At 38.8% G+C, this 116,847-nt stretch overlaps 2 protein-coding genes and 2 pseudogenes across 10 annotated transcripts; 3 read left to right on the forward strand and 1 right to left on the reverse strand.

The window, feature by feature from the left end:
- The first annotated feature begins 4,752 nt into the window (after positions 1-4,752).
- Positions 4,753-31,780, forward strand: LOC103224471 (guanylate-binding protein 6). 9 transcript variants are annotated; one of them, XM_073008615.1, is made up of 13 exons: positions 4,753-5,028; positions 6,289-6,398; positions 14,610-14,805; positions 15,442-15,654; positions 16,449-16,576; positions 22,700-22,809; positions 23,014-23,210; positions 23,757-24,002; positions 25,047-25,327; positions 26,047-26,259; positions 27,176-27,278; positions 27,603-27,796; positions 28,782-31,780. In XM_073008615.1, exons 4-13 carry the CDS (start codon positions 15,465-15,467, stop codon positions 29,001-29,003), a joined length of 1,884 nt encoding a protein of 627 aa, XP_072864716.1. In that variant the 5' UTR covers positions 4,753-5,028; positions 6,289-6,398; positions 14,610-14,805; positions 15,442-15,464; the 3' UTR covers positions 29,004-31,780. The 9 variants fall into 9 exon arrangements, with proteins under 9 accessions (XP_072864716.1, XP_072864713.1, XP_072864718.1 ...); XM_073008612.1 differs by having other exon boundaries at positions 15,452-15,654; XM_073008617.1 differs by having other exon boundaries at positions 14,744-14,805.
- Positions 31,781-37,659: 5,879 nt separating this feature from the next.
- Positions 37,660-39,852, forward strand: LOC140709500 (calpain small subunit 1 pseudogene; annotated as a pseudogene).
- Positions 39,853-71,940: 32,088 nt separating this feature from the next.
- LOC103224473 (guanylate-binding protein 7) lies at positions 71,941-113,742 on the forward strand. The gene is made up of 10 exons (XM_007978039.3): positions 71,941-72,130; positions 81,152-81,279; positions 94,054-94,163; positions 94,367-94,563; positions 96,613-96,858; positions 97,619-97,899; positions 99,427-99,639; positions 105,561-105,663; positions 112,331-112,524; positions 113,376-113,742. Exons 1-10 carry the CDS (start codon positions 71,941-71,943, stop codon positions 113,592-113,594), a joined length of 1,881 nt encoding a protein of 626 aa, XP_007976230.1. The 3' UTR covers positions 113,595-113,742.
- LOC103224472 (isocitrate dehydrogenase [NAD] subunit alpha, mitochondrial pseudogene) lies at positions 76,647-77,870 on the reverse strand (annotated as a pseudogene).
- Positions 113,743-116,847: the final 3,105 nt, after the last annotated feature.

The following is a 116,847-nucleotide window of genomic DNA, read 5'->3' on the forward strand; positions in this document are numbered from 1 at the left end:
CTTTCTCTATTGCTTATCTAGGAGGAGCTATGGGGAGTGCTATGTTTTGGGAGATAGAAAATTAGTTGAGCAGACATATCAATGCATTGCCCAGGAACCAAGGTAGAAATTCCCTTCTCTGATACTCAGGTAGATGTTAGTAAGCACATTCTTTTTTGGTATCTCTGCTCCAGTGAGGATTTTTACTACAAATCACCTAAGAAGCAGACACTCAGACTGGGAGTCTGAAACTGGTCCACCAACTTGTAAGACAATGATACTTGAGGAGGTGGTAATCCCATTCATGTTGCATTACATTTACCTAATACAGAGGTCAGCAAACTGTGGTCAATAGGCCAAATTTATCCCAATGGCTACTTTAGTAAATAAAGTTTTATTCAGAACACAACCACATCCACTTGTTAGATATTGTCTGTGGATGCTCTAGTTGTGACAGAAACCTATGGTATGCAAATCCTAAAATATTACTATTTGATGCTTTTTTTTTTTTAAAGATAAAGTCTCGCTATATTGCCCATGCTGGAGTGCAGTGGCTATTCACAGGTGCAATTATAGCACACTATAGCTTCCATCTCCAGGTCTTAAAGGATCCTCCTGCCTCAGCCTTTGGAGTCACTGCAACTACAGATGTGACTCAATAGGCCTAGTTATTTTGCCTTTTATGAAAAAGTTTGCATAGATAAGGACTATGGTAGGGTAAGTGGAGAATGGAAAGAAGGAGAACTCCCTCTGTCCTCACAAAGCCCAGCTTCCTCAGGTATTTCCCTACCTCACCTATCATTTTCCTATTACACACTTTATTTATTTCTTTCCTCCACAAACAGGTCTATGCAATCACTTTATTTTCTGACTAAGTAGATTCCTTTGAAACTGGGCCAATTTGCTAATTTCTGTAGAAGGGGGATATCTATGTTAAAATACTGTCTGTGTGCTAGGGATGTGCAAGAGTTTGAGCAAAATGCTAATGAGCATCTTTAGATAATGCAATTAATTAAGGATTAGTCATTTTTATCTTTAATTATCCTTATTTTCTAATTATTTTATTACAAAATGTACATAATGTTAGAATGGAGACTGGGCCTGCAAAATCCCTGAGCAAACAAAATCACCCAGGCCTTAAAACTATCCTTAACGTTGCTTCTACTAGAAACATAAGTAAAAAATAACAGGTCATTTCTGGTTAATGCTTATGTTAGAAACAAAGCTTAAACTCAGCCCATTGAAGACATTAAAACATGCTTTACTGGCCTACTGAAAGTTTAAAGCAAAGACACTTAAAAAAACAGCTGGTTTTGATCTTCATACTGTTTTTTAAAAGCAGAAGATGAAATTCCTGTGTGAAAGATATTCTCTCTATACTAGAAGGAAAGGCAACATCTTTAGCCCCATGGATGAGAAGTTGAAACAAACAGAATTCTGTACAGACATTGTAAATAGCTTTTATCTTTTAAGCTTCCCCAAATATTAATAATTTAGCTATTTCTAACTGCTCTTTGTCCAATCCACTATATAAGTAACTAACTATAGGGGCTTCTTTGAGTCTTCATTTCTTTATGAGGGCTCTCATGTCATATAAAACTCATATTATGCTTTTCTCCTGTTACTCTATCTTATATTAATTTAATTCCCGCACTGAGCTGGGATCTAAGAGGATAGACATGGGGGTTTTCTGCTTTTACTCAATCATAAACAGCAACCTAAAATATGACTGTTTGACTAGGGAATTTCCAACAAGGTAAATTTTTTAAAAATGCAATTTTGTAACTGCCATTTTCTTTATTTTGCTTCTATAACTGCTCTGTAAATACTTGCCTTTGACACTTTGTCATTGTAAACACTAAACCTCTTTGGGTTTGGTGGGTCCCAATTCACGAGTTTTTCTTCCTCAAGTAAAATCTTCAAAAATGTAGTGCACCCCAAATTTATATTTACACATATATGTGTATATACATACATGTATGTGTATGTGTGTGTGTACATAAGAATACATACATACAGGCATTCCTCATTTTATTACAGTACACTTTACTGCACTTTACAGATACTTTATCTTTATACTGTATCTTATATGAACTGTATCCCTATAAGAGAGCAAACTTGAAAAATGTGTGCATTCTGACTGTTCTTCCTACTGGCTTTCCCTCTCCTTGGGCCTCCATGTTCCCTGAGATACAACAATATTGAAATTAGGACAATTAATAATCCTACAATTACCCCTGTGTTCAAGTGAAAGGAAAGGTCACAAACCTCTTGCTTTAAACTAAAAGCTAGAAATGATTACACTTACTGAGGAAGGCATGCTGAAAGCTGATATAGGCCTCATGTGCCAGTTAGCCAAGTTACGAATGCAAAAGAAAAATTCTTGAAGGAAATTAAAAGCGCAGCTTCGATGATCACAGGAATGATGAGAAAGTGAAATAGCCTAACTACTAATACAGAGAGTGTTTTAGTGGTCTTGATAGATCAAACCAGCCACAACATTCTCCTAAGCCAAACTCTAAGCCAGAGCAAGATCATTGCTTTCTTCAATTCTATGAAGGCTGAGAGAGATGACAAAGATGCAGAGGAAAAGCTGGAAACTAGCAGAGGTTGGTTCATGAGGTTTAAGGAACGAAGCTGTCTCCAATAACATAAAAGTACAAGGTAAAGCAGCAAGTGCTGATGCACAAGCTGCAGCAAGTTATCCAGAAGATCTAGCTAAGATAATTAACTAAGGTGGTTACCCTAAGCAACAGATTTCCAGTGTAGATGAAACAGCCTTTTATTGGAAGAAGATGCCATCTTCCATAACTAAAAGAAGAGAAGTCAATGCCTGACTTCAAAGCTTCAAAGGTCAAACTGACTCTCTTATTAGTGGCTAATGCAGTTTGTAACTTTAAGTTGAATTCAATGTTCACTTACTATTTTGAAAAATCTAGGGCTCTTAAAAATACATAAATGTACTCTGCTTGTGCTCTATAAATGAAACAACAAATCCCAGATGACAGCACATTTGTGTATAACACGGTGTAATGAATATTGTAAGCCTACTGTTAAGAGCTACTATTCAGAAAGAAACTTTCAAAATATTAACAATACACCTGATAATTCCAGAGCTCTGATAGACATACAAGGCGATCAACATTGTTTTCGTATCTGCTAACACAACATCCATTCTGTAGCCCATGGATCAAGGAATAATTTCAAGTTACAATTCCTATTATTTAAGAAATACATTTTGTCAGGCTATGGCTACACCAGATAATGATTCCTCTGACAGATCTGGGCAAATTTATTTGAAAATCTTCTGAAAAAACAATTACCATTCTAGATGTCATTAAGAATATTCATGATTCATGGGAGGATGTCAAAATATCAACATTAATGGGAACTGGGAAAAGGTTGATTCCAGTCCCCATAGGTGACTTTAAGAGGTTCAAGACATCAATAGAGGAAGTAACTGGAGATACGGTGGAAATAGCAAGAGAACTAGAATTGGAAATGGAGCTTGAAGATGTGATTGAATTGCTATAATCTCATGAGACAACTTGAATGGACGAGGAGTTGCTTCATAGGGATGAGCAAAGAAATGGTTTCTTGAGATGGAATCTACTTATGGCAAAGATGCTGTGAACATTGTTGAAATGACAACAGAGGATTTAGAATATTACATCAACTTAATTGATAAAGCAGTGACGGGATTTGAGAGGACTGACTCCAGTTTTGAAACAACTGGGTAAAATGAGATCAAATAGCATCTCATGGTACAGATGAATCTTTTGCGAAAGGAAGAGTCAATCAATACATTAAACTTCACTGTCATCTTACGTTAAGAAATTGCCAACAGCCACCCTTTCCTTCAGCGACTATCACCCTGATCAGTCAGCAGCCATTGAATTGAGGCAAAACTCTCCACCAGCACAAAGATCACCACTTGCTGAAGGCTCAGATGATCATTAGCACTTTTCAGCAATAAAATATTTTAAAATTAAGGATCGTAATTTTATTTTCAGACATAATGCTATTGCACACTTACTAAACTTAGACTACAGAATAGTGTAAGCATAAGTTCTGGAAAACCAAAACTTTGGTGTGACTCACTTTATTGCAACATTTACTTTATTGCTATGGTCTTGAACCAAATCTACAATATCTTTGAAGTATACCTGTGTCTGTGAGTTTGCAAGTGAGTGAACATATTTAAAACATTGAAAGCTACTTGTTAACAAAAGAACCCAAGAATTCCCACTAAGAGAAAAATGCTTACAATATTCTTGGTTTCTGAAGGTTTGTTTATTGTTTCTAATACGGGTTTTCTATTTTTCTTGTGTGCCAAGGAAACTAAAGCTAACTGGGAGAGGTATCAAGAAGAAAGCCCAGGAAGACTTCCAGGGTGGGGAAGACAGAATAAAGCTGGCAGGACTGTGCTTGCTAAGGTGTGACTGTGCAGCATCTGTGGCTTTTTCTGACCTCTACTCACCCCTGCACCCAACACCCATCCTCAAACTCAGATCAGGGCCGGGCGCGGTGGCTCACGCCTGTAATCTCAGCACTTTGGGAGGCCAAGGTGCGTGGATCACGAGGTCAAGAACTCAAGACCATCCTGGCTAACACAGTGAAACCCTGTCTTTACTAAAAACAAAAAATTAGCCAGGCGTGGTGGCGGGTGCCTGTAGTCCCAGCTACTTGGGGGGAGGCTGAGGCAGGAGAATGGCATGAACCTGGGAGGAGGAGCTTGCATTGAGCCAAGATTGCACCACTGCACTCCAACCTGGGCGATAGAGTGAGACTCTGTCTCACAACAACAACAACAACAAAATTGAGATGTGCCTCTGCTAATTCGTAACAACTGCATGAATTGCTTTTACTTTCAATTTCAGCTTTATTGCACCATCCCATTCGTGGAAATGACTAGCTTCCTCAGCTCTCTCTCTTTTTCTCCTTTATAAAGGAGGGACACAAAAGAAAAGTGGAAAGAGGAACGAGAGCAAGGGGGTACTGAAAGGCAACTGAAGACTCAAAACTTGGACCTGTGGTGCTGAAGAGCAGGTATGTTTGCTTTCTTTTACACGCAACTTGGTCCAACTCAAGACTCGGTTTCTGATTCAGAGTGGCAGCTGAGGAAAGGGCAGGAAGGGCAGGGGGCCTGCTGCCTGGCCTGCAGGAATCTGTGACTGGCTTTAGTTCTGGGGAAGCTCAGCTTCTCCCCTTGAACCAGTGACAGCCAAGAGGTCACAGCCAGGCACACCATGTCCCCCTGGATGTGCTCCTCCCTGATCATCTACTCAGGACAGCAGTGAGTGGCCTGGAATGAGCCCTGGTGGGCGCCTGCCTGGCTGTCTCTCTCAGGTCCTGCGGCAGGCCCAGAAATGCAGGGAACAAGGAGCTTCCAGGCAATTATAACCTGAAGGGAGAGTTTCTTTTCTATTTTTCTAGTGGTCACACTTAGGAAAGGTTCAGAGTAAGAGCTCTATTTAAGTCTCTATGTAGAAGTAAAAGCTAGTCCCTACATCGCTTGTCTTTATGACTTAAAAATAATTACATAGTCTCTCTCTCTCTCTCTCTCTCTCTCTCTGTGTGTGTGTGTGTGTGTGTGTGTGTGTGGTGTTAGTTTCCCACAGGATCATCAGAGTTACCTGTAGCTCTTGATAAACAGATAGATACTTAGGCCTGGGAATCTGGGTTTTAATCCCCTCAGGTGATTCTTATGTAAATCAGAGTTTGAAAACCAGTCCTGAATAGGATTGAACAGCTGTATTTCATTTAGTAGAAGTTAAAAGTTCTCTGTTTCCTCACAGCTAAGAAACCAGAGACCTGGTTTATATAAAGTTGTTTGCAGGAGCAGCCACATCTTCCTAGAGCTTCCTTTATTGCTTACTTTAAATAAGGGACTGTACAGTTGCAGTCACTGTAATGTGATGAAGACGTTACAGTGCATTTCATCGTAGAAATCAGGGCCTCCTGTTTGATCTCCATTCTCCTTACTCCCCTCAGTGAAGAATCAGACAAGAGCAGGTTGTACAGCAACAGCGTGCTTGAACTTTACTATTTTGCTCTAATGAAAAATTTACCTGTAGTTTTGGTTTCTTAGTAATTTACAGTTTGCATATTTTGTTGAACTGTATAAGCTAATGGACCAATTGTTATTGTAATTATGTAGCTTAACCTCCATTTAATTCAACTTTTACTAAAATCCTATTTTGTGCTGTATGTCATGTTAAGATATAAGCTTGTAATGTCTCATTTTATTACTAAAACACCCTCCGGGTTAGATGTATGATTTAACTCATAGACCCCTATAATTAACAGGCTCATCTAGGTGATGCTCCTTGGACAAGGCCGTATAAGTAGTGAATGATAGAGCTGGTATTTTTGATGGCATTAGAAGCATCTTGAATATTTCACATATAAATACAAAAGTGAGTATTTGAAGTATTTGAAGACAATATTATATTTACATATTCTGATTATAAAGAAATACAAATATCATAGAAAATCATTTTAATATAATGGCAATAAAAATGTGCCAGGAGATCTACAGAATAATTGTACTTTCAATACTAAATTTATGGAATTAAACTTCACCTCTCAAAAGCTTGCAATGAAATCCCGTATGCCTTTCGCCTCAATTCACTCAACAGTGACACTGACATTATCTCTCAAAAGGAAATCTCTCTAACTTATCTATGTATAGAGAGATAAACCTCTCTCTCTTTATATATCTCTAATTTATCTCTCTGTATAATATGCAATGTTATACGTATTGTTATTCTAATTCTTTTTTTTTTTTCCTCATCTGTGGGAGTAACTCACTGAGAACTTGACCCTTCTAGGCTAAGTGCTTCAGCCTGTATTTTAATTCTTTAGATCTAGACATGTTTCTGCTTCCCTTTTGAAAAAGGTAGCCTCCATTCTCTAAAAGATTCTCATCCCACATTGCTTTCTTCCCCTTCTCCCTCCAATTTCTATCCCTCTTCTAAACCTGTAGATAAAAGATGAGCACATACAGTCACATTGACAAAGTAGAGAGCATGTTTCAGTGTATGATAATCATTAAAAAGTTACTGCAGGTTACTGATCAAAGAACATATAGGATAACCACTGTCTTTGATTGTCAGTTTGTCAAGGATTTTGTCTTTTACTTTTTTTGTTTTGTGGTGAAACAGGCATAATAAAATTAATAAATTTTACAATTTTAAGAGTATACTTCAGTGACACTAATATGTTCGCATTGTTGTGCAACCGTCTCCAGAATCTATTCATTATTGTAAACTGAGTCTCTCTACCTTTAAACAATGATTCGCCCTTCCTTCCTCCCTCAGCCCATGGTAATTATGCTTCTACTTTTTGTCTCAATGTATTTGACTATTCTAGTACCTCATCCAAGTGGAATCATTTAACATGTGTTCTTTTGTGTCTGGCTTATTTCACTTGGCACAATGTCTTCAAGACTGATCCATGTTGTCGCATGTGTCATAATTTCAGTCATTTTTATGGATGAATAATATTCCACTGTAGGTATGTACTGCATTTTGTTGATATCATCTGTTAATGGACATAAAGGTTGTTTTCATCTTTTAGCTATTATAATGCTGCCATGACCATTGGTGTGCAATTATCTGTTTGAGTCCCTGCGTTCAATTTTTTTGGTGTATATACACAGAAATGAAATATATCTTTTTAATTATTATTTTTTTATTATACTTTAAGATCTAAGGTACATGTACAGAATGTGCAGGTTTGATACATAGGTATACATGTGCCATGTTGCTTTGCTGCACCCATCAATTCATCATTTATATTAGGTATTTCTTGTAATGCTATCCCTCCCCCAGACCTCCACCCCCCGACAGGTCCCATTGTGTGATGTTCCCTGCCCTGTGTTCAAGTGTTCTTATTGTTCAGTTCTCCAGTATGAGTGAGAACATGCAGTGTTTGGTTTTCTGTCCTTGTGATAGTTTGCTGAGAATGATGGTTTCCAGCTTCATCCATGTCCCTACAAAGGACATGAACTCATTCTTTTTTATGGCTATATAATATTCCATGGTATGTATGTGCCACATTTTCTTAATCCAGTCTATCATTGATGGACATCTGGGTTGGTTCCAAGTCTTTGCTATTGTGAATAGTGCCACAACAAACATATGTATGCATGTGTCTTTACAGCAGCATGATTTATAATCCTTTGGATATATACCCAGTAATGAGATTGCTGGGTCAAATGGTAATTCTAGTTGTAGATCCTTGAGGAATTGCCACACTGTCTTCCACAATGGTTGAACTAATTTACACTCCCACCAACAGTGTAAAAGCAGTCCTGTTTCTCCACATCCTCTCCAGCATCTGTTGTTTCCTGACTTTTTGATGATGGCCATTCTAACTGGGTGTGAGATGGTATCTCATTGTGGTTTTGATTTGCATTTCTCTGATGAGCAGTGATGATGAGCATTTTTTTCACATGTCTGTTGGCTGCATGGATGTCTTCTTTTGTGAATTGTCTGTTCTATCCTTTGCCCACTTTTCGATGGGGTTGTTTGTTTTTTTTTCCTCATAAATTTGTTTGAGTTCTTTGTAGATTTTGGATGTTAGCTCTTTGTCAGATGGGTAGATTGCAGAAATTTTCTCCCATTCTGTAGGTTGCCTGTTCACCCTGATGGTAGTTTCTTTCACTGTGCAGGAGCTCTTTAGTTTAATTATATCCCACTTGTCAATTTTGGCTTTTGTTGCCATTCCTTTTGGTGTTTTAGTCATGAAGTCCTTGCCCATGCCTATGTCCTGAATGGTATTGCCTAGGTTTTCTTCTAGGGTTTTTGTGGTTTTAGGGCTAAATGTAAGTCTTTAATCCATCTTGAATTAATTTTTGTATAAGGTGTAAGGAAGGGATCCAGTATCAGCTTTCTACATATGGCTAGCCAGTTTTCCCAGCAACATTTATTAAATAGGGTTCTTGATTTTGTCAGGTTTGTCAAAGATCAGGTGGTTCTAGATGTGTGGTGTTATTTCTGAGACCTCTGTTCTGCTCCATTGGTCTATATCTCTGTTTTGGTACCAGTACCATGCTGTTTTGGTTAATGTAGTCTTGTAGTATAATTTGAAGTCAGGTAGCATGATGCCTCCAGCTTTGTTCTTTTGGCTTAGGATTGTCTTGGCAACGTGGGCTCTTTTTTTGGTTTCATATGCACTTTAAAGTAGTTTTTCCAGTTCTGTGAAGAAAGTCATTGGTAGCTCGATGGGGATGGCATTGAATCTATAAATTACTTTGGGCAGAATGGCCATTTTCATGATATTAATTCTTCCTATCCATGAGAATGGAATATTCTGCCATTTGTTTGTGTCCTCTTTTATTTCACTGAGCAGTGGTTTGTAGTTCTCCTTGAAGAGTTCCTTCACATCTGTTGTAAGTTGTATTCCTATTTTATTATCTTTGTAGCAATTGTGAATGGGAGTTCACTCATGATTTGACTCTCTGTTTGTTAATAGTGTATAGGAATGCTTGTGATTTTTGCACATTGATTTTGTATCCTGAGACTTTGCTGAAGTTGCTTATGAGCTTAAGGAGATTTTGGACTGAGACGATGGGGTTTTTTAAATATACAATCATGTCATATACAAACAGGGACAATTTAACTTCCTCTTTTCCTAATTGAATACCCTTTATTTCTTTCTCTTGCCTGATTGACCTGGCCAGAACTTCCAACACTATGTTGAATAGGAGTGGTGAGAGAGTGCATCCTTGTCTTGTGCCAGTTTTCAAAGGGAATGCTTCTGGTTTTTGCCCATTCAGTATGATATTGGCTGTGGGTTTGTCATAAATAGATCTTATTATTTTGAGGTACGTTCCATCAATACCTAGTTTATTGAGAGTTTTTAGCATGAAGGGCTGTTGAAGTTTGTCGAAGGCCTTTTCTGCCTCTATTGAGATAATCATGTGGTTTTTGTCATTGGTTCTGTTTATGTGATGGATTATGTTTATTGATTTGTGTATGTTGAACCAACCTTGTATCCCGGGGATGAAGCCAACTTGATCATGGTGGATAAGCTTTTTGATGTGCTGCTGGATTCGGTTTGCCAGTATTTTATTGAGGATTTTCACATCGATATTCATCAGCGATGTTGGTCTAAAATTCTCTCTTTTTGTTGTGTCTCTGTCAGGTTGATGTTGGCCTCATAAAATGAGTTAGGGAGGATTCCCTCTCTTTTTCTATTGATTGGAATAGTTTCAAAAGGAATGGTGTCAGCTCCTTTTTGTACCTCTGGTAGAATTCGGCTGTGAACCTGTCTTGTCCTGGACTTTTTTCGGTTGGTAGGCTATTAATTATTGCCTTAATTTCAGAGCCTGTAATCCGTCTATTCAGAAATTCAACTTCTTCCTGGTTTAGTCTTGGGAGGGTGTATGTGTCCAGGAATTTATCCATTTCTTCGAGATATTCTAGTATTTGCATAGAGGTGTTTATAGTATTCTCTGATAGTAGTTTGTATTTCTGTAGGATTGGTGGTGATATCCCCTTTATCATTTTTTATTGTATCTATTTGATTCTTCTCTCTTTTTTCTTTATTAGTCTTGCTAGCAGTCTACCAATTTTGTCGATCTTTTCAAAAAGCTAGCTCCTAGATTCATTGATTTTTGAAGGGTTTTTTGTGTCTCTGTCTCCTTCAGTTCTGCTCTGATCTTAGTTATTTCTTGCCTTCTGCTAGCTTTTGAATTTGTTTGCTCTTGCTTCTCTAGTTCTTTTACTTGTGATGTTAGTGTGTCAATTTTAGATCTTTCCTGCCTTGTCCTGTGGGCATTTAGTGCTATAAATTTCCCTCTATACACTGCTTTAAATGTGTCCCAGAGATTCTGGTACGTTGCATCTTTTTTCTCATCAGTTTCAAAGAACATCTTTATTTCTGTCTTGATTTCTTTATTTACCCAGTAGTCATTCAGGAGCAACTTGTTCAGTTTCCATGTAATTGTGTGGTTTTGAGTGAGTTTCTTAATCATCAGTTCTAATTTGATTACACTGTGGTCTGAGAGACCATTTGTTGTGATTTCTGTTCTTTTACATTTGCTGAGGAGGGCTTTACTTCCAATTATGTGGTCAATTTTAGAATAAGTGTGATGTGGTGCTGAGAAGAATGTATATTCTGTTGATTTATGGTGGAGAGTTCTGTAGATGTCTATTAGGTCTGCTTGTTTCAGAGCTGAGTTCAGGTCCTGGGTATCCTTGTTTACCTCCTGTTTCATTGATCTGTCTAATATTGACAGTGGAGTATTAAAGTCTCCCATTATTGTGTGGGAGTCTAAGTCTCTTTGTACATTTCTAAGGACTTGCTGTATGAATCTGTGTGCTCCTATATTGGGTGCATATATGTTTAGGATAGTTAGCTCTTCTTGTTGAATTGATCCCTTAACCATTATGTAATGGCCTTCTTTGTCTTTTTTTGATCTTTGTTGGTTTAAAGTCTGTTTTATCAGAGACTAGGATTGCAACCCCTGCATTTACTTGGTAAATTTTTGTCCATCCCTTTATTTTGAGCCTATGTGTGTCTCTGCATGTGAGATGGGTCTCCTGAATACAGCACACTGATGGGTCTTGACTCTTTATCCAATTTACTAGCCTGTGTCTTTCAATTGGGGCATTTAGCCCATTTACATTTAAGTTCAATATTGTTATGTGTGAATTTGATCCCATCATTATGATGTTAACTAGTTATTTTGCCCATTAATTGGTGTAGTTTCTTCCTAGCATCAATGGTCTTTATAATTTGGCCTGTTTTTGCAGTGACTGGTACTGGTTATTTCTTTCCAAGTTTAGTGCTTCTTTCAGGAGCTCTTGTAAAACAGGCCTGGTGGTGACAAAATCTCTCAGCATTTGCTTGTTTGTAAAGGATTTTATTTCTCCTTCACTTAGGAAGCTTAGTTTGGCTGGATATGAAATTCTGGGTTGAAAATTCTTTTCTTTAAGAATGTTGAATATTGGCCCCCACTCTCTTCTGGCTTGTTGGATTTCTGCCAAGAGTTCTGTTGTTAGTCTGATGGGCTTCCCTTTGCGGGTAACCTAACCTTTCTCTCTGGCTGTCCTTAACACTTTTTTCTTCCTTTCAACTTTGGTGAATCTGACAATTATGTGTCTTGGGGTTGTTCTTGTTGAGAAGTATCTTTGTGGTGTTCTCTGTATTTCCTCAATTTGAGTATTGGCCTGCCTTCCTATGTTGGGGAAGTTTTCCTGGATAATATCCTGAAGAGTGTTTTCCAACTTGGTTCCATTCTCCCCATCACTTTCAGGTACACCAATCAAATGTAGATTTGGTCTTTTTACATTTTTCCATATTTCTTGGAGGCTTTGTTCATTTCTTTTTACTCTTTTTTCTCTAACCTTCTTTTCTCACTTTATTTCACTAATTTGATCTTCCATCACTGATACCCTTTCTTCCACTTGATCAAATCGGCAACTGAAGCTTATGCATGTATCACGAAGTTCTTGTGCCATGGTTTTCAGCTCCATGAGGTCATTTGAGATCTTCTCTACACTGTTTATTCTGGTTAGCCTTTCATCTAATCTTTTTTCAAGATTTTTAGCTTCCTTGCGATGGGTTTCAACATCCTCCTTTAGCTCAGAGAAGTTTCTTATTATTGACTTTCTGAAGCCTACTTCTGCCAACTCGTCAAAGTCATTCTCCATCCAGGTTTGTTCCCTTGCTGATGAGGAGCTGTGATCCTTTGGAGGAGAAGAGTCACTCTGAATTTTAGAATTTTCAGCTTTTCTGCTCTGGTTTCTCCCCATCTTTGTGGTTTTGTCTACCTTTGGTCTTTGATGTTGGTGACCTACAGGTGGGGTTTTGGTGTAGATGACCTTTTTGTTGATGTTAATGATATTCCTTTCTGTTTGTTAGTTTTCCTTCTACCAGTCTGGTCCCTCAGCTGCAGGTCTGTTGGAGTTTGCTGGAGGTCCACTCCAGACCCCGTTTTCCTGGGTATCACCAGGGGAGGCTGCAGAACAGCAAATATTGCAGAATGGCAAATGTTGCTGCCTGATCATTCCTCTGGAAGCTTTGTCTCAGAGGGCAGCTGCCTATATGAGGTGTCTCTCAGCCCCTACTGGGAGATGTCTCCCAGTTAGGTTACATGGGGTTCAGGGACCCACTTGAGGAGGCAGTCTGTACATTCTCAGAGCTCAAACGCTGTGCTGGGAGAACCACTGCTCTCCTCAGAGCTGTCAGACAGGGACACTTACATCTGCATAGGTTGCCTGCTGCCTTTTGTTCAGCTATGCCCTACCCACAGAGGTGGAGTTTAGAGGCAATGGGCCTTGTTGAGTTGCAGTGGGCTCCTCCCAGTTCCAGCTTCTCTGGCCACTTTGTTTACCTACTGAAGCCTCAGCAATGGCGGACGCCCCTCCCCCAGTCAGGCTGCGGTCTCGCAGATGGTTCTCAGACTGCTGCACTAGCAGTGAGCAAGGCTCCGTGTGTGTGGTAGTCACTGAGCCAGGCACGGGAGAGAGTCACCTTGTCTGCCGGTTGCTAAGACCTTGGGAAAAGCACAGTATTTGCATGGTAGTGTCCCATTTTTCCAGGAAGTCTGTCATGGCTTCCCTTGGTTAGGAAAGGGAAATCCCCCAACACCTTGTGCTTCCCCGGTAAGGCAACACCCTGTCCTGCTTTGGCTCGCCCTCCGTGGGCTGCACCCACTGTCCAAGCAGTCCCAATAAGATGAACCAGGTACCTCAGTTGGAAATGCAGAAGTCACCCCTCTTCTGCATTGATCATGCTGGAGGATGCAGACTGGAGCTGTTCCTATTTGGCCATCTTGGAATTACCCCAATCAGAAATGAAATATTTTGATGTTAATTCTATGTTTCATCTTTTTTTAGGAACCACCATACTTTTTCTTTTTCTTTTTTTTTTTTAGAGACGAAGTCTCGCTCTGTCGCTCAGGCTGGAGGAGTGCAGTGGCGTGATCTCGGCTCACCACAAGCTCCGCCTCCTGGGTTCATGCCATTCTCCTGCCTCAGCCTTCCGAGTAGCTGGGACTACAGGTGCCTGCCAGCACACCCGGCTAATTTTTTGTATTTTTAGTAGAGATGGGGTGTCACGGTGTTAGCCAGGATGGTCTCAATCTCCTGACCTTGTGATCCACCTGCCTCAGCCTCCTAAAGTGCTGGGATTACAGGCATGAGCCACCGTGCCGGGCCACCACCATACTTTTATTCTTAGTGGCAATACCATTCATATTTCTACTAGCAATGGACAAAGATTCCAATTTCTCCACATCCTAGCTAACACTTGTTTTCTGCTTAATTTTTGTTTGAAAATATTAGTCATCTTAATGGGTGGTTGTGGAGTGGTACCTCACTGTGGTTTTGATTTGCATTTCCCCAGTGATAACTAATGTTGCACATGTCTTCATATGTGTATTAAGGTCATTTATAGGTCCTCCTGGGAGAAATGTTCATTTCAGGGCATTTTCAATTGGGATTTTGTCGCTGTTGAGTTGTAAGAGTTCTTCATGTAGTCTATCAAATATATGGTTTGGAAATATTTTCTCCCATTCCATGGGTTGCCTTTTTACTACATTGACAGTGCTCTTTGATGCACAAAAGTTTTTAATTTTGATTAAGTGTGGTGTATCTATTTTTTTTTTTTTTCAGTTTTCTGTGGTTTTGGTATCATGCACAAGAAATCATTGATACTGGAAATCTGAGTAAGGCAGAACATATACTAGAAAGGACAGCCCCCAGTCAGAATAGCAGGTTATAAATAAAGTCTGTTCTACTCCCTTCAGTTCAGGGAAGGGAAGTGAAAACTGGACTGCCACCTCCTCCAGACCACAACCATGCCCTTGAGGTGAGTGGATAGGGAAAGGGCAAATGAAACACCTTGGAATTTCCTACTATTTTGAATGTGCCTTTTTTTTTTTCTCTGGACATTTTCTTGGGTGCTGGAGACCTTTGACTGTTTTCTAGAGATTCTATAAGATAATTTTAGTCATTTTTTCAGTTGTTTTTTGATGTCTCCAAGAGAGAAGAAGGACTTGGAACTTCTTAGTCTGCCACTTTGCGCAATTGTCTGGGTTTGTAATCCTGGCTCTATGACTTATGCACTCAGCCTTTGTGAGACTCATTTATCTCATTTACATATATAGGGATATAATAATCTCTAACTTGCAGGTTCTTGTAAGTGTCAATGAGGTCAGATATTTAAGGCAGACATCACAGGGCTTGGACTATTGTAGACCCCCTATTATGATAACAATTACTTGAGTTTTATTATTACTATTGAAGAAAAATTATGGAGATGATAATATACTATGTTTCATTGCTAACACCATTACGGATTTGGGAGAATGATGGAGGAAGCCTTTTGTAGTTCACTAATGCTAGGTTACATGTTATCTCAAAGAAATGCAAAAGTCTTATCAGTCCTAAATTTATGGGTGTTTGCATTACTAGGCAGAGAATGTAACCTTATTTCTACTGGGAGACTCTTCTAGGTTGGCGGTTGCCATGGAATCTGGACCCAAAATGTTGGCCCCCATTTGCCTGGTGGAAAACAACAATGACAAGCTGTTGGTGAACCAGCAAGCTATACAGATTCTTGACAAGATTTCGCAGCCAGTGGTGGTGGTAGCCATTGTTGGACTGTACCGTACAGGCAAATCCTACTTGATGAACCGTCTGGCAGGAGAGAATCATGGTGAGTGGTATCCTGGGACACAGGCCAATTGCTTGATTCCAGTATCTTAATGCTCTAATCTATGCATGTGAAGCGCGAACCCAATTCCTTTCAATAAACCAACCTTCTCATTCTGATTCTCACCACCAAATCACTACCTTTCTGTAACCTTTCCCCCTATTTTTTCCTTTATTCCAATTAAGGAAAATCTCCCCTACTAGTACTCAGAATCCTCCCATGTCTTGTGTATTCAAGTCCTGGGCTCCCATAATTGTGTCTCCTTTCTCTTATAACATATTTTACTTTCTTCACGTAATATTCCCATCAACATACAAAGATGTTTGAAGGTGTATCATCTTAAAAACTCTTCCTGAATTTCACATGTCATCGTGGGCACCAAATCCTGTCTTGATTTTGTGTTTGTTTTTGTCTTTAATCACTTTCAATGCAAAAAACATTGTCTCAATCTGGTTTTTTGAATTATTTTTCTTCTCATGTCTTTCTTCAACCTACTCCTGTCTGACTTTGAACCCCACCACTTTTCAGGATATTCCTGTTATCAGTGACCTCCATTTTGTCTGATTCATGGATTCCTCTTCGTCTCCATTTTGAGCACTTTCTTGGCATCATTCTCACATTTAATGTCTCTTGCTTTTTGAAATTGATGAATCACAGAGAGAGACATTCTTGAGGAAATATAGAAAGCACCATCTTGTATGCTGGGCAGTTACAATCGAACCAGTCTGAATCCATGGCCCCAGGGCTGCTTGGCTGTTCTCCTGTCCCCATGCTTAGCTTCCTCCTCTTCCCTGCAGGCTTCCCTCTGGGCTCCACGGTGCAGTCTGAAACCAAGGGCATCTGGATGTGGTGTTTGCCCCACCCCTCCAAGCCAAACCACACCCTGGTCCTTCTGGACACCGAGGGACTGGGCGATGTGGAAAAGGTAAGGCAGGGAGTCATAGGTAGGTTTTTTTTATTCCAGACATGATCCTTGTAATTTAATTGTTGTGATATATTTGTGAAAACTAGAAATCCAACTACAGTGAATAAGGCAAACTTTGACCTGGTTAAGTCACACTTCTAGACAAGATTAGATATCATGGTATATTAGGTAAAACATTCTTTTATTTCTTGGCACAGTGGTGAATGATTTGATTCAATTTCATAAAATCTTGTTAAGCAGTTGAGTTCCAGGCCTTTGGACTGAGTAGCTTAGACATTGGTCAACAAAGTAAAGGTCCTGCCCACAAAGAGCCCTCAGGGTGTAGAATGATTGGGAAAGAAGTAGGTTGCCGAGAGAGAGGAGATTGGAATGCAATGCAGTCCCTGCCCTCCGTCAATTCCACAGGAAGCTCTGTGGCTGGAATGGCCCTTTTGAGTTACCATGTTTTGGGACAAGGGTGCTAGGCCTTCATCCCTGGTGCTGGTCAATCACTGGAAGTCTGTCCTGGAAAACTTTCTCTTTAAGAGAGCTGACACCTGTGATCCAGGCAGCACCTCACAGCTTTCACCATGTACAGTTGTGTATAACAGTGCCTTGATAAGAAAGGGAAGAGGTATTGACTCCAATCTCAGGAGATGAGGAAAGGCCTCTCACCCACCTTCTGAGCTACCACGTGAAGAGTACATTTGAGGGTTGGAATTAAGAGAGTTCAGTTTATATTTCTCAGGATGAAGCTCATCAACTACCCACAGAGCATTCTGGAAGGCTTTGAGACACTTCTGATTGTGCTCGTCATATAAAAGTATTTGTTCTTCCTACAATAAACATTATAAGATGAATTTTTGGTGTTTAGCTTCTTATGAATGGGTGAAATAAATAATTTCTCTCTTTTTTGTCTTAGTTTGAGACTTATTTGGGAATAGTTTCTAAATTTCTATACATATACACTTTATTTTTGCCCAAACAGGCATTGGAAATTCTGTTTGTTTTTCGGCTTTAGTGTTGTATAATTGACAAATAAAAATTGTATATAATTAAGCTGTACAACTTGATGTTTTGATATGTATATACACTGTGAAATGATCACCATAATCAAGCCAATAATATAGCCATTACCTCACATAGTTATCATTTTCTTTTTTCTATGCCCTTTTTTTATTTTTTGGTGTGGTAAGAACAATTAAGATCTGTCCTCTTAGCAGAAGTTAAGGTCACAATCAATATAGTATTGTTAGTTACAATCACACTGCTGTACAGTAGATCTCCAGAGTTTATTTATCTTGCATAACTGAAATTTTATACTCTGACCAACATTTCTTCATTTCTCCCATCCCCAGCCCGTGGCAACCACTATTCCACTCTGCGGCTATGAGTTTGACAGTTTGACTATTTTAGATTCCACAAATAAGTGAAATCATGCATTATTTGTCTTTCTAAGTCTGACTTATTTCACTTAGCCTAATGACCTCAGTGTTCATCTATGTTGTTGCAAATGACAAAATTCCCTTTTCTGAGATTGAATATATATTATATATATAATATTCAATATTCAATACATATATATATGCATGCTATGGATGGGTTGGCTGTGTCCCCACCCAAATCTCATCTTGAATTGTAGTTCCCATAATCCCCACATGTCATGGGAGGGATCCGGTGGGAGGTAATTGAATGATGTGGGTGGTTTCCCCCCGCTATTCTCATGATAGTGAGTAAGTTCTCATGAGAGCTGATGGCTTTATAAGGGGATTCCCCCTTTACTTGGCTATCATTCTTCTCTCTCCTGCTACCATGTGAAGAAGGATGTATTTGCTTCCCCTTCCACCATGATTGTAAGTTTCCTGAGGCTTCCCTAGCCATGCTGAACTGAGTCAAACTTCTCTCCTTTGTAAATTGTCCAGTCTCGGGTATGTCTTTATTGGGCAGCATGAGAATGGACTAATACAATGCATATACATGTACTCTGTGTTTTCTTTTCTGTTTGTTCATTGATGGACATTCAGGTAGTTTCCATATCTTGGCTATTGTGAATAATGCTGCAATTATTACGGATATATTTAAATATTCATACTACCTTATGTAAATATAAATATGAAAGTACAGATATATCTTTAAAATATTGATTTAATTTCATTTGGATTTATACATAAAAGTAAGATTACTGGATCATATTGTAGTTGATTTTTAATTTTTTGAGGAACCTCCATATTTCTTCCATAATAGCTGCATGAATTTACACTCCAAAAAACAACAAATGTTCCCTTATTTTATATTCTTGCCGATAATTGTTATTTTTAATTCCTTTGGAAATAGCCATCTTAAATGTGTCAGGTGATATCTTATTTTTGTTTTAATTTGCATTTCCTTGATAATTAGTAATTTTATACACCTTTACATATACATATTGGCCATTGGTATGTCGTCTTTTGAGAAATGTGTATTCAGGTTCTTTACTCATTTTTTAATGTTTATTTTAACTTCAGGGGTACATGTGCAAGACGTGCAGGTTTGTTACATAGATAAACATGTCATGGGGGTCAGTTGTACAGGTTATTTTATCACCCAGGTATTCTTTACTCATTTTTTAATGTTTATTTTAACTTCAGGGGTACACGTGCAAGACGTGCAGTTTTGTTACATAGATAAACATGCCATGGGGGTCGGTTGTACAGGTTATTTTATCACCCGGGTATTAAGCCTACTGTCTATTAGTCATTTTCTCTTCTTCTCTCCCTCTTCCCCTCCCACGCCCTCCCATAATCCCCAGTGTGTGTTGTTCCCCTCTAGGTGTCTGCATGTTCTCATCATTTAGTTCCCACTTATGAGTGAGAACATGCAGTGTTTGGTTTTCTGTTTCTGCATTAGTTTGCTAAGGATAATGCCCTCCAGGCACATCCATGTCCTTGAAAAGGACATGATTTTGTTCTTCTTTATGGCTGCATAGTATTTTATTGTGTTTACTTACCACATTTTATGTATCCAGGCTATCACTGATGGGCATTTGGGTTGATTCCATGTCTTTGCTATTATGAATAGTGCTGTAATGAAAGGAAGACATGCATGTGACCAACAATCATATGAAAAAAAAGCTCAGCATCACTGATCATTACAGAAATCCAAATGGAAACCACAGTAAGATACCATCTCACACCAGTCAGAATAGGATATTAATAGAAAGTCAAAAAATAACAGATACTGGTGAGGCTGTGGGCTTTTACACCATTAGTGGAAGTGTAAATTAGTTCAACCATTGTGGAAGACAGTATGGCAATTCCTCAGAGAGCTAAAGACAGAACTACCATTGAACCCAGCAATCCCATTACTGGGTATATACCCAAAGGAACATAAATCATTCTATTATAAAGACACATGCACGCAAGTTGTTGCAGCACCTTTGCTCATTTTTAATGAGGTATGAGGTTTTATTTGCTATTGAGTTATATAAGTTCCTTATATATTTTGGATATTAACCCCTTATCAAATATATGGTTTGCAAATATTTTTCTCCCTTTCCATTGGTTGCATTTTCACTCTGCTGCTTGTTTCCTTTGTTACCTGAAGCATTTTAATTTGATGCAATCCCACTTGTCTAATTTTGCTTTTGTCACCTGTGCTTTTGTCACCTCATATCTAAAAACATCATTGCCCAAAGCAATGTCAAGTTTTTTCCCTGTATATTCTTCTGGTATTTTTATGGCTTCATATCTTTTTTTCCCTCTTTTGTCTAACTAAAATTTTGTGTCCTTTAGCTAACATTTTCCAACCTTCCTTTTCCCCTCTCCACTAGCTCCTTGTAACCATCATTCTACTTTCTGCTGCTGTGAGTTCAACTCTTAGATTTCACATATAAGTAAAATCATGCAGTGTTTGTCTTTCTGTGCCTGGTTTATTTAACTTAGCTTAACATCCTCTAGATTCCTCCAGGTTGTTGCCAATGACAGGATTTCCTTCTTTTTGGAGGCTTAATAGTATTTCATTGTGTATAGATTTCACATTTTTAACAATTCATTCATCTGTTGATGGAAACAGGTTGACTCCATGCCTTGGCTATTGTGAATAGTAAGCAATAAATATAAAAGAACAGATCTCTCTTTGACATAGTCACTTATTTTCCTTGGATGTATACACAGTAGTGGGATTTCTGGATCCAGTTTCTAGCTTTCCATTTAAGTCTTTAAACCATTTTCAGTAGTTTTTGTGTATGGTGTAAATGGGATCAAATATAGATCTCCTGCATACATGTGGATATCTGTTTTTCCAGCACCATTTATTGAGGAGACCATTGTTTCTTCAATGTATATTCTCAGCACATTAGTCAAAAATGAGTTCACTGTGGATGTATACATTTATTTCTGCATTGTCTATTCTGTTCCATTGACCTATATGTCTGTTTTTATGCCAGTATCATACTATTTTTGCTACTGTGGCTTTGCAATATATATTGAAATGAAGAAATATAATGCCCCAGGCTATGTTCTTCTGCTTCAAGATTACTTTGATTATTCAGGGCATTTTGTGATTCTGTTTTAATTTTAGGATTGTTTTTTATATTTATTTAAGAACATTATTGGGGCCGGGTTGAGACAGTGGAGATGGCTTGAGGCTAGGAGTTAGAAACAACCGTGGGCAACATAGTGAAAGCCCATCTCTACAAAAAAATAATAATAATAAACAAAATGCCTTTGGGATTTTTATAGGTACTCTAAAGTCATCTATCAAACAGTAATATACTCCTGTCTAAATAGTTTATTGTTTGTCACGAGTCCCACTTCTAAGAAGAATCCTCATTGATTACTTTTTTTAAAATTAGGGATTGTTGGACATAATGTAATGAATAGGCTATTCTTCCTACCTCTAAAATTTCATATAGAATCTTCTTGAATTATGTAGAAATCTCTAGATCTCAATTTTTATATTTGCTTTAGGAACTAGTTACATATGCTTTTTAGGGTAGAAATAATTCCTGGACTATCTATAATTTAGACATGCTCTAATTTATAAAAACAAATTTAGCCTGACCTTTAGTGTCCTTAATCAACCAGGTACTGGAGCTCCCTATTCAGTCTTATCTTCTGCACTTACTCTCTGCTCAGTCAGACCAATAAACTCTATTCTTATTGCAAAGATTCCTGAAATCTACAATCTCTAATTTTGTTTCTGTGGGTCTTTCTACTTGCAGAATCACCTTCATTTCTTCAAATCCACATTCTATCAATTCTTTAACATTCAGCTCATGACTTCCAGGAAGCCTTCATACTACATACACTTTCTTCAATTTTCATAGCTCTTATCTTCTAGGATAGACTTGTAATTTTTAATTTAACATTATAGCTATGGGTTCCACCTCTTATGTACATTACTAAGATGTTATCTGTTTAAAAATATTGTCATTTTTATTGGATTCATCATTATGAATGTTTGTCACAACTTTGAAATAGTCATCTTGAGAGTAAATTTATTAAATTTTCTTTTCTAAACATAAGAACAGTGAGAAACATTCTTCAGTTTCCTATTAGTGTTTGCTGAATTAAATTGAATATAATTACAATCCCCAGTTATGCATACTATGGTATGGTTTTGTTACATGATGCATGGCCAATAAATATGTTTAGACTGAAGAAGCATTAACACTCATCATGAATATCCAACTGAGAACCAGATATTTTACTAGTTTTTCCATATATGCATCTTATTTCATCCAATTGAGGAAAAGAAAAACCCTATGAAGATTCGAATCCTTTTATATGTAAAGAAATTGTGATTAGATACAAAAAAAAAAAAAAAATTAGCCAGGCATGGTGGCGGGCGCCTGTAGTCCCAGCTTCTAGGGAGGCTGAGGCAGGAGAATGGCCTGACCGGGGAGGCAGAGCTTGCAGTGAGCCGAGATCACGCCACTGCACTCCAGTCTGGGAGACACAGCAGGACTCCGTCTCAAAAAAAAAAAAAAGAAATTGTGATTAGAAGACATAATGTACTATAAAACTGTTGTTTACATTCATGTCTATCTTCTTTGTACAGCAAGTACATTAGCTGAAATCATAAATGAAAGACTGACAAAATAAATGTCTCTGTGAATTTCCAAAGACTATACTCCTAAGTCCTTTGCTCTAATGTGCTTTTTAGGGTGACCCTAAGAATGACTCCTGGATCTTCGCCCTGGCTGTGCTCCTGTGCAGCACCTTTGTCTACAACAGCATGAGCACCATCAACCACCAGGCCCTGGAGCAGCTGCAGTATCCTTCCAGGAACAGAACAGAATCACCAAGTTTCATTGACGTTATAGGAATGGAGATCAAGTCATTTCCTCCTTCCCTTTAATTTAATTACCTTTGGTGCAGCCTAGGGAACCCAAGACAAAAGAGAGTGTTTATAATATTTTTTTAAAAGAAATGTGTGAATTGTGGGCAGACAGTTGCTTTTCCTTACCTAAGTCCTAGTTATGTGACAGAGCTCACAGAACTCATTAAGGCAAAGTCTTACCCAAGGCCTGATGGAGTAGAAGATTCCACAGAGTTCGTGAGTTTCTTTCCAGACTTTATTTGGACTGTACGGGATTTCACTCTGGAGCTGAAGTTGAATGGTGACCCTATCACAGAAGATGAGTACCTGGAAAATGCCTTGAAGCTGATTCAAGGTATCAGCAGGTGGCCTGGGTTGTGGGTGGTCCAGTGGGTGTGTGATCTGCTAAACACTGCCCGTCATCTCTTGGGTTTCATTTGTATTAGAGACTAGATTGAGGTCTGTAGAAATGGGGACTGAGGGGTATGTCAAAGAGCTCTAGGAATGGAGCCTAGTTCACTTAAGAAAAGTAGAGTCTACAGTGCAGATAAATTATTCAAGACAGATTTGTTCTTTGTACAATTAGTACTCTAGCATTCAGATTACAATGGGTGCTAAGACTTTCTAAAAACAAGATGCTTGTGATCCCTGTTTTCCCCTCTGCTTTTCTGTGTTTAGAAAATGACTGACCAGATAATTGTTAGACATGAAATTACAAAGAAAAGCCTATCTAATAAAAATATATGTCTGTGTTAGACCACTTTGCATGAATGTTTATGTTAAAGGAGGTCTGTAAGCCTAGAAGATGGCAAAAAGACAATATAAACCCTGTCAAAAATACCTTTAGCTCTCTTATACCAAGACTATTTTCACTATATTCTCCGTTTTTCTTATCCTTCAGGCAAGAATCCCAAAGTTCAAGCATCCAATTTGCCCAGGGAGTGCATCAGGCATTTCTTTCCAAAACGGAAGTGTTTTGTCTTTGACCGGCCAACACATGACAAAAACCTTCTAGCCAATATCGAGAAGGTGTCAGAAAAGCAACTGGATCCCAAATTCCAGGAACAAACAAACATTTTCCGTTCTTACATCTTCACGCATGCAAGAACCAAGACCCTCAGGGAGGGAATCACAGTCACTGGGAATCGTGAGTCTCCTTTTTACATTTCTGTGGTGCCTCATGTGTGTTGAATATATTGTATAATGTGTTTCTCAGAATTTTTATTAGATTCCATATAGAACTATGTGTATACAGGTATCCACGCTCAATGAAGAAATGTGTATAATTATCACACTTACTGCAATTTACAAATTCCTCTCCAATATTGCAAACTCTGTCACTGATATCTGTGACTTCCTCATATCTGAAAAAAAAATCCTCTGCTGATAAAATAACTAACTGAATATTAAAACAGACATATAATATTTTCTTAGGGTAAGTCTTATATGTTCAATATTCTTTGCAAAGAGAATACAAAAGATATGTTGAAGTTTAAAAACCTCTAGAAGGCTGGGGGTGGTGGCTCACACCTATAATCCCAGTACTTTGGGAGGCAGAGGCACGCAGATCACTTGAGCTCAGGAGTTTGAGACCAGCCTGGACAACATGGTGAAACCCCATCTCCACAAAAAATACAAAAATCAGCTGGGCATGGTGGTACATGCCTGTAGTCCCAGCTACTTAGGAGGCTGAGGCAGGAGAATCACTTGAGCCTGGGAGGCGAAGGTTGCAGTGAGCCAACATCACACCACTGCACTCCAGCCTGGGCTTCAAAAAAAAAAAAAGTCTAGAAATAAATAAATATTAGCCCATAATTCCCTGAAAATACATTGGTAGCTTCCGAATTAGGAATAAATGCAATATGATTTGCCCTGCATCATTTTATCTGTGTAAACTACCTTTCTTATAATCTTTAAATGAGAATTTGTACTTCCTGTATACCCTCTAGTATGTTAGATAAAAGTAGATATTTAAATTTTTTAGCACTGTGGACTGGGGATCCATAAAAATGAAGAGTCATTATGAAAATAAAAGTGATAATAGCAGAAAGAGATAGGGATGTGGGTGTATCTGTTTGCATGTGTGCACATGCGTGTGTGTGCATGCATGTGTGTGTTCTCAGAAATGTAGCCTAGGATCCCATTGAGTTTTAATTTCATATTTAGCTCCTAAATCTCCTGGTCCATTTAGGTCTAGGAACTCTGGCAGTGACTTACGTAGATGCCATCAACAGTGGAGCGGTGCCTTGTCTGGAGAATGCAGTGATAACTCTGGCCCAGCGTGAGAACTCAGCTGCCATGCAGAGGGCAGCCGACTACTACAGCCAGCAGATGGCCCAGCGCGTGGAGCTCCCCACAGACACGCTCCAGGACCTGCTGGACGTGCATGCGGCCTGTGAGAGGGAAGCCATTGCAGTCTTCATGGAGCACTCCTTCAAGGATGAAAATCAGGAATTCCAGAAGAAGCTCGTGGTAATTTGCCTTAGTCATTACTGTTCATCATCCTTCCCCTTGAAGAATGAAGCCTATACTTGCCTTTATTGACACCAATGCTCATCTGTCACTGAGGAATAACTTATCATGGATTCTCATGAGGGATAGAGTTTCAAAAGACTACATATCCCTCTTTTATCTCCCCAAACCTTAAGCACTTAACCAGAAAACCTTCTGATAACTGAGGTAAAAATCAATACACATCCCTTAAGATCCTCCTTAAGTGAACACTTCTAAGGATTCCTGGCCTGCTTTGAACACGCACAAGTCATCCCTGAGCGGTGCAATTTTTCTGTGCATAGTCTACCTTTCTCACGAAACAAAGATTCTCTTACCAGATCTTCATTCCAGGCCATTGTTTAACTTACATTACTCCTTCTTGTATCCTTGTACCACTGAGGACAGGAGCACAGGATGCTACTGCTGCGACAAACCATAGAGATTATGGAATGTAGTCTCATCATGTCACAGATGAAGAACCTGAAGCTCAGGAAGGTTAATGAACTTTTCCATAGCCGTGAAGAGAATTTTTAGCATTGTGAATATATGAAATGTTGTGTTTCTGATTCCACATCTACTCCACTAGAATGTTTTTATCATGAGGACCGCAGTCAGATTGACTCTTCTACCAGATTCTTTAGAATTTCATCTCCTCCATATGTTTCTTCTGGTGACATCTCTCTACATTTCCCTTGCAGGAAATCACAATGAATAAGAAGGGGGATTTCTTGCTGCAGAATGAAGAGTCCTCTGTTCAATACTGCCAGGCTAAACTCAATGAGCTCTCAAAGGGCCTAATGGAAAGTATCTCAGCAGGAAGTTTCTCTGTTCCTGGAGGGCACAAGCTCTACATGGAAACAAAGAAAAAGATTGAACAGGACTATTGGCAAGTTCCCAGGAAAGGAGTAAAGGTGAGGAATAAGGGGAACATGGGGAAGTTTATAGGATAGAGTGAATGGAGTCTTCAGCACCAGCCATGGGTAATAAGAGGGCAGAGGGATAGCATAACGTCTTAGCTTTCAATGTCCACTATTTATTATTTATTTCTTAGAATAAAAATTTTTATCCCCGAACAAAGAATATAGTATTCAGAAATCCAGGAGAGACAGAACGAAAATTAGCCATGTGCCAAGAGCTGGTGATTTGTGTGGTTAAAGTAGAATCTTTGCATTCAAAGTTGATAAAAATGAGAGAGTATGAAATAAATAGAAAATTGCATACAGAGTCATGATATTTATGGACCTGTGGAAAATGGGCTACCTACCTGGTGTTTATTACCACCACCTAGGTGATGGTAATACAACTAACTCACAATGAGCTATTATTACCTACAGTGTATTGTTAAACTCGTCCCTAGACATTTTAATTTCATCTTCCTAATGACTTTAAGAAGCACCCTTATTTTGGAAATTTTACAGATCTGAATTTATACCCAAGGATGAGTATATAACTTGCCTAAAGTTGTAGCCAGCAAGTGGCAGGAGAAAGCAAGTGCATAGATTAGAGGCAGCATTGCATACTGGAAGACAACCATATATAAGCATCAGAGATTGGGAGTTTGTACACCTGTGCATATAGTTCTGCCTGGCCAGAACCCAAAGCAGGTACAGGGAGATATTATAGCCGTGGGAGAGGCATGGGAGGCAGACAGGAAGCAGGAGTTGAGGAGGGGCTCTGGTCACACTAAAGAGCCTGCATACTTTGTAGGGGCCACTTTAGAATTTTAGGCATCAAGCAAAAGTTACAAGACCATAATTATTTTTGCAACACTAATACCCAGAACATCAATTTTCAAAGAAATCTAAGTGCTTTTTCTTGCTTCCATAGGCAAAAGAGGTCTTCCAGAGGTTCCTGGAGTCACAGGTGGTGATAGAGAAATCCATCTTGCAGTCGGATAAAGCCCTCACTGATAGAGAGAAGGCAGTAGCAGGTATGGGGCAGGGCTCAGCTGACAGCAGGAGGGCTATGTTTATACAATGCCCTCTAACAGATCCAAAATGAGGAATTTCCTCTTCTGTGGAGCACACACTCTGCTAAATCTGAAAATAACAAGGGGAGCTATGATTGTACCTCAGCCAGACAGGCAGAGCCTTTCCCATCACATTCTCAAATGTGCTCTCAATGGCGTGGACCTGGGTAAATTCTGTGATTTCTCACCCTGCTTTTCAGATTTGGTTTAGTCTCTCAGCTCAGAAAAGTGGAGATGAATCTTCACCTATTATTTTCTTCTCTTTCTAATACCTTCATGGAGCAGTGGATCGGGCCAAGAAGGAGGCAGCTGAGAAGGAACAGGAGCTTTTAAAACAGAAATTACGGGAGCAGCAGCAACAGATGGAGGCTCAAGAGAAGAGTCTCAAGGAAAACATAGCCCAGCTGAAGGAGAAGCTGCAGATGGAGAGAGAACAGCTACTGAGAGAGCAGAATATGATGCTGGAGCACAAGCTGAAGGTAAGTCTGCCCTTGGCCTCAGCAGGCCAGATGGTCCTTGCCCAGGTACCTCAGGAAGGGCTGGTGAAGGTTACAGCAGTATCTTGGAAGGAAGCATATCACCATTTGCTGCTTGGGAGTCACTAAAAGCCCTGAATTTCTCTCTCTCTCTCTCTCTCTCTCTCTCTCTCTGTGTGTGTGTGTGTGTGTGTATGTTTTTTATTGTTTCAGTAAGACTTGGAATTATTCTCTATATTCTCTATACTTAGATTCTGGAGAGGTAAGGTTGACTATGATCCCTACAAGTCCTTGGGGAATATAAATACGGTTGGAGCTGCTGTTTGGGGAGATTTTAAAAGTAATCTCAAGAGGTTAAACATACATTCCACACAGTGTATTTGATGTGAACGGCAACTGGTTTCCTTCACCAAGCACATATTACCACGAGCTCTACTACCACCCAAACACCCTGAGGTAGATCCATGCTGACATACAACTCTCAGAAACTTCCGGACTTAAAAGGACAGGAAAGGGAAACTTGCTGCAGTTGTCACCCTGTGTGGGTAGTCTGCCCAAATTAGCACACAGTGTAGGGAGAATTCTTGCGTTGTCCATCTGAAAGTTCTCTCATAAGGGATTTCTGCATCAGCTTATAAGTTCCTTTCATTCCTACAATATGGGTGACCGTGCTGCCCAATTGGGACTGAGAATTTATGCAATCAGACCAGTGGCTACCTCCCAACTGGCGTCTTTTGGGCCGGAACATGTAGAATTTGTCCTAATACCTGGGTTAGCACCATAGCAAAACCATAATGTGGGTGAATATTAGTAAAGTTGTAAACTATGCTTCCTCACAATGTCTAGGTCCAAAGTCTCCTCTAATCATTGATAAAATGTTTTTAGGAGTAAAATAAAGGAAGTTTCACACAGGTCTTAAATACAAAATATAAGTCTTAAGAGAATAGAGATTTTTAAAAATTCACTTTCCTTCCTACATTTTCTTTAGGTCCAGAAAGATTTACTTGATGAAGGATTTAAGAAGAAATGTGAGGAGATGAATGCAGAGATAAATCAACTAAAACATATGATTGATACTACAAAAAATGATGATACTTCCTGGATTGCGCATACCTTGGACAAACTTGTCAATGAGCTACCTTCAATATTGTCTGGTCCTGCTAAATTAATTGGTCAGGTTGTCAAAGGTGTGAGTTCGCTCTTTAAATAGCATGAGTTCCTCTATTAAGGATATTATAGATCATACATATATGCTTTGCACTATTTTTGATCCTGATCTGTATGTTTTTCATTTTCATTCAGCAAAGTTTTTTTTTTTTTTTTTTTTTTTTCAGAGAGTCTTACTCTATCGCCCAGGCTGGAGTGCAGTGGTGCAATCTCGGCTCACTGCATCCTCTCCCTCCTGGGTTCAAGAGATTCTCCTGCTTCAGCCTCCCTAGTAGCTGGGATTATAGGTGCACACCACCACACCGAGTTAATTTTTGTATTTTTAATAGAGACGGGATTTCACCGTGTTGGCCAGGCTGGTCTCGAACTCTTGACCTCAAATGATCCACCCGCCTCGGCCTCCCAAAGTGCTGGGATTACAGGCATGAGCCACCACGACCGGCCCTCATTTAGCAAAGTTTTAAACATAAAAGGTGCTTGTTAGAGGATATCAGTGCGTGGCCCACATGAGATAGAAGGGATCCATACACACTTTGAAAAACTATGTTCACTTTTAGGAAATATAATTTTGAAAAATCATTTACATACCAGAGGTCCACTGGGCCATTGCTTTTAATGGCAAAATATTGGAATGTACTTGAATGTCCTTCACATAAGATTGGTAAGATAAATTTTAGTATGTGCATGTACTGGAATACTATATAGCCAGTATACAAATTGACAGTGAAGCTCTCTTTATACTAGTAAAGAATGGTCTTGAAGAGATATTGTAAAATGAAAAAAAAAAAAAAAAAACCAAGTTGTAAAGCAATGTAGATTATCTTATCACCAAGGAAAAAAATGCAATTATTATATACAAGCATGCAAATATATCTCTGGAAAGATTAATGAAAATCTATTATTATTAGCTCCTTCTGGGAAGAACCAGGTGAATGTAGAGGTTGAAGGACCACATACTCTTCACTTTAAACTCTTGAATTTTGTAAGGAAATCTTATTTTACCTATTCAGAAATAAATAAGAAAATGTAAGAGACAATGCTAATAATGATAACAATAAAAAAATGGTGAAATTGGCTATCAGATGATGAAATTGCTTGTTGCTTCTAGGAATTCTATCAGCCAGCCCAATGAGGGGTCTAAGACTAAGATCTGAGTACTAGAATGCAAAAAAAATTGAATCCTATTCTTGTTTTCCTTTTGGCCTGGTTTTCCAATTGCTTCTATTTGTTTTGAGACTAAAGCATACACTTTTCTGTGGCCTTTGAAATCTCAGCTACAGTAGCCTCTACTTCCTTTCTCTGAATTCAAGTTTTAAGGTGTTAGAAGCATAAATTACCAAACATTAAGATTAAGCACTGATAACAGGGATCCTGCCAACCTTGTCAGTAGTGGTCTCTTTGCAGTAGCCTCAGATAGAAAGGACAATGTGCCTTTCCAGAACCGAACCCCCTGATGGGGGATGATAGACCCAGACACATAGAGGCCTGGTGTTGACCCTTCATTGTTAGAATCTAAGAAGATTCACTTACAGTAATGAGTGGCAGACAGCTAGGCCTGAATGAATGACATAATTCTGTAGATGGCCAATACAGTGGACCAGCCATAGGGTTAAATGGAAAGGAGAGAAAACAATCAAGTGAAATAAATGCTATCTACCAGGAGGTTGAGAGGTAGCCCCGATAAAGTGTCACATCCATAGCCTTGATCTGAGCTAATTTCAGACCCTGAACTCAGCTGGAGTGGAGGGCAGTACCCCAGGAAAAGGACACTGCAACTCCAGGACCCAAATAAATGATAATGGTTTTCCAAGTTCTCCCCCTAGGAAACCTCTGGAGCCATTTACTGGATACCCATATACTAGGGAAATACAAACACTCAAATATTTCAAGGACCCTTGGAATCTGGATCCAAGTTGCCCATGGTACCCAGATCATGGGAAGTCATCATAAAATACCTGTTAAAATAGGAAGTTAGGGCCTCCAGGTTATAAATATAGTCTTGGCCCACATGAACTTATTGCAATATAGTATTTGTTTCAAATTAAAAGGTAAGGTTTGCTTGAAGACAGATACTTATTTTTCTGTCCATCCCCTTGGGAGTATGTTCAGACATAGGATGTGCTAAAGAAGCTTCTTTTATAAAAACAATAGGATGATGCATGAATGATTATTTTCAATTGGCAAAATCTCATGAACTTCCCAGAGATCAGTGGTAATAAGTTGTTTGAATTCTCGACACTAGGTTAAGGTCTCTGAGGTGATTTAAAGGCTATGAGGCCAGGTGCAGTGGCTCACGCCTATAATCTCAGCAACTTGGGAGGCTGAGGCAAGTAGATCCCTTGAGGTCAGGAGTTTGAGACCAGCCTGACCAACATGATGAAACCCTGTCTGTACTAAAAATACAAAAATTAACCAAGTGTGGTGGCACATGCCTGTAATCCCAGCTACACAGTAGGCAGAGGCAGGAGAATCATTTGAACCTGGGAGACAGAGGTTGCTGTGAGCCTAGATTGTGCCATTGCACTGTAGCCTGGGCAACAGAACCTGGGTGACAGAGTGAGGCTCTGTCTCAAAAAATAATATACAATACAATACAATACAATACAATACAATACAATACAATACAATAAAAGCTATGAGAAGAAAAGAAATTTTCCTGGTACAGTGTACTCTCGAACTCATGTCTTACAGTCTCTGTGAAACTAGGCCAAAGATGGAATTTTTTTTTCTGTGCTTTATGCAGTGACTCAGACAAATCTATGAGCTCACACAAATCTGTAACTTCATGTATCACAGTCTCTATAAAACTGTATCAAAGAATTTTTCTCTGTGCTTTATAGAGTGATTCACCCAGATCTGTAAAGAAATGAAGACAATTTTAGAGCTTTCAATATCTGATATTTCACATCAGGTCAAATCTGATACTTTCAAAACTGGATAGATCTATTTCGGATAGCTTTGATGGTGTAATAAGAATCTCATTCAATGTTATCTAAGGACTATAGTTCAAGAAGACTAAGACACTATTCAGTCGGGGCACATTAAGAACACCTTATAAGCACCACTCATCCTTCCTTTTCTGAGCATACTTTTGACATGTTTCAATGATTCAGAGACATTCTAGTGAATCCCATTTTGACAGCAAAGTGGGATCAAGAGACCCCAAGGCCATCCTCAGGATCAATGACTCTTTAGAAGACATGGAACTCAGATATACATCCCATCAGTACCTAATTTACTGAGAGTTTTTAGCATGAAGGGCTGTTGAATTTTGTCAAAGGCCTTTTCTGCATCTATTGAGATAATCAGGTGGTTTTAGTCTTCAGTTCTGTTTATGCTGGATTACATTTATTGATTTGCATATGTTGAACCAGTCTTTTATCCCAGGTATGAAGCCCACTTGATTGTGGTGGATAAGTTTTTTGATGTGCTGCTGGATTCGGTTTGCCAGTATCTTATTGAGGATATTCACATCAATGTTCATCAGGGATATTGGTCTAAAATTCTCTTTTTTTATTGTATCTCTGCCAGGCTTTGGTATCAGGATGATGCTGGCTTCATAAAATGAGTTAGGGAGGATTCTCTCTTTTTCTGTTGATTGGAATCCACAGCCAATATGATACTGAATGGGCAAAAACTAGAAGAATTCCCTTTGAAATCTAGCACAAGACAGGGATGCCCTCTCTCACAACTCCTATTCAACATAGTGTTGGAAGTTCTGGTCAGGGCAATCAGGGAGGAGAAAGAAATAAACGGTATTCAATTAAGAAAAGAGGAAGTCAGATTGTCTCTGTTTGCAGATAACATGATTGTATATTTAGAAAATTCCACATCTCAGCCCAAAATCTCCTTAAGCTGATAAACAACTTCAGCAAACTCTCAGGATATAAAATCAATGTGCAGAAATCACAAGCATTCTTCTGCACCAATAAGAGACAAACAGAGAGCTAAATCATGAGTGAACTCCCATTCACAATTGCTTCAAAGACAATAAAATACCTAGGAATCCAACTTACAAGGGATGTCAAGGACCTTTTCAAGGAGAACTACAAGCCACTGCTCAATGAAATAACAGAGGACACAAACAAATGGAAGAACATTCCATGCTCATGGATAGGAAGAATCAATATCGTGAAAATGGCTATACTACCCAAGATAATTTATAGATTCAATGCCATCCTCATCAAGCTACCAATGACTTTCTTCACAGAATTGGAAAAAACTGCTCTAAAGTTCATATGGAACCAAAAAAGAGCCCACATTGCCAAGACAATCCTAAGCAAAAAGAACAAAGCTGGAGGCATCACGCTACCTGACTTCAAACTATACTACAAAGCTACAGTAACCAAAACAGCATGGTACTGGTACCAAAAGAGATATATAGACCAATGGAACAGAACAGAGCCCTCAGAAATAATACCACATATCAACAACCATCTGATCTTTGAAAAACCTGACAAAAACCAAAAATGGGGAAAGGATTCCTTATTTAAAAAATGGTGTTGGGAAAATTGGCTAGCCATACGTAGAAAGCTGAAACTGGATCCCTTCCTTACACCTTGTACAAAAATTAATTCAAGATGGATTAAAGACTTAAATGTCAGACCTAAAACCATAAAAACCCTAGAAGAAAACCTAGGCAATACCATTCAGGACATAGGCATGGGCAAGGGCTTCATGTCTAAAACACCAAAAGCAATGGCAACAAAAGACAAAATTAACAAATGGGATCTAATTAAACTAAAGAGCTTCTGCGCAGCAAAAGAAACTACCATCAGAGTGAACAGGCAACCTACAGAATGGAAGAAAATTTTTGCAATCTATTTATCTGACAAATGGCTAATATCCAGAATCTACAAAGAACTCAAACAAACTTACAGGAAAAAAACAAACAACCCCATCAAAAAGTAGATGAAAGATATGAACAGATACTTCTCAAAAAAAGACATTTATGCAGCCAACAGACACATTAAAAAATGCTCATCATCACTAGCTATCAGAGAAATGCAAATCAAAACCACAATGAGATACCATCTCACACCAGTTAGAATGGCGATTATTAAAAAGTCAGGAAACAACAGGTGCTGGAGAGGATGTGGAGAAATAGGAACACTTTTACACTGTTGGTGGGACTGTAAACTGGTTCAACCATTGTGGAAGGCAGTGTGGTGATTCGTCAAGAATCTAGAACTAGAAATACCATTTGCCAGAAATCCCATTACTGGGTATATACCCAAAGGATTATAAATCATGCTGCTGTAAAGACACATGCACATGTATGTTTATTGCAGCACTATTCACAATAGCAAAGACTTGGAACCAACCCAAATGTCCATCATTGATAGACTGGATTAAGAAAATGTGGCACATATATATCATGGAATACTATGCAGCCATATAAAAGGATGGGTTCATGTCCTTTGTAGGGACATAAATGAAGCTGGAAACCGTCATTCTCAGCAAACTATCGCAAGAACAGAAAAACAAACACTGCATGTTCTCACTCATAGGTGGGAATTGAACAATGATTACACCTGGGCACAGGAAGGGGAACACCACACACCAGGGCCTGTCTGTGGTCGGGGAAGGGGGAGGGATAGCATTAGTAGATATACCTAATGTAAATGATGAGTTAATGGGTGCAGCACACCAACATGGAACACATATACATATGTAGCAAACCTGCATGTTGTACACATGTACCCTAGAACTTAAAGTATAATTTAAAAATATTAAAAAATAAAGACATGGAACTCAGAAAAATGTTATGCTCACAGTTACAGCTCATTGCATTGAACAGCTACAAATTGAAACCAACAAAAACAAAAGGGACATGGACCAGAGTCTGACACCAAGCATAGGCTTGCATTTGTGTTCTCCCTTGAGAGTTGCACAGATATTATCTAATTCTCCCACAAATAATGTGTGACACATGTCAACCAGGGATGGTCACACAAACTTTAATGTTTTTATTAGAGGGCAGTCATGTAGGAATGGAGTGCTCATGTGGCTGATCTTATTTGCTCAGACTCCTGCCTCTTCAGATGTCAAACTGGTGTGGTATATCCTAAGACCGCCACCATAAATCACATTTTTAGCATAAAGTACTTGGTATGGCCCAAGCCCTCAACATGTCCAAACATTTATTATAAGGCTGGTTGTTCTAAGGGCCTACCCTTTATGTCCCAGGAACCAGTTGAGGGCCAGACCTTTCTTACAGAATTAACCTTTTATTAGATAGTGTTAAAGAATGAAGAAGGTGATAACATGAGAAATACAAAATAAAGATTTGTATTGCCTTACTGGAAGAATATGTCTATTTTTTTCTTGACTTTTGAAAGTATAAATATTCTTTCTCTGAAAGATGTAACTAGGCTCTAGCAAAATATGCTGTAAGTATATGTTTTTGAAAGTAGTTTATTTTTTTCGTTGTTATTCTGTGCTTAGCAACTTCCAATCTGATTACAGTTGACCCTTGAACAACGTGGGTTTGAACTTTGAGTTCACTTACCATGGATTTTTTTCAACTAAACACAGTATGAAAATATACTGTTTGAGGAATGTGAAACCCACATATATGGAGGGCCATCTTTTGGTATACATGAATTCTGCAGGGCCACTGCTGGACTTGGGTATGCAAGGATTTTGCATGGATTATCCACAGTGGTCCTAGAACCAATTCTCTATGTATACTGAGGGATGACTGTAGTTATTTTTCTTGATATAGAATAGAAAAAGTATTTAATAAGGAATATATGTATATAAGACTTAAGAAGTTATAACACTGATTATAACCTGGATATGGTACAAATTTCATGGTACTAATTGGCCTAAAATCACTTGATCCAACATTGGGCCCAAATTTCCTCAATGTGTTCAAACTCAAGCAGCTGGAGTTTCTCAAGGAATCATAACCCATGAAAATAAATTATCAATCACCTTTCAACAACCAGAAATCACCACTGAAACAGGCTTTGATCAATCTTAAAAATTGACATCAAATTTTTAGGTTGATTCCCACCTCCTATTGAATTTTCTACCACCAAGGTCATGCTCTGTCACCTAGAATCAGTTTTAAGACATCCTTCAGATAGTCATCTCTGGTAGTGGGGCATTGAACTATCTTCAGTTACAGCGCAAAATCCCATACAATTTAAACTAAGCTAAAAAGAAATTCCAAACTCAGTGGAGTTTTCTCCTCCACTCTAAGTGAGGATCGTGCCCTGGTTAGCTTTGTTAGTTCAACCACATAGATAGACCTTATCTAAGGAAAGATAAGCACCCTATCTCACAATTTCCAAATATCACTTAGAAACAAGTTTTTTGAACTTCTCTTTGGCCTTGTATCCTCTTATCTCCAATCTTGATTTTGAGTTATAGGAAAGAGGAACAGTCTTAGTTGCCACTCCTGTAAAATCAATAAATCATGGTGGTTCAGGTCCTAGAAGGATGCCACAGCTTCTCCTGAGCCTGGTGATTGATGGTGCTCATGGTGTTGTGACAAAGGGCCCATTTGAAAGCACTATCAGTGCAAAAATCCACAAGTCATTCTTGCAATCAATCTAGAAAGTACATGGCAGCAAGAGATTTAGGCATCTACTCTTCATTCATTCATTTGTTCACTTGCTATTTCAGCTAGGCTATATACAGCTAGATAATGGGACAAAAAACACGTATTTTTGAAGACAGTCTTAAGTTCAAACTTCAGATGTGGATAAGCATTTCTTTAGCAAATTTTTATCAGTTATGGGCTGTATTGAGGATAAAAATGTTATGAATTAAACCCAACAAGTGTTTATTGTTTATACACTAAATGCCAGGCACTGCATTTTATTTATGTATGATTCAATATGCCAGTCTCTGCCCTCATAAAGATGACTTTCTGGTGAGGGAAATAAACAAGTAAAACTATAAATGCAACCAGGGTGATAACGTTTGCCAGAAATGTTATGAAAAGCTACAATGTAAAAGAAAATGTGGTAATTCCAATAAATGGGAACAAGTACTCTGTGAGTTCAGAACAAGAAGAGACTATAACCATAAAAAATAGCCCTAGGCTTAAAATAGCTAGTCTTAAAAAAAGTTATACAAGGTGTAATTGTAGAGATAAAGGGACCATTCAAGAGGAAAGACCAGCATAAGCCAAGTCAGATATGTTAGAAAGTGTAGGTCTTACTAAAGGTACTGTAGAATTATTCCATTTGACTGAAGCACTGAATAGGTGTGTTGAAATGAAGGATGAGACTGGAAATGAGATTAGAGCTTGACAAAAAGGGACTTGAAGATCAGGAAAATAGAATTAGACATCTTCAAACCATACCAGAATTCTAGGTTTGGCTTATGGTTTTACTGCCATCAAGAGTTTATAATTTGGTATAATGTGGGGTTTTTTGATCAGATTCTTAACAGATTCTATCTGGAAGATTGGAAATAATTTATATTTTGAGGAAAAATAATATCCCCAGATCCCTTTGTATTATTCCTTATCAATTTAAATTAAAAAACAAACAAAAATAGGACTTATTTCAACAAAATCAATTTATTTTAACATTGGGAAATCATATGGGTGTTTTCTGAGATTATTATTGAAAATTCAAACTGGGAAATCCATGTTTTAAAAGTATAGGAAGCCAAAGATCTATTTATGAACTACTTTCAATTTATATTTAGAATAATGTACAATAAAGAGAAATGATCCATTGCAAATAATACTATAAAATTATCCCATGTATAATTTTTTCAATGAGTCAATTTTATAATATCAGACAAACAAAAGCTGAAGGATTTCATCAATAACAGACCTGTCTTACAAGAAATGCTAAAGGGACTCCTTCAATCTGAAAGAAAAGGACATTAATGAGCAATAAAAAAAAAAAATCAACTGAAGGTACAAAACTCACTGGTGGTAGCAAGTACACAGGGAAAAAAAAAAGAATATTACGTCACCATAATTGTGGTGTGTAAACTCCTAATATTGCAAGTAGGAAGACTAAAAGATAAACCTATCTAAAATAATAACTATAACAACTTTTCAAGCATTACACAGTATAATAATAAATAGAAACAACAACAATTTGAAAAGCATGGAGATGAAATTAAAGTGTAGAATTTTTATTCGTTTTCTCTTTGCTTGTTTGTTATTTGTTTGTTTATGCAGTCAGGGTTGTCATCAGTTTGAAATAATAGCTTATAAAATATTATTTGCAAACCTCGTTGTAACCTCAAATCAAAAAACATACAACAGATACACAAAGAATAAAAAGCAAGAAATTAAAACATACCACCAGAAAAAAATCACCTTTGCTAAAAGGAAGACAGGAAAGAAAAGACCACAAAACTACTGGAAAACACATAAAATAGCAAGATTAAGTCCTTACTTATCAATGATTATATTGAATGTGAATGGACGAAACTCTCCAATCAAAAGCCATAGAGTGATCCTCCACTGATCAGGCCTCCAAGCACGTTCCCCAGGCCCCTATCCAGGTCTTCATCTCTCCAATTCCTGCCACTGCCACCTCCACCCTTCAAGAATGAGTTAACTAGGAACATGTCTCCTCACACCCAGAGGTCTGGCAATCAGTTCTTCAGCAGAGGCAGAAGAGGTGGCAGAGTGGCCATGTGCTTCCTAGGTGGAGTCATTAGGTCCATCATGGAGATGGCTACACAGCACAGCCTAGAGCCCCTGCCTCCACACACACATTGCTCCAACACTGAGGCCAACAAGAGTGCGGAGGCCCATCATTTCTGGAGAGTCTTTGCCCAGTTGGCTGGAGATGGCATCAAGGTCAGTGGTGCAGAACTGATGAATGTTCTCAACAAGGTTGTTATCAGTAGGACTGAACTGAAGACTCATGGTTTTGGCATTGATACATGTCAAAGCATGGTGGCCATGATGGATAGTGACATCACAGGCAAGCTGGACTTTGAGGAATTCAAGTACCTGTGGAACAACATCAAAAGGTGACAGACAATATACAAGCAGTTTGATGTTGACTGATCTGGAACCATTTGCAGCAGTGAACTTGCAGGGGCCTTTGAGGCAGCAGGGTTCCACCTGAATGAACAACTACAACATAATATTCTGACACTACTTGGATGAAGGAGGGAACATGGATTTTGACAACTTTATCAGCTGCTTGATTAGGTCAGATGCTTTGTTCCATGCCTTGAAATCTCTTTACAAAGATGACACTAGACCCCTCCAAGTGAATATCTAAGAGTGGCTGCAGCTGACAATGTATTTCTAAATGGGAAACCCAGGCCTGCCCCTTCACTGCCTTGCTATAGGAGTCACCTTGGAGCCTCAGCCTCTCCCAGTGCTGATCCCGTTTGCAGTCACATCTTCATGGGTCCTGCTGACCTATGGGCGTTTTGTTCTTCAAGCCCTTGGCACCCAGCTTCTCAGTCAACATCCAGGGTCAAATGTGCCCCAACATGCCATGCCCTGATTGGCCCCAACTCTAAAACATGCTAACACACTCTTCCAACAGTCACCCCACCCCACCATACCCATCTCACTCTCACACCATAACCTCACTCTTGTACCTGTGCCAACCTCCACACTTGCATTGCTCGCATGCCCCAAGGGCCCTCTCTCAGTTCTGGGAGGACGACTCCACTCCCTACACACCCTGGTCCACCCATTCACAGTTACCACCCAAGCAGCCAAACATCAGGCTATTCCAGTCCCACATGTTCCAGTGGTTTCGTCTGTATTCTGCTCCTAGCCTGCCAGGCCCAGGAGGAAGAAAAAATGTATGAAAAAAAGAAAGGGGGAGAGAGAGAGAGAGAGAGAGGAAGGAAGAAAGGGAGGGAAGGAGGGAGGGAGGGAGGAAGGGAGGGAGGGAGGAAAGAAAACAGAGTGGTTGAATGGATTTTAAAAACCAAACCCCAATGATCGGTTGCCTACAAGAAACACACTTCACCTATAAAAATACACATCAAATTAAATAAATGGATAGAAAAGATACTCTATGCCAATGGAAACCAACAAAAAACAAAACTATACTTATATCAGACAAAACTAATTTCAACACAAAAACTGTAAGAAGAGACAGAGAGGGTAATTATATAATGATAATGGAGTCAATTCAGCAAAAGAATAGCACAACTGTAAATCTATATGCACCAACATTGGCAGCTGTTAATGTATTGGGGTCTATCTCTCTCTTTAGCTCTAAAGAGATAATAGCTGGAGACTTCAACACCCCACTTTCAGCATTGGACAGATCTTCTAGACAGAAAATTAACAATAACAAAAATCAGATTTAATCTGCACTAGACAAAAAATGCACTATAAACCAAACAGATACTTAAAAACTTTTCATCCAATAGCTGTACAATGCACATTCTTCTCTTTAGCGTGTGTATCATTCTCAAGAATAGACAATATGTTAGGCCACAAAGTAGCCTAAAAAATTGAAATTATAAATAGAAATGAATAATAAGGTGATCATTGAAAACCATACCTGTATCAAAAAAAGTAGAAAATGTCAAGTAAACAACATAATAATGTATCTTAAAAAACTAGAAAAGCAAAAGCAAACCAAATCCAAAATTAGTAGACATAAAGAAATAAGAAAGATCAGAGCGGAAATAAATGATGTGAAAATTTAAAAAATACAAAAAACTAATAAAACAAAGTTGATTTCTTGAAAGACAAAATTGACAAACCATTAGTCTAAGAAAAACAGAGAGACGATGCAAATAAATGAAATCAGACATGAAAAAAGAGATATCACAACGGACACCACAGAAATTCAAAAGATCATTAGAGACTGCTATGAGGAGCTATATGCCAATAACTTGGAAAGCCTAGAACAAATGGATAAATTCCTAGACAAATACAACTTACCAAGATGAAGAAATCCAAAATCCAAATAAGTCAATAATAAGTAATGAGATTGAAGCCATAATAAAAAATCTCCCAGCAAATAAAGCCTGGCATTCAATAGCTTCACTGCTTAATTTTACCAAACATTAAAAGAAAAACTAATACCAATCCTACTCAAACTATTCCAAAAAAGAAAAAAAAAAATGGAAGAAATGGGAATACTTCAAATTCATTCTACAAGGCTGGTATTATGACACATCATGATACCAGATGAAAGACATCAAAAATAGAAATAGAAACATACATCAAAAATAGAAAACTACAGGCCAATATCTCTGATGTATATACATTTTTAATTTTTATTTTTAATTTTTGTCGGTACTGAGTAGTTGTATATATTTGTGGGGAACATGAGATACTTTAATACAGGCATGCAATGTGTAATAATCACATCATGGTAAATGCAGTATCCATCCCTCAAGCATTTGTCCTCTGTCTTGCAAACAATCCAATTACATTCTTTTAGTTATTTTAAAATGTACAATTAAATTATTATTGACTATAGTCTCCATCTTGTGCTATAAAAAACTAGGCCTTATTCATCTTTTCTAACTACTTTTTCTACCCATTAATCATCTGGGCGATGTGGAAAAGGTAAGGCAAAGTGTCATAGACAGATTCTTTCCATTCTGGATTTTCTCCTAATCTCTTCATGATCCTTGTAATTTAACTGCTGTGATCTATTTGTGAAACTTAGAAATCCAACAAGTGAGGCAAACTTTGGCCTGTTTGAATCACACTTTTCGGTAAGATTAGATATCATGGTATATTAGGTAAAACACGCTTTTATTTCTTGGCACTGTGGTGAATGATTTGATTCGATTTGATAAGAACTTGTCAAGCAGCTCAGTTCCAGACCTCTGGGACCAGATATATGCATTCGGATTTAATGTTGTGTGACTAGGAAAGAAGCAGGTTGCCAAGACAGAGGAGTTTGGACTCCAGCGCAATCCCTGCCCTCTGTCAATTCCACGCGGAGCTCTGTAGCTGGAATGACTTTTTTCGGTTTTTCCTGTTTTGGAACAAGGGTGCTAGGCCTTCATTCCTGGTGCTGATCAATCATTGGAGGTCTGCCCTGGAAGACTTTCCCATTAAGAGAGCTGACACCTGTGATCCAGGCAGCACATCACAGCTTTCACAATGTACTGTTGCTTATAAGAGTGCCTTGTTAGGAAAGAGAAGTATTGACCCAATCCCAGAGCATGAGGAAAAGCATCTCATCCACTTTCCGAGCTACCACGTGAAGGGTACATTTGAAGGTTGGAATTAAGAGAGTGAGGTTTATATTTTATATGGTAAAGCTAATCAACTACCCACAGAGCATTCTGGAAGGTTTTGAGACACTTTCGACTGTGCTGGTTCTATGAAAGTATGTGTTCTTCCTACAGTAAACATTTTAAGATGAGCTTTTTAGCTTCCTAAGAATGTATGAAATGAACAATTTCTCTCTCTCTTGTGTTAGTTCGAGACTTATTTGGGAATCGTTTCTGAATTTCTCTACTCTTCATTTATGTCCAAACAGGAGTTAGAAATTCTGTGTTTATTTTTCAGCTTTAGTGAGGTAAAACTGACAAATAAAACTGTATATAATTAAGGTGTGCAGCTTGATGTTTTGATATATGTATACATTGTGAAATGATCGCCACAATTAAGCCAATAATATAGCCATCACCTCACATAGTTACTATTTTTTTTTCTATTCTCTTTTTTTTTTTTTTTTTTTTGAGGTGGGGTGAGAACACTTAAGATCTATCCTCTTAGCAAAATTCAAGGTCACAATTAATAAAATATTGTTAATTATAGTCACACTGCTGTACAGTACATCTCCAGAGTTTGCCTTGCATAACTGAAATTTCTTTCTCTTTCTTTCCCTTCCTTCCTTCCCTCCCTTCCTTCCTTCCTTCCTTCCTTCCTTCCTTCCTTCCTTCCTTCCTTCCTTCCTTCCTTCCTTCCTTTCTCTTTCTTTCCTTCGAGACGAAGTCTCACTCTGTCACCCAGGCTGGAGTACAGTGGCGCAATCTTGGCTCACTGCAATCTCCACCTCCCGGGTTCACTCCATTCTCCTGCCTCAGTCTCCCGAGTAGCTGGGACTACAGGCACGCGCCACCATGCCCGGCTTTTTTTTTTTTTTTTTTTTTTTTTTTTTTTTGTATCTTTATTAGAGACAGGGTTTCACCGTCTTAGCCAGGATGGTCTCAGTCTCCTGACCTGGTGATCTGCCTGCCTTGGCCTCTGAAAGTGCTGGGATTACAGACGTGAGTCACCACGCCCGGCATGAAATTTTGTACTCTTTAACCAACATCTCTCCGTTTCTTCCACCTCCAGCCCCTGGCAACCACACTATTCTACTCTCTGTTGCTATGAGTTTGACTATTTGTTTGGCTATTTTAGATTCCACAAATAAATGAGATCATGCAGTATTTGTTTTTCTGTGTCTGGCTTATTTCACTTAGGACAATAACCTCAGTGTTCATCCATGTTGTTGCAAATGGCAGGATTTCCTTCTTTTTTTAAGATTGAATGTATGTGTGTGTGTATATATATATTCAAACACACACATTCTATATATAGAGAGAATCTATATATATACACACACATATATATAAATATGTGAATATATATAGATATATAAAATGCACGTGTAGGTATACATATGTATATATGTGCATACAAACACACTTTATGTATCTATCTATATATACACTCTTTTTGCGTTTATCCATTGATGGGGATTTAGGTAGTTTCCATTATCTTGGTTATTGTTAATAATGCTGCAATTAATATGGATATGTTTAAATATCTGTACTTTCATATTTAAATAGAAGTATGAAATTTTGCAATTATTTAAATATAAATGTGAAAATACAGATATCTCTTTGAAAATACTGATTTCATTTCATTTGGATTTATAAATAGAAGATTTCTGAATCACATGGTAGTTCTATTTTTAAATTTTTAGGAAACCTCCATACTGATTTCATAGTGGCTGCACCAATTTACATTGCAAAAATTACATTCCGAAAAACAACATACAAAAGTTATCTTTTAAAAATATTCTTGTTGGCCAGGCACAGTGGCTAACCCCTGTAATCCCAGCAATTTGGGAGGCCAAGGTGGGTGGATCACCTGAGGTTAGGAGTTCAAGACCAGTCTGGCCAACATGACAAAACCCAATCTCTACTAAAAATACAAAAATTAGCTGGGCATGATGGTGCGTGCTTGTAATTCCAGCTATTTGGGAAACTGAGGGAGGAGAATCTCTAGAACCTGGGAGGCGGAGGGTGCAGTGAGTTGAAATCACACCACTGCACTCCAGCCTGGGTAACAGAGCAAGACTCCATCTAAAAAAAAAAAATTTTGTCAACAATTGTTGTCTTTGGGGGGCGGAGCAAGATGGCCGAATAGGAAAAGCTCCAGTCTCCAGCTCCCAGCACCAGCGACAAAGAAGATGGGTGATTTCTGCATTTTCAACTGAGGTACTGGGTTCATCTTACTAGGGAGTGCCGGATAATCAGTGCTGGTCAGCTGCTGCAGCCCGACCAGTGAAAGCTGAAGCAGGGCGAGGCATTGCCTCACCTGGGAAGCTCAGGGGGGAAGGGAATCCCTTTTCCTAGCCAGGGGAACTGAGACACACAACACCTGGAAAATCGGGTTACTCCCACCCCAATACTGTGCTTTACCAAGGGTCTTAGCAAATGGCACACCAGGAGATTATATCCCACACCTGGCCAGGAGGGTCCCATGCCCACAGAGGCTCCCTCATTGCTAGCACAGCAGTCTGTGATCTAATGACAAGGCAGCAGCAAGGCTCGGGGAGGGGCACCCACCATTGCTGAGGCTTAAGTAGGTAAACAAAGCCGCTGGGAAGCTCGAACTGGGTGGAGCCCACAGCAGTTCAAGGAGGCCTGCCTGTCTCTGTAGACTCCACCTCTGGGGACACGGCACAGCTAAACAACAACAACAAAAAAGCAGCAGAAACCTCTGCAGACACAAACGACCCTGTCTGACAGCTTTGAAAAGAGCAGTGAATCTCCCAACACAGAGGTCAAGATCTGAGAACGGACAGACTGTCTGCTCAAGTGGGTCCCTTATCCCTGGGTAGCCTAATTGGGAGACATCCCCCACTAGGGGCAGACTGACACCCCACACCTCACATGGCAGGGTACACCCCTGAGATGAAGCTTCCGAAGCAAGAATCAGACAGGTACACTCGCTGTTCAGCAATATTCTATCTTCTGCAGCCTCTGCTGCTGATACCCAGGCAAACAGGGTATGGAGTGGACCTCAAGCAATCTCCAACAGACCTACTGAGGGTCCTGACTGTTAGAAGGAAAACTAACAAACAGGAAGGACACCCACACCAAAACCCCATCAGTACATCACCATCAACAAAGACCAAAGGCAGATAAAACCACAAAGATGGGGAAAAAGCAGGGCAGAAAAGCAGGAAATTCAAAAAATAAGAGTGCATCTCCCCCTCCAAAGGAACGCAGCTCATCACCAGCAATGGATCAAAGCTGGATGGAGAATGACTTTGACGAGTTGAGAGAAGAAGGCTTCAGTCCTTCAAACTTCTCAGAGCTAAAGAAGGAATTATGTACCCAGTGAAAAGAAACTAAAAATCTTGAAAAAAGAATGGAAGAATGGATAACTAGAATAATATATGCAGAGAAGGCCATAAATGAACTGACAGAGATAAAAACCATGACACGAGAAATACGTGACAAATGCACAAGCTTCAGTAACTGACTCGATCAACTGGAAGAAAGAGTATCAGCGATTGAGGATCAAATGAATGAAATGAAGTGAGAAGAGAAGTCTAAAGAAAAAAGAGGAAAAAAATGAACAAAGCCTTCAAGAAGTATGGGATTATGTGAAAAGACCAAATCTATGTCTAATTGTGGTGCCTGAAAGTGAGGGGGAAAATGGAACCAAGGTGGAAAACACTCTGCAGGATATCATCCAGGAGAACTTCCCCAACCTAGTAAGGCAGGCCAACGTTCAAATTCAGGAAATACAGAGAACGCCACAAAGATACTCCTCGAGAAGAGCAACTCCAAGACACATAATTTTCAGATTCGCCAAAGTTGAAATGAAGGAAAAACTGTTAAGGGTAACCAGAGAGAAAAGTTGGGTTACCCACAAAGGGAAGCCCATCAGACTAACAGCAGATCTCTCAGCAGAAACTCTACGAGCCAGAAGAGAATGGGGGCCAATATTCAACATTCTTAAAGAAAAGAATTTTCAACCAGAATTTCATATCCAGTCAAACTAAGTTTCATAAGTGAAGGAGAAATAAAATCATTTACAGATAAGCAAATGCTTAGAGATTTTGTTACCACCAGGCCTGCCTTACAAGAGACCCTGAAGGAAGCACTAAACATGGAAAGGAACAACCGGTACTATCCATTGCAAAAACATGCCAAAATGTAAAGACCATTGATGTTAGGAAGAAACTGAATCAACTAACGAGCAAAATAACTAGTTAATATCATAATGACAGGGTCAAGTTCACACATAACAATATTAACCTTAAATGTAAATGGAATAAATGGTCCAATTAAAAGATGCAGACTGGCAAACTGAATGAAGAGTCAAGACCCGTCAGTTTGCTGTATTCAGGCGACCCATCTCACGTGCAGAGACACATGTAGGCTCAAAATAAAGGAATAGAGGAAGATCTACCAAGAAAATGGAGAACAAAAAAAAAGCAGGGGTTGCAATCCTAGTCTTTGATAAAACGGACTTTAAACCATCAAAGATCAAAAGAGACAAAGAAGGCCATTATATAATGGTAAAGGAATCAATTCAACAGGAAGAACTAACTATCCTAAATATATATGCACCCAATACAGGAGCACCCAGATTCATAAAGCAAGTCCTTAGAGACTTGCAAAGAGACTTAGACTCCCATACAATAATAATGGGAGACTTCAACACCCCACTGTCAACATTAGACACATCAACGAGACAGAAAGTTAACAAAGATATCCAGGAATTGAACTCAACTCTGCACCAAGCGGACCTAATAGACATCTACAGAACTCTCCACCCCAAATCAACAGAATATACATTCTTCTCAGCACCACTTCGCACTTATTCCAAGATCGACCACAAAATTGGAAGTAAAGCACTCCTCAGCAAATGTACAAGAACAGAAATTATAACAAACTGTCTCTCAGACCACAATGCAATCAAAGTAGAACTCAGGACTAAGAAACTCAATCAAAACCACTCAAATACATGGAAACTGAACAACCTGCTCCTGAATGACTACTGGGTACATAAGGAAATGAAGGCAAAAATAAAGATGTTATTTGAAACCAATGAAAACAAAGATACAACATACCAGAATCTCCAGGACACATTTAAAGCAGTGTGTAGAGGGAAATTTACAGCACTAAATGCCCAAAAGAGAAAGCAGGAAAGATCTAAAATTGACACTCTAACATCACAATTAAAAGAACTAGAGAAGCAAGAGCAAGCACATTCAAAAGCTAGCAGAAGGCAAGAAATAACTAAGATCAGAGCAGAACTGAAGGAGGTAGAGACACCAAAAAAACCCTCCAAAAAATCAATGAATCCAGGAGTTTGGTTTTTGAAAAGATCAACAAAATTGATAGACCGCTAGCAATACTAATAAAGAAGAAAAGAAAGAAGAATCAAATAGACACAATAAAAAATGATAAAGGGGATATCACCACCAACCCCACAGAAATACAAACTACCACCAGAGAATACTATAAACACCTCTATGCAAATAAACTAGAAAATCTAGAAGAAATGGATAATTTCCTGGACACTTACACTCTCCCAAGACTAAACCAGGAAGAAGTTGAATCCCTGAATAGACCAACAGCAGGCTCTGAAATTGAGGCAATAATTAATAGCCTATCAACCAAAAAAATTCCAGGACCAGATGGATTCACAGCTGAATTCTACCAGAGGTACAAGGAGGAGCTGGTACCATTCCTTCTGAAACTATTCCAACCAATAGAAAAAGAGGGAATCCTCCCTAACTCATTTTATGAGGCCAACATCATCCTGATACCAAAGCCTGGCAGAGACACAACAAAAAAAGAGAATTTTAGACCTATATTCCTGATGAACATCGATGCAAAAATCCTCAATAAAATACTGGCAAACCAAATCCAGCAGCACATCAAAAAGCTTATCCACCATGATCAAATGGGCTTCATCCCTGGAATGCAAAGCTGGTTCAACATATGCAAATCAATAAATGTAATCCAGCATAAAAACGGAACCAAAGACAAAAACCACATGATTATCTCAATAGATGCAGAAAATGCCTTTGACAAAATTCAACAGCCCTTCATGCTAAAAACTCTCAATAAATTCGGTATTGATGGAATGTATCTCAAAATGATAACAGCTGTTTATGACAAACCCACAGCCAATATCATACTGCATGGGCAAAAACTGGAAGCATTCCCTTTGAAAACTGGTACAAGACAGGGATGCCCTCTCTCACCACTCCTATTCAATACTGTTGGATGTTCTGGCTAGGGCAATCAGGCAAGAGAAAGAAATAAAGGTATTCAGCTAGAAAAAGAAGAAGTCAAATTGTCCCTGTTTGCAGATGACATGATTGTATATTTAGAAAACCCCATTGTCTCAGCCCAAAATCTCCTTAAGCTGATAACCAACTTCAGCAAACTCTCAGGATACAAAATCATTGTGCAAAAATCACAAGCATTCTTATACACCAGTAACAGAGAAACAGAGAGCCAAATCATGAATGAACTCCCATTCACAATAGCTTCAAAGAGATAAAATACCTAGGAATCCAACTTACAAGGGATATAAAGGACCTCTTCAAGGAAAACTACAAACCACTGTTCAGTGAAATAAAAGAGGACAAAAACAAATGGAAGAACATACATGTTCATGGATAGGAAGAATCAATATCATGAAAATGACCATACTGCCCAAGATAATTTATAGATTCAATGCCATGCCCATCAAGCTACCAATGACTTTCTTCACAGAATTGGAAAAAACTGCTCTAAAGTTCATATGGAACCAAAAAAGAGCCCGCATTGCCAACACAATCCTAAGTCAAAAGAACAAAGCTGGAGGCATCACGTTACCTGACTTCAAACTATACTACAAGGCTACAGTAACCAAAACAGCATGGTACTGGTACCAAAACAGAGATATAGACCAATGGAACAGAACAGAGTCCTCAGAAATAATACGACATGTCTACAGCCATCTGATCTTTGACAAACCTGAGAAAAACAAGAAATGGGGAAGGGATTCCCTATTTAATAAATGGTGCTGGGAAAATTGGCTAGCCATAAGTAGAAAGCTGAAACTGGATCCTTTCCTTACTCCTTATATGAAAATTAATTCAAGATGGATTAGAGATTTAAATGTTAGACCTAATACCATAAAAACCCTAGAAGAAAACCTAGGTAATACCATTTAGGACATAGGCATGGGCAAAGACTTCATGTCTAAAACACCAAAAGCAATGGCAACAAAAGCCAAAATTCACAAATGGGATCTAATTAAACTGAAGAGCTTCTGCACAGCAAAAGAAACTACCATCAGAGTGAATAGGCAACCTACAGAATGGGAGAAAATTTTTGCAATCTACTCATCTGAGAAAGGGCTAATATCCAGAACCTATAAAGAACTCAAACAAATTTACAAGAAAAAACCAAACAACCCCATCAAAAAGTGGGCAAAGGATATGAACAGACATTTCTCAAAAGAAGACACATGAAAAAATGCTCATCATCACTGGCCATCAGAGAAATGCAAATCAAAACCACAATGAGATACCATCTCACACCAGTTAGAATGGTAATCATTAAAAAGTCAGGAAACAACAGGTGCTGGAGAGGATGTGGAGAAATAGGAACACTTTTACACTGTTGATGGGATTGTAAACTAGTTTAACCATTATGGAAAACAGTATGGTGATTCCTCAAGGATCTAGAACTAGAAGTACTATATGACCCAGCCATCCCATTACTGGGTATATACCCAAAGGATTATAAATCATGCTGCTATAAAGACACATGCACACGTATGTTCATTGCGGCACTATTCACAATAGCAAAGACTTGGAATCAACCCAAATGTCCATCAGTGACAGACTGGATTAAGAAAATGTGGCACATATACACCATGGAATACTATGCAGCCATAAAAAAGGATGTGTTTGTGTCCTTTGTAGGGACATGGATGCCGCTGGAAACCATCATTCTCAGCAAACTATTGCAAGAACAGAAAACCAAACACCGCATGTTCTCACTCATAGGTGGGAACTGAACAATGAGATCACTTGGACTCGGGAAGGGGAACATCACACACCGGGGCCTATCATGAGGAGGAGGGAGGGGGGAGGGATTGCACTGGGAGTTATACCTGATGTAAATGACGAGTTGATGGGTGCTGATGAGTTGATGGGTGCAGCACACCAACATGGCACAAGTATACATATGTAACAAACCTGCACATTATGCACATATACCCTATAACTTAAAGTATATAAAAAAAGACTAAAAGCTTCAACTATGAAAATGTTAGTCAAATATTGACAATTTTTTTTTTTATCAAGTTGTAAGGAATATTCTGTTATTTAAGCTTTTCTCACGTGTTTCCCCTACTTAGTGGTTCCTCACTACATTGTTTCATACATGACCTTTTAAAATCTGTAATTTGAACTCACTTTTGGATAACTTCTGAATTAGACAAAATTGTTCTTTTTCTCACTAATAACATAACCCTTTCTGGCACATTTTGTATACAGAATTGTATCTTAACTAGAATTCTTATCCTTAGTAACCTAAAACTTTACTGAAATCCTAAAAAGCAAGAAATCCTGAACTATCAGATATGGGCATTTATAGATAAGAACAATTCCACAATTTTAGAAACATATTTCCTCATATCACAACCTTAATTGGAAATTACCCATATATTAAATGAGCATCAAAAATAACTTTAAGATTTTAATTCACACAAAAAGTTTACCTAAAACATTTATCCCATTCATTGTACTCAATTCTTTCACTTTTAACAAGGGAGACATGAGATATCAATCAACATAAGTAAAATGAACCTTGGTTCAGTCCAGAAAAGTGGGACAACTCAAAGTGGGGCGGGGGCTTAGGGGCTTCCAGGTCACAGGTAGATGGAAGACAAAAGGTTCATTCTTTCGAGTTCCTGATTAGCCTTTCCAAAGAAGGCAATCAGATATGCATTTACCTCAGTGAGCAGAGGGATGACTTTGAATAGAATGGGAGGAAGGTTTGGCCTAAGCATTCCCAGCTTGAATTTTCCCTTCAGCTTGGTGATTTTGGGGGCCCAAGATATTTTCCTTTCATAAATTACTCTCATTCATCAAAAGGAAGCATACAAACCAAGATCATCTTGTATTAACTGTGTTTATACTTTTATAAACTTCTATGCCAAGCACTGACATCCCAAAATATCTAGCAAAGACATACATAAAATCCAGACAAAATGTCTGCTAGCAATTCTAAAGGCATTTCTATTTTTATTCTACCAATAATTTTAAAGCCAGCTTATTCAGTAAAGATTTAAGTATAAATCACATGAACTTGAAAATTGCTTAGACTTGTTTATTTAATTTATGTGTGCTCTTTTACTTATAAGCTAATTTGGTAGACACATATAACAATAAATGTACATACAAATAAACACATCTAGACATGTATACACACACATAAATGAAGATCCAATAGCTTGGAACCTTAGTATTGAGACAGCAATATAAGCTTAGTGGTTTTACTGTTTGCCCCAATAGATGATCCAATGAAGGCTGTGAACCAAAATTTTGGGTAAAGCAGTTTCCATGGCAGTTTGATTTTTAGAGGTCAAACCTACCTGGACTCCAAAGAGTACTGGGGCCAAACAGCACCAAAAGAGAGCATCACACATTAATCAGGTCCCCTGCTTAGAACAGCAGCACAAAGGCCTGGATACATGCAACGCCATCTCACTTTCCCATTCAACAGTAAATTCCAGACTCCAAACAATATTGGGCCAAACAGTATTGTAACTCCAAGAGAAAATTCTAAGGAGGGCTTAGTACTAGAACTCAGAACCTCTGCAGAGAGTGTCCCCTTTGGAGAGGCTGAGGTGTGGGGGATCCCCAGTGTATAAAGTAAAGTAGAGGTTCCTCTTCAAAGACTTTCCTCCCCATCTAATTAGGAATAAATAGTAACTTCTCTTAGAAGCAAAATTTATTCAAAGATCTGTGCTCCTAAATATCTCCCCTGGCATGCTTATACTGGTCCAAGCTAGCATTAGGTCATAGCCGGTTCCTCTTCTTTATTTAAAGGTGTTTTTACCTTTCTCAGCATTCCACAAGTTACGTCCTCCTTCCTTTGTTCTCCTCTACCTTTGCCTCTTTTAAAAAGTTCTAAGTTGCTAACCAATTGGGACAAACACAGAATGTGAGGTCCTGTTCCATCCAATGGAAACCGGTCACAGCAGTAGAGTGGATGCGTCAGGTTGTAAATGACCCTGTCTCCTTTGTTCAATGTACTCTTGTGGTAAAACTGCTGGCAAGTGTACCCTCTCTGCAGGAAGTAAAAATGGCCTTACTAAATAAATTAAATTTATGTTCAAGTGCTATTTCTTTACGGCACTGGGGAACAAGGGTTTCAAACACCAGGGTGTCCCCCTGTGGGGTTCAATCTTAGAGTGTCAGTTGTCTCTGACCTTAGGTGGGCACCAGTGCCACATGCATGTTTTCCCTCCAGGTGCAATGGCCTACTATGAGCTTCATAAGGATAGCCATGAACTGTAATGATAGGAATTGGAGGTTAGGTGGGCTTCTTTAGTCCTTAGCTAGTACAGTAGGGGAAGGGAAGAATTTAGCATAGGAAAAGAAGGTTTAAGTCACCTGAAACTTGTGTGAGTTTGCTCCAAGCTGCACCACATGTAGGGATCAGGGACCACAACTAGAAAAGATAAAAAAGAGTCCTTCCCCCTTCCAGGCAGGGCGATTACCCCCGTTGACTCCTTGGCCTTCAGGCAACACTGGAGAGTGACCCCCAGCCAGTTGCCCACAACTTCCAAGGAACTGCTAGGAAGCAGCCACTGAAAGACTGAAAAAGAAAGAAAAGAGGTAAAAAAAAACAAAAGGAAAAAGACTCTGGTCACTTAAGTGAATCTGAAGGTGGTGGTTAGGTGCTTCCACATGGAAACCCCTTAGTTTCACTGGTCATGGCAGAAACTTGCAGTTGCCTTCATGTTTAGATGCTGCCCACCAAGGGTCCTGAGTTGGAAAGAAAAACAGAGAGAGACAGAGACAGATGGAGAGACAGAGAGAGAGAGAGAGAGAGAGAGAGAGAGAGAGAGAGAGAGAGAGATTGATTCTCTGTAAGGAGCAGAAAGGAAAAGGAGAAAATAAATCCCAAACTTTGGGCTTATCTTCTCCTGGCTGGCTTATCAAAATATGTTACCAGTGGAGGGAGTCCAGATTCTTGGCATCCTGAACAAAGAATTAGACAAAATGCACAAACAAAGCAAGGAAAGAAGAATCAACAAAAGCAGAGATTTATTGAATGAAAGTACACTCCACAGTATGGGAGCAGGCCCAAGCACAGAGGCTTAAGAACACCATTACAGAATTTTCAGGGGTTTAAGTACCCCTCTAGAGGTTTCCACTGGTTACTTTGTGTATGCCCTATGTAAATGGAGAGGATGAAGTAAAGTTACAAAGTAATTTACTCAGCTTATACCTTATGGAAATGGAGAGGATATTTCCTGTCATAACTGAAGTGTGAATCAGCCTTACATTCTCTGGTTTCAGACCCTATTTTCCTGCCTCAATATCACCCATGATAATTAATTTTCAAGGAATGAAGTCACCACCATTAGGTCCCTGCACAATCATGATGTTTAAAATAATAAAGAAAGTGCCAGTATCATGCAAACCTGTCACTTCTACCATATTTCTTCTATCATTTCAGGACACTTCTGGTGAAATAAAACTGTTCTCTTGTGAACCCCCCAAATTTGAGACAGGTCTCAGTTAATTTAGAAAGTTTATTTTGCCAAGGTTGAGGATGGACACTCGTGACACAGCCTCAGCATATCCTGATGACCTGTGCCCAAGGCAATTGGGGCACAGCTTGTTTTCATACATTTTAGGGAGACTTGAGACACCAACCAAGATATATATATGAAGTACATTGGTTCCATCCAGAAAGGCAGGGACAACTTGAGGCAGGGAGAGGGCTTCCAGGTCACAAGTGGGTAAGAGAAAAATGGTTGCATTCTTTTGAGTTTCTGATAAGCATTTCCAAAGGAGGCAATCAGGACATGTATCTATCTCAGGGAGCAGAGGGATGACTTTGAATAGAACAGGAGGCAGGTTTGCCCTGAGCAGTTTCCAGCATAAATTTTCCTTTTAGCTTAGTGATTTTGGGGGCCCAAGATCTTTCCTTTTCACACTCTTTAATATGATGATCAAAACCTTACTGAAAATGATATCCACAGGCTGACAGAGTAGAATAATCTACACGTTGTCCATAGAGCCATCAGATAGCAACACTGTGATTACTCCTCATTTCTTCCTTCCCTCTAAAGTTGTAATAGCATAGCTCTACTTTTTTCAGGGCTTTGAAGCAATGCATAGGCGCCTTCCAGTTTCCCCAACCCAAACCACTAGAATAAATCTTGCAGCTGAGCCAGTCAGCAAATAGCCATTGGTACCACTCAGAGGAATGCCCTAACACTGCCCATCTGGGTGGTCTGGAAAAGGGAAATAGGGGGCAAGAGAGAACCCTTCTTTCCCATTAATTCTCTCCAACACACGACCAGCAATGGAGATATAAAACAGTGACTAGAAAACGCTGGCATGAAATTATAGCTGTTTATACATCAGGAAGGCATCATATTGGAAAATGTTCAGTGCCACCAAGTGAAAATAGCACTCAGGCAAAAGTTTTCTCAGCAAGGCAATTTACTTCTATAGAAGGATGTGTCTCGTGGGTGGAGCAATGGCAAGAACACACCATACAAGGGAGGGGAAGGGGTTCTTATCCTAACGCAGCTAGACCCTACTGCTATGTCTTCCCCCTATTGGTTAGGGTTGAACTGCACAGTCTAAGCTAATTCTGATTGGCTATTTTAAAATGAGCAGGGGTAGGAGCCAGACTGGCAAGGTGAGTAGTTTTGGTAGGAAGGATGGTTACAGAGCAGGTGACTAAGGATGCCTAAGGATGGAACAGATGACTAAGGATGCCTAAGGACAGAACAGTTGACTGAACATGCCTAAGGACAGAACAAGTGACTAAGGATGCCTAAGGATGGAACAAGTGATAGAGGCTAAGAGAAGGTTGTTTACCGGAACTAGGGGCAAGGAAGGTAAAGACCAAGGAAGTTAAACTTTAAAATGGAGAACAAAGAACAGGGAAGCTGTCGTGTTAGTTCTTTGAAGAGGAACTCAGAACTCATACTTAACAATTTTTCTCCCTCTTGAATTTTAAAGGAAGTTAACAGGCTAAACTTTGAAGAGGAATTTACTGTATCCTACAATCAGGGGTGAGAAGAAGGACAATAAAAGCAGAGAAAATGATTCTCCACCCACTTTGATGTTCAAGCATAAGTTGTCAACTCTTGAAATAAAGTTATATACATCCAAAATAAGGCACCAGGCAAAAGGCCTCTCACATACTTAAAAATTACTAAATAATTGGTTAATTGCTGAATTTCTCAGACTTTGTCTGAAGAAGAAATTAATGAAATCAAATATAACCTAATAGTAGTAGTAATAGAAATTTTAAAATCCTCCTGAAGTTGCTGCAAACTGTGACCCCCCCTATCCCTTACACTCAAGTTAAAAGAGAATATTAACAGCCTGTCTTCTCTTTGTGGTCAGTGGACCTTATCTATACTCCCCAACTCCACATTCCGGAAAGTTTATTCCTCAAAGGCCCAGCGAGTTCCTACTTACCTCCTGCATGGCTGCAGGGTCACAAGACTGATAAGTTTAAGTTGCAAAACATGTTTCTCTCAAGATGTAAGAAATGTTTAATGCTGCCTTTGTTTCTTGCTTCTGTAACTCACTTCCCGCCTCACGTAGTTCCCACTTTAAGATGTTTAAAAGAAGGAAAAGCCCTTTGTTTGGGGCTCAGACTTTCTGGACCTATGTCCAGCTGAGCTGGTGATCACCTTAATTTAATAAACTCTCCTGAACCTTTTTTGGTCTCTTAAGTCCTTGTCCCACAACTTTTCTGGGGGCCCATCCAGGATTCGGGATTGGAGACAGCAGATTTTCTGTCTCCTTTGCCTGGGGGTTAGAGCCTCAGGACAGGGGAGACCTGGGGTCCTTGGCACCACTGGGAGAGTTTCAGCCGAGAAGGAGAATGGCCCTCCTGTGTTCCAGAGCCTTCCACCAACAGTGCAAATGGAACCAGTGGAAAGGGTTGCAAGACAGTCACGGGAGCTGTGTGCAGACATCTGAACGGCAATAAGGTTTGGGCCCTAAGGCAAGACCTGTCCCAAAAGGATGGAAGAGGAACCTGATCACCTCCTAGGGCATGATGACTAGTCCGATCTAAGGGGGTTGGGACAATGGGAGAGGCCCGTTGATTCGGATGAAACTCACACCCTAACCAACACCAGACGCAGGTAGGGCTCGCAAGTCAGTCAGAAAGGAAAACCATTTTGGGGATGGGGGAGGTGTGTGAAAGTGTGTGAAAGCGACAGCCTCAGGAGAGACCAGTGTGGGGCATGGTGTGGGGAGGCACAGATCTCTTAGTGTGGACTGTGTGCTGTGAAGTGAGTGTGGGAAATACTAGACCTAGGACACTGCATACAGCCTATAGGACCAGTTCCATGGCTGTATCTAACTGTGACAGGAATTAAGGCACACTCCTGGCTAAGCAGTGTCTGAAACTCCGGTGATAGGACTCAGTCTGGTGGATCCAAGAGTGAAAGTGTGCCATCAGGGAGGAAATGGGAGAAAAAAGGTCAAAGCCTACTCCACTGGAGTGCATGCTGAAAAACTTTAAAAAAGGTTTTAATGTGATTATGGGGTTAAGCTAACTCCACAGAAACTGAGAACCCTTTGTGAGATAGACTGGCCATCTTTTAATGTAGGTTGCCTGGCTATGGGGACAATAGACAGGGAGATAATTGGCCAAGTGTTTTAGGTGGTCACCAGGCTTGGCGAGCAGCCCAGGCACCCAGGTCAGTTTCTGTATATCGACTCCTAATTAAGTGTAATTCAGACCCACTCTAAGTGGCTGCAGGTCAATATTGAGACCTATTGTAAGACTCTAATGGCCCATACAAAACCATAGAAAGAGACTGCAAGGCATCAGAAAAAGAAATGGAGTCACAGGAAAAGAAGAAAAAAAACATGTCCTGCAGGCTTTACCTGTTAGGTGAAGAGTTAGAAAGTCCACCCTTCTATGCACCAATTTATCCATCCCTGGCAAGCCTTAGACAGGAAACTGCCCCAGCTGCTTCTGGAGGTTCAGACTCAGAAGAAAGCACCCCTCAGGCAACACCATGCAGAGAGGAGCCAGAGCCCTTTCCTGAAAAGCCAAAGAAATAACTCCAGGGGGATGAGATCAGCTGCCTTAGTCAGGCCATGCCCGAGCAATGCTGATGCCCCTCCAAGAAACACAGGGACAAATTTACTTGAATGCACAGAATGAATTCCAAGGAGGAGAACCGCTTGTTGTTTATCAGCCCTTCTCTACTACTGATTTCTTAAATTGGAGACAACATACTCCCTCCTATACAGAGAAGTCTCAGGCTCTTATAGATCTAATGCAGTCCATTTTCCTAACTCACAATCCTACCTGGGCCGATTGCAAACAATTTCTGTCATTATTTAATATGGAAGAGTGCTGTAGAGTTATACAAACCACTCTCCAGTGACTGGAGAACAATGTGTCTGCAGGCACAGGAGATATCAGGCAGTATGCACAACAAGCACTCCTGATAGAGGCTGACCCAGGCTGGGGCCCTAACCGGGCTCAAGGGCTACAAAGTTTGCAGCAGTATGGAGAGGCACTACTAAATGGAATAAAGGCTGGAGGGAAAAAGGCCACCAATATTGAAAAGGTCTCAGAGGTCTGCCAGCAGCCAGATGAAAGTACCAGTGAATTTTATGAAAGGTTCTGTGAGGCTTACCAGCTTCGCATGCCATTTGTCCCAGAGGCTGCGGGTAATCAGTGTAAGATCAATGCAACATTTGTAAGCCAGGTGCAAGGGGACATAAAGTGAAAGCTTCAGAAGATAGAAGGTTTTGAAGGAATGAATATTACCCAGCTTATCCAGGTGGCTACTAAGGTGTTTGTAAATCAGGATGATGAGGCCAAGAGAGAAGCTAGACGCAGAGCTAAGGAAAAAGCAGACTTGCTGGAGGCGGCCTTAGTTGGAAGAGAAACTGGTTTTGTAAGAGGACATGTTGTGGTCACGATCATGGTAGAGGACAAACTAGGCAACCAGGAAGCTAAGCCAGGACAAGAGGACTGACCTAGGCTTGAGAGAGATCAATGTGCAAGATGCAAGCAGATGGGATGCTGGAAGAATGAATATCAAATTGTCTGGTGCCCTTGTTAGGAAGAGACTTGCTCCAGAAATTGCAAGTACAAATCTCCTTTACACCAAAAGGGGACATGACTCTAAACCTAGGTCAAAGAAAAGCCATAATAATGACCCTTACTGTCCCAACAACAGAGGAATGGTAATAATTCGGGTGCCTCACATGGTCCTCACCCTGAAGGAACAGAGGGGGCATCGCTGGCTTTCTAACCCTAGGATGTTAAGATATCAAGGACTTTTGTGTGAAAACCCATGCATAACCTTGGAGACTGTGAATACTCTAAATCCAGTCACACTGTTGCCGATAGAATGGGTGGAGCATGGAAAGCCCCTGTTGTGCGGCCCAGGGTATCACTGTTGTGTGGAAACAGTGGATGAGGTTTTCTCAAGCTGAAAAGACTTAAAGGACCAGCCCTTAAAAGATCCAGATGTTGAATACTTTACTGATGGAAGAAGCTTCATATATGAAGGTGTCAGCTGGGCTGGATGTGCAGTGGTAACACTAAACTCAGTAGCCGAAGCCCACCGTCTACCAGTTGGAACTTCAGCCCAAAGAGCTGAGCTAATAGCTCTCACTAGAGCATTGATCTTGGCCAAAAGAAAGTCAGTAAACATCTATACTGACTCAAGGTATGCTTTTGCCACTTTACATGCCCATGGAGCCATATATAAGGAAAGAGGATTATTAACTACTGAAGGAAAGGAAATCAAAAATAAAAAGGAAATAGAGCAACTCTTAGAAGCCATATGGACTCCAAAAGAAGTAGCAGTCATCCATTGCAAAGGGCATCAAAGAGGAGGAGGTGACGAGGCTGGAGGAAACAGAAAGGCGGACAAAGAAGCCAAAAGAGCTGCAACGACAGAGGTAACTAAGAAGGAAGAGGAAACACTTACCATGTTCTTATAGGAGCATCCCCTTACAGAACCCCCTAACTACTCCTCTAATGAAAAGGCTTGGTTTGAGCAGGAGAGTGGAAGTTACCAGAAAGGAGGATGGTGGAAGTTCTCAGATGGGAGGCTTGCCATCCAGAAGCAATAGCCTCCCGGTTCATAAAGCAGTTTCATCAAGGAAAGCATATGGGAAAAACTGCATTAGAGACTCTTGCAGGACGGCATTTCTATGTGCCATGACTAACTGTCATCACTTGAGCCGTTTGTGAGCAATGTTTAACTTGTGCCCAAAACAATCCATGGCAGGGGCCAATACAGCCCCAAGGGATTCAAGAAACTAGAGCTATACCCTGTGAAACCTGTGTGGACTTTACCAAGCTGCCTCAAGCTGGAGACTACCGGTACATGCTAGTGTTTGTCTGCACTTCCTCAGGGTGAGTCGAGGCATTTCCCACCAGGACAGAGAAAGCTCAGGAAGTAACCAGGATCTTGCTAAAGACATTATTCCTAGACTTGGACTGCCTCTAACTTTAGGATCAGACAGTGGTCCAGCATTTGTGGAAGAAATAGTACAACAGCTAATGCAGATGTTAAAAATCAAATGGAAACTGCATACAGCTTATCACCTACAGAGTTCTGGAAAAGTTGAAAGAATGAACTGGACACTCAAACAGCTGTTAAAGAAGTCTTGCCAAGAAATTCATCTAAGGTGGGATCAGGTGCTGCCCATTGTCCTTCTCCGAGTCAGGTGCACCCCTACTAACTTAACTGGTTATTTGCCCTATGAGATAGTGTTCGGCCTACCACCCCCGATCATAACTCAGATAAAAGGGGATTTAAAAGAAATTGGGGAATTAACCTTAAGAAGGCAAATGCAAGCCTTAGGTGAGACCATGCAGGAAATACAAGGGTGGGTAAGAGAAAGAATACCTGTTAGCCTCACAGATGCAGTACATCCCTTCCAATCTGGAGACTCTGTCTGGGCCAAACGATGGAACCCAACCACTTTAGGGCCTTTATGGGCTGGTCCCCATATTGTGATCTTGTCTACCCCCACTGCTGTTAAAGTTGCAGGTATCACACCTTGGATTCATCATGGCCAGCTGAAACCAGCAGCAGCTGCCGCCCAGCACCAGTGGACCAGTCACTAAAACCCAGACCACCCAACACAGCTGATCCTGCAGCAAAACCAAGCCACTACTGACAAGGACAACTGCCCTGCTCTCACCACACCAGAGGCTGGTTGATCCATGCACAGCTGAAGCTTGAGGAAACATCGAGCCCTGCTCCAGTCACACAACAGGAAGCTGACTAGTCTACACATGGCCGAAGCCTGAGGAAGTCAATGATAGATAAGTAAATGTGGATTGAATTTACAAACGTAGTTATACTCTTATTTGTACTGATTTTTGCTGTCATGTTATCTTTGCAAATACTGCCAAGCTTGTTGCCCAAAAGGGTGCCCAAACATAGTATAAGTTTAATCATATTAGTAATATTAAAGCCACTGACACTTTCACCTATGGTTATAAAAGGGGACCAGGAAGACTGTCATCATTATATGATAGAAGCCTGGTCTGGAAAATGTGTGACTAAAACTCTGTTATACCAGATCTACTATGAGTGTACAGGGACTCATAGGAACTTTTGTCTACAATCAGACTAGTTATTCTCTCTGTGATCCTGGCAATGGGCAGCCCCAACTAGGTTATGACCCAGAGTTCTTACTCAGTGACTTCTGGTTTCAAGTCCAAATTGGTGAACCCCTAATGTCATCATATACAAACCCTACAAAAACCAGAGTCTGTAAACTTGTAAAGAAAACAAAATTTCCCTTACTCGCATAAAGGGCCTGTGTCCATATATTTTGATGCCTACAAAGCTGCACATCTCAGTAAACTAAATAATATTGGACCATCTGTAAAAATCTAAGACAAAAAGAGTAAGCAGCAGAGCCACCAAGGACAGACATACCACCACCCGAATAATGGTTCTGCAAAGCTACCCACCAGTATCCCAAGATGAGTACGTACTCACTCAAGAAGAAATAGCTAACTGTGGTGCTCTTTACTAATCTACATTTTTGTCGAGCACCAAAAGCAGGGAATGAAGAAGGAATTAATGAAATCAAATATAACCTAATAGTAACAGTAATATAAATTTAAAAATCCTCCTAAAGTTGCTGCGAAGTGTGACCCCCCCCCCCATCCCTTACACTCAAGTTAAAAGAGAATATTAACAGCCTGTCTTCTCTTTATGGTCGGTGGACCTTATCTATACTTCCCAACTCCACATTCCTCAAAGTGTATTCCTCAAAAGCCCAGCGAGTTCCTGCTTACCTCCTGCATGGCTGGAGGGTCACAAGACTGATAACTTTAGGTTGCAAGACATGCTTCTCTCAAGATGTAAGAAATGTTTAATGCTGCCTTTGTTTTTTGCTTCCGTGACTTGCTTCCTGCCTCACATAGTTCCCACCTTAAGATGTTTAAAAGTAGGAAAAGCCCTTTGTTCAGGACTCAGACTTTCTGGACGTGTGCCTGGCTGAGCTGGTGATCATCTTAATTTAATAAACTCTCCTGAGCCTTTTTCAGTCTCTCTGGTCTTTGATTGTCCCATAACATGTCTATAGCCTACCTCAGTAGTGCTATCTTCTCACTTGTTAGGCTGAGCTTGAAGATCTCTCACAGACTCTATTTCTTATGAAAACTCTTCAGGGTTAGAGTAGAAGTTAGGAGTGGAACCTTGTTAGAAATACAAAGGAAAATAGGGCATCTCTCCAAGAATACTAGTGTGAACCATGAAAATTAGAGACAGGTCTTAGTTAATTTAGAAAGTTTATTTTGGCAAGGTTGAGGATGTGCACCCATGACACCGCCTCAGGAGGTCCTGACAACATGTGTCCTGGGTGATCAGAGAACAGTTTGTTTGTTTGTTTGTTTGAGACGGAGTCTATTCTAGGGAGACATGAGACATCGATCAGCATATGTAAGATGAACATTGGTTTGTCCCGGAAAACAGGACAACCCAAAATGGGGAGAGGGCTTCCAGGTCATAGGTAGATAAGAGACAAATGGTTGCATTCTTTTAAGTTTCTCATTAGCCTCACCAATGGAGGCAATCAGGTACAGATTTATCTCAGTGAGCAGAGGGGTGACTCTGAATAGAATGAGAGACAGGTTTGCCCTAATCAGTTCCTAGCTTGACTTTTCCCTTTAGCTTAGTGATTTGGGGCCCAAGATATTTTCCTTTCACACTAGAAATAGTTCACAAAAACAAAAAGCTGAGGAGACAGTGTTGCTTGTCTCCTTTGGCCTCCTTAGATGAAATCGTGTCACATGTATGTACATCTAAGTGGCATCATTGTCTGGATAAAGAGAAAGGAGAACAGCTGCCTCTCTTGTGAGAGAGAGAGGCACCCAAGTGAGAATTCCAACCCACAGCAGAGTGCACCAGATTTTATAGACAGGCTTGAGGAGGTGGTGTCTGATTTACATAGGGACCACAGATTGGCTGGACCAGCTGTGATGTTTATATAACATGCCCAGAAGGCTGGCTACCCCACCCTAAACTTATTATGCAAATGGACTTTCCATTTGGCCGGAACCTCGTTGTCTGATTCTTACTGTACATGTGGCTGACAAAGAGAAGAAAGAATAGAGCCACAATTTGAACATGCCTAGTCCCAGGATCTTGTTGGCACAACTGCCGGTATTCACCTGCGCAAGCTTCTAGCTTGCTGGTATATGTTTGCAGCTCAATTATACAGGTTGCTCTTTGTTAGAAAAGAAAATTATTTGGGGGCTGCTTTTCATTAAAAGGAAAACCTTACCAAGGATGCCCGTACCCTCACTACATGCCTAAATAATTTATTCTTTACTCCTATATCACATTGAATATGATATAGAGAGGAAGTAAAAACATTTAAGCGATGTGTCTGCTCCCAAGGGACGTTCCCTGTCTGTGAAGCAAACACACCCCAAGGTGGACACAGCGAGGTCCTATAGCCTCGCAGGTAGACCAGAGACAGGATCCTGTCTGGAGTGAAGGAAACTGGGCAGCAGCTCCAGTCCCTGAAATACAGCACAACTAGGATAAGTTATCAGGGCTTTGACATACCTTTCACCATATTCATAAAAGCAAACTGTGTGACTAGTTTACTTTTCCTAAACTATAACTGCCCAATGGGTTCACTTTGCCCGCTGCTTAGACACAGCCGATTTATCAAGACAGGGGAATTGCAATGAAGAAAGAGTAATTCACACAGAGCCGGCTATGCGTGAGACCCAAGTTTTATTATTACTCAAATCAGTCTCCCCAAGCATTAGGGGATCAGAGTTCTTAAAGATAATTTGGTGACTAGCGGCTTGGGAAGTGGGAAGTACTGATTGTTCAGGTTGGAGATGGAATCATAGGGGATCGAAGTCAATTTTTCTTGCTGGTTTTTGTTCCTGGGTGGGATGGCAGAACTGGTTCAGCCAGATTACTCGTCTGGGTGGCGTGAGCTGCTTGGGCCAGATGACTGGTCTAGGTGGTGTCAACTGATTCATCAAGTATGGGGTCTGCAAAATATCTCAAGCACTTATCTTAGATTTTGCAATAGTGATGTTATCCCAGGAGCAATTTGGGGAGGTTCAGACTCTTGGAGCCAGAGGCTGCATGACTCATAAACTGTAGTTTCTAATCTTGTAGCTAATTTGTTGGTCCTGCAAAGGCAGACTGGTTCCCAGGCAAGAAGGGGTGTTTTCAGGAAAAGGCTGTTATCAATTTTGTTTCAGAGTCAAACCATGAACTGAATTCCTTCCCAAAGTTAGCTTGGCCTAGGTCCCAGGATGAACACGGACAGGTTAAAGGTTAGAAGCAAGATGGGGTCAGTTAGGTATGATTTCTTTCACTGTCACAATTTCCTCGGTTATAATTTTGGAAAGGTGATTTCAAAGCAACCTTATACTTTAAGCCCCGTGACTTCACTATCGTATCAATCCTATGTCAACGAAAAACCCTTTGTTCTTAATACAGAAGAAAAAGAAAATGCTTCCTGTGCTAAATCACTAAATTACAAAATGTTTATTTCAGACTAGGGCAATTCACATAGTCATTAACCACCTCATGCAACTATATCAAACGCCTTTGATTTCTGTCCACATCAAAAGAATAAGATTTTCCTTTTAAGTACCCTTTCCTACCTGACTTGCCTTAATATAAATACTTCAATTGTATACAATTAAACACTAATGTATGACAGACTTTGTGTGTAGTCATTTCTTATTAAATATCTGTCTTACAAATAAATGACCAATGGATTACAATACCAAATACCCAGCAGAAAATGATTATTTAAATAAGCGATCTTCTTATTCAACAGGAAAATGACTTTCTTGATGTGTATGTGTTTTCCTGGGATGATAATTTAGTCATTGAAAAAAGTCACAATATGCTGGAAAGTATAAAAATAAAAAATAACTCCTAATCTCATCAATGAGTTAGAAATACTGCTAATTTTACAGTACATATCCTACTACTAGGCTTTTGTTCTTTGTCATTGATTTCTAAGTTTTTGATAAATAGAATTATTTAATATGTACCGTGAATTGAATTAATCAACATATTTAAATTTACCTATAGGTAACAACTTTAGTTCTTCTGGAAATGGGTATGTAGGGAAAGTAGTAAATTTAATTCTTTCATATTGTTGGTGAAATAAAAGTTGTAACAAAAATGTTGTCTCCACAAAAATTTAGAAAAAATGGAATACTGTTTTATTATTAACAAGAACCAAATACATGCAGATAGGTATTCTGCAAATGACTGCAAAATCAGGTTGAAAGTTCACAGAATTTATACATCCTAACACATAAGATCTCTTTATACTGCACTATTTTATTTTTATTTTTGTTGTTTGTTGTTGTTATTGTTGAGAGGAAGTCTTACTCTGTTGCCAAGGATGGAGTGTAGTGGCGCGATCTGGGCTCACTGCAACTTCTACCTCCCAGGTTGAAACGATTATTCTGCCTCAGCCTCTCAAGTAGCTGGGATTATAGGCGTGAGCCACCAGACCCAAACCTGTGCCAGCATTTCTTACTTACACATTAAAATTACATATCCAATATATATATAATGCAGATGTAGTGTCTTTTCTTATTCATGTTTTATAAAATAGTTTTTTGAGACAGACTCTCATTCTATCACCCAGGCTGAAGTGCAGTGGTGCTATCTTGGCTCACTGCAACCTCTGCCTCCCAGAAGTGATTTTCCTGCCTCAACTTCCCTAGTAGCTGGGAGTACAGGCATGTACCACCACACCCGGCTATTTTTTTTTTTTTCTATTTTTGTAGAGTCGGGGTTTCACTGTGTTGACCAGGCTAGTCTCAAGCTCCTGACTTCAAGTGATCTGCCCACCTCAGTCTCCCAAAGTGCTGGGATTACAGGTATGAGCCACCTCGCCCAGCATTTACACTACACTGTTTTTAGCTGGTTTATGTACCATGTTTCCTTAGGATCAACGCCATCCTGTTTTCCCATGACAGAACTGACAACATAATTTGCTGTTACATTCTGAATTTTGCTATAGCTTCCTTGTATTCTTCATCCTATGCTCACCTTGGAAATGTGGTAGCTATTTGCTTATCCGAAAGAATATTAAAATTTATCTCCCTTGGAAAAAATGGCTACAGACAGGATAGGCACGGGGCTTAAGCTCCCAAAGTGTCAGGAAGCCTGTCTTTCTGGATATTTCCATTTCAAAAGACATGGAGTCCAGACTCTTGAAGACATCTCTGGGTTGTAAAGCTGGCAATGATATTTAGCCTCTAGAAAGCTCTCTTTATATTCAAAAGGTTAAAGAAAGGACTCTGGCCCACTAGTCTCCAAAGAAACACTCTAAAAACAAGTTGGGGTCTGGCATGGTGGCTCACGCCTGTAATCCCAACACTTTGGGAGGCCAAGGCAGGTGGATCACCTGAGATTGGGAGTTTGAGACCAGCCTGACCAACATAGAGAAACCCCATCTCTACTAAAAATGCAAAATTAGCCGGGTGTGGTAGCTCATGCCTGTAATCCTAGCTACTCAGGAGGCTGAGGCAGGAGAATCACTTGAACCCGGGAGGTGGACGTTACAGTAAGCCAAGATCGCACTATTGCACTCCAGCCTGGGCAACAAGAGAGAAAATCCATCTCAAAAAACAACAAGTTGGGAAAGTGGAATCTTTTTTTCTTATAAATTTATATACCTTTAAATTTTACATAATTCACAAAGATTAATTTTGCCTAGGGCTATTTTTGTTTGCCTGATATAAACAATAGATTTTATTGCTTAGAAAAAGCAGGTGATTTCCCAGCAATAGCTCTGTTTTGAAATAACCCTGCCTTACTTTCACTTTCAATCTCATCAATATTCTCTCTCTCTCTCACACACACACACACACACACACACACACACACACACACACACACACATATACAGGTCTTACTCTCTGCTCTCCATTTCTCTCTCTTTCTTCCCCTTTTCCCACTCTCCTCTCTTTTAGAGACAATATGCCGTAGAGAATCAATGTGATTTTAATCAAATGGATTTTCAAGTTTGAATCTCACTCAATTACTTGCTACCTTAGTGTGTAGCTCAATGGCTTTAGTTAGACATATTAATTACCCATTTTCTGATTATTTTTCCCCCTTGGACAATGGGGATAATAAACACCCTTTATCTTGAGGTATTTTTATATTTAAAATGGTGTGTGTAAAGAATACAGCCTAGAATGGAACTGATGAGGAGAAAACATTGTTACTACACACTAAGCAAACACAGAGGTATTTTAATGAAGTGATTGACAGGAAGACTTCTTGGGCCCAAATCTTATTTAGTAGCTCTGTAATTGTAACAAATTATTAAATCTCTCTTTTAACATTGTGGTAAAACTATTCATGATAAGAATACAATGGGATAATCTATGTAAACAAAATGGGTACTGTCTTCATTATTATTAAATGTTAAGTGCCAAGACCTGAGTTAAGTGCTAATAATTCAAACATGTATAAGACGTGGACATTCCCTCAGAGCACTTACAGTCCTCATTACTAAACGCAAATAATGAGGTCTATTTTAAAAGAGTCTAATATTCAAGTGAATTGAACCTAAATAATATTATATCAAGTTTTCTCATTCCTATACTTCTCAACGTGGCCCACAAACATGAATGTCATTATTTTAAATGATTCAATGAAGTTTTTTTTTTTTAAATAATTACAAGCTGTCTCTAATATGTCTTCCAATAATAAAATTGGAAGATTCTGTTTGAGAAATTATGTCAAATCCTCTCACTAGTGCAGCTGTCAGCAATTTCTTTTATCGTTGCTAAATCACGGACTGTCATATTACTCTATTTATTCGCAGAGGTTGCGTTGCTTTTTACATGTATAAATACAGGTCTCTAGAAAGTCTGGAAAGCCCCATGACATTGGAGAGGTAAGGTAAAAGTCCAAAGTTCCAGCAAGAAAAAAAGAGGGAGAAAGCAGTGCAGCCAAATTCAGAACTAAAGAGAAGAGAATAAAGACTCGTAACTTTCTCATTGAAGCTGCCTTCTTACCAACTCCAGAGGATCTCTACTCTGGGTAAGACTAGGACTTATAAGGATTTTGCGACTTGTAAGGATCCATTAGTTTTCTCTAAGTTGACCATCCCCAAGATACGCTGCAGTTGAGCCAGCTGCAGGATAAAAGTCTAGATGAAATGCTGGCCTTAGGTGACTGCATGTACTTTACTATGCTCTAATTCCTGCTGTGTCAAATTAGGCTTCAGTAGAGGTGGAACAGATATTCAGAGAAGCTAATGTTCTAAGATTATTATTTCTTTTCTGGCACCATCTTAAATTACCGTTATCTTCAAATATCTGCCTAATAGACTCTGTCACTTTCTTTATTGCCAACGTTTATAGCTATAGGTAAATGAAGGTAGGTAACTTGGGATCTGCAAAAAGAGGCAACACATTATTATAATCGAGGAGCTTATAATATCTTTGTGTCACCACCTTTTCTGAGTCAATGATTGATTGATTCCTATTTTATGGTAGCATAGTATATGCTATGGAATTGGACAGACCCATACTGTGTTTTCACTCATCTTCCATAGATACCCAATCTTTTCAGTTTCTGGTTTGCCCTTCTTGCTTGCCAGCAGATCCTGTAGGCCATTGCTATAAGAGGAAATGGGTCACGATCACAGAAAAATAAACGGCGTTTTTGCCATCTTCTGTTGAAGTGATGGGAAGCCAGATAATTTAATAGAAGCCTCCAGTGGAACAAGTCAGCAGTAACCAACTCTATATGGAAGCAAACCACTCTTTATTATAGGACAAAAATGAAAACTATGGTATCTATCATCTATATTTGCTTGTATCTTAAAGAGATTATATATTTTGTATCATGATCACATAAGTTATAAGGATTGAGACATTCAACTTAAAAACATAATATTAAAGCATTACTACAAGAAGGCTGTTCACTCCTTTTAACTTTACAAAATTATCAAAATATTTAATTTATCAAGTACCAGATAAAGATAGCAAGATTACAATTGTGCACATGCTACTCCCTATACGGCAGAGATCAGACAAAAAACAAGCCATGGTTTCTCAAAGAATGTTTCCTGGTGTGACTTCATTACATGAAATAATTAAAAACAATATGCAGACTGATATACATGGAGGCAATAAAGAATCAATCTTAAAATGCAGAGAATTCAAAATCTGGTAACATAATTGAGTCAAAAATCAACAGATAAGTGTCAGGTGCGAGCTATCAGGCTTGCATGAATAACGTGTGAATGCTGATGCACAGTGACAGGAGGAAGCCATTGGGTAACCTGAGTCCCACAGTCTGACCAGATCCTGCCCACAGAGGGGCTTGGAAGAAATCAGGACCAAGGATGGGTTAGAATGGTATCTATGTTTCAAAATATGTAGATATGTATGACACAATGTTCCCTAGATGAAAATTACTATTACTATACACATGAGCTCAGCGAGCTCAGCTTTCCTCAATCCAAAGATCTAAATGTGAACGTGAAAAGCTTCCAAAGAAAGTTTTGTAATTAAGTCAGAAGAGTAAGCGGGGCACCTCGGAAAAATTCCATTTTCTGGAAAATGACATACAAGATGAGCTGGTGGGAATGCAACCTTGTACAACCTTCTGTAGAGGAACTTGGCAATATCTACAAAATGATATACTCTCATCTTTTGACCAAGCAATCCTGTTGGTAGGAATCTATCCTGAAATTACTCCTGTAACAATATAAAAATACACATGCATAAAGTTAGCAGAGTTATTCATTGCAGCATTGTTTGTAATTGCAAAATATTTGAGACAATCTAAATGCCCATACATTGAAGAGTGATTGAATAAACTGGGATATAATCCACATAAAGGAGTAGATACATGTTAAAAGGATTTTAAAAGCTTTCTATGAACAGATGTGGAGGGATTTCCAAATTTCTATATGATATGATCTTCGTGTTAGAAAATGTGAAAAAGAAAATATGTACATTCTCATTTGTGAAAAGAAAATCCAAGAAGGGTAAACCAGAAACTAACAAGATTTGGTATCTATGGAGGATGGGTTGGAATGTGGTAGAAAGAATAGAAGACCAGTGCAATGGGAGTGGAGTGGTAAGAGGAAGGAAAAGTGACACTTCTCTGACTGTAACTTTTTGAAAAGCTCTGAATTTAAGAACCATATTGTTTCACAAACTCAAAAAATAAATCATACTTAAAATCAACCAAGAGACCAAGATGTGAGGGAGGCCAAAGTGAAACAGAAACAGTAACAAATGTAACTAAGTGTTTTACAAATGAATAATTTAACCATACTGAAGAAGGTGGAGAAGGAAAAAACTAACCTAAGCAACTTCGAAGTGCAATGTTTTGAGTGTGTATATAAGGCTAAACACCAAAAGAACTGTACACTAATAATTTTCTGTAGTAAGTAAATTTATTTTTCCACAGACTTATTATCAATTTTGATACTACTATATGAATATACTAGGATTGAGCAAGGAAACAAGTGTATTACGTATTAGGAGACCAAAGTCTAGCTTATTTAGAGAAAATAGTTTAAAAAGGAAAGTCAAAAGCTTGAATGAGCTCAGATGTGTTGGATTGGAACTGGAAATATCAACAGAATCTCAAGCTTTATTACAGAAATGTACAAATAAAAATAAATATAGATGTGTGCTAGTATACATACATATATTTCTCACATTTGCCCCTGAGTGGGTCTAGAAATAATTAACACACCTAGAGAGATATCTTGGTGTCAAAATACCATTATCCAGTGAAAGAAACCAAAGATACTGGGAGAAATGGTGGTTTCTAGGGATAAAGCAAGAAAAATGCAGATGTGTTTTCTAGAATATGTTGTGAAGCCAAAAAGAAAAGAAGCACTGAAAATATGATGGAAGCATGTGAAAAAGAAAAAGAAAAAAAAATGGATCCAGCTTGAAGAAGCTCTCAATGACAAAATCTAGGACAAGTTAAGTAACAAAATAAATATTGATTGTAAAGTATTGAAACCCTCAGAGTAAAACTAATATCTCTGAGTCTGCATTGATACAAGTAAATGATTAAATGAGCAAACAAAATAAATAAAGAAGGAACAGCCCTTGCTTATGGTAGAACTCCAGTTAATAAACATAGAAAGAATGACTATAATAGAAAATCTATTTTGTCAAACACCACAAAAAGAATCATCAATAAAAACTAAGAAAACTGAGAAAACAACAACAACAACAAAAAAGTATGATGAGATTGTATTTGCATAGTCTCCAAACTGTTTCTCAAAATGGAAACTTTTTAGTGACAAAGTGGCACATAACTCTTTACCATGGAGAAATCTGAAATCTGGCAGCAAGAACTTTAACCAAGTAATCAAAGTTAAGGTCGCAGCACCAGAAAAAGTCATGTCAACATCATGAATCCCTTAATACAAGACACTGAAAATGGCAGAACATCACTTCTGTGACATTTGCAAAAAAAAATGCCTAACTTCAATCAACGAGGAAACATCAGAAAACTCCAAAGTGAAAGATATTCCTCAAAATCAAAGGCCAGTACTATTCTAAAATGTCAAAGACATGAAAGACAAAAAAAGAATAAGGAACTATCAAAAATGCAAGAAAACTACAGAAACATAATGACTAAATGCAATGAGGGATCCTGGATTGGATCGTGAAGCAGAAGGACATTAGTGGGAAACTGGTGAAATGTCAATAAGGAGTGTAAATTAGTTATCATTGTATCAATGTTAAAATCCTGGTTTCAGTAATTGCTCTATGGTTATGTAAAATATTAACATTAGGGGAAGCCAGGGAAATGGTATATGGGCACTCTTCATACCTATCGTGCATCTTTTCTATAAGTCTGTTTCAAAATTAAATTATTTTAAAAGGCAGTCAGTGGCCCAGTCCATAGGACAGCCTTAAAGGGCCACAGGTCTTCTTAGAAATGCACAAGAAACAATGTTCAAGAATAATAAACAAAAATTTATGCCCTATTGTAGAATTCAGCTCAATTGACTGACCAGACATTGCTTTCTGCTTCATTTTTTCCTTGCAGACAAAGGAACGGTCCCAACATGGCATCAGCGATCCACATGCCAGGCCCAGTATGCCTCATTGAAAACACTGAAGGGCATCTGGTGGTGAATTCAGAAGCTCTGGAGATCCTCTCTGCCATTACACAGCCTGTAGCAGTGGTGGCAATTGTGGGCCTCTACCGCACAGGCAAATCCTACCTGATGAACAAGCTGGCTGGGAAGAACAAAGGTGAGTGGCACCAGCAAAGCATGGATGAGCCCCATCTGTCCAGTTACACAGTCAGTATCCAGTTTGAAGATGGGATGAAAGAAAGTTAGTGTTGGGGATAAATATTGATAGCTAACTTTGAATTCATCGGCGAACTCTTTGCATTCACTCCGGAGGATTGGAGTCAACTGACTCTCCCCACTTTGCCTTTATCTACACATTTCATATATAAATAAGGTATTAATAAAAAATTAAATAATAATGCATTATTCAATATTTACTAAAATATTTATGTAGTAATAGCAAATTTCCACAGAACTTTAAGATCAAATGAATGTTTCAATACATATTGGATATTCTAATTTCTCTAATTTTTGTAATTAAGGTCACTATTGGTTATAATTTATCTCTTTTACATTAAGCTATAGTGTCAGGGACTCAGTGTGGCTTATAAAGCACCAAGTTACCAGTCAGAAGCCTGATGTTAAAGTGTAGTTTGTATGTCCTTCTAACTAAGCCAATCAGTTACTATTTCTACTCTTCATTTTCATCATTCAGGAAATGAATGATTTGACTACCATATCTTGAGTTCCTCTGTCAACTCAAAATAACAACAGATAGTCACTCTCCAAAGAAATGAATATATTCAGGAATAAGTAGGGGATTTGTAAATTCTGGAAATGCATATAACAAATCATAGGCCAGGCGCGGTGGCTCAAGCCTGTAATCCCAGCACTTTGGGAGGCCAAGACGGGTGGATCACGAGGTCAGGAGATCAAGACCATCCTGGCTAACAGGGTGAAACCCTGTCTCTACTAAAAAAATACAAAAAACTAGCCGGGCGAGGTGGCAGGTGCCTGTAGTCCCAGCTACTCGGGAGGCTGAGGCAGGAGAATGGCGTGAACCCGGGAGGCGGAGCTTGCAGTGAGCCGAGATCCAGCCACTGCACTCCAGCCTGGGCGACAGAGCGAGACTCCGTCTCAAAAAAACAAAACAAAACAAAACAAAAAAACAAATCATAAGTTCATCTGAAAATGTTAAGGCAGTGAGAAACTTTTAAAGGCAAAAAGGAGACATATATGCCAGTTGATGTAAAATGAAAGTTCACTGGTTTACAGGTTCATATTGCAGGTGAGGACATGTGCATTGGCTGCTGCTTGAGAGAGTTTTATGGAGAGAACCCTGACTGCAGGGACCCTGATGGCAGCAAGTAAGGCCACTTGCAAGATTGTGGTTAGGACTGGCTATTACTGGAAGTACAGAAGTAGCCTTTGTTGCAAGGTTGTAGTTTGGCAATGTCCTAATGCCAATTTCCACCACAAGAAAGTATACATGAAAGCCCTTCCTTCATGAACTCCTGACTCCATCTTGTTAGGGTTTGGCATAAGTGACTCCATTTTGCTTCTGACAACTTTTGCAGTTCCCCCTTTGATCAAGATCTTTCTCTGAAAGCATCTCTGATCAATCATCCTGTAGTTATGTATTATGTGTTCCTCAGTGCTTGGATGCACTTGATTTGGTTGGTTTGTTCCCAAGTCGGTCCCAAGTGATTGGTGACTGGGAGTCAGTTTCAAAACACTTTTAGCCACATTTGAGCAACAAGGATGTTTGGAAGGAGTGGGTTTCAGGCTAATTCTCCCTGGAATTCATTATGAAGTCAATTTTTTCAATTCCACATTTTCCACATATCCTTTAAGTGCTGAGCCAGCATTATTATCTCAGGAGTGCCATTTCTGCAGAAGTCAGACAGGTAACAGGTGCAAAGCTTAAAGAAAATAATGCAAAGCAAAACCAACAGGAGCATAACAAATTCATTTTGGATGATGGTTCTGAACCAAGAGCTCAATTAAACAAATTAAAAGACCATGTGGGACTGGGTAAGATTTGGTATAGGTATTGAGTCTTTTACATAGTTTGGTTAGTGATTCTATTATTTAGTATCTCATGACTTGGTTAAATTAAAGCCGAGAGTGCTAACTCTGTAAAAAGGGATCACTGGTAAAATTTGAACAAAAAGTTGTGTTAAGAATATTGCCAAAGTTATTCACTACATGGAAGAAAGCATCTCTTAGATCATGTAAAGATTTGGGATTGGCATGACAGATCCGACATTCCATCAAGTGCCCTCAGAAGCTGATGATTATGAAATTATAACTATGGCATTATCCTGTCAAATGAAAAAGAAGGCACAAGCAAAGAAAATTTAAGAAGGATAATAGTCTCATTTTTGTAAGTATTGTTCTATCATTCTTAGAAAAAGCTGTCCATGGCATGAAATCATCAACTTCTCATACTGGTTTACACACTAAATGTCTTTGGGTATGGCATGGAGTGGTTTGGTGAACTTTCTGTGTGGTCTAAACATGAGACATGAGACTCATCCCTTGAAATTTACATTGAGTTGTGTAGCTTTAGTGTGTAGAGCTTCAGGAACAGAGCAGATTTTTATTTTAGCAATTCCAGACCAGAAAATTGGGTTGGACAAACCTAGAAGAATTGAAAATTTAGTCCAGGTTGTAGGTAAATAATAATAAACTCAAAAGCAATGCATAGGGCTGCAATTTAATAACAGATGAAGTATAGTTTTCCTTTCTTAATCATAAATTTTCTTGTCTAGTCATTCCAGTTTTTACCAAGATAAGGCTTCTTTGTTTGCAGAATAAATTTAACCTCATCAAACAAAGCCTGATTATACAAGTACAGCAAGAATAGTCAAGAGACTCTTTTACATTTGCTTTGTTGACCCTTTAAGCCAATTAAATAGAGCCCTTTCACATATCTTGTAAGCCAATTAAATAGAGTTCTTTCACATATCTTGGAAGAAAATTATTACAAACGCAAAACATGCAAACATAAATACACACACAAGCAAAGATCACTGGGTTTTCCACAAAGGACAGCTAAATCCAAACTATTTTTCTGAAAAAATAGAATAAGTTAAGGTTACTTGCTCAAATGGCTAACCTTTGAGATTTTTCATTTGCCTTTAACTGTTAATTCTGTGGAGGCTGTGGACTAAATTTGGGGTAAACTGCAGTTTCCACAACAGTTTGTTTTCTTTTATTATTTTTTAAACTTGAGGCTGAGTTTCGCTCTTGTTGCCCAGGCTGGAATGCAATGGCGCGACCTCGGCTCACCGCAACCTCCGCCTCCCGGGTTCAAGCGATTCTCCTGCCTGGGAATACAGGAGCCCGCCACCACACCCGGCTAATTTTTTTGTGTGTGTTTTTAGTAGAGACGGAGTTTCTCCATGTTGGTCAGGCTCCTCTTGAACTCCCCAACTCAGGTGATCCGCCCGCCTCAGCCTCCCACAATGCTGGGGATTACAGGTGTGAGCCACCACGCAATGTTATACAAGGGCCAAGGGAGGCCATGAGTTGTCTTTGGTTGTGGGGCCAGAGGGTAATTGTTCATGAAAATAGTGAGTGTATGAAGATTAAGAAAATCATGCTGCAGTGGAAGATAAGGGAGAGGAAGGCAGGAAGGGAAAGGAGATGCCTGAGGGTCAAAAGCTGAGCCCAAGCCTAAGCCCAAGCTCAAGCCCCGGCATGGCACAATATTTTGAATTAACTCAGGCTGAGTTGCCTGCAATCTTTGGAATGTCATCTTATACTGGTAATGCTGAGGCAGAGGGTAGTAACTGGTGCTTTGGGATAGGAGAAGGGGAAGTTACTGAAATACAAACTTAATAGTCAGCATCCCGAGTTCCTCAATTGCAGCCAAAATAACATGTGTTCAGGCCTTTCCGCAGTATCGCCCCCAGAACTACTAGCTGTAGTGTGGTCCATTCCCAGACAGCAACATGAAAGAATAAGTTTACAATACACTCAGCCCTTCTGGCTTAAAATTAGGGGCTCAGAGGCTCTGACAACTCATGATGCTGAAAATGCCTCCAATGAAAATGAAGTACTAGCTCTCTGCTTCATTAAAAGCTCTTGAAAAGAATATTAAATCTCAAGACCGCAAAATAACTGAATGCACAATACATTTTTTGTGTCTTTGTATCCAATATGTTACCTTTGTCTTATTAATAAAAATTATCTCTTTCATTACATATTTCTTGGATGTGAAGTTTTTATTCATACTCAGTAATTTCTGTGAAGGACAAATCTGTCTCTATTTTCCATTTCATTTAGAAATATACCACATTCACTCTTTTTGATGTGAACTTTCCCAGGAAATTTCTCTTGTGCCCATTTAGTTTTATAAGAGTGTCATTTTGTGCCATTATATCAATATCCTGTTTTATTTCCATTATGTTTTTCAAAAACCAAAGAAAACAAGGTTTTTCTTTAAAAATTTGACATTTTCTCTTGTTAATTCTGTGTCCTGATATTTACAGCTGAAGAGAAACTATTTTAACTTAAGTGTAAGATGGTTTAGAATAGCAAGTGATACAGTCCACTCAGAGTTTACAAAAAAAAACATTTACCAGGTAGACACTTAATAAACAAAATAAGCACTTGGAGAAAGTTCTTTGAAAACAGACCTAGGGACATCCACCTGCATCTTTTGCACAGATTTTGTTAAGAAAAGGCCAGATCTAAAAATGTATTGTCAAGAAACAAGTAAACCAAAGCATACATAGGTAGGTATTCTAAACAGAGGTTTATGTGGGGTCCATTTAGAGTGACTGATGCAAATACCAGTTGTAGAAGCGTTAATCTAAATCTTTTACTCGGCGACAGATTTCCTCTGTGAAGTCTGAGCATTTTGCATTGCCTCCCAAATCTTTTGTCAAGCTCTTTCCATCCTTAATCGTAGCAAAACACGCGGCCTCAATTCTTGCAGCATGGTCAAAAAGTCCCATGTGGCGCAACATCATCACGGCACCGAGCAGGAGGCCTGTGGGATTCGCCATGTCCTTGCCTGCAATGTCTAGAGTCGTCCCATGAATCGACTCAAAAATTGCAACCCCATTGGCTCCACTGTTGCCACTTGGTGTCACACCAAGACCTCCAATCAATCCTGCACACAGGTCACTAAGGATGTCTCCATACAAATTTGGCATAACAAGAACATCAAATTGGGAAGGATATTGTACCATATTCAAACATACTGTATCAAGGTACATCTCATTAAATTTAATATCTTTACAGTTTTCTGCAACTTCCCTGCATTTTTGTAGAAAAAGCCCATCTAACATCCGCATGATGTTGGCTTTGTGCACTGCCGTGACGTTGTTCCTGCGGTTGTTCCGGGCATACTCAAAGGCAAACTCAGCAATGGGCTTGCTCGCCCCCTCGGTGATGAGCTTGATACTCTGCACAACTCCATCAATGATCACATGCTCAATTCCACTGTATTCTCTTTCTGTGTTTTCTCGAATGGTCACAATATTTACATCGGTGTAAGGGGTTTTATAGCCTTCGATAGAGACACATGGTCGGACATTTGTGTAAAGCTCAAATGTTTTGCGCAGCGGCAAATTCATAGATGGGTGACCGGCTGCTATTGGGGTCTTCAAAGGGCCTTTCAAGCCCATCTTGTTCTTATCCATGGACTCTTTAGCCTCCGAAGGGATCGTCCACTTTCCTCCAGGTCCTTGAATGGCAGTGACGTTCCACTCCTCCCACTGAATAGGTGCTTAGGCAGTATCAAAAATCTTCATAACTGGAGCTGAAATTTCTGGGGCAATACCATCTCCTGGAATTAAAGTCACTGGCTGAACAACATCAGTAAAACCTCTAGTCACCTGTTTTGGGTTGTGGAATACCCCCAGCAGCAGACAGACCTTGGAGATCCACCCGGGCCCAGCCATCGCTTCCCCTCCTGGCTCCGCAGAGACCGACCCCTTCCAATTTTAAATTCTCTTCTTAAAATGCAGTTCTTGAAAGTTCATCTGGAATGTCCTACATAATGGCCATTGTAATTCTAAATTACTTTTGGTGTAATTTCCCCATCAATTGAGAAGTGTGCATGAGATGGACCATAAATATAGCTGGCTAGAGTCCCAGAAGAAAGATTATTCTGGCATGCCTTTAAATTTGGGTGTCTTATTTTGTTTCTCATTAATCTCTGAAAAGAAAAAAATAAAATCCTATGAATCTGGTTGGGAATGTCAGAAGTTTGGACTGGTGTTTTGTTTTATAATATACCCGGTCCAGGGTATGTGTTTTAGTTGGCGGACAATCATTGCCTTTGTTGTCCAACCCATGACCACATTTTCCCTGTTGAATAGAAATTTTCTTAAGTGTGGCAGATGCTCTAATAGTAATCTTGCCTATCCATGGCCTGTTTACCTTCACACAAAATACTTCATCTTCAGAGATTGGAGTCACTCATTAATGATGGCACTGCCTTAACTGGTTTAAATTGGTCAATCCATGCCTACTGTTTGGTACATTTATTTTTGCATTTGGCAGATGTTCAGAAGTAAGAAAAGACTCAATTCACCAAAATTTTAAATCAGGCAGGCAGACCAAACAAAATATTAAACCAGGCATGGAGAAGTTAAAAAAAAAAAAAAAGAGGACTCACCAGAAGGACAATGTTCTTATCTCATAAAGGGCTTGCCAGAAAAGGCAAAGTCGTTTTTAGGCTAAGGAGGGATTCAAGGCTTTTTATTGAGGTGACCTTATCCAAATAAGATCCTGAACCAGACAAAAAGAAGGGATTTTAACCCAAGGGGAGACTCAACACAGGACAAAAGGTCAGATGTGGAAACGAACAGATCAAAGGGCTCAACAAGGGAATACCACTCATGGTTTCAGGGGCTGCTGATCATTCCAAGATGAGCTCACTTTAGATCCCACTTCTGATGCCAGATTATGTCAAGCTAAAGTAACAACAGAGAAAGTAGCTCTCCAAAGAAATGAGTTTATTTAAGAATGAGCAGGGGACCATATGCATACCAATTCAGGTATGCACACTATAATAAATCATAGGTTGGTTGAGACAGTGGGAACTTTAAAGATAAAAAGGAGAAGTACACACAGGGTGTTTTGAAACAAAAGTTTATTTGTTTACAAGAGCTTACTCACAGGACTTAATATGTGTACTGGCTGTTGCTAAGAGAGAGTCTTCACAGAAGGGACCCTGATTGCAGGGACTCTGATTGCAAGTTAGACCACTTGAAGTTTACAGTTAAGACTGGCTATTACTGGAAAGATGTCCTCAGAATATTAGCCTTTGTTGCGAGGTTGTGGATTGGCAACATCTTCAGTGGCAGTTCCCATCACAGGAAAGTGTGCACGAGAGCTTTTCCTTCATGGTCTGCTGACTTCATTGCATTCAAGTTTGGCATTTTGATGCTGATAACTTTCACACTTTCAGCCTTTAAAATTCTAGAACTCTTTTACTAGTCCGAGGTATAACTTTTTAATTCCTGCAGTATTCTAATACCTCATGGATTTTCTTAAATATTTTGCTGATTTTTGTCATCATCCATCTGAAACACTTCAGTGGGTTCCATTACTAACAAATCTGGTCTACTTGGCTACATACTCAGGAGTTCAAATCACAGATTCCTCAACTAAATTTCAAGATTTTATTCTCACTACTCCACTCCTGGAAACCATTTCAACAGACCATACTAGAGTGGATGCTTTATACTGTCCTTTCCATGTCAGAATCTCCTCCATTTGGATATCCTTCTGTTCAGGTGGCACCTGCATAAGGAAAAAGAGTCACCACATGAAGATGAGCCCAGCACTTGGACCTTTGTCTCAGCCCTCTCCCTAATTTTACTTATGAATGCATGCTTTTTTCTTCCTCTTGAGCGTTGCATAAAAATACACAGGTGTCTTAGTCTGTGTCTGCCACTAGGACAAAATACATTACACAGGGTAATTTATAAATAATAAAAACTAATTTCTCACAGATCTGGAGGTTGGGAAGTCCAAGATTAAGGCACAAGGTGATTCAATGTCTAGTGAGGGCTTGTTACTCACAGAGGGGGTTTCCCATTGTCCCCAAATGGCAGAAGGAACAATCAAATTCTCTCAAGGTCTTTATATATATATATACACACACACACACACACACACACACACACACACTTTAAGTCCGGGGATATATGTGCAGAATGTGCAGGTTTGTTACATAGGTATACAGGTGCCATGGTGGTTTGCTGCACCCATCAACCTGTCATCTACATTAGGCATTTCTTCTAATGCTATCCCTCCCCTAGCCCCCATCCCCCAACAGGCCCCGGCGTGTGATGTTCCCCTCCCTGTGTCCATGTGTTCCCATTGTTTGACCCCCACTTATGAGTGAGAACATGTGGTGTTTGGTTTTCTGTTCCTGTGTTAGTTTGCTGAGAATGATGGTTTCCAGCTTCATCCGTGTCCCTGCAAAGGACATGAACTCATCCCTCAAGGCCTTTTATAAGGGCATTAACTTTGCTACTGAAGACATGACCTTTCATGACTTAATCACTTCTGACTTCTTTTTTATTTTGAGATGGAGTCTCACTCTGTTGCCAGGCTGGAGTGCAGTGATGCAATCTCGGCTCACTGCAATCTCTCCGCTTCCTGGGTTCAAGTGATTCCCTGGCCTCAGCCTCCCAAGTAGCTGGGACTACACGCGCGTACCACCATGTCCGGCTAATTTTCTGTATTTTAGTAGAGACAAACTTTCACCATGTTGGCCAGGATGGTCTCTATCTCCTGACCTCGTGATTTATCTGCCTCGAACTCCCAAATTGTTGGGATTACAGGTGTGAGCCATTGCACCCATCCCACTTCTGACTTCTAATATCATCACCTTGGGGTTTGGTTTCGGACTTCACTGAAGTTCCAACGTATGAATGGGGGACTGGAGGGATTAACGTTCAGACCATAGTAACAGGTTAATAGAGTTTACATTAATTCTGTAATATAACTTATTTGAGCCTATGCTTAGATATGAAGTGAATAGGGGACCCAAGTACCTTCTGAGAAAGTCATTTATATAAATAAAGATTTGATTGATTTCTTTGCTGAAATGGAAGCAACCCATTTCCCCTGCCGGAAACTTACATTCCTATACATTTAACCGGTTTAGGCCTTGTCTGCCTGGATTCTGCTGTCACTATATGTTGTTTCTCCTCTTCCCTTGAAGGCTTCCCTCTGGGCTGCACAGTGAAGTCTGAAACCAAAGGCATCTGGATGTGGTGTGTGCCCCATCCCTCTAAGTCAAACCACTCCCTGGTCCTTCTGGACACGGAGGGCCTGGGTGATATGGAAAAGGTAAGACAGAGCCATAGAGAAATCTTCTTTACCCTTTGATTCTCTTTTTATGTTTTTATGCATAATATCAATCAAACTTCTCTGGCCTATTCCTGAATCACAAATCTGATTGTGGAAACAAAGCTAAATTTCATTTCTGGGAACTTACTTTCTGGGTAAGCTCAAATATTTTGAAGTATTAGTGATAGATCTTCTTATTTTTAACAGTTGGATGAATTATAAAATTTAATAAATACTTACTGCATAGCAGAAGTCTAGGGCTGTGTGCTAAATACAGAATCCTGAATTTCAAAGCTCTGTGCTAATCAGTGAACCAGGTAAATGCTCAGAGCCTAGTGGCGAAGACAACATTGTGATCATTTAGAGTGCTTAGATGCTGGAAGTGAGGGCCTAACCCAACAATTTAGGAGAAAGCTACCTGGAAGACGCTGTAACTGGTGGGATTAATGGGTACTACTAGTTAAGGTGTGTGGGGTTCGTAGGCTTGAAGGTAGAAATCAGGAAAATAGAGTTTCACTGAAATAATCTATTTTTAAATGCATAGAAAAGCACCAGCTAGCCTGGCGCGGTGGCTCACACCTATAATCCTAGCACTTGGGGAGGCCGAGGCGGGTGGATCATCTGAGGTCAGAAGTTCGAGACCAGCCTGGGCAACATGGTGAAACCTTATCACTACTAAAAATGCAAAAATTAGCCCAGCGTGGAGGCAGGTGCCTGTAATCCCACCTATTCAGGAAGCTGAGGCAGGAGAATCACTTGGACCCGGGAGGTGGAGGTTGCAGTGAACTGAGATCACGTCACTGCACTCCAGCCTGAGTGACAGAATGAGACTCCGTCTCAAAAAGAAAAAAAACAAAAAGAAAAAAGAAAAGAAAAAGGAAAAAGAAAAAAGAAAAAAGAAAAAGAAAAGAAAAGCACCAGTTATACCAGGAACATTTATAAAAGTTTTTGCCCAATTTACAGGGGCAGGCAATGTAATCATCACTGACTTCTAGAAGAGCATGAGCTAGCCCCACAGAAAAATTTGCAAATTGGATAATTCTAGATAATTTTGCTTTATAGTATTAGGTGCTGTCTTGTCCTTTATTTATATTAGTCTGAGTATAAACTGAAAATAGAATTAGTCAGAAACAACAGAGGGATGTTACCACTGACCCCACATAAATACAATATTATGAAAACCTCCATGCACATAAATTAGACAATCTACACAAAATAGACAAATTTGTTGACAAATACACCCTCTCAAGACTTAACTAGGAAGAAATTGAATCCCTGAACAGACAAATGATGAACTCTGAAATTGAGGCATTAATAAATAGCCTACCTACCAAAAAAAAAAAAAAAAAAAAACAGCCCAGAAACAGATGGATTCATAGCTGAATTTACCAGATGTACAAAGAAAAGCTGGTAGCATTCTTACTGAAAATATTCCAAAGAATTGAGGAGGAGGCACTCCTCCCTAACTCATTCTATGGGGCCAGCATCATCCTGATACCAAAACCTGGAGAGATACAACAACAAAAGAAGAAAACTTCAGGCCAATATCCTTGATGAATATCAACGCAAAAATGCTCAACAAAATACAGGCAAACTAAATCCAGCAACCCATCAAAAAGCTTATCCACCATGACCAAGTAGGCTTTATCCCTGGAATGCAAGAATGGATCAAGATATGCAAATCAATAAATGTGATTCATCCCATAACAGAAATAAAGACAAAAACTACACAATTATCTCAATAGATACAGAAAATGCTTTCAATAAAATTCAAAGTCCATTCATGGTAAAAACTCTCAATAAACTAGGTATTGAAGGAACATAGCTCAAAATGATAAGAGCCATATGTGACAAACCCACAGTCAACATCATACTAAATGGGCAAAAGCTGGAAGTATTCCTATTGAAAACCAGTGCAAGACAAGGATACCCTCTTTCACCACTCCTGTTCAACATAGTATTGGAAGCCTTGGCCAGGACAATCAGGCAAGAGAAAGAAATAAAGGGCATCCAAATAGGAAAAGAGGAAGTCAAACTATCCCTGTTTGCCAACAACATGATTTTATGTCTAGAAAACCCCATAGTCCCAGCCCAAAAGCTTCTTAAGCTGATAAACAACTTCAGCAAAGTCTCAGGATACAAAATCAATATGCAAAAATAACTAACATTCCTATACACCAACCACAGTCAAGCTGAAAGCCAAATCAGGAACAAACTGCCATTCATAATTTCTACTTAGGAATACAGCTAACTAGGGAGGTAAAAGATCTTTCCAAGGAGAACTACAAACCACTGCTCCAAGAAATCAGAGATGACACAAATAAAAGGAAAAACATTCCTTTCTCATGGAGAGAAAGAATCAATATTGTTAAAATGACCATACTGCCCAAAAGCAATTTATAGATTCAATGCTATTACTATTAAACTACCATTGAGATTATTCACAGAATTAGAAAAGAACTGTTTTTTTGAGACAAAATGCATTTCAAAACCACAATGAGATACCATCTCACACCAGTTAGAATGGTAATCATTAAAAAGGCAGGAAACAACAGGTACTGGAGAGGATGTGTAGAAATAGGAACACTTTTACACTGTTGATGGGATTGTAAACTAGTTCAACCATTATGGAAAACAGCATGGCGATTCCTCAAGGATCTAGAACTAGAAGTACCATTTGACCCAGCCACCCCATTACTGGGTATATACCCAAAGGATTATAAATCATGCTGCTATAAAGACACATGCACATGTATGTTCATTGCGGCACTATTCACAATAGCAAAGACTTGGAATCAACCCAAATGTCCATCAGTGACAGACTGGATTAAGAAAATGTGGCACATATACACCATGGAATACTATGCAGCCATAAAAAAGGATGTGTTTGTGTCCTTTGTAGGGACATGGATGCAGCTGGAAACCATCATTCTCAGCAAACTATTGCAAGAACAGAAAACCAAACACCGCATGTTCTCACTCATAGGTGGGAACTGAACAATGAGATGACTTGGACTTGGGAAGGGGAACATCACACACTGGGGGCCTATTATGGGGTGGGGGGGAGGGATTGCATTGAGAGTTATACCTGATGTAAATGACGAGTTGATGGGTGCTGACGAGTTGATGGGTGCAGCACAGCAACATGGCACAAGTATACATATGTAACAAACCTGCACATTATGCACATGTACCCTAGAACTTAAAGTATAATAATAAAAAAATTAAAAACAAAATAAAATTTTTTAAAAAAACCTGTTTTTAAAAAATTCATATGGAACCGAAAAAGAACTCAGGCAAAAAAATAGCCAAGGCAATTCTAAGCAAAAAGAACAAAGCTGGAGGCATCATGCTACCCGACATCCAACTATACTACAGAGCTACAGTAACCAAAATACGTGGAACTGGTACCAAAACAGACACATAGACCAATGGAACAGAACAGATAACCCAGAATTTAAGACTGCACACCTACAACTATCTGATTTTTGACAAACCTGGGAAAAACAAAAAACAAAAAAACAAGCAATGGGGAAAGGATTCCCTATTCAATAAATAGTGCTGGGATAACAGGTTAGCCATATGCAGAAGATTGAAATTGAACCCCTTCCTTTGACCATATACAAAAGTTAACTCGAGATGGATTAAAGACTTAAATATACAACCCAAAACTATAAAAACCTTGGAAAACCATCTTGACCATATCATTCAGGACGTAGGCATGGGCAAAGATGTCATGATGAAGATGCCAAAAAAGCAATTGTAACAAAAGCAAAAATTGACAAATGGGAACTAACTAAACTAAAGAGTTTCCGCACGGCAAAAGAAACCATCAACCGAGTATACAGACAACCTAAAGAATGGGAGAAAATGTTTGCAAACTCTGCTTCTGACAAAGGTCTAATATCCAGCATCTTTAAGGAACTTAAACAAATTCACAAAAATAAAAATAAAAAGTGGGCAAAGGACATAAACAGACACTTTTCAAAAGAAGACATACATGCAGCCAACAATCATATGAAAAAAAAGCTTAATATCACTGACCATTAGAGAAATGCAAATCAAAACCACAATACTATCATGATCACACCAGTCAGAATGGCTAGTATCAAAAAGTCAAAAAATAACAGATGCTGGCTAGGTTGTAGAGAAATAGGAACACTTATCCATTGTTGGTGGGAGTGTAAATTAGTTAAACCATTGTTGGAGACAGTGTGGCAACTCCTCAAAGACCTAAAGACAGAACTACCATTTGACCCAGCAATGCCGTTACTGGATATATACCCAAAGGACTATAAATTGCTCTATTATAAAGACACATGCACGTGAATGTTCATTATGGTGCAATAACAAAGACATGGCATCAACCTAAAGTCCCATAAATGATAGACTAGATAAAGAAAATGTGGTACATATACACTATGGAATACTATGCAACCATAAAAGAAGAACAAGATCATTTGCAGGGTATGGATGGAGCCAGAGGCCATTACCCTTAGCAAACAGATGCAGGAACAGAAAACCAAATATCACATGTTCTCACTTACAAGTGGGAGCTAAATGATGAGAACACATGGACACATAGAGGGAAACAACACACATTGGAGCCTATCAGAAGGTGGACAATGGGAGGAGGGAAAAGATCCGGAAAAATAGCTAATAGGTACTTGGCTAAACACCTGGGTGATAAAATAATATATGCAACAAACCCCCATGACACAAGTTTACCTATGTAACAAACCCCTGTTTTGCAGTATGAAAGCCAAAACAAACTGATTCTATTTTTTTCAAAATAAATTTTTTAAGTGTTGTTTTTAAGCATTTGGAAAGGAAAGAAAGAAGCCTTTATTGTGACCAAATTAATTCTTTTTTATCCCCTCAATTTCTGATTTTATTTATTTACTAAATACATATAGCACTATGTGTCAGGCACTATTCTAAGCACTCTATAAATAATAACATGTTTAATCATACAATGACCCTATAAAACATGTACTATTATTATCCCTACTTGTCATATGAGGACACCAAGTAGAGAGAGGTCGAGTAACTTGCCCATGGTCACACAGTTACCAATGGTCAAGCTGGAATTTCAGCCAGGCATCCCATCTGTGAAATCTGTGTTCTTCCCTTTGCTTCCTCCCTAAGTGAAAATTAATCTCATTTTAAAATCTTCACAGATGAGGAAGTTAAGTTATATTTTTTCATTTTTTTTATTATACCTTAAGTTCTAGGGTACATGTGCACAACGTGTAGATTTGTTACATATGTATACATGTGCCATGTTGGTGTGCTGCACCCATTAACTTGTCATTTACATTAGGTATAACTCCTAATGCTATCAATCCCCCCTCCCCCCATCCCTTGACAGGCCCCAGTGTATGATGTTCCCCACCTTGTGTCCAAGTGTTCTCATTGTTCAATTCCCTCCTATGAGCGAGAATATGCAGCGTTTGGTTTTCTGTCCTTGCAATAGTTGGCTGAGAATGATGGTTTCCAGCTTCATCCATGTCCCTGAAAAGGACATGAACTCATCCTTTTTTATGGCCGCATAGTATTCCATGGTGTATATGTGCCACATTTTCTTAATGCAGTCTATCATTAATGGACACTTGGTTTTGTTCCAAGTCTTTGCTATTGTGAATAGTGCCACAATGAACATACGTGTGCATGTGTCTTTATAGCAGCATGATTTATAATCCTTTGGGTATATACCCAGTAATGGGATGGCTGGGTCAAATGGTACTTCTAGTTCTAGATCCTTGAGGAATCACCACACTGTCTTCCACAATGGTTGAACTAGTTTACAATCCCACCAACGGTGTAAAAGTGTTCCTATTTCTCCACATCCTCTCCAGTACCTGTTGTTTCCTGACTTTTTAATGATCACCATTCTAACTGGTGTGAGATGGTATCTCATTGTGGTTTTGATTTGCATTTCTCTGATGGCCAGTGATGGTGAGCATTTTTTCATGTGTCTGTTGGCTGCATAAATGTCTTCTTTTGAGAAGTGTCTGTTCATACCCTTTGAACACTTTTTGATGAAGTTGTTTGATTTTTTCCTTGTAAATTTATTTAAGTCCTTTGTAGGTTCTGGATATTAGCCCAATGTCAGATGGGTCGATTTCACAAATTTTCTCCCATTCTGTAGGTTGCCTGTTCACTCTGATGGTAGTTTCTTTTGCTGTGCAGAAGCTTTTTTGTTTAATTAGATCTCATTTGTCTATTTTGGCTTTTGTTGCCATTGCTTTTGGTGTTTTAGTCATGAAGTCCTTGCCCATGCCTATGTTCTGAATGGTATTGCCTAGGTTTTCTTCTAGGGTTTTTATGGTTTTAGGTCTACCATTTAAGTCTTTAATCCATCTTGAATTAATTTTTATATAAGGTGTAAGGAAGGGATCCAGTTTCAGCTTTCTACATACGGCTAGCCAGTTTCCCAGCACCGTTTATTAAATAGGGAATCCTGTTCCCATTTCCTGTTTTTGTCAGGTTTGTCAAATATCAGATGGTTGTAGACATCTGGTGCTATTTCTGAGGGTTCTGTTCTGTTCCATTGGTCTATATTTCTGTTTTGGTACCAGTACCATGCTGTTTTGGTTACTGTAGTGTTGCAGTATAGTTTGAAGTCAGGTAGCATGATGCCTCCAGCTTTGTTCTTTTGGCTTAGGATTGTCTTGGCAACGTGGCTCTTTTTTTGGTTCCAAATTAACTTTAAAGTAGTTTTTTTCCAATTCTGTGAAGAAAGTCATTGGTAGCTTGATGGGGATGGCATTGAATCTATAAATTACCTTGGACAGTAGGGTTATTTTCATGATATTGATTCCTCCTATCCATGAGCATGGAACGTTCTTCCATTTGTTTTTGTCCTCTTTTATTTCATTGAGCAGTGGTTTGTAGTTCTCCTTGAAGAGGTCCTTCACATGCCTTGTAAGTTGGATTCCTAGGTATTTTATTCTCTTTGAAGCAATTGCGAATGGGAGTTCACTCATGATTTGGCTCTCTGGTTTGTCTGTTATTGGTGTATAGGAATGCTTGTGATTTTTGCAGATTGATTTTGTATCCTGAGACTTTCCTGAAGTCGCTTATCAGCTTAAGGAGATTTTGGACTGAGATGATGGAGTTTTCTAAATATACAATCATGTCATCTCCAAACAGGGAAAATTTGACTTCATCTTTTCCTAATTGAATACCCTTTATTTTTCTCCTTCCTGATTGCCCTGACCAGAACTTCCAACACTATGCTGAACAGGAGTTGTAAGAGATGGCATCCCTGTCTTGTGCTGATTTTCAAAGGGAATGCTTCCAGTTTTTGCCCATTCAGTATGATATTGGCTGTGGGTTTGTCATAAATAGTTCTTATTATGTTGAGATACATCCCATCAATACATAGTTTACTGAGAGTTTTTAGCATGAAGGGCTGTTGAATTTTGTCAAAGGCCTTTTCTGAATCTGTTTAAATAATCATGTGGTTTTTGTCTTTGGTTCTGTTTACATGATGGATTACATTTATTGATTTGCATATGTTGAACCAGTCTTGCACCCCAGGGATGAAGCCAATTCGATTGTGGTTGATAACGCTTTTTGATGTGCTACTGGAGTCAGTTTGCCAGTATTTTATTGAGGATTTCTGCATCGATGTACATCAGGGATATTGGTCTAAAATTCTCTTTTTTTATTCTGTCTCTGCCAGGCTTTGGTATCAGGATGATGTTGGCCTCATAAAATGAGTTAGGGAGGATTCGCTCTTTTTCTATTGATTTGAATAGTTTCAGAAGGAATGATACCAGCTCCTGTTGCTACCTCTGGTAGAATTCTGCTGTGAATTCATCTGGTCCTGGACTGTTTTTGGTTGGTAGGCTATTAATTATTGCCTTAATTTCAGAGCCTGTTATTGGTCTATTCAGAGATTCAACTTCTTCTTGGTTTAGTCTTGGGAGGGTGTATGTGTCCAGGAATTTATCCATTTCTTCTAGATTTTCTAGTTTATTTGCATAGAGGTGTTTATAGTGTTCTCTGATGGTTGTTTGTATTTCTGTGGGATTGGTAGTGATATCCCCTTTATCATTTTTTATTGTATCTATTTGATTCTTCTCTCTTTTCTTCTTTATGAGTCTTGCTAGTGGTCTACCGATTTTGTTGATCTTTTCCAAAAACCAGCTTCTGGATTCATTGATTTTTTGAAGGGTTTTTTTGTGTCTCTACCTCCTTCAGTTCTGCTCTGATCTTAGTTATTTCTTGCCTTCTGCTAGCTTTTGAATGTGTTTGCTCTTGCTTCCTTAGTTCTTTTAATTGTGATGTTAGGGTGTCAATTTTAGATCTTTCCTGCTTTCTCTTGTGGGCATTTAGTGCAACAGATTTCCCTCTACACACTGCTTTAAATGTGTCCCGGAGATTGTGCTCCGTTGTGTCATTGTCCTCATTGGTTTCAAAGAACATCTTTATTTCTGCCTTCATTTCATTATGTACCTAGTAGTCATTCAGGAACCAGTTGTTCAGTTTCCAGGTAGTTGAGCAGTTTCGAGTGAGTTTCTTAATCCTAAGTTCTAGTATGATTGCACTGTGATCAGAGAGACAGTTTGTTACAATTTCTGTTCTTTTACATTTGCTGAGTAGAACTTCACTTCCAATTATGTGGTCAATTTTGGAATAAGTGCAATGTGGTGCTGAGAAGAATGTATATTCTGTTGATCTGGGGTGGAGAGTTCTGTAGATGTCTATTAGGTCTCCTTGGTGCAGAGTTGAGTTCAATTCCTGGATATCCTTGTTAACTTTCTGTCTCATGGATCTGTCTAATGTTGACAGTGGGGTCTTAAAGTCTCCCATTATTATTGTGTAGGAGTCTAAGTCTCTTTGTAGGTCTCTGAGGACTTGCTTTATGAATCTAGGTGCTCCTGTATTGGGTGCATATGTATTTAGTATAGTTAGCTCTTCTTGTTGAATTGATCCCTTTACCTTTATGTAATGGCCTTCTTTGTCTCTTTTGATCTTTGTTGGTTTAAAGTCTGTTTTATCAGAGACTAAGATTGCAACCCCTGCTGTTTTTTGTTTTCCATTTGCTTGGTAGATCTTCCTCCATCCCTTTATCTTGAGCCTATGCGTGTCTGTGCATATGAGATGGGTCTCTTGAATACAGCACACTGATGGGTCTTATCTCTTTATCCAATATGCCATTCTATGTCTTTTAATTGGAGCATTTAGGCCATTTACATTTAAGGTTAATATTGTTATGTGTGAATTTGATCCGACATTATGATGTTAGCTGGTTATTTTGCTTGTCAGTTGATGCGATTTCATGTTAGCATCAATGGTGTTTACAATTTGGCATGTTTTTGCAGTGGCTGGTACCAGTTGTTCCTTTGCATGTTTAGTGCTTCCTTCAGGAGTTCTTGTAAGGCAGGCCTGATGGTGGCAAAATCTCTCAGCATTTGCTTGTCTGTAAAGGATTTTATTTCTCCTTCACTTATGAAACTTAGTTTGGCTGGAGATGAAACTCTGGGTTGAAAATTATTTTCTTTAAGAATATTGAATATTGGTCCCCACTCTCTTCTGGCTTGTAGAGTTTCTGCTGAGAGATCCACTATGGACTTCTTTGTGGGTAACCTGACCTTTCTCTCTGGCTGCCTTAACATTTTTCCTTCGTTTCAACTTTGCTGAATTTGACCATTATGTGTCTTGGAGTTGCTCTTCTCAAGGAGTATGTTTGTGGCGTTCTCTGTATTTCCTGAATTTGAATGTTCGCCTTCCTTGCTAGGTTGGGGAAGTTCTCCTGAATAATATCTTGAAGAGTGTTTTCCAACTTGGTTCCATTCTCCCCGTCACTTTCAGGTACACCAATCAGACATAGATTTGGTCTTTTCACATAGTCCCATATTTCTCTGTTCATTTCTTTTCACTCTTCTTTTCTCTAAGTTTCTCTTCTCGCTTCATTTCATTCATTAGATCTTCGATCAGTGATACCCTTTCTTCCACTTGATCGAATCAGCTACTGAAGCTTGTGCATGCATCACATAGTTCTCATGCCATGGTTTTCAGCTCCATCAGGTCATTTAAGGTCATCTCTACACGATTTATTCTCGTTAGCCATTTGTCTAATCTTTTTTCAAGGTTTTTAGCTCCTTTGTGATGGGTTTGAGCATCTCCTTTAGCTCGGAGAAGTTTTTTATTACCATTCGTCTGAAGCCTTCTTCTCTCAACTCATCAAAGTCATTCTCCATCCAACTTTGTTCCATTGCTGACGAGGAGCCGTGTTCCTTTGGAGAAGAGGTGCTCTGATTTTTAGAATTTTCAGTTTTTCTGCTCTGGTTTCTCCCCATCTTTGTGGTTTTATCTACCTTTGGTCTTTGATGATGGTGATGTACAGATGGGGTTTTGGTGTGCATATCCTTTCTGTTTGTTAGTTTTCCTTCTAACAGTCAGGACCTTCCACTGCAGGTCTGTTGGAGTTTGCTGGAGGTCCACTCCAGACACTGTTTGCCTGGGTATCACCAGGGGAGGCTGCAGAACAGCAAATATTGCAGAATGGAAAATGTTGCTGCCTGATCCTTCCTCTGGAAGCTTTGTCTCAGAGGGGCACCCAGCTGTATGAGGTGTCAGTCAGCCTCTACTGGGAGGTCTCTCCCAGTTAGGCTACTCGGGGGTCAAGAACCCACTTGAGGAGGCAGTCTGTCCATTCTCAGAGCTCAAACTCTGTGCTGGGAGAACCGGTACTCTCTTCAAAGCTGTCAGACAGGGATGTTTTCTCAATTTTCCTTTTTTAAACTTTTATTAAGTTTCATGGTATTTCATTAAGTTCAGGGGCACCACTGAACTTAAAATAAAATATTTTAACTTATTTATTTTATTTTATTAAGTTTGGGGGTAAGCCTGAACTTAAATTAAAAGTTAAAAAAAGAAAATAAAAAGAAAATAGAGGCCGGGAGCAGTGGCTCACACCTGTAATCCCAGCACTTTGGGAGGCCAAGGTGGGTGGATCACCTGAGGTCAAGAGTCCAAGACCAGCCTGGCTAACATGGTGAAATCCCATCTCTACTGAAAATACAAAAATTAGCCGGACATGATGGCAGGTGCCTGTGATCCCAGCTACTTCAGAGGCTGAGGTGGAAGAATCACTTGAAACTGGGAGATGGAGGTTGCAGTGATTGCACCATTGCACTGCAGTCTGGGCAACAGAGCAAGACTCCATCTCAAAAAAAAAGAAAATTGAATTAGTGTGTTTTGGCTTTCATACTGCAAAAATTACAAATGTGTGTGGGGTCTCATTTAGAAACAGTGAATTTAAGGATACAGTTCTAAAGTTATCAATCATCATTTCAGTGTACAACAAAGATGAAATATTGATTTGAAATAGATTGTAATGTGCATAAGCTTTTTTATTTGCAAAAGTATGACTGTTCAAGGAACCAAAACATACAAATATATACATGCTTGATGGAAGCAAAATTACTTGTTGGCCTTGGAATTTGTGGATTTGGTCAGCATTTAATTCTATTTAAGGGACCTTCATGTCTTGCCCTGAATAGTATTTCTAGCCTTGTCTTCTCCACATACCTATTCACTCATTCAGTTGAATTAAATAACTGTAATACCATTATATGATCATACCCTAAAATTTTTGACTTGGATTCTGTTGAGTCTTTCACCTTTTTAATTCTTTCATTTCCACAAGTCCTCATTTTATGTACTCCTTAACGTCCAGCTCTTTTCAACTTACTGCCATCTTATTCTAGTTAGACACAGTAACTTCTTGCTCAAACTCACAGAGCATTTGTTTCTCTTTATTTTCCTTCCTTCCCACCTCCCATTTTTTAGTTTTTTGTTAGTTTTGTTTTTTACATTATGACTTTGGTTCCACTCCTGGCAGAAATTATCATCTTGGTTGCACTTTTATGTTGACAATGCTATCTGCCACTCCTGAAAGTCATCTTCTTGTGATTATGGAACTTTGCATCCACAAAACCAAAGGCAGCATCTGCATTTTGTACGTAGCTGAACAATTTTTGGTGAATTTGATTGATTAACATTTGCATTCCTAATATAGCCATGATTGAGAAAATCTGCCGAAGGATTATTGTTCACTAATGACTTCATACTTACTATGCTTTAGGCACTGCATCAAATATTTTACACATTGACCATGTCAATTGCTACTTTTAATATGTAAAGAAAGTGACGCCCTGAGAAGATCAATATAAATGGCAAAAATACAGTTTGAGTTTAACATGATCTTCAAAATTCATATTACATGCCTTACTATTCCGTTATATATACTACAGCTGAAATAGTGAATGGACAACCAAATGAATGAATTAATAAGTGAATAAATTAAAAGGAGACTCCTAAGTCCTAACAGTAATGTGCTTTCAAGTATCACAAATAATATCAGATCAAGTTTGGAAAAATTTAAATTTATTGCATACAAAAAGTGGAGAACATCATTCAGGAGACTTCAAACCAAGATGTTCTCCTTATAATGGTTACAGCACAATTGATAAAGCATAAAGGAAGAAATATATTTACTTATCATGTGATTGGCTATTATACATTAACAACATTTTTAGGGAAAATAGAGATGCTTACGCTGCTTTTTCTATAGCTGATTTATTTAATTTCACCAAATCATGCTGACAAGCATATAAAGCTTACATTTGTGTTTCCTTTAGACACAGCATTTTGGGAAAACTGGAATGACTTAAGTTTTGGTTACGTGGATACAAATAGTTGACCTTGAGATGTATCTAAACTGTGGCTTCCTTTTTTCTATTTCTTTAACACTAGAGTGACCCTAAGAATGACTCTTGGATCTTTGCCCTGGCTGTGCTTCTAAGCAGCAGCTTTATCTACAACAGCATGAACACCATCAACCACCAGGCCCTGGAGCAGCTGCAGTATCCTTCCGGGAAGTGAAGAGCAGGTTTTATGGAGTTTAGGGGAATGGAAACTGATACTGTGTCTTCTTTGCTGTGACTCAGTTGTCCTGGTTGAGTAAGAAAAGATACAGTGCAAAAGGGAACGTGTATAAAACTTGTTTCTAAGTGAGATGTGGAAACGATGGTATAGGGTGCTACTCCTTCCTTAGCTGAGGTCCCAGCTATGTGACTGAACTAACAGAGCTAATCAGGGCAAAATCCTGCCCCAAACCTGATGAAGTTGAGGACTCCAGCGAGTTTGTGAGTTTCTTTCCAGACTTTATTTGGACTGTTCGGGATTTTACCCTGGAGTTGAATTTAGATGGACACCCCATCACAGAAGATGAATACCTGGAGAATGCCTTGAAGCTGATTCCAGGTACCAGAGCATAGCCTAGATGGGAGAAGGTTCAGTAGTGGGTGGGCTCAACTAGGACCTGTTCTTCAACACCTGACACAAATTTTTATATTGGACCTGACTGAGGCCCTTGCTCATGGTGGTTGGTGATTGATAAGATTATGATTTTTTTTTTTAATTATTATACTTTGAGTTCTAGGGTACATGTGCATAACGTGCAGGTTTGTTACATATGTATACTTGTGCTATGTTGGTGTGCTGCAGCCATCAACTCGTCAGCACCCATCAACTCGTCATTTACATCAGGTATAACTCCCAGTGCAATCCCTCCCCCCTCCCCGCTCCCCATGATAGGCCCCGGTGTGTGATGTTCCCCTTCCCGAGTCCAAGTGATCTCATTGTTCAGTTCCCACCTATGAGTGAGAACATGCGGTGTTTGGTTTTCTGTTCTTGTGATAGTTTGCTAAGAATGATGGTTTCCAGCTGCATCTATGTCCCTACAAAGGACACAAACTCATCCTTGATTTTTGTGGTTTTTTTTACTTGAAATTTCCCAGAGGCTGAGGTTCAAATTCATTGAGGAAATTTAAAACTCAAAGTTCTATCAAATGATTTTAGATCAATAAGTACTGTGAAAAAATATATTGAGAATTACAATTAATATTGTCACATCCTAAGACTCATATATTTGTGTTACTTATTAACTTCAAGTTCTCCTCCTATTCTATTTGGAGAAAATTACCTAATAAGTTTGGAAGCTCGTAAACGCAGAATCACAAGAAGTCAAATGATCAAATTTTGGAAATATATTTCACTTGGTCTATTTTATTAGCCTGGATAGTTATATCCTTTAGAGAAAAAGGAGATTCATACAGTTAATGATTCAGGAAATTAAAAAAAAATACACTGACATGTGCTTCCAATAGGACTGTCAAACCCTTTATTTTACTGTTTTCATAACATCACCTACTTCATTCTACAGTCTCATATAATATGTTGTCAATCTACTATATGTTTGTTAAACAGATTATATTTAGCAGAGTGGATACCTGCTGGCACCTACAATCAATATCCATGTTTGTTCATTTGTTCATCCTTTCAACAAATATTTGTTTTGAATAACTGATACATGCCACAGAATCCCTCTGCAAAACAATGTTAGACCTAATATAATCTGACCTGAGTATTTTCTGTCTCTTTCCGACATTTTCCCCAGCCACATCTTGTCTTTGTTTCTAGCATTACTTTATTTTTAAGCCCTACATTTCATTTCTGACATGGGGACAGTAAGATTGAGAAAGTCCATGATGCTATGTAATATTAGCCAGAAACAGGAAGAAAAATATGACAGGACCTCTTTTCTATATGGATTCTATTTTAAAACATCAAATATGTAGAAACAGAGAGTAGAACAGTGGTTACCAGGGCACGGTGAGGAAGGAAATGAGAACATATGGGTGAAGGGTACAAACTTGAAGTTATATAGGGTGGGAAAGTCTAGGGATCTAATATACTGCAGGAGAACTATCCTTAACGATATTGTATTTTACATTTAAAATTTACAGAGATTAGATTTTAGGTACTCTTACCACAAAAAAAAGAGATGAAAAGTATAGAAGGTAATGGATATATAATTTGCTTACTTAGTAGTAATTTCACTATGTACACACACATCGAAACTTCATCTTATAACACCTTAAATATATACAATTTTTAAAGAAAGTACTTCTTATCATATTTTAGTTAATCATAATTCAGCAAACATTTAAAAAATCATCAGTCTACCAGACATCATACAGCGGCTGAGGAAACCAACCATAAATTCCTTCACTTGAGGTGGATGCCTTCCCTTCCTTTCCAGAAGTAACTTTCTGACTCTGCTTTGTGCAGAAATTGACTTTTCATAACTCAAGTAGATTAGCATAAGTTTGGTTGCATGAGAGGTTTTGTTGCATAGATTCACAGACATGAGAGACTGTAGTGGTTGATGCAAGGAACTTTGGAAATGAAAATCTTCAGGCTCGCTTAAAAGCTGTTCTTCAGTAGTCACTTTTTTCACTAATTCTGCAGGCAATAATCCCCAAATCCAAAATTCTAACAAGCCCAGGGAGTGGATCAGGCATTTCTTTCCAAAACGGAAGTGCTTTGTCTTTGACCGGCCAACAAATGACAAAAAACTCTTACTCCATGTTGAAGAAGTACCAGAAGACCAACTGGATAGTAATTTTCAGGTGCAATCAGAAAACTTCTGTTCTTATATCCTCACCCATGCAAAGACCAAGACCCTGAGGGAGGGAATCCTTGTCACTGGAAACCGTGAGTCTATTTCCCTATATGGGTGTTTATTGAGGCCTACTGTATCTCAAAAACTAGTAAACTCAGCTTATAAGCATGAACAACTGGTAAGGAGATAACATCTGTGTTATAAGGTGTGGGATAAGTGAAGGATATTTTTCTCAGTGAGGGTATAAAAGATGTGTTGTGAATTTACACAAAACAGAAAGTAAGGAGCATGTCATGAGTTTCTGCAAGGCTAATGAGATTTTGAGATACAAAATTCAGCATAATCTTATAAACAAAGCTGTCTTCATGAACATGTTACCTGTGCAGTCTTTTAGTGCTCTGTATAGAAAAGAGCTTCTCACAGGGTTTAATGTTCTGGCACTCTCTTAAGTGTTTTTATAAAGGCACCTGCGTTTACATTCAGAATCATGATCCACAAATGATATAATTTACTTTGCTGAATAAATGTTTTTAAATTTTTACTTAAGCAGAAAAGTATTCTTTTTCAAGAAACCCTTGCTCCATATTGTTTGTGATTAGTAATTAACTTTGTAATGTGATGACTTGGAGAACAAAATAGAAAGAATAAACAGGGACAGCAGGGACGTTATTGTAAGAAAGTGGCTTCATAAAAAGTAGTAGTAGTAGTAATAGTAGAATTAAAAGAAGGAGAAGGAGGGAAAATTCATGTTAAATGGAATTTTTTGTGATTTTTAGAATGATGATACATACCACTTGTAAAACAATGAGTGAAAACTTTCTATCTATTCCCTAAATTTTCTAAATCATTCAGGGCTGGGGATGCTGGTGGAGACCTACCTGGATGCCATCAACAGTGGAGCGGTGCCTTGTCTGGAGAATGCAATGGCAGCTCTGGCCCAGCGTGAGAACTCAGCAGCCGTGCAGAGGGCAGCTGACCACTACAGCCAGCGGATGGCCCAGCAAGTGAAATTCCCCACAGACACGCTCCAGGACCTGCTGGACGTGCACACGGCCTGTGAGAGGGAAGCCATTGCAGTCTTCATGGAGCACTCCTTCAAGGATAAAAACCAGGAATTTCAGAAGAAGCTTGTGGTAATCTTCGTATTTTTTTTTCTTGATTCCTGCCTTTCTGGAATGATACTTATAGCCCACCTTTTTAATGCCATGGTTCATCTCTTTCTCATGGTAAAGGGAGCTTGGTTTATTTTATGTGACTGAATTTAATGGGCTACAGTTTTTGATTTTTCTAAAATATGGGAAATTTATTAATTTTCCATCATATGTAAGAAATTATGATTGTAGCCCATTTAACAACACATTTATACAACATACTAACTACAGTTAATAACAGTGTATTGTATTCTTGAAAATTACTAAGAGAGTAGTATTTAGAATGACAAATATTGGAGCTAATATATATGTTACTTAGCTTTAGTAATTTCATAATCTATACAAGTTAAACAGAATTCTTGTACAGATTATGTTACATTTCATGTAACATTTCAAAATAACATGATGTAAGCATTATGCAAATACAATTTTTGTTTTTTTATTTTCTAAAAAGGTAAAATAAAGAAGCACTTGTCTGACTCTGAGTGTGAAAAAATGCATAAGCTCACAGCTCTGTAAGTCAGAAGTTCTTTTTAGGGCATCTGTGTGCTCCCCTCAGTGTATCACAAGCTGAAAACAAGGTGTTGATTGAGCTTACTTCTTACCTGTATGCTCAGGGGAACCTCTCTCCATCTTCAAGTCAGCAATGATACATCAGATGTTTCTCTTGTTTCTAATCTCTCTGGCTTCCTCTTCTGCCTCAAGGTAAACAAAAAAGCTCTGCTTTCAAAGAGCTCATGTGATATGGTAATTCTTACATACTTTCTTGAGTATACTCAGTACTACTTGAATACTCTCCATTTCTAAAAGTCAACAGATATCATATAATGTTACCTAAACACTGGAGTACACTCCATCATATTAATAAGCCCAGGGACTATGGAGAGTGTGGAAACTTTGGAGGGGAAATCCTGGGAGATATCTTAAATCTGCCGTTGGCACTGTTATTGAATAACCTTCTTTCAGTCTGTCTATTACCAGTCCACAAGTGACAGAAATCTCTTAGTACATATTGAGAAAACCCAGATGCAATCATAGCTTACAAGTGTAAGCAAAAAATAATAATGTTCCCATATCTTCACATGTTAAGATCCCTTTTGGAAGAATTTCAAAAGAGTTCCAAGCTCTGTTCAGAGTACAATCAAGTCATTACTGGGATGTGATTATACCAGAAGGGTTGATTTTCTGTGTACACATTTTATCCATAGCAATCCATGCTCTCTAAGGACACTACTACTGCCACAACTGAATTGTCCCTTGCTTATTTTTCATAGTTAGATCACCGTTGATCATCTTTTGCTGAAGGAAAGATAGAGTTCATGAACTTTCCACAGGTCATGCAGAGAGCTGATTTAAACTGGAATTAAAACAAGTCTTCTGACTCTTGGTCTACACCATATCTCAGTCTGCTCTGAGGCCATCAGACTACTTCTTCCAAGAGGATCACAGTTGGACCTTCCCTTCTAACAGCTTCTTTCTACTGTTTTTTCCCCTACACTTTTCTGGCAGGACACCATGGAGAAAAAGAAGGAAGACTTTGTGCTGCAGAATGAAGAGGCATCTGCCAAATATTGCCAGGCTGAGCTTAAGCGGCTTTCAGAGCTCTTGATGGAAAGTATTTCAAGGGGAACTTTCTTTGTTCCTGGAGGGCACAATATCTACTTAGAAGCAAAAAAGAAGATTGAACAGGACTATACACTAGTGCCCAGAAAAGGAATTAAGGTGAGGAATAAGGGGAGAAGGGAATGGATGACAGAAGATAGTCAGAGGGTCCTTGTTGCCCCTTCTGAAAATCTAAGAACAGAGCACCATATGGACAAAAAGTGAAGCACGACAATACCTTGATGTTTTAAATCTTAAAATCCACAATTATTTAGCTACTCTTACTAAAACAGAACTATTTTTTTCCCAAAGAGGATTTAGAATCAGAAGTCCAGGTGAAACAAACCATTTCTTTTATTTGTCAAATAATGTGATAGTTTTTGTGCTAAATACAGAAAATACACTATGAAACGAAAAGCTTTGTTTTCAGAAGTTTATGGTCTTACACAAGATGGACAAATTAATACTCAATTGGATATGGAGTGTTTATGCTTATCATACTGGTATACATTGATAGTGATGATGATGATGGTGATGATCAACAGAAAGGTTCATAGACATTGAGCATTCATTTTGTGTATCAGATATTGTTTTAGGTGATTTTGTTGGATTATCAATTTCATTCTCAGAATAATGTAAATTAATTACTACTATCTTCCGCATAGGCAATTGAGAAATGTTAACGCACGAAGAGGCTAATAAAGTTCCTAAGATGACACAGTCAACAAGTGGTGGAGCTGATGGGCTGATCTATGTACTTAAAAGCCATTGGAAACTCATGATTTTTCTTTTTGAGGAAACTGTCCTGTGTTCTATGATGACTATACTAATTCGTGTTCCTTCCAATAGTGTCTAAGCGTTCCCTTTTCTCTACATCCTTGCCAACGCTTGTTATCTTTTGACTTTTTGGTAATCATCATTCTGTGTGAGGTGATATCTCATTATGGTTTTCATTTGCATTTCTCTGAAGTTTAGTGATGCAGAACATGCTTTCACATACTTGATGGTCATTTAAATGTCTTCTTTTGAGGGATGTCTGTTCAGGTCTTTTGCTCATTTTTTTAAAATCAGTTTTGTTGTATTTCATTTTGTTGTGTTGCTATTGAGTTATATGAGCTCCGTATACATTTTGGATATTAAGCACTTATCAGATATATGGTTTGCAAATATGTTCTATTCTGTATGTTTTTTCTTTTTTCCTTTCTTTTTTCTATTGAGTGGTAACTTAGTTTGATGTAGTCCCGCTAGTTTCTTTTAGCACTTGTTGCCTGTGCTATTGGGGTGAAATTCAAAAATATCATTGCCAAGACCAGTGTCTAGGAGTATTTCCCAGGTTTTCTCTTAAGAGTTTTACAGTCTCTGATCTTATGTTTAAATCTTTAACCAATTTTTAGTTGACATTTGTGTGTAGTACAAGGGTTCCATTTTCCTACCACCATTCCACCATTTATTAAAGATACTACCTTTTTCTCTTGGTGTACTCTTGGCACATGTTTTTTTAAAGTCTTTGTCTGTAAACATGTGGGTTTGTTTCCTGGCTCTCTATTCTGTTCCATGGAGTTAGATGTCTGTTTTTATGCCAGCATTGTGCTACTTGATACCTTTGTAGTAGATTTGAAGTCACATACTATGATGCCTTTGGCTTTGTTTTTCTTGCTTTGGCTATTTGGGGTCTTTTATGGTTCCATGTGAATTTTATAATTGGTTTACTTACTGCTGTGAAAAAACAGCATTGGAATTTTGATAGATATTGTGTAAATCTGTAGATTTTTAAGATAGTATGAACATTTTAACAATATTAATTTTTCCAATCAATGTACATAGAATATCTCTCCATTTACTTTATGTCATCTTCAGTTAATTTCATCAGCATTTTATGATTTTCAGTGTACAGATCTTTCACCTCTTTGGTTATATTTATTCCTAAGCATTTTATTATTTTGATGCTATTATAAATGTGATTGTTTTCTTATTTTTTCATATAGTTTGTTCTTAGTGCATAGAAATGCAGCTGAATTTGTATGTTAATTTTGTATCCTCCAACTTTACTGAATTTATTAGTTTAACAGCTATTGGTGGACTTCTGGTTGTATTTCTGAAGGAACTAAAGTCACTATCTCAAAGATATTTTCACTCCCATGTTCATTGCAGCGTAATTCACGATAGCCAAGACATGAAAACAACCTGTGTCCATCCACAAATGAGCAAGTGAGAAAATGTGATATATATGCATATCTATATGTAAATATAGACATATAAAATCAGGTATTATTCAGCCTTAAAAAGAAAGAAATCTTACCACTGGCGACAACATGAATGAACCTGGAGGACATTATGCTTAGTGAAATCAGCCATTCTTAGAAAGATATTTGTATAACGCAACTTCATGTGAAATTATTTAAAAAGAGTGAAAGCTGGCTGGGCACAGTGGCTCAGGCCTCTAATCCCAGCACTTTGGGAGACTGAGGCAGGCAGATCACAAGGTCAGGAGATTAAGTCCATCCAGGCCAACATGGTGAAACCCTGTCTCTACTAAAAATAAAAAAATTGGCCTGGCATGGTGGTGCATGCCTGTAGTCCCAGCTACTCAGGAGACTGAGGCAGGAGAATCACCTGAACCCGGGAGGCGGAGGTTGCAGTGAACTGAGATCGCACCACTGCACTTCAGCTTGGTGACAGAGCGAGACTCCGTCTAAAAAAAAAAAAAAAAAAAAAAAAAAAAAATTAGTGAAAGTCACAGTAGAATGGGTGGTTACCAGGGGGAGAGGAGTGGGAGGAAAGAGGAGATAGCGGGCAGTAGGTACAAACATTCAGTTATAAGATGAATAAGTTCTGGATGCCTAGTGTATAGCCTGGTGACTATAGTTAAAACAATGTACTGCATACTAGAAATTTGCTAAGAGAATGGTTCCTTGTGTTCCCACCACACACATACAAAAATAGATAACTGCATGAGATACAAATATATTAGCTTGATAATGGTAACCATTTCATAATGTATACATATATCAAAATATTGTGCTGTTCCTCTTAAACATAATTTTTATTTATCAATCAACTTCAAAAAACTTGTAAAACAAAATTAGAAATTAGCCTATATTATTAAAAAAGGAAAAAATAGCAGATACTGGTGAAGTTGTAGAGAAAAGGGAATGCTTATACACTGCTGGTGGGATTGTAAATTGTAAATTCCCCTGTGGGAAGCAGTTTGGAGATTTCTTAAAGAACTAAAAATAGAATTATTATTATTATTCAGCCCAGCAATCCCATTACTGGGTATAGTCCCAGAGGAAAGTAAAACATTCTACCAAAAAGACACCTGCACTCATATGTTATCACAGCACTATTCACAATAGCAAAGACACAGAATCAACCTATATGCCCATCAACAGTGGATTGGATTTTAACAATGCGGTGCATATACACTTTGAGACACTATCCAGCCATAAAAAGAATGAAATCATGTCCTTTGCAGAAAAATGGATGCATCTGGAGGCCATTATATTAAGTGAATTAATGCAGAAACAGAAAACCAAATACTGCATGTTCTCACTTGTAAGTGGGAGCTAAACAATGAATACACATGTACATAAAGATGGGAACAATATACACTGGGGTATACAAGAGAGAGGAGGCAGGGAGGGAAGTAGGGTTGAAAAACTATCTTTGGGGTACTATGTTCACTATCTGGGTGAATGTTTTGACTGAAGCCCAAACCTCACTATCATGCAATATAGTCATGTAACAAACCTGCATGTGAACCCCATTGATTGAGTTGGGTTATTTGTCCCCACTCAAATCTCATATTGAATTGTAATCCCCAATGCTGGAAGTGAGGCCTCGTGGGAGGTGTTGGGATCATGGGAGCAGATCCTACATGGCTTGCTGCTGTCTGCGTGATAGTGAGTTCTCTGGAGGTCTGGTCATTTAAAAATGTGTGGCACCTCCTCCAACCACTCTGTCTCTCGCTCTCTCTTGCTCCTGCTTTTGTCATGTGACATGCAAGCTCCTGCTTCACCTTCCACCAGGAGTAAAAGCTTCCTGAAGCCTTACGAGAAGCCATGTTTCCTGTAAACCCTGCAGAACTATGAGCCGATTAAACCTCTTTGCTTTATAAATTGCCCCTGAACTTAAAATAAAAGTTAAATAAAAAAAAAATTAAATGTAGATCCTAACTCTAAACCTAAATCATTATTGCTCACACACCCTACAACAGTAGTGTCCAAAAAACTATTTTAAATACAGATCAGATAAAAATAAATAACTACTTGCAATCCTCCTTGGAAAGATATGTATATCAAATCTGAGTATGATTTTTTACTTCATAAGTCCCTACCAGTTAAAGAGAAAAAAGGGTTAAATTCTGAACTGCAAGGTCTTTTGCATTCTCAAAACCAAGCCTAGTACAGGTCAGGTAATTTCACTTATCTCAGTTTCAATTTCCTCACAAAATGAAAAGAAGGTGTCTGTTTACTATTTAAAAAGTCAAAATTCCAAGTGTTGATAAGAATATGAAGCAACTGGAATTCTGACACATTGCTAATGAGGTATAAATCAGAACATCAATTTGGAAAACTGTTTGGTTTCAATTGCTAAAGTTGAAAAACAAATACTGAATGACCCAGCAAATCCATTCCTAGATATATACATTCACTTAAAAGACTGGGACAGAAATGGTCACAACAGCACCATTCACAATAGCACCAAACTGAAATTTTACCCTAATGTCCATCAACAATAGAACAAGTAAACTGGTGTATTCACATAATGGCATACTATATCACAATGAAAATGAATAAGCTACAATCACACAATAAGAAAAAAATAAATTGCCCAGTCTCAGGTATTTGTAGTAATGCAAGAATGGCCTAACACACCCATGAATCTGATTTTTTTTTTTTTTTTTTTGAAAGCAGGAAACAAGGAAAATAACATCAAAAATGCCTAGGTCCTTCCTTCTGTGATGTGCCCCACCCACCCAAATTTCAGTCACTAATCACATGTTAGCTGAGGTATTTATGCCTTTTTTTCCTTCCCATGTGTGACTGTTAAGTCTATGCAGTGTTGTATTTTCTGTGATTGTTAATTTCCCATTTTGGACAACCATGTTACTCCCTTAAAGTTTCAAATTCTTAAAGTTTCTCAGGCCAGGTACAGTGGCTCACACCTCTAATCCCAACGCTTTGGGAGGCCAAGGCAGGAGGATTGCTTAAGACCAGGAGATTGCAACTATCCTGAGCAACATCACAAGACTTCCATCTCTACAAAAATAAAAAATAAAATTAGTACACATCTGCAGTCCCAGCTACACAGGTGGCTGAGGCAGCAGCACTCAGCCCGGGAGTTCAAGGTTGAAGTCATAGTACTACTGAGCTTATGCTTGGGTGACAGAGTGAGACTGTCTCAAAAAAGAAAAAAAAGTTTCTCAACTGTTTAATTTTTCATTATATTCACCGCTACTCCTGTAAATAGACCAAATAGTTACCTGTTCCGTCTTTTTAAGGTTTTAACTTTTTAAATTAAATTTGAATACATTGTTTACTTTTAGTGAACTATTATCAACATTCTTAACAGTGATCAAAAGTAAATTAATTAATTAATTAATAATTAGACTAGAAAAGCTTCCAGCGAGGTAAGAGCTATTAGGTAAAGTATCAATAGAGGTTATCCTAATTTGAAAAGGGCAGACAGGCTTTCAGGCAGAAGAAAAAAGAAAGCAAATAATGCAAACTATGGAGGATGTGGGTTTGTAGAACTGCATAGAAATCTGGTTGTCTGCACCCTGAGGTGGGTGGTGAGCAGCATCCCTGGGAAAAGAGGCTGGACAGGCATGAGGGAGGCTGCTGCACAGGGTTTTCATGTCTCAACAAAGAGCTTGGACGTTTTGTTGTGGCTATGGAAAGAAAGAAACCGCTGTGGAATCTTAAGAATAATGTGAGGTTTACAAGGTTAGATTTGTGGCTTTGTTGAACAATAATTTCCTTATCACAAGGCAAGATTTCTGCTGCCTGACAGGTCTTTGCTCCTTCTTGATTCTTCAGGCAAACGAGGTCCTCCAGAGCTTCCTGCAGTCACAGGTGGTTATAGAGGAATCCATCCTGCAGTCAGACAAAGCCCTCACTGCTGGAGAGAAAGCCATAGCAGGTACAGGGATAGGGCTCAGCTTTCAGGCAAATGGGTAGGTTCTTGTAATACCCTCTTGATGTTCAGAAAAAAGGATTTTCCTTCTACCAGGAGCTTTCTTCTCATAGGGAACACATGCTCTGCTAAAACTGAAAATAACAAGGGGAGTTGGGATTGAACATTCAGCCACTCAGTTTCTTCCCACAACATTCTTAAACATGCTCTTGCTGACATGGCTAGTGGGAGAATTCAGAGATTCTCAATTCCCCACCTTGGTGCTTTTTACAATGTCAGTTTGGCCTCTGAACTCAGGAGAATAGAACTCAGACAAGACTGTTACTTCCTTTTTTTTTTTTTTTTCTTTCCAACTTGTATTTTAGGTCCAGAGGGTACACAAGTAGGTTTGTTACATGGGTAAATTGTGTGTCATGGGAATTTGTTGTACAGATTATTTCATCACCCAGGTAATGAGCACAGTACCCAATAGGTAGTTTTTCAATCTTCACCCTCTTCCCATCCTCCACCCTCAAATAGGTCCTTGTGTCTATTGGACCCTTTGTGTCCATGTGTACTCAATATTTAGTTTCCACTCATAAGTAAGAACATGTGGTATTTGGTTTTCTAGTCCTGCATTAATTCTCTTAGGGTATTGACCTCCAGTTGCATCCACAGTGCTACAAAGAACATGATTTCATTCATTTTATGGCTGTGTAGTATTCTAAGGCATATATGTACAACATTTTCATTATCCAGTTCACCACTGATGAACATTTAGGTTGATTCCACATCTTTGCTATTGCAAATAGTGTACTGATGAACATGCACATGCATGTGTCTTTATGGTAGAATGATTTATTTTCCTTTGGGTATATACCTAGTAATGGGATTGCTGGGTCAAATGATAGTTCTGTTTTAAGTTCTTTGAGGACTCTCCAAACTGCTTTCCACAGCAGCTGAACTAATTTACAATCCCACTAGTGGTGTATAAGAATTCCCTTTTCTTGGCAACCATGCCAGCATCTATTATTTTTTGACTTTTTAATAACAGCCCTTCTGACTGGTATGAGATTATATCTCATGTGGTTTCTATTTGCATTTTTCTAATGATTTATGATGTTGAGCATGTTTTCATATGCTTGCTGGCCATGTGTATGTCTTCTTTGGATAAATGTCTGTTAATGTCCATTGCCTGTTTTTTTAATGGGGTTATTTGCTTTGTTCTCAATTTCTTTAATTTCCTTATAGATTCTGGATATTAGATTTTTGTCGGATGTATAGTTTGCAGATATTTTCTCCCATTCTGTAGGTTGTCTGTTTACTCTGTTGATAGTTTCCTTTGTTGTGCATGAGCTCTTTAGTTGAATTAGGTCCCACTTGTTAATTTTTTGTTTGGTTGCCGTGGCTTTTGAAGTTTTCATCATGAAATCTTTGCCAGTGCCTATGTACAGAATGGCATTTCCTAGGTTTTCTTTTGGGGGTTTTATAGTTTTAAATTTTACATTTACATCTTTAATTCCTGTCAAGTTGATTTTTGTATATAGTGAGAAGATGGGGTCCAGTTTCAATCTTCTGCATAGGCTAGCCAGTTAACCTAGCACCATTTATTGAGTAGGGCATTCTTTCTCCATTCCTTTTTTGTTAGCTTTACCAAAGATCAGATAGTTGTAGGTGTGTGGTATTATTTCTGCTTTCTTTAACCTTTTCCATTTGTTTATGTGTCTGTTTTGTTTTGTTTTGTTTTTTGACCAGCACCATGCTATTTTGGTTATTGTAGTCTTGTAATATAGTTTAAAGTCAGGTTGTGTGATGTCTCTGGCTTTGTTCTTTTTGCTTTTGAGTGCCTTGGCTACTCGAGTTTTTTTTGTTGTTGTTGTTGTTGCATGTGGATGTTAGAATAGTTTTTACTAATTCTATTTTTTAAAAAGTCATGGATAGTTTGATAGGAATAGCATTGAATATGTAAATCACTTTGGGCAGTATGACTATTTTAACAACATTGATTCTTCCTATCCATATGCAAGGAATGTTTTTCCATTTGTTTTTACAGTCTCAGATTTCTTTCAGCAGTGTTTTATAATTCTCTTTGTAGAGATGTTTCACCTGCCTGATTAAACCTAGGTATTTTATTCTTGGTTATTCACAATGGCTATTGTGAATAGGATTGTGTTCTTGGTTTGACTTTCAACTTGGACATTATTGGTGTGTAGAAATGCTACTGATTTTTGTACATTGATTTTTTATCCTGAAACATTGCTGAAGTTTATCAGATGGAGGAGCCTTTGGGCAGAAAGTATGGAGTCTTCTAAGTACAGAATTCTATTGTCTATGAAGAGAGATAGTTTGACTTCCTCTCTTCCTATTGGATAACTATTTTTTCCCCTTTGCCTGATTTCTCTGACTAGGACTTCCAGTACCACATTGGATAGGGAATTGTGAGAGTAGGCATCCTTGTCCTTTTTTGGTTCTCTAGTGAAATGTTTCCAGCTTTTTCACATTCAGTATGATGTTGGCTGTGGGTTTTTCATAAATGGCTCTTATTATTTTGAGGTATGTTCCTTTGAGGCCCAGTTTGTTGAGATATTTTAACATGAAATATTGAATTTTATCAAAAGCCTTTTCTGTGCCCACTGAGATGATCGTGTGATTTTTGTTCTGGGTCCCGTTTGTGTGAGGAATCAATTTATTGATTAGCATATGCTGAATCAACCTCTCATTCCAGGAATAAAGCCTAATTGACAGTGGTGGATTTGCTTTTTAATGTGCTGCTGGATTTGGTTTGCTAGTATTTTGTTGAAGATTTTTTCATCCATGTTCATCAGGAATATTGTCCTGCATTTTTCTTTTTTTGTTGTGTCTCTGCCAGGTTTTTAAAATCAGAATGATGCTGGCCTCATAGAATGTATTAGGAAAGATTCCCTCTTCCCCATTTTTTTGGAATAGTTTAGTAGAATTGGTATCAGCTCTTCTTTCTATGTCTGGTGGAATTGACTGTGAATTTGTCTGGTCTAGGACTTTTTCTACTTGGTAGACTTTTTAATACTGACTCAATTTTGGAACTTGTTATTAGACTATTCCAGGTTTCAATTTCTTCCTGGTTCACTTTTGGGAGGTTGTATGTTTCCAGGAATTTATCCATTTCTTCTAGGTTTCTTGGTTAGTGTTGGTTAGTGTGCATAGTGGTGTTCATAATCGTCTCCGAGGATTTTTTGTATTTCTGTGGAGTTGGTAGCAATGTCCCTTTTGTCATTTTTTTATTGTGTTTATTTGGATCTTCTCTTGTTTTGTTCTTTATTAGTCTAACTAGAAGTATATCCATCTTATTTATTCTTCCAGAGAACCATTGTTTTCATTGATCTTTTGTATGGTTTTTCTTGTCTCCATTTTGTTCACTTCAAGTCTGATTTTGGTTATTTCTTGTCTTCTGCTAGCTTTGTGCTTGGTTCACTTTTGTTTTTCTAGTTCCTCAAGGTGTAATGTTAGGTTGTTAATTTGAGATATTTCTAACTTTCTGCTGTAGTTGTTTAGTGCTATTAACATTCCTCTTAACACTGCTGTAGTTGTGTCTCAAAGATTCTGGTAGTTGTATCTTTGTTTTCATTAATTTCAAATAATTTATTTCTGCCTTAAATTCACTGTTTACCCCAAAATCATTCAGAAGCATATTTTCTAATTTTCATGTAATAATATGGCTTTGAGAGATATTCTTTGTGTTGATTTCTATTTTTACTGCATTGTGCTCTGAGAGCATTGGTATTATTTGGGTTTTTTTAAAAAAATTTGTTAAGAATTGCTTTATGGCAGAGCAAGGGGTCAATTTTAGAGTATGTGCCATGTGCAGATGAGATGAATGTATATTCTGTTATTGTTGGGCGGAGTGTTTTGTAGATGTTTGTTAGGTCCATTTGGTCAAGTGTCATGTTAGGTCCTGGATATCTTTGTTAGTTTTTTGCCTAAATGATCTGTCTAATATTGTCAGTGAAGTGTTGAAGACTCCAACTATTATTGTGTGGTTATCTAAGTCTCTTCATAAGTCTCTCTGAACTTGTTTTATGACTCTAGGATTCTCTAATATTGGGTGCATACATATTTAGTATAATTAAGTCTTCTTGTTGAATTGAAACTTTTACGATTATGTAATGCCCATCTTTATCCTTTTTGGTCATTATTGGTTTGGAGTCTGTTTTGTCTGAAATAAGAATAGCAACCTCTGCTCTTTTTGTTTTCCATTTGCTTGATAGATTTTTCTTCATCCCTTTTCTTTGAGCCTATTGGTGTAATTGCATGTGAGATTGGTCTCTTGAACATAGAAGACAGTTGGATCTTATTTCTTTATGCAACTTGCCACTCTGTGCCTTTAACTGGGGTGGTTAGCCATTTTACATTCAAAGTTAATATTGATTTGTGTGGGTTTGATCCACACTTGATTTTGTTGTTGTTCTGTAGTGTCAATGATCCACGTACTGAAGTGTGCTTTTGTCATGGCCAATATTGGTCTTTCATTTTCATGTTTAACGCTCTTTTCAGCAGCTTGTGTAAGGCAGGTCTGGTGGTAACAAATTCCCTTAGCATTTGCTTGTCTAAAAAGGATTTTTTTTTTCTTATGAACCTTAGTTTGGCTGGATATGAAATTCTTCCTTGGAATTTCTTTTCTGTAAAAATGCTGACTATAGGTCCCCAGTCTCTTCTGGCTTGTAGGGTATCTTCTGAAAGTTCCACTGTTAGCTTGATGGGATTCCCTTTGTAGAAGACCTGCCCCTTTTCTCAAGCTGCCTTTTATTTTTTTATTTTTTTTGCGCTGACCTTGGAAAATCTGATGACCATCTCACATGTGTTGGGGATGGTCATCTTGTATAGGATCTCACAGGGCTTCTCTGATTTCCTGAACTTGAATGTCAACCTCTCTAGTGAGATTGGGGAAATTTTCATGGACATTATCCTGAAATATGTTTTCCAAATCGCTTGCTATCTTTCCCTCTCTTTCACGGGTGCCAATGAGTCATAGGTTTGGTCTCTTTACATAATATCAATATCATATTTCTCTGAGATTTTGTTCATTCTTTTTTATTCTTTATTTTTGTTTGATTAAGTTGATTTGAAAAATGCATTTTTGAGCTCTGAGATTATTTTTTTATCTTGGTCTATTCTACATTTAATACTCTGATTGTATTATGAAATTCTTGTAGTATATTTTTCAGCTCTATCAAATCAGTTTGGCTCTTTTTTAAAATAGCTATTTCAACTTTTAGCTCTTGAGTTATTTTACTGAATTCCTTCAATTCCTTGGACTGTATCTCAACTGTCTCCTGAATATTGATAATCTTCATTGCTACCCAGATTCCGAATTCCATGTCTACTATTTCAGTCATTTCAGTTTGATTAAGAACTATTGCTGAGGAGCTAGTGGACTCATTTGGAGGTAAAAGGCCAGAGTTCTTTCACTGTTTCTTTCTCATCTGTGTGGGCTGATACTCCTTTCGTCTTTGAAGTTTCTGTTTCTATTATGGGTTTTTGGCTTTTATATTATTTTATTCTCTTGAAGATTCAACTGGTATAAGTTGGGTTCATTTGACCAAGTTGTTTTATTCTGGATGATTTCAAGGGGCCAAGGCTCAGATCAGCACTCCTGGGCTGGGGGCTTGAACCTTAGTAGGCTGGGACCAGGCCCATGGCTTTGTTCTCTGGCCCCTCTAGGTTAAGCACCTGCTGTGCTGCAGGGGGCAACTTGTTCCTGGTTAACTGGCAACAACACGCCAATGAGGGGTGCTGGCAAAAGTACTTTCTCAGAGCAGTGGCAGCGGGGTCCAAGGTCATGGGTGAGCAGCAGCAGCAGCAGGGCAGTTGTGCTGCAGGTTCTGTGCATGTGCATTGGTGGTGGCATGTTGACAGGGTCTGCACAGGTGTGTGTACCAGCAAAGTGGTGGTGAGAGGCTGCAAGCGAGTGTGTGCCAGCGAAACACTGGAGAGAGGGTGCATTGAGTGCACGCTGGTGTTAGCCCATCTGCTGAAGCTCTATGATGGTTAGGTAGGGTATGTCAGCAAAGAAGATATGGTGATGGCTGCTGGAAAGTGCTTCGGTTTGGCATCTGACGTTGCACTTTAAGTGGATGCAATTAGGCAGGGACCATGAGAGAGGCTAGCAGACTTGGAGATGCTCAGATCATACTGGACCCATCCCACAGGCAAGATAGCCCAGTTCTATCCAGGACCAATAGTTGGCAAAACCCAAAGTCACATATTTGGGCAGGGCAAGCCTTGGGGGATGGGAGATCCTGGTTGTGCTCCACTGCAGCCAGTCCTGTGCCAAATATCTAGGCTCCACACGGGCCAGAGTCCTGTCCCTACCAACTCTCCAAGCAGCTGTCTTTGCCAGCTCAAACATCTATGGGAGTTGTGGGGTCTCTTAAAGCTAGGATTCTAGAGGTCCCTGGTGAGAGTGGGCCACTTCGCACCAATTTACCTCACCTGTGCAAGGTTCCCAGCTTCCTCTCCCTTCAGCCTTGGGTCTGCATCCTTCCTTCATCCACTCTCAATGCCTTCGTTCTGAAGTCCTGCTTGGAGTTTGTCAGTCTTCTCTATGGTCTGTTCTCTCAATGGGAGAAGCTCTTCCTGACTCCATATACTTAGCCATCATGGTTCTTCTTCCACCTGACTGTTATTTTCTTCTCTCTGTAAAACCTCTGTGGAACAGCTAAGCAGGCTAAGAAGGAGGCAGCTGAGAAGGAACAGGAGCTGCTAAGACAAAAACAGAAGGAACAGCAGCAAATGATGGAGGCTCAAGAGAGAAGCTTCCAGGAAAACATAGTCCAACTTAAGAAGAAGATGGAGACGGAAAGGGAAAACTATATGAGAGAGCTGAGAAAGATGCTGAGTCATAAGCTGAAGGTGAGTCTGGATGAAGCTTGGCAGTGCTTGAGGTACAATGCCAGTTCCTCAGTTAGGGAAGGGCCAAAATTTTAAGCTCAGTCAAGATTCCAGAAGGAAACACAAAAGGTATATATTTCACTTAAATTTCAAATACATGTGAATTCTACTGAAGTCTGTAAGTTTACAAGACTCCAGCACTTTCTGTCACGTTAGACTTTGGAGAGTACACATGACATCCCCCAGGGTGCTGGGCTGCTATTTGTGGTGATTATAGGATGGTCTCACTGTGCCCCAATTAATTAGGACCTTAGTCCACCAGCCCTTAGGATTCTTGGCACAACCATGAAAAGGACCCAAAATAGATCCATCTGGATGAAAGTATCACATTTGGCTTAATATGAAATGATACTGAATGATCTCAAATTGCTCCATTTGTTTCTGTATCTGCCTGGCCCATCCTATACAACTAGAGTAAAATATATTCCTTGTCCCAACCTGGAACTTGACGACCTGTGTTTTATACAGGGTCAGCAGTCCCCATTATTTGCTAGATGAGCATGACCTTGCTACATTGGTGAAAAGGGGAATCAATTAGAATTAAACCTGCATTCCCTCTTGAAGGGCATTCATTGTGCTGGAACAAAATTCCTCCCTACCTCCAGTGAGATGGTGCTGAGGAAATGTCACAAAGGTGTAAATCATGGATACTTCCACTATTCAGGTCCAGTCGTCTGAAATGTCAAACAAACCCATCAAAGAGTTTCTAAGATGTTAGAGAAATGGACATGTGTTTAATGAAATTGTTAAATACAAAACTCTGACTCTTAAAAATTGGGAATTTTCCAAAGTAGGCTCTTTTACTTTTATAGGTCCTAGAAGAACCACTTACTGAAGGATTCAAAGAGATATTTGAGTCATTAAATGAAGAGATTAATCGACTGAAAGAAGAGATTGAAGCAGCTGAAAATGAAGAGCCCTCAGTGTTTTCACAGATTCTTGATGTGGCTGGCAATATGTTTATTGCAGTGCTACCTGGGGCTGCTAAGTTAGTTGATTTAGGGATGAAAATTCTTAGCTCTTTTATGTAATAGGCTGAGAAATCCTGGTAAGAAAATTATGAAATGAGGTTTCTTTTGTTAAAATGGTGTAACACTGTTGCTCATTTTAAAAGTATATGTGCCTGTTGGCTGTATGAATGTCTTCTTTGTGCAGCTGGAAACCATCATTCTTAGCAAACTATCACAAGAACAGAAAACCAAACACCGCATGTTCTCACTCATAGGTGGGAACTGAACAATGAGATCACTTGGACTCGGGAAGGGGAACATCACACACCGGGGCCTATCATGGGGAGGGGGGAGGGGGGAGGGATTGCATTTGGAGTTATACCTGATGTAAATGACGAGTTGATGGGTGCAGCACACCAACATGGCACAAGTATACATATGTAACAAACCTGCACGTTGTGCACATGTACCCTACAACTTAAAGTATAATAATAATAAATAAATTTTAAAAAAAAGTATATGTGTTATTGCAGTTTCATTTAAGAAAAGTTTAAAATTAAAAAGCAAATTTCAAAGAATATTATGGCCTGAAGTTCATAAAAACAAACTTAATTTTGACTGAAGTAATAATTAATAGAAATGGGGAACAAGTTAGAAGATAAAATTATCCTAGAAAAGATTTAAATAAAGCAAAAAGACAAATGGTAAGATGAAGAAATTATTTTCAATTAATGTTATAGTCACAGAGATAATTTAAGTTATAATTAGCTCTTGTAAATCAGTGAGAAGAGAGTAACACCACATATTTTAAACAGGCAAAAATATGATAAAAACATTTAATTTTACTGACAATAAAAGTTGTGCAAAGAAAAACTATAAGGTTCTTGCTTCAATTTATCATGGGCATGAAAGAACAGTTTGACAGGGCACTGAGCTGGCAAGGGTTTGAGGATATTGTCAGTGTCTCATATTTGCTAATAAGAGTGTGAACTGTTGGAATCATATATGAAATATTTAAGTGCACATACTTTTGATCTAGCATTTCCACATTTAGAAATCTATCATATAGATTGATTTACTCAAATCGAAAATTTTATGTGTAATAGTATTTATGTTGTGGCATTGTTGTAATGTCAAAGGACTGAAAAAAAACATTAAAGTCCCTCTTTCAGGTACTGATAAGGGAAATCTTGGGAAATACTTGTAAAGGGATACTCTACAGCTACTAAAATGAAGAGAGAAGCTCTATTTGAACTAATATGAGAAGTCTCCAAGATGTGTCATAAGTAAAAAAAAAAAAAAAAAAAAGATGCAGGAAACATGTATAATTACTACCACTGAATTTAGAAAATAATAAATGTGTGCATATATTATTATCTCCTTCTGGAAAAATAGAAAATAATCTAGTATACATGGTCACAGCAGGGATGAACCTGAATGTTTGAGGTGAGAAATGAGAAGATAACTCATTTCACATCATATATTCTTCTGTGCCTTTATTTTTTTATAAAAATTGATTGCATTGTTATATTTATTGTCTTTGTTGAGTGCTTTAGGTTAACAAATACAGATTTCATTTAGTTCTTACTATAACCTTGAAGGACAAATGTTATCTTCGGTTTATGGATAATAAAAGGAAGATAGGAAGATTAATCTATTTGCTCAAGATCATCCGTTAGGTTGCCAAGTTATGACCTCAACTTGTATTTCATAACTCCAAATCCACTATATAGACTCTTTTATCAAGGACTGGAATAATCACTCTTAAACTGGGTTGTCAGACATACCAAAAGCGAAACAAAGATAAGATTGTCAAGATGAACACAAATATAACATACTTAGTTGAAAAAAATGATATATTAAAGGATTCTATACTACTTATAAAGTCTTCATTTCTTGCATTCCATATAGGGAGCTCCATTTAGTTATAAAGAATTGCTGCCGCAGCATGGATTTGATCTTTGATCTAATTCTTTCAAGATTTTGGGAGGCCAAGCACTGACTGCAAATTCTTATGAAAATCTCTCGTTCTTTCCTCTTCCAAGGCGTCATGAAGTGAGAAAAAATTCCTCTGATTTGTGCACTCCAGAAGTCTTCCACTCTTTTGGCAATATGGTTTCGTCCCTCTCTCTTGAGGCTTTCTATACATTTGTCCCCTTCATGCAGGAAGCATTAACCAGGGTGACCTCAGCACCATAGTAAATTACATTCTATTGTAGCACCTTTACCAACACCGCAAGCACATAGCCTCCACCTCCATCCAGCCTCTCAGGGAGCCGAAAGTACTTTTTATATGCTAATCCACCATAAAAAAGCAGACTTTGTGATCTTCTGTGCCTTTAATATTTTATATGAATGTATTAAGGATATGTATTCAAACATGGATAAAAACAATTATCAAAATTAAAAACAAAATAATAATGATTGGATGGGGGAGTTCCCATGATAGGAAGAAGTGATTAATACCACTAGAAATAGCATAAGTCAGCTCAACAGGAAAAGCCAGCTCATCAGAACAAGGAACTAAAAAGGGCACAGGACATGCATCCTAATTTCATTTTTATTATGACTTTTCAATAAAGATTTCAAAGTTTATTCCAAAGTATATTTTCAGATACAAAGTCCCCTGGGATGTTTCTTGGAATGGTCTCTAAATGCTGTCCCACATTTATAAAGACAATGAAGTAGAAGGAAATTTTTTTTTCAGCTCAACATTTTAGGAATTTGTTTTGGCTTTCTAGTTCTCAGTACTTGAATGAACTCAAACTCCTTAAAAGTCCATAAGCTGGGCATATCCTTTTGACTGAGGGCCTTTGCAAAAGGGACAAAGATTTCTTAAAACCCTGCTTCCTCACCCTGTATCTGTTATTTCTCAGCCCCTGCTCATCCTTAAAGTGTCCTACTTCCTAACTTTCCAAGGCTGGATGAGATGCCCTTCTTGGTTTTGCCATAGCACCATCTTGTCACTCTTACCATTGAAGATGTTATATAATTGTAACATTGAAAATGCGTTTACCCTTGTCTACTACCTTTGATCTCAGATGCTAGGTCTTCTTCATCAACTTATCTTTATTTCCAAGCACAAAACCCACCACATAAGCTCAGGTGTGAGCTAAGTACATAAGCTACCCTCTAATATGGCCCCAATTTACCATATCCTCACTGTATTCCCAATTTCTAGAGCTCTCAAAATAAAGGACACAATTTTAGAAACTAGTGCAGAAGGGAGTCACTGAATTAGAAAGAACATGCACACTTGTCTGAATTTACTCTGTCCTCTTTGAGGGACTGGACAGCACATGGTTCCTGTTTCTTCAAGCTTCTCACCTACGAT

This window comes from Chlorocebus sabaeus, chromosome 20 (assembly GCF_047675955.1).
Source record: "Chlorocebus sabaeus isolate Y175 chromosome 20, mChlSab1.0.hap1, whole genome shotgun sequence".
NCBI lineage: Eukaryota > Metazoa > Chordata > Mammalia > Primates > Cercopithecidae > Chlorocebus > Chlorocebus sabaeus.

Coding starts and splice junctions, on each gene's coding strand:
- LOC103224471 (XM_073008612.1), top strand. Junction 16,577..22,699: donor GACTGGGCGATGTGGAAAAG/GTAAGGCAGGGA, acceptor TGTGCTTTTTAG/GGTGACCCTAAGAATGACTC. Junction 24,003..25,046: donor AATCACAGTCACTGGGAATC/GTGAGTCTCCTT, acceptor TGGTCCATTTAG/GTCTAGGAACTCTGGCAGTG.
- LOC103224473 (XM_007978039.3), top strand. CDS start 71,941: ATGGCATCAGCGATCCACATGCCAGGCCCAGTATGCCTCATTGAAAAC. Junction 96,859..97,618: donor AATCCTTGTCACTGGAAACC/GTGAGTCTATTT, acceptor TAAATCATTCAG/GGCTGGGGATGCTGGTGGAG. Junction 97,900..99,426: donor AATTTCAGAAGAAGCTTGTG/GTAATCTTCGTA, acceptor CTTTTCTGGCAG/GACACCATGGAGAAAAAGAA.